Source organism: Nuphar pumila, chromosome 1, assembly GCF_984573655.1.
Source record: "Nuphar pumila chromosome 1, dmNupPumi1.hap1.1, whole genome shotgun sequence".
Lineage (NCBI taxonomy): Eukaryota > Viridiplantae > Streptophyta > Magnoliopsida > Nymphaeales > Nymphaeaceae > Nuphar > Nuphar pumila.
Genome location: NC_143249.1, coordinates 83,207,845 through 83,352,023, shown reverse-complemented (window position 1 = coordinate 83,352,023; position 144,179 = coordinate 83,207,845).

Here is a 144,179-nt window from a genome sequence, read left to right as displayed (position 1 = left end):
ATTTAAAACAAGTTAAAAGTAAATCATGACTTCCTATAATCAGCAGAAAGATTGATATTTTTGAAATATTTAGGCGAAGATTCAGCCCTGACCCTAAACACAAAAGTTGTAGAGTTATCTCTTAGATTTTTACAGAATCAAACCAATCAAATTTTCATGAAGGAAGTCAAGAGAAATCTCAAAAATACGGAACATTGTCCAGAGCATTCTGGACTGAATAAGGACTAACAAAAATCTGAATATTCTATATTTTGATAGAGGATTTGGGGGACCTTTCAGACCTAATCAAGAAATCTCCTCAACTACAAAGTTGAAGGAATGTGTCTTAGCTTTTTAAAATATCTAAGAACACTGAAATACGACCTGTATCCAAGGAGATATTGTTGGTTTATTAGATGTATCTCTGACAACTCTAGATTCGGGAAAAATTAATGCATGCAAAGAGATTTTAGAGAACCAAACAGACTGAATCAGACTAAACCTTGAACTACAAAGTTAGAGGTTTGCATCTGATATTTCCAAAATATCCAAGAACACCAAAATCGGACATATATCTAGAGCGATACAGTCAATTTATCAGAGGTGTCCCTAACAACTCTAGATTTAGGAAAAACCAATGCATGCAAAAATGATATTTTTAACAGAGATTTTAGAGGACTACAAAGATCGAATAAGACCAAACCGTCAACTAAAAAGTTATAGATTTGCATCTGAGATTTCCATAATGTCCAAGAACACCAAAATCGGATATGTATCCAGAGCGATACAGTCAATTTATCAGAGATGTCTCTGACAACTCTAGATTCGGGAAATATCCAATATAAGCAAAAACAACATATTTGACAAAGATTTTAAAGGACCATATATGCTGAATCAGGCCAAACCTTTAATTACAAAGTTAGAGGTCTACGTCTGCGCTTTTCAGAATGTCTAAGAACCCCAAAATTGGACATATATCCAGAGCGATACAATCGATTTATCAGAGGTGTCTCTGACAATTCTAGATTCGAGAAAGAATCAATGCATTCTAAAACCATATTTTTGACAGAGATTTTATAAGATCCTACGAACCAAATCAGGCTAAACCTTTAACTACAAAGTTAGAGGTCTTAGTCTGATCTTTCCATAATATCTAAGAACATTAAAATCATACTTCTATCTAGAGCGATACAGTCGATTTATCAGAGGTGTCTCTGACAACTCTGGATTCGGGAAAAACTAATGCATGCAAAAAAAGACATTTTTAATGGAGCATTTAGAGAAGTTTGCATTCTGAATCTGAAAAAGTTGTCAACTACAAAGTGGTAGGACTAGGTCTGGGATTTTCAGAATGTCTAAGAACACCAAAATCCGACCAGTATCTAGGGAGATACGATTGAATCTTTGAAGGTGTCTTTGACAACTCTAGATTCGGGAAACTCGTTTTGACCAATACATATATATTTTTTTGAAACATAAGTGTGTGCATGTGACGTATCTCACAAAAGTTCTATGAACTAAATATAAAGAACAACACACAAATTTAATACACATGCAACTCACACCCATGCATTTGAGAAATTTGGTTTCATGAAGAAAGAAGATACAAATAGACAATGAAAGAAATTTCACCTTCAATGGCTTCCGGAATGATGGAGGGGATCTCCTCTTGTTTGGGTGTGTAGGATGGAGTCCCACGTGGTACCCAACCTTATACACTAGCAAGGTGGAAAGAAAGAAGGTTGGATATGGTGGGAGCCTCACAATTTTAGGAGAGAGAGGGGAGAGAGGAGGGAGAGAGAAAGAAGAGGAGAAAATGGCTTTCTCTCTCTTCTCAAAGGTTAAATATACTAGGGTTTTAAGTGGATGACTGAGATTAAAAGTTAGAAATGAATGGCTAGGATGTATGTCACACCCTTCTAGGTGATGACATACTTGTAATACTTTAGTTCTATTTTTCTAACACCAATAGGCTTATTTCATTTGAATTCTCTAAAAAGTCTTTCAAGAATGTCATTAATTAAGGTTTATTATGCCTTCTTGCCTTTAAAATTTTTCAAGAAGTATCCTATGGTTGGAACAGATCAGAATCATTTCTGAGAAAAGTCTTTCCTTAAATTACAAAATAGCCACCTCCTAGCTTGGTCAACTTGACCAGCTGGTCTCCAGGGTTATCCATGTCCACCTATGGTCGACCATGGGCTAGGTCAACCCCCCCCCCCCCTAGTTGGTCTCAAACCCGACAAAAATTCAAATATAACCTGAATGTTAAAATATATTCTAAATTATTATTTTTCGTGAAAAACCATCTTCGGTATGACCCATACCTCTTTAAAATTTACATTCCTTATTAATTTACATAAAATGATGAGGTTTTAACATCGTTTAAATTTCTCGATTTGAGATCCGATTGATCTCATGTAATTTGGATAAAACTTAGGGTTTTGATGATCGATGCATTGAAATATGCATGCATATGCATTTATTTTAATATATATATAAACACTTGTCCACGTTAGGGTTTCCGATATATATATATATATATATATATATATATACAAATGCACATACACACATACATATGCATATGCATATACATATTTAGGTACAAATACATAGATAATGACAACTATGAAATTTCATCTTCTATTGGATAATTTTTCTCAAAAAATTTGCGGGTCTTACATTTTACCCTCCTTAAAAAGGATTTCGTCCGCGAAATCACAAAACACCAAACAACGACAAAATGGTCAGATCTCCTCTGACGGTGCCTAATCGATAACAACTGAGTCTCTAGTAGATTTTCTTGGACAAAACTTGGCAATATGCCCCGGTTGTCCACACTTGAAACACTTGCCATCATAGAGAAGGAAAGCTCCAAAAGGATGATCTTTATCGCATTGTCGACACCTCCGCTGGACATTCGGTCGCTGGGATTGCCTTTGTTGGCGGTTCTGATATGCTTCCTGACGCTTCCGCTTCGTAGTAAGTAGCGAGGACTCCTTCCTACTGGGATTCTTCTCACTCGCAATCGCAAAAACCTTGGTCTGCTGCTTGGCTTGGTCTTCTTCCAATAGAATAGCTACCTCAATAGCCTCTTTGAGCGACTTTGGCCCGCTAGTGAACACCTTGGTTCTTAGAGTAGGCCTCAAACCATGAGCGAACTTCATTGCTCGTTGCTTTTCTGCAACATAAACATTTGGAGAATATCGCTCCAAATAACGAAACTTAGTAATATAGTCAGACATGGTTGTCGTCCCCTATTGTAGGTCTAAGAATTCTTACATCTTCTTACTTCGTTCATGCTTAGGAAAATGCGTCGAGTTAAAAACTTCGACAAATTCATCCCACGTAACATTCATGTCTTTGAATTTAACCAATGAGATTGTGTCCCACCACTTCTCAGCATGGTTTTTCAAACGATAGGTACCGAAGTTCACCTTCAGTTCCTCTGGGACATCCAAAACACGAAAAATATGTTCTATCTCACGTATCCATGATTCTGCAGCTTCAGGGTCCGTCTTAACCTCAAAAGCAGGAGGATCCAATTCCATGAAATGCTTATAGGTAATTGTACTTATGTTCTGCCCACTTTGGGCTACGGGTTGAAGGTTTGCACCCATCTGTTGCATTGAAACCACTTGTTGTTGCACAACCTCCGCAAGGTTGCTCACACTGCCCATAATATCATTGCATCTGGTCTTCCAAGTCATCTATCATGACAAAAAGACATAATAATTAATCGATAGGTCTGACAACCATGCTCACTAAACGATAATCGCAACAATCATTCAAAAATTATCGTGCACACTACACATATTTCAAGCAAAATACACCATAACTTAATCGTGCAACAACACGACATATAAACACGTTCTTCGAACAACCTCAAGTGACACACACAAGTTCGCTATCGCTAGAAAGTCACCATTCTAGACGACCAACGTTAGACAATTACTACTCTAACACAATAAAACAAAGAGAATCGTTACTCATATGACATCGTTAGGAAATCACCAACCTAGCAGCATCATTAGAGAATCTCCACTCTAACAACATTGTTGAAGAGTCACCACTTCAACAACATCATTAGGGAATCACCACCCTAATTGTGGTGCCCCAAACCCCGACCTTGGAAAAACTTGGACTTTTTTTTTGAAAGGGTTTAAGTAGAAAACCAGCGAAAAGCAAGTGTGGGAAAAACAACAAAGCCGCAAGTCTGGGCGGCCACCACAGATAAGTGCAACAAGTGGAAACAGTGTAACTAGCGGTGTGTACAAAAAGTGTAGCTGTAAAGTAAAAAGGGAAAACACCCCAACAGTTTTAAGAGTTTACAAATGTAAGTACTAAAGGTCTAAAACAGGGAATATATCCCAACAACAACCAAAACCCAAAAGAAAACCACCAGGTACAGGAACTGCAGGTCAATTATGTGTGGGTCCTCAGAGCCTCAACCGTGTATCACCACATCAGCACTATACATGTTCGTCACCTATATCACCATAAAACGGGGTCAGTCCTCTTGCGAGGTGGTGAAAAAACAACCACAAGCAGGTATATATATCATGTACACAAGAAAAGCAGGAAAAGCTAACAAGTGTAAGTGTCTGTGTCAGGTAAATGCAAAGTGACAAGTACTAGTCAACAAGCCGTAGTAACAGGTACAACAAGTAGCTAAAGCAACTAACTGAACCGTAAAGTGAATTGAGCAGCAAGTAACTAAAGAAGCAACAATAACTGTAAAGCAAGTGCTCAAAGTAGTAATAACTGTAACAAGAGCTGAACAAAAAGTAACCAAGTAACAACTGAAGCAAGTAAAGCAACTGGAGTGCAGTCCACAGCCCAAGTAAGATAGCAACTACAGTAAGTCAGCTGATTGGTTAGTCTTTAAGTTCTTTTGATTACTCCTTCGGGTACGCGAAGGAAACCTCGCATTCTGTGAGACATGCACCCGGCGTCTGTTATTTAAATTCTAATGTGGTAACCGGGGAAGCTACAGACCGAGTCGACCTCATGGAGCAGCACACGGCTAGAAGAAAATACTCACATAGGCAAGGATTGCAATCCATACTACTGCAGTAGTGAGGTCCTAGAAAGGCACCTTGACCTCCCTGACTCTGAGTGACCGGAGGCCAAAGGATGCTACAGCTTCTGTCAAAACACGTGTCGTAGTAACGACAAGTCACTCAGGGTTGTACCATCCACCCTCTCCCAAGGTGAACCATTTTGTGAATGGGGCGAAGCAGGTTTATCATTCTTAAGGCTCATGTTTCAATCATACTTCACTATGAGGAATTTGCCTTGTGGTCCCCGCAGGGTACCCAAAACGAGGACTTAGCCTGCCCATTCACGTGCTCAGCCTCATGCGGCCAACGGAGCACACCGCTCGTGAAAGCAGTCACAACACCATCTTATTTATGTTTTGTTTAGGGTATGTCACATAAGAGCCCTTACACAACACAAGGGCCACTGCCCGAGGACTCCAGTGAGCCCACCACAAGTCATTTCAATATTCATACCCTATGGTGTTCAATTTCCTATCTTTTCATTTCATAAGGTAAGTACACCTAATGCGCTTACCAATGCCTCAAGCAATGTACCTCCTCAAGGTACGCACTACTCAGTAACAGTGTCAGGATGTGCAAAGTGCAAAGTGAAGGAGTATCACATGTTTCTATCTTTTGCACAAGTATAAACAACAGAGGCATTTGCATAATATGCGATAATTAAAAAGCACTAACTGGCATACTTTAGTGTTAAGATTGCATTTAACAACATTCTCATACGTATGAGAATTACATTCACAATCTCAAGGGTTTAAATTGACTTCATCTAAAATTCCATCTTATGGGAATAACATTAGCTATTTCCATGGTGAACAGTCACTCTTGCAGGGAAGATGCAATTGTGATAAAAATCTTACACACGTGGTTCCACACACTTACAAGTTCATGGTGAAGACCTGGGATATTCCCGTCTGATGGGGATTACTGTAAGACCCGCAATTTTTCAGAAAATATTTGAATAAAAATTCATGAGGCATTTACTGGTAAAAATAGCATTTTCTCTCAAAATACGAAACGAATCAATTCCTGCGAGCCAGTTATACTTAGGATATTCGTCGATTCGCGAATATATGCTCAAACACTCTGGAAGCCATAACTTCTTATCTGAACGAAATTAAAGGATTCCTGCGAGCCAACTTTCTTACTTACGTCAATACGAAGGGAATGGCGTACTCAGAATTTTTCGGAAAAAAATCACCGAAAATTCGAAATTCTTGCGGGACCCACAGAAATATTGGTGGGACCCACAGAAATATTTCTCAGAAAATGTTCTAGAATATTCTAGAATATTCTAGCACCTTCCAGCATCTTCCATGACCTTCCAGCTCCTTCCAGCACCTTCCATGGAAGGGATTCTCAGAAAAGCCCAAGGGTAAAGAGGGGATTCTGAAACTTGGGGCGCAAGTTTCAGAACCTATAAATAGAGGAGCCCCCCTCTCTTTAAAAATCGCCAACCCATCTCTCTCTCCTCCTTTTCCAAACCTCCCCTACCTAGCCTAGCCCACCTGAGCCCACCTGACCTGGTCTGAGCCTGCCTGACTTAGCCTGAGCCTGCTTGACCTGGTCTGAGCCTGCCTGACCTGGTCCTAACCCACCTGACCTAGGTCTGAACCTACTTGACCTAAGTCTCAACCCAGTTGACTTGACTTGAACATGGTTTGGTTCAAAGTCAAAGTCCAAGTCCTTTTTCATTCGAAGTTCGAAGTTGATCCTTTTTCGAAGTCGAGCCTCGTTCGAAGCGTTTGAAGCAATCAGAGTTGTTTCTTCCTCAAATTGAAGTAAGTTCGCTCCATTAAACCATCTCTCTCAAGTATTTGATTGTTTGTATATAGCATATACTTTCTGAAGTAGTATCTTGCTTTAGTTCTTGGTTGAGCCCTCTAGGACGCTTCGGTGTTCACGCGCTCGCCTCGTAACTATCGTCGGATATATATGTTCGAATGCGCAGTATATGCGTTCTTCAAAAATAGTATCTCGCCCTAGTTCTTGGTTGATCCCTCTAGGACACTTCGGTGTTCACTCGCTCGCCTCGTAACTATCGTTGGATACAGATCTAGGTGTATATCTGCTGATTCTGCCGACGCGTCTTATATCGCACAGGCTATGTAATTTACCTTTGCCGTCGCGTCGTATGATGCCAAAGCTCCCTGTTTTCTGCATTTCCGATTATTGCACTTTCGATTATGCAATGTATTTACTTATGCCGTCGCGTCGAACGATGCCAAGGCTTCTGTTTTGTTATATATGTAGAATATTTCGTTCAGTTACACACCCTGAACAATAGTATATGCATTTCTTTACGCCGCCGCTGTATAAAGCACAGGCTTCTGCTTATACTACATATATAGCGCATAAATGAGCGTTCAAATGGAGATCAAACTCCAAATCTCCAATGTGATTCCCTGACCGCTCCTCGTTCAAGATTCTGCTTGACGAATGAAGTCCCTATTGGAAAGGCTTCGGTTTTTGGCAAAATGCTCTTTACGTAAAGACTAAGTCAATTACGTATGGCCTGGCTATGGCGCAGGGTTCCTGCAACCTTGATGGATGCAAAGTATGCACAACAGTGCGCATCCATTTCCCCGAATTAAGTGTGGCAATTTCCTACCAAAGAGGGGAGATGCCGCTGAAATGGATAAAAGAAACGCACGCTTTCTCCGTAAAAGAGAGGAAGTGCTGCAGAAATTTCTGAAGAAGCTAAGAATAGCTCAGAAAGAACGTAGCAGGATACTCTGACATATAGCAGAGTGCTACCCAGTTCATGGATTGCCTTCTACAAACGTAGAAGGGTTCGTCGCACCACTGCCGGTAGAGCAGAGGAGGTGCTGACGAAATGGTTGGCAGAAGAGCTGCCGGAACCAATGGAATGGCATAATGATGTCCGTTGATGGAACGATGCCAGATCGGCTTGTATCCTTGTACCTGCAAGGGCACCTTGCTCGTAAGGGCCACTGAGCCGGAGTAGAAGTTGCGCCTTGTCTAGGTTTGGACTCGTTGCGTAAAAATACGCCGAGTAACCGATCTATTTAGATCGAGTCATATGCAAGTTCATTGAGAACGGTTACGCAACCAGACTCGTAAGGGCCGAAGAGCCAGAGTGTGTTGTTTCCACCCAAAGAGGTGTGATGCTCGTGGTGGCCGAAGTGCCAAAGAGCGGTTTTCTGCATGCATATGAATAAGACTTAAGGTCGCACATACCCCGCGATTGAAAATCGTGTTAGGGGTACCCCCTCAGTAATGACTGTGTTGGGGCAGACTGAATGGGGTCGGGTACATACTCCCGTAGTGCTAAAAGCACGGGCTGCCTAAATGGCATGCAGATTCTGTCCAAGTAATTGTAAGACTGGCAGACCCCTTCAGGAATTATGCTCACTGTGGAATAACAGTGATGATACAGCCTTGAGTGACACGTATTTTACTTTGGACATGATAGAGTTCACGATGGCCTCAGTCACTCATGGGTTTTGGGGTCGTGGTTATCCTTAAGACCTAAGTATTGAACCCAACTACTGCAAGTAGAGGATGCATCCGAATATGGGCCTAGTAGGGTTCTCCCAGTTGAAACACACTGCCCTACTATGGATAGGGTCAACAGGCCTCTGGGGTATCTAAAATACATAGAATAATCAACCCCCAGAACGTCGCGTTGATGCCCGGACAATAGCTCTACCTGCGTACCAAAGGCGGGAGCGGTTAATTATCGAAACAATGCATTAGCTTAGGTTCAGCGACGCTTGAATGTATGCGTGGATGGCCATTGTTGAGTCAGTCCTGCATAACCTTTGTGAAGGTGTCATGTTCGGTATACTACTAGACCGACTGGGCAAAGACCTGTGTTGTATCCGTACGACTAAGCGAAGCTCGAGGAGTTGTCCTTAGATGCGTGGGATACGGATGTGCCAAGTATGAAGACTTGAGCTAAACATCACTTTGAGACCCGAAAGAGGTCATGGCTAAGTCGTGGAGACTTAAGCGGTTATTCAAATCACAGCCCTGAAAAGGCTTGCTCTTAGTCATGAAGACTTGAGCGGATGTTCAACTCATAGCCTTGAGGAGGCTCCTGCGATATACGCTAAGTCTTGGAGGCTTGAGCGTCGTTATTGCGCATTGCGACCCTGAGTGGTCATTATTGTACTTGAGTTGAATGGGTGTATGACTGCATGCTTACCAGACCCTCAGTGGTTCTGACCCCGTTTTATGGGGATTTCAGGTGTTGGACCTGCGTGGCGATATGCGGAGCATGGCGGCATCGAGTTCCAGGGTTTCTCTAGACAGAGTTGTACTGCTTCCTTTTATTGAACCTACACTACTTTTCTAAGCAGTAGTGTTGTAATAAACATGTGGTTTTCGATAAAATGGAACCCCTTGGTGGTCAATGAGTTGCTTGGCCACATACCTGCAACGTGCTCGGAGTTTTCTAAAACTGACGACTCATTATCGTCTTATTCCGCTGCTAAAAGCGTTTCTAAGTTCCGCTGCAAAGAAAAAAAAAAAGGAAATTCATGAAAATTTTAACTTAGCTTTGTTTTGGAAATCCGGGGCGTTACAGAATTGGTATCAAAGCATGTGTCTGAGAAACCTGGTTCAAGATCCGTCATGTCACGATATCGCACTGTAAGTATATGTTTTTATACTTTTTGTTCTGATCTGAGTGCATCTTTGTATAGATGGCAACTCATGACTCGCGTGGATACTGCTATCGTTGCAAGGTCATGCACGATGAGTGGGTATGCCCATATGAAGTCCAAGACTGCCAGTATTGTGGCGAGGAAGGGCATTCCGCCAACGAATGCCAAATGAAACATAACGCCGATATGGGTCGGCGGGGATCGCTTGGTCTTAGGGATGAGACTTCGCGTGTTAGTGGGCCACATTACTCCAGTAGAGGGAGTAGCCGTACCCCAGCAACTTCTGATGAACTACCGTCTCTGGTAGGATTTGACTTGAACTTCCTTGAGAGATTTGGTCAATCGCAAGGCTATCAACAGGCATCATGTACGCCTAGCTTGCACAGTTGGGAGGAGGGATGCAACAACTCCTTCTATAATCCCATTATGATTTCAGATTCCTCGAATCAAAGTACTATTATATGGGGGAACAGAGCGGCTTCACCAACGCCGAGTCTGAATGGCCAGGAAGAGGGATACAACCCTTATCATCCCGTTATGGTATCGGATTCCCCGAGCCATGATGCTACTGAATGGGCAAGTGGACTGGCATCACTGATCTACCCACAAGATTCGCTTGAGAGCGCGGAAGTGCCGCCCAAGCCAAAACTAATAATGCCTGCACCAAGGCAATGTGGAAGTAAACGATACTTCGGGTTCTTTGGGTCGAGAAAGAAATCCAGTTCCTAGAAGAGACTGGTAGTGTTTTGGAGTCAATAGACTCATGTACATAGTTTCTCAACGCCTAAAAGTCTGCCAGTGAGGCATGACGTTTTGTTTAAGGCGATGTTTGTGTAAATGTGATGTATATTAAGTAAATGAAACTTTTGCTTCGATATATACATTGAGAAACTAAAACATGTTGCTTGTATGTGATAGATAAATGGCTCCTACGACGAGGAGAACCATGCCGAGCGAGGAGTCCCATACTCAAGGATTCCTGCTGGAAACGCTCAACAATCTGGTTACTGCCATTCGAGAAACAAGGCCGGAACCAGTCACACCTCGAAACGAAAACCTTGGGGGAATAACCTATGAAAAATTCCTCAAGCTCGATCCACCAGTCTTCGCCGGAAGAGCCGATCATGAACTGGCAGAAAGTGGGGTCGAAAAGACAGAACATGCCTTCCTGGTACTGGGAGTACCAGAAGAGAAGAAGACCAACTTTGGCACGTATCGATTAAAGGACAATGCACGAAAGTGGTGGGATACCACTAAACTTATCCAGTTCTCACAAGTCGAGGTCATTCCTTGGACTGACTTTCGGAGGACTTTTATGGATAACTACTTCCTGTTGCATTCCAGAAACAAGAAAAAGATGGAGTTTCTGGAGTTGGAACAGGACGGTATGAGTCTAATGGACTATACCACCAAATTTCAGAATCTAGAGCGCTACTGCTCTCGATTGTTCGAAACAGACCAAGAAAGAGCCGACAAATATGTGAATGGTCTGCGCGAAGGGCTGCGATCGAGAGTGGTAACAAGCATGCCTTCGACTTTTCAGGCTGCGGTAGCAGCGGCTTCGAAAATCCAAGAGGATTGGGCGTGATCTAAAGTGATCGTAGCAAAGAAGCCCATAGTGAATAGTGGGAATCGAAAAAGGACGTTCCCAAGTGGCCAGGGTTCACGACAACCCTTTCAAAAGAAGAAGTTCCAAGGAGGGAACAACACTCAACAAGTCGTGAGGCCAAGACAAAACACAACTCCGAATGGTCAGCAATCCAACTTCAGCTGCCCAAGGTGTCGTGTGAACCACCCCGGAAAGCCATGTCCTCGTGACATGGGTGGTTGCTTGTATTGTGGCAAGATGAGCCACTTTATAAGGGATTGCGCCAAGAAGGCTGCAAATGAACAGAGAAGTAATGCCGGATCTGCCGGACCCTCTCGACCAGCACCACAGCGTTCGCAGTTCCAACGACCGCCCCCTAGGATCGAACAAAGGCCTGCTGCAGGTCGTGTATATGCTGTAACGACTGAACAAGTCGAAGATGGTGACCTGATTGAAGGCACCGTACCTGTTAATGGACATGCAGCTTATGTCTTGTTTGATTGTGGTGCTACTCATACGTTTATCTCTAACGATTTCACCGAACAACTCCACGCCTCGGTGCAACCGATTGATAAAATAATCGAAGTATATAACCCATTGGGTTCACGCACCAAATGTATCCGGTGTGTGAAAAATTTGGATATTGAGATAACAGGGCAACACTTGCCTACTGACGCCATCCTGATCGATATGATACAGTACGATGTCATTCTGGGAATGAATTGGTTGGCTCAGAATAATGCCAAGATTTTGTGCCGCGAGGGCAGAGTGATCCTATCCCGACCCGGATTGCCTAAGATGGAATACCGGTTATCCAAACCAGTTCCACAGAAAAGGCTCATATCAGCACTTAAGGTACAAAAATACCTTAGGAAGGGTTGTGTGGCCTTCCTGTTGAGTCTCTCGGTGGAAAAATCCAACGACCAGCCTCTTGAGAGTTTGGAAGTGGTGCGGGAGTTTCCCGATGTATTTTCTGAGGAATTGCCAGGACTTCCGCCACTTCGTGAGGTTGAATTTGGAATTCAATCCTTACCTGGAACAGCGCCGATATCCGAAGCCCCGTATCGAATGGCGCCAGCTGAACTCAGTGAGTTGAAGTGTCAGTTGGAAGAACTGATGGAACAAGGGTTCATCCGACCGAGCGTATCACCATGGGGAGCCCCGGTACTGTTTGTAAAGAAGAAGGATGGATACCTTCGGTTATGCATCGATTATCGGATGCTTAACCAGGCAACTGTTAAAAATAAGTACCCGTTGCCTCGGATTGAGGACTTATTCGATCAGCTCAGAACAGCGAGAGTGTTCTCCAAGATCGACCTCAGGTCAAGGTACCATCAACTCAGAGTAAAGGAAGAGGATATGCCTAAGACTGCCTTCAGAACGAGATATGGTCATTATGAGTTCGTAGTAATGCCCTTCGGACTCACTAATGTGCATGCTGCCCTTATGGATCTAATGAACCGGATATTCAGACCATATTTGGATAGCTTTGTCATCGTCTTTATTGATGACATTCTCGTATATTCTGAGAACAAGGAACAGCACGTGGAGCACTTGAAAATCGTCTTGAAAACCCTTCAAGATAACCAACTCTATGCTAAGTTTTCAAAATGTGAATTCTGGCTAGATAAAGTGATGTTCCTTGGTCATGTGATCTCAAAAGATGGAATCGCAGTGGATCCTGCGAAGGTGGAAGCTGTGATGGACTGGAAGCAGCCAGAAAATATCACTGAGGTCCGTAGCTTCCTTGGACTTGCCGGATATTATCGGAAGTTCATACAAGACTTCTCCCGAATCGCCGTACAGATGACGAAATTACTTAAAAAGGGAGTCAAGTTTGAATGGACTGACCAGTGTAAGGAGTGCTTTGAGGTTCTCAAACAGAGGCTTACCACTGCCCCTGTCCTTACCTTACCTTCTGGTCAGGGAGGCTTCGTGGCATATACCGATGCCTCAGGAACAGGTCTGGGTTGTGTGTTGATGCAGCATGGCAAAGTAATTGCCTATGCGTCACGACAGTTGAGAGTCCATGAGAAAAATTATCCAACCCACGATCTTGAGCTTGCCGCGGTGGTGTTCGCACTTAAAATTTGGCGACACTACCTATATGGAGAGAAATTTGAGGTCATGTCGGACCATAAGAGCCTAAAATACCACTTTTCTCAAAAAGAACTTAATATGCGGCAACGGCGATGGCTGGAATTCCTCAAAGACTATGAATTCACGCTTCCCTATCACCCTGGAAAGGCGAATGTTGTAGCAGATGCCCTTAGTCGCAAGACTGCTGGTACTCTGGCCAGCCTAACCAGACAATGGAAGCTGATGGAGGATTTCGTCAGTTGGAAGCCATTCCTGGCCGACCCAGGAAAGATTCCATTGTCATGCCTGACGATCCATATCGAGATCCTCGATCGCATCATAGCTAAACAATTCAAGGATCCCCAGTACTTGGAATTGAAGGCTCGTGCCGAAAAAGATGATACTTTCTTCCATTTAAAAGAAGATGGAGGAATATGGATGGAAGAAAGGATTTGGGTTCCAAATAACCCTGAGCTAAGACAGGAAGTACTCCAGGAGGCCCATAGTAGCAAGTATACTATCCATCCTGGGGGTACGAAGATGTTCCGGGACTTGCAGAGAAAGTACTGGTGGAGGGGTATGAAGCGTGATGTGGCTACATTTGTCTCAAAGTGTTTGATCTGCCAGAAAGTTAAGATCGAACATCAGCGACCTGGCGGAAAGATGCAACGGATCGAGATTCCGGAATGGAAATGGGAGGGCATTACGATGGATTTCATCGTTGGATTGCCTCATTCCAAGAGACAACATGACTCGATATGGGTGATCGTGGACAGACTCACCAAGTCTGCTCACTTTCTGCCAATCAACACTCGATACTCAACTGAACGATTGGCAGAGATCTACCTTCGGGAAATCGTTAGACTCCATGGAGTGCCGATTTCGATCATATCTGATCGTGACCCGAAGTTCACCTCTCACTTTTGGGAACAACTTCAGAGAGCCCTGGGGACGAAACTCAAGTTCAGTACAGCATTCCATCCCCAAACAGATGGGCAATCGGAACGAACCATACAGACTCTTGAAGATATGTTAAGAGCCTGTATGCTGGAATGGAAGGGTGATTGGGATTCCCACCTAGCGTTGGCTGAATTTGCTTATAATAATAGCCACCACGCTAGCATTGGGATGGCACCGTATGAAGCCTTGTACGGGCGACCCTGTCGATCACCAATCCATTGGGGTGAAGTGGGTGAGCGAACCCTAGACTCGCCCATTGTGTTGCAGCATTACACTGAGCAGGTCCACATGATCAGAAAAAAGCTACTGACTGCTCAGAGTCGACAGAAAAGCTACGCCGATCAGCGACGTAGGAAACTCACTTTTGCGGTTGGAGATAAGGTTTTCGTCAAGGTCTCTCCAACCAAGAGTGTGTTTCGTTTTGGAAAGAAGGGGAAACTCAGCCCCAGATTCGTCGGTCCCTTCGAAGTTTTGAACCGAATCGGAGAGACTGCCTACCGTATAGCATTGCCACCACAATACGCGCAAATACATGATGTATTTCACGTATCAATGCTTCGAAAGTATGTTCATGATCCTTCTCACGTCATTCAACATGAAGACATTGACATTCAAGAAGATATGACGATAGAAGAAAGGCCAGTGGAGATCATGGACCGACGGGAGCAAGTGCTAAGAACGAAGGTCGTTCCACTTGTTAAAGTGAGGTGGCAGCATCATGGAATAGAGGATTGCACTTGGGAGCCCAAATCGGATATGCGGGATAAATATCCTGAACTCTTCGCTTTGTACTCTTAACTGAATTTCGCGGACGAAATTCCTTTAAGGGGGTAATGATGTAAGACCCGCAATTTTTCAGAAAATATCTGAATAAAAATTCATGAGGCATTTACTGGTAAAAATAGCATTTTCTCTCAAAATGCGAAACGAATCAATTTCTGCGAGCCAGTTATACTTAGGATATTCGTCGATTCGCGAATATATGCTCAAACACTCTGGAAGCCATAACTTCCTATCTGAACGAAATCAAAGGACTCCTGCGAGCCAACTTTCTTAGTTACGTCAATACGAAGGGAATGGCGTACTCAGAATTTTTCGGAAAAAAATCACCGAAAACCTGAAATTCTTGCGGGACCCACGGAAATATTGGTGGGACCCACAGAAATATTTCTCAAAAAATGTTCTAGAATATTCTAAAATATTCTAGCACCTTCCAGCATCTTCCAGGACCTTCCAGCTCCTTCCAGCACCTTCCATGGAAGGGATTCTCAGAAAAGCCCAAGGGTAAAGAGGGGATTCTGAAACTTGGGGCCCAAGTTTCAGAACCTATAAATAGAGGAGCCCCCCTCTCTTTAAAAATCGCCAACCCCTCTCTCTCTCCTCCTTTCCAAACCTCCCCTACCTAGCCTAGCCCACCTGACCTGGTCTGAGCCTGCCTGACTTAGCCTGAGCCTGCTTGACCTGGTCTGAGCCTGCCTGACCTGGTCCTAACCCACCTGACCTAGGTCTGAACCTACTTGACCTAAGTCTGAACCCAGTTGACTTGACTTGAACCTGGTTTGGTTCAAAGTCAAAGTCCAAGTCCTTTTTCGTCCGAAGTTCGAAGTTGATCCTTTTTCGAAGTCGAGCCTCGTTCGAAGCGTTTGAAGCAATCAGAGTTGTTTCTTCCTCAAATTGAAGTAAGTTCGCTTCATTAAACCATCTCTCTCAAGTATTTGATTGTTTGTATATAGCATATACTTTCTGAAGTAGTATCTTGCTTTAGTTCTTGGTTGAGCCCTCTAGGACGCTTCGGTGTTCACGCGCTCGCCTCATAACTATCGTCGGATATATATGTTCGAATGCGCAGTATATGCGTTCTTCAAAAATAGTATCTCGCCCTAGTTCTTGGTTGAGCCCTCTAGGACACTTCGGTGTTCACTCGCTCACCTCGTAACTATCGTTGGATACAGATCTAGGTGTATATCTGCTAATTCTGTCGACGCATCTTATATCGCACAGGCTATGTAATTTACCTTTGCCGTCGCGTCGTATGATGCCAAGGCTTCCTGTTTTCTGCATTTCCGATTATTGCACTTCCGATTATGCAATGAATTTACTTACGCCGTCGCGTCGAACGATGATAAGGCTTCTGTTTTGTTATATATGTAGAATATTTCGTTCAGTTACACACCCTGAACAATAGTATATGCATTTCTTTACGCCGCCGATGTATAAAGCACAGGCTTCTGCTTATACTACATATATAGCGCATAAATGAGTGTTCAAATGGAGATCAAACTCCAAATCGCCAATGGGATTCCCTGACCGCTCCTCGTTCAAGATTCTGCTTGACGAATGAAGCCCCTATTGGAAAGGCTTCGGTTTTTGGCAAAATGCTCTTTACGTAAAGACTAAGTCAATTACGTATGGCCTGGCTATGGCCCAGGGTTCCTGCAACCTTGATGGATGCAAAGTACGCAAAACGGTGCGCATCCATTTCCCCAAATTAAGTGTGGCAATTTCCTACCAAAGAGGGGAGATGCCGCTGAAATGGATAAAAGAAACGCATGCTTTCTCTGTAAAAGAGAGGAAGTGCTGCAGAAATTTCTGAAGAAGCTAAGAATATCTCAGAAAGAACGTAGCAGAATACTCTTACATATAGCAGAGTGCTACCCAGTTCATGGATTGCCTTCTACAAATGTAGAAGGGTTCGTCGCACCACTGCCGGTAGAGCAGGGGAGGTGCTGACGAAATGGTTGGCAGAAGAGCTGCCGGAACCAATGGAACGGCATAATGATGTCCGTTGATGGAACGATGCCAGATCGGCTCGTATCCTTGTACCTGCAATGGCACCTTGCTCGTAAGGGCCGCTGAGCCAGAGTAGAAGTTGCGCCTTGTCTAGGTTTGGACTCGTTGCGTAAAAATACGCCGAGTAACCGATCTATTTAGATCGAGTCATATGCATGCTTATTGAGAACGGTTACGCAACCAGACTCGTAAGGGCCGAAGAGCCAGAGTGTGTTGTTTCCACCCAAAGAGGTGTGATGCTCGTGGTGGCCGAAGTGCCAAAGAGCGGTGTTCTGCATGCATATGAATAAGACTTAAGGTCGCACATACCCCGCGATTGAAAATCGTGTTAGGGGTACCCCCTCAGTAATGACTGTGTTGGGGCGGACTGAATGGGGTCGGGTACATACTCCCGTAGTGCTAAAAGCACGGGCTGCCTAAATGTCATGCAGATTCTGTCCAAGTAATTGTAAGACTGGCAGACCCCTTCAGGAATTATGCTCACTGTGGAATGACAGTGATGGTACAGCCTTGAGTGACACGTATTTTACTTTCGACCTGATAGAGTCCACGATGGCCTCAGTCACTCATGGGTTTTGGGGTCGTGGTTATCCTTAAGACCTAAGGATTGAACCCAACTACTGCAAGTAGAGGATGCATCCGAATATGGGCCTAGTAGGGTTCTCCCAGTTGAAACACACTGCCCTACTATGGATAGGGTCAACAGGCCTCTGGGGTATCTAAAATACATAGAATAATCAACCCCCAGAACATCGCGTTGATGCCCGGACAATAGCTCTACCTGCGTACCAAAGGCGGGAGCGGTTAATTATCGAAACAATGCAATAGCTTAGGTTCAGCGATGCTTGAATGTATGCGTGGATGGCCGTTGTTGAGTCAGTCCTGCATAACCTTTGTGAAGGTGTCATGTTCGGTATACTACTGGACCGACTGGGCAAAGACCCGTGTTGTATCCGCACGACTAAGCGAAGCTCGAGGAGTTGTCCTTAGATGCGTTGGATACGGATGTGCCAAGTATGAAGACTTGAGCTAAACATCACTTTGAGACCCGAAAGAGGTCATGGCTAAGTCGTGGAGACTTAAGCGGTTATTCAAATCACAGCCCTGAAAAGGCTTGCTCTAAGTCATAAAGACTTGAGCGGATGTTCAACTCATAGCCTTGAGGAGGCTCCTGCGATATACGCTAAGTCTTGGAGGCTTGAGCGTCGTTATTGCGCATTGCGACCCTGAGTGGTCATTATTGTACTTGAGTTGAATGGGTGTATGACTGCATGCTTACCAGACCCTCAGTGGTTCTGACCCCGTTTTATGGGGATTTCAGGTGTTGGACCTGTGTGGCGATATGCGAAGCATGGCGGCATCGAGTTCCAGGGTTTCTCTAGACAGAGTTGTAGTGCTTCCTTTTATTGAACCTACAATGCTTTTCTAAGCAGTAGTATTGTAATAAACATGTGGTTTTCGATAAAATGGAACCCCTTGGTGGTCAATGAGTTGCTTGGCCACATACCTGCAACGTGCTCGGAGTTTTCTAAAACCGACGACTCATTATCGTCTTATTCCGCTGCTAAAAGTTTTTCTAAGTTCTGCTGTAAAGAAAAAAAAAAAGGAAATTCATGAAAATTTTAACTTAGCTTTGTTTTGGAAATCCGGGGCGTTACAATTACATTGGCATTGCCACGGCTCGGGGTGCCGCACCCGCGGACCCGAAACAGACCGTTTGCCAAAACGAATGTAAGACAACACTGGGTAACTCAAACTTATATCGGAGTGTGGAGTCATTCAAAGAAATTACCTGGACAGGACACCGGAGTGTCGCAAGTCCATTCAGTTACACCGAAATGATCATCATGTTCTTTTAATATATATATATATATATATATATATATATATATATATATGTGTGTGTGTGTGTGTGTGTGTGTACATATTTACATGCATATCCATGTTTACAACATATTCGAGGTTCCACATTCATGCCTAGATACCTATATATATATATATATATATATATATATATATATATATATATATGTGTGTGTGTGTGTGTGTGTGTGTGTGTGTGTGTGTGTCGAAAACAAAGCAACCCAAGGCATGCAGTCATGCCAAAACTTAACCGGGGTGCGAGGCACTACTAAGGTTAGCTCGAACCTAATAGGATCAACCTAAAGTAGGCTTGTTCTTGTTTAAACGGGGAAGAAGGTTGACAGCCACATAAGTGGCAATACCGGGGCTGCAAATGTGCCAACATGAGGATTCCGCACACGTGCTGCCCAAAAACTCCAGCTAACATGGTGGTCTGGTCCCACGGACCAGACTGTCATGTCCACCAACCAGGTCTGGTCCGACTCATGGATCGGACCGTACTGACTAAAGGGTTCGGTTGGGCTAGCTCCAGCCCCTAACAAGGGTTAAACGGCTAACGTAGTGAGAGGGGGTGCCAAGGTGGGTCAAGGCATCTGGTCTTTAGGACCAGACAACAGCTAAGACAAGGTAGGGTTTGACCCTTTTTCAGTTCAGACCCGAGACAAAAAGTGGTTCGGCTGAATGAGAAATCCCGGGGGGTGTGTCCAGCACAAATGGGTTGGCACCCGACTCCAATTAAGTGGAGTCGCGGCTAGCACTCGGCTCACCCTAAGAAAGGCCAAGGCTAGCACCGGGTGCCAACCTTGCTGCCAAAGCACACACACACAGGTCTGAACTCTGGGTTCAGACCTACCTGCAACTGAAACCTCTTGGTACGTAAAACAAAATATGTGCGAAGGCATGCGCTGGGCAAACGGACCATCTGCAGGGCGCCCAACCCAGTCATGGCACAAACCGGGTTGGCCAGAAGGTCTGGTCCACTGGACCAAACTGTGCCATCATCCGCCAACATGAACCAGAGCCCAAGAGCTCGGTTCGCAGGTACCAAGGGTTCAATGGGCGCCTGCACAAGGTCGGCCCAAACGGCTAGGTACCCAAAAAGGAAAATAAGAGGGTTAAGTGGGCTGGACCAGCGTCAAAGAGAAAAAAAAAGAACCCAATGGGGACCTGGTCAAGCCGTGACCCAAGCCAGCATGAGCCACAACACCCTTTCCCGAAAGGGTTGGGATTGGGTTGAACCCAACGCACAAAAAGAAGAACATCAAACAGGGCAGTTGCAGCTACCAAAACGCTACAAGTAGGTGCTATCTAGAGCTGGGTGAATGCTGGAGGAGCTCAGCTCGGTCCAGCACACCCCAACGAGCCTACTAAGACTCTGCTCATGCTTTGAACATCGTTATGAGGGTGAAGGCTCAGTGCCACAAAACTGCAAGGAAAAAAAAGAAAACAAAAAGAGGAAAACAACCAAAACAGAAAAACAAATGTTATTGAAAAACCAACTGCATATATGTAAAAATTTCTGCATGCAGCCATGAGACAAGTGGTTGAGCAATACGGTATAGAAAGGAAAACAAGATCATTTGCATGCTATAAGGATGAGAAATGACAGTAACAAAGAATGTGGTATTGCATGTCTTGCTAATCCACCGAAACATCGTGCACACATAGGTGCATTAGCATTTTCGGTTTCATGAGTTAACGAACCACAAAGAAAATTGTCAGATCTTCACCTTAGCTATTTGAGGAAGAAGAACGTAGGTTGCAGCTTTCTACTCCAAGAGACACCCACGGCTGGAAGTAGGGAACAAGAGAAAGAGAAGATTTGGGAGAGAGAAGAGAGGAAAAATCGCCCAAAACAAGGGGGACCCATTTTTTTTGTAAAGATTTTATAGGTGTAGGCTTAGGGATGGACGGCTGGGATTTAATCCCTCCAAGATGAAGGGTTGGGGAGCTCCACGCCCCCCAACAACCAATGCATGTCAAGCCTTCCAAAAGGCTTTGCAGAAATTTCAAAAATGTCATTCATTAAGAGCCTTAAAAGTTAGGATTTTTACAAGGGGCGCCCTTGGCTGCCACCCATCGTGCCCAATGGATTTGAAGTATTTAAAATCTTTTGAAAATATTATAATTTTTCCATGGGGCGCCAGCCCCACAGCCTTCTTTTGGAAAAGATGCCCCTCATGATGGAGCCTAGGCTTCATCATGAGGGTGTTGGAATGATGCATGGCAAATGAAGGCCTCTACTTAAAATCCATGCAAGAAATTTTCGAAATTGCCATCCAGCTAGTCAAGCATTGACCAATTGGTCAACCATGGCCATAGACGTCCACTATAGGGGTCGTCCATGGGTCTTGGATCCACTAGGTGCTCCGGATCCAAAACCAAAACCCGTCGATTATGTATGTCATAAGAAAATACTTATTTAATGAATTAAAATAATAATTTAATTCCAATAAATTATTTTATTCTCTTTATAACCTTAATTAACGTAGAATGGTTGATGCCTCTTGAGAAAATAGTCTCTCGTTCGTTAGAATTAAGCGTTCTAAGATTCGGGTCCAAAATTAAGTTAAGACTCGTAATTCACATGCACTAACAAGGTTTTTTCGTCGTTCGGGTCACAAATTCGGGGTGTATCACTACAACCTTATTCCAAACTTAGCCTTAAAATTTTGGAGGTTGATTCGCTCTAAATTTCCCAAAATCGCTCTATTTACATAAAATTACGCGATTTAACCCAATTCTCAAAATAAGCAAATCTTCAGAAATTGTCAAAACATAAAAATTCATCGATTTCCATATAATTACACAATATACATAAAAATGAAAATCGTGGATCTTACATCCTCCCCTCCTTAAAAAGGATTTCGTCCACGAAATCACCCTTAGGAGGTTACAAAAAGTTCTGGATACTTCTCTCTCATGATCGCTCCTGGTTCCCATGTGCATTCTTCAATGCCATGGTGGTGCCATCTTTCCTTAACTAGCAGAATAGTCTTGGTACGCAAAACTTGATCTCATCGATCAACAATCTCAATAAGCCTTTCTGACAAAGTCAGATCTTTCTGCACGTCCACATCTTTGTAACGAATGACATGCGATGGGTCAGGAATGTACTTCCTGAGCATCGACACGTGAAAAACATTGTGAATGTGGGCATATTGTGGAGGCAACTCGACACGATATGCCACTTTACCAATCCTTGCCACGATCTCGAAAGGTCCAACATACCTCGGACTCAACTTCCCTTTCTTCCCAAAACGAAATACGCTCTTCGTAGGCGAAACTCTGACAAAAACCATGTCTCCAACATCGAAAGACAATTCGTGACGTCTCTTATCGGCGTAACTCTTCTGCCTATCTTGCGCTGCCTTCAAATGTTCACGAATCTTCTGCACTTGCTGCGTGTAGTGCTGAAGAACAATCGGCGCTTCGCTCGCTCTATCACTGATGTCGTCCCAATAAGATGGCGACCAACAAGGTCTACCATACAACGCTTCATACAGGGCCATCCCGATACTAGCGTGATAACTATTATTATACGCGAACTCTACCAAACATAGGCGTGAATCCCATTCACCCTTCCAATCAAGCATACAAGCTCGCAACATATCTTCTAATGTTTGAATCATCCGCTCGGATTGTCCATCCCTTTGAGGATGAAAGGCTGTGCTAAACTTCAACTTCGTCCCCAAAGCAGATTGCAATTGACCCCATAGTCACGAAGTGAATCGGGGATCACGATCTGAAATGATAGATCTTGGCACATCGTTGTAAACACCCCAAATTTTCCTCATCCATTCTCAAATAACCCTCCTCGTGTAGTGCCAACCCTGTTAGGTCAGTGTCGGAGTCAAACCCCGAGTCAGTTTCAGAAAATTACCATTTTACCCACTTTTATTAGGAAAATTACCATTTTACCCCTAGGTCATCCCGGACCCTAGTCAGTCGGAGTCAACAAAGCTCACTGGTTAGTTCAAAACATTTAGAATATCAGTCATTCCAAAGCTCATCTGAGCTCACAATGAGAAGACCATTTTCATTTCTGACAATTCTTGCCAAAATGGGATCATTTCTTCAGAAATGAGCTCATTTCTCACTCAAATCCAAACCAATTGTCTCTGAGTCAGTCATTCCTAGTCAGTCATGTTTCCCAGAGTCTAACTTGAGCTCACCAAGAGTTCAAGCGCTCCAGTTTCAGTTCAAAACCATTTTCAAGTGTCTAGAAGCCCATTTTAATCCATTTTAGCTCTTTCAGCTGAAATTGAGTTGAGTTGAGTTCAGTCAATTGAGCTAGTGTTCAAGCTTTGATTTTAGTTCATATCAGTATTACTGACCTTTGTTCTAGCTCAAACCCAGCTCAGGTTCGTAATTCACTTCGCTCCAATGATCATTCTGTACCATTTCTCTAAAAATGACAACTTTTTTTGAAAATTCAGTTGGAAAGGTCAGTTGAGTCAGTGTCTGGTGAGTTCATTTGAGTTCTGAAATTCTAAAACTCAGCTTAATCTAGCTCATATCAGTTCAATCCAGCTCGAACCCCAATTTTCAGTGTCAGTCTGACCCAGTAGAGTCCCGAAAACCATTTCTTGAGCTATTTTGCAAATTTTATCAATTTTAATGCTTTTTAAACTGGTACAGCTGCCAATCGGGGTCTAACATCTAAAATTCTTCATTCAGGGTCTGCATTTTGCATGTCATTTCTCATCATTTCATATCATTTCTTAGCATTTCATCATATTTCATCACATTTCATTTCATTTTCGAAGTCCAGAACTCCAGTTTTATAAATTTCAATCCAGATCGATTTTTAAAAGCTTTCAAAAATCAATTTCAAACCCCGAGTTTCCAAAATTGACATTTTTACCCCCGGGAGTCTAAATTTGGAAATATTTTCTCAAGAAAAATAATCTAGATTTATTTCAAACACAAATTTTTGAATTCTACACTGGATTTGCTTCGCAACGAGCTATTAAACTTCAAAATCCGAGCTCATTTCAAAAACTGCCAAAAATAGCTTGTTTCGTTTTGAAAATATTTTCTCGAGAAAAATAATCTGGATTTCTTTCAAAATTAAATTTTCAAATTCTACACTAGATTTGCTTCGCAACGAGGTATTGAACTTCAAAATCCGAGCTCATTTCAAAAACTGCCAAAAATAGCTCGTTTCGTCTGAAATTTTTTTGAAAAGACTATTTTACCCCTCCAATCGTCAAAATGAGTTTCAAAAGTGGAATTTGGACCCGCTTTGAGATGGCCCATCCATTTGCATTTTCTTGTTTTAATTTATAAGAAAAGAAAAAAAATTATCTTTTTCTTTATTTTTTTTTGTTTTTGTTTGTTTTATTTTATTTTTTATTTTATTTTCTTATTTTATTTTTTTAAGGTGGGACCCACAAGGGGGTCAACCACCCTAGCCCTCAATCCAGCCCACTTCCTTTCTTTTTTTCATTTTTTTTTATTTCTTTTCTTTCCCTCTTTCTTTCTTTTCTTTCTTTCTTCTTCCTTTTTCTTTCTTTCTTTCTTTCCTCCTTTTTCTTTCCCCTCTCTCCACTTACGTAGGCTTCTTTTCCAGCCCCCTTCTCTCTTCCTTTCCCTCCTTTTCTTTCCTTTTCCTTCTTCCCCTCTTCTTTCCTTTTCCTTCCCTTCCTTCTTTCCCCTTTCTTCCTTACTCCCTTTCCATTTCTTCCAAAGCAAAAGGTTTGCAGCCATTGACGTAGAGTCATCCATCAAAGCCATCTAATATTATTAGAAACTTAGGGTTTAGATTTATTGAAACCTAAGTTATCAAAAACAAAAAAAAGAAAACCTACGGCTGGCCTCCCAAGCTGAATTCACGTCTCTCTCTTTCTTTCTCTCTCTCTCTCTCTCTCTCTCTCTCTCCCTTGAGCTCTCTCCTTCTCTCTTGGCTGTTGCAGCCACAACAGCCATCCTCCTTGTAGCAGCTCCTCACCATTGCTGCAACATCCACAGCAGCTTCTCCACCTCTTCTACACAGCAGCCTTCATCCTTCAACAGCCACCTCCATCATCATCAATAGCAGCTGCACCTTCAATGCTTCAGCCGTTCCTCTCACTCCAGCCATAGCATCTTCAGCTGCACCAAGGCAGCCACCACCTTCAACCACCACCAGCAACTCCTTCAGCAGCAGTCAGCTTCCCCTTCAACACCTCCCACAACATCCAGCCACACAACACCTTTGCTCCAGCAGCCACCATTGCTGCCACCTCTTCCAAAGGCTTCCACTACCTCCAGCTGGTTCACAAGCCAGTGCAGCAGCAGCCCTTCCTCCCATCTTTAGCTATCTACAACAAGGCACAACCTTGCTTCAGCAAAAACAAAAGCCTACCTTCATTGCAGCCCTTGCAGCACAACCATCCCCAACCTCTAGTCGGTTCCAGTATCAACAACAGCACCTCTCTCCATCCAAGACAACAACACAGCTACCTTGAAGTTGTCACATCCCTATACCTTGAAGCTACATCAACACAACATCCTCTTTCATTGCTGCCACAACTCCTTGTTGCAGCCACTATCTCCAACAAACCTCCTTCCGGCCCAGCAAGGTCACCAAGCCGGTCCTTCCTTGGCAGCCATAGCATCACTTCCCATCGGCATCTCCAGCACCTTGGAAACTTCCTCTACAATCACCTCAAGCTTGCCATCTCCTTCCAGCAAAGTGCAGTACCTCCAGCCAACCCTAGCTAATCCAAGGTAAGGCTCCCATTTATTTAATATTTGTTTGTTTTGAACACATGATATTTCAATAAAAGCGCTATTCGGATGAGATGATCTATTCGATCTATGGATAGAATCATTCATCCCGATAGCCAACATAAATTTTGAGTACACCCCCCTGATTACCTTTGATTTTGTTATTTTCATGTAGAATCTAGGCATGATATCTAGATTGTTTCTATGGTTCTAGATATGCTTCATTGATTTCAATAGTATATGTCTAGTTAATCTATAGATTTCCATTTAAGCGTGTAGTATAATCATCATTTCACACTTATTTTCTTTTTAATAAATCTCAAAAATATTATGATGATGATGCTTCATTGGTCTGTGATATTCTTATCAAAACCTAGAGTAATTCGGGTTTGTAAACCCCATTGAATAAATTGAATATCAAACTGGGATTTTACCCTCCTGGAAAACCCAAACTCCCTTTTAGCAGACTTGAGGACCCAAATTCACCCCCATGGACGATCTAAATCTTCGTCTAAAAATCATAGTGGATTTATAATTGAATCTACTAGTGATCTGGAAATTTTGAAGTTTTTCCAAGTAATTTTGACCTCTGTCCAAAATCGTATTTCCCAGACTCTTGGGAAAATCTTGATTTTCCTTCGTCAGGGTATAGACAGACCCTAATGCATCAAGTCCGCCCAATCTGTAGCTCATTTGCAAAAACTTTAAACACAAAAGTTATTTCTAACATTATTTCCTGTCATTTCCCAAAATTTGGGAATTTTTGGATCTGTTTCAGTATTTTTTCTGGATTTTCTCTTTCTGTCTAACAGATTCCAATGTCCAGAAATTCCAGAGATTTAGGTCTCTGATAACAGTGGGGCCTTTTCCAAACCGTAACCCAAATCTCAATGGTGTCAAAAGATAAAATCTTCCTATCTTTGTCGGGGACATTTTCTCATATTTTTAGACTTTTTTCCATCTGTCTGCCATTTTTCCCATGTTTTCTACCAAAACCTGTCTGTTTCCCCTAAATCCTAGAGTTGCCGGATTCCAATCTGACTTGCCGGAGTGGTACAGCTCTGACCATAGGTCAAAACCAGAAAGTATAAAAGGCAAAAATCCTTGCCTTACTGTCCTCTGTCACCCCATAAAATTTGGGAAAATTTTATGGAAATTTGATATCCTAAATCCCCTTTAGAATCAACATTTTAGGCAAAAATCACAAAATTTAGGGTTTTTATTTGAATTTCCATATTTAAAAATAGAAACAAATTAGATTTTCGAGCTCTATTATGTTTTTAGGGTTATTTTAGGTGTCCATGCCAAATTTGGTTTAATTCCAAGTTCATTTGTTCCATGTGTTAGTTTATCTTTAAATTCAAAAGCAAAAATCAAGCAAAAATCAAGTTAAATTCGATATTTTATGATATTTTCGCCATTTTAGGGTTTTTATTATGTACATGAGCATGTATAATCATATTAGGATTAATTTTAATGTCATTTGCATTTCATATTTTTCAATTCTACAAAATTTATTTTAGAAAACCCTGATTTCAAGGCCATAGTCTTGTTATCGGGGGTATTTTGGTCATTTTGACCTAAATTTCGAAATTCCAATTTCTAATTCTCCAAAATTTCATGCATATCATCATATTTTATCATATTATGTTTGATTTATTTCATTTGATTTTCAAAATTCCAAAATTTACAAAAATTCTTTCAGAAAACCCTGATTTCAAGGTCATCAGGGGTATTTTGGTCATTTTGACCCCAATTTCGAATTTTCAAGTTTATTTTTGAAATTTATTCATTATTTATCATGTTTATATCAAAGGGGGTATGATTTTAGGTTTATATCTGAATAATATCCGATAATTTCCCATATTTTCGGATAAATTCAGAAAAACCTACATTTTTGTGCTAACCTTGTTTTCTAGTTTTGCAGGAACATTCAAGAAGAAGACTTAGTTATTTTATTTCTTTATTTTATTCAATTCAATGTAAAAATCAATGTAATATTTGGAATAAGAGTTACTTTTCTGCTTAGAATAGGGTTGCATTGCATATAGTTTAATTTCTGCAAAATTTCAATATCTGAATGTATCATTCATGCATATTTATTTCAAATTCACTATGGTTTACACAAATGGCACGTGCACAAGCTCTTATGGAGTTTATAAACTCGGTGGGATTCGTATTTATGGCCATAGTCAGAATACGAAGAAAACCAAGATTTATGATCTTCATATTAGCCACATTCAGCCTACACACTTAGGCTAACTTCAAAATGCACTGCATTTCTCAAAGTTTTAAAAGGATTTCCCAATTCCGCTATGAAATTCCCTTTTCAAATTCATGTTCATTCATTCATATCATTCAAATTTCATTGTTTTCAAATTCTTTTTCCAACTGCAATTTCAAAAAAATCAATTTTCTCAAGGATTTCCTAAGCCTTTCTCAGGATTGGATTTTCTCAAAATCCTAAGTTTTCAAATGACATTTTAAAGCATTTTCCAAATTCAAATCAATATTTTCCAATGTTTTAAAATTCTCAAATTTCAAAATCCCAAGTTTTCAGAAATCGATTTTCTCAGAGTTCCCATTTTCTTGAGAATCCATTTTCTATTTCAAAAATCATTTTCCAATGAATTTTCTGATTTTCTCAAGATTCTCAAATCCATTTTCTCATAAAAGCAATTCCAAATCTCAAAATCGATTTTCCAAAGTTAAAGTTTTCTTGAGAAATCACTTTCCAATGCAAATTTCTAATTTCCAATGAACTTCAATGATTTTCCTAGGAATCTATATTTCAAGTACTTTTCCAATCATTTTTCCAGCATATTTCAATTTTCCAAAGCAAACATCATGTTTCTCAAACTTGCATTATTTTCAAAATTTCATAGCACAAGCCTGATTCTTTGTGCATTCTAGGAAAAATAGAGCATAATTTAGATATTTGAGTCGAGTTAAAGCACGTAATTGATCCTTGGTTCAATTACTCCTGGTAAAGGCGCTAGGAACGGTTGAACCTCGTACCGACAGGCGGATCCCATTCCACGGAATTTTCTCGCAAATTTTCAAAACGGAGGCGAGTAATTTTTCAAAACAATTTTCAAAATTTTGGTCGAGTTTGACTCGCGAAATTCGTTTCTCTCTCGTAAGGGAGGAAAAAAATTTTGCGATAAAAACAGGTTTGGCGACCGTGATGGGACCTGTCTTCGTCTGATCAATTATGTGCTTTGACTTAGTTCAATTATCAAAATCGTGCTCTATGAACTGTCAGCTTTTAATTTCTGATATCATGTGAACCTAGGAGCTTAGACTTGAACCTAGCTGACATGGATTGCATGTAGACTAGGCATGGTTTGGTAGGACCATATTGAGGAGAATTATTCATGCTCACTTAGACTTAGGTCTGAAATACAACACTCCTCAATCTAGGAATTGTATGAAAACAATGCTTGCTTCTTCAAAAAAAAAAAAAATCAAAATTCTATCTTTTTAGGACTTAGAGCCCTATGTTTTTCTGTATGTGATCATTTTTCAAAAACCACCCCACCTATGTCTACCCGGTCTTCACGTTGCTGGGCTCTTTTCCAGAACCATAGTTCGGGACAGAGCCTCACAACTGGGCCACTTATTTGGGCTAACGCCCCCCTGCTACGTACCAAGGGCCATAGTCCAACGTATATCGGCAAGCGCTCAAGGATGTTGGGAAAACACAAGCCTAGAACCGAAGATGATTTTTTTATGCCACGTACACCGAGCCTCGGCTCGAGTATATCGGCATAACTGGATTGGACACAGTTGATCTGAGCCTAGAGTCAGGATTAGGGTCCTAAAGCTCTTTCAAAATTGATGCATTTAGAGTCAGCTTCTTAGGGATTGTTGTATGTGTATAATTGTTTGTAATTGAATGTATGATATTCATTTTTGCCTTATTTTCTCATATTTTTCCCAATTTTTCCAAAATACCGAACAATTTTCCAAAATACCTCATTTTTCATCTTTTATGAAATATCTCCTTTTTCTCAAAAACCCTGGACGATTTTTTTAAATTATCCACTTTTTCTTCAAAACTCCAGGTTATTTTCCATTCTTTTGTTCCTCTGGACTTCGAATTTTCAGCATTTCACTTTATCCTGCCTGCAATTTTCAAAATTCTTGTATTTTTTTTCAAAGTCTAATTCCAATCTTCCTATCTTTCAGTCTAATGGCATTCAGTCAGTTCGACTCTGTCTTTCCTGAGGGTCACATCTCCTATGAGGTGCGACAAAGTCTTTCCGAGCATCAAGCTCTCAGCACCGGACCCTTCTTCCCCCGGTGGTACTATATTTGGTTCAAAAACTTCTTCCGTATGTTTTCGGACCATTTCAGCGACTGTGGGTTGGAACTGGCATCTGCAGTGGGGAAGTTGACAGTTAATGGCAATCTGATCCATGCACTGGCAAAGCGGTGGAATCCGCGCACTTGCACATTCTGGTTCCCATGGGGTGAGATGACACTACTGATGGATGAGTTTTCAGAGATTATGGGACTGCCTAAGCCAGCCAGTCAGCCTGGAGATCCATTAGAGCAGCAATTTCTGATCAATGTCAAGGGTCTGGACCCTAAAGATGTTGTGGCTCACATGACAGAGCGTAAGTCTTGGCCACTGATTGAAGAAAATGAGAATGAGTACGTGAGCCTGATCGAGATCTACCGACAGTATGGAGAATTCACAGAAGTCAGCACGCTGTCCAGAACAGGTCGAGAAAGAATCCAGCATGCAATGGTTCTGTGCACTAAAGGGCTTGCCTTCTTCTCAAATATACATATGCGTATGGCAAGCAGTTCAAGCTACTTGGCCCATTTTCCTGTACCTACTACTATCCAGAGTGATGCGTCAGGCAATTTTCTCAGAGACAGAAGCGCGTAGAAGCTCGGCTACTATCAGGGGTTATGCTAGAGTTTAACCTTGTATCAGCGCAGTGGTCCGGAACATACCATTCTGCCAAATATGGCTGAGATTCTTTCATCATTCTCACTCTTTTCTCCAGTCCTCGTGTCTCTGCTGATCATAAAGAGTGGTGGCAAATTGTCTGTTTGCCCCCTCTTTCTCAAATTTATTATTAATGCAATCATGTTTTCCCTTCAATGAATAAAAATCTTTCAAATTCTTTATTCTTGGTTTGACGACCTCGCCTAGATAACGAGACATAATTTTCAGTTGTTTATTTCCTTTGTGAAGGAATGACAACGCAATTGTCGTGACTCTAGCGGTGACCCAATCCCTAGTGATGGGATGTTCTTCCAATTATCTACCAAATTCTCATCAAATATTTTTCCTATATTCATTTCTATCCCGAATCTTCATCATCAAAATTTAATCATCCATCACACTCTGCAGAGAATATCGGTATGTCCAAGTGGTTCAGATTAGATCAAGCAAGAAGACACCACTGTGTCAGTGCATCAGTGATTTTAGAAGTAGGCAAGAAGAAATGGATTCTCCAAGATCTGCCAGAAGACAGAGTCTGAATGATAGGGATGACATTGATCTTGCTACATATCAGATGTTCAAGAAATGATGATGTCTGAGCAAGCTGAAGACAGTCTCAGAAAGGCTCCTATCAAGGAGAAGACATCTGTCTCCTTCTCTCAGAATATCAATGGCAAGAGTAATGAGCAATTTGGCGCATGTCTGCCCGATATTTTATTCTCGTCGATGTCCTCTATCATCGTGGATTCAGTTTTGAGTATTTCAGATGTTTGAGCGAAGAAAAAGCCAAAGAAATTATGCGAGAGGCACACTAAGGCATTTGCAGTGGTCACGTCGGCTACCAAACTCTTATCAAGCAAATCATCTGGGCAGGATATTATTGGAAGACTATGCAACAAGATTGCTATCGTTTTGTGAAGAAGTGTGCACTATGCCAGATACATGCACCTTCTATTCATGCGCTAGCAATATATTTGCAATTTGTCATCTCTCCATGGCCATTTTCTATGTGGACCTTTGATGTTGTGGGCCCCATCACTCCTTCTTCAAACGGTTATAAATATTTTCTTGCCGCAACAGAATATTTCACTAAATGGGTCGAAGCTATCATTTTGCGTATAATAGAAGGTCGGCACATGGTCTCATTCATCCACAAGAATATCCTTTGTCGTTTCGGCATACCGCATGATATCGTGTTGGACAATGGCAGTCATTTCAAGAATGAGAGAATGAGGACATTCTGCTCAAAGTTCAGAATCCATCATCATTTCTCCGCTCCTTTTATCCTCAAGGGAATGGTCAGGCAGAGACCACCAATAAAATTCGTATTAGAATCTTGGAGCGAACTTTGAAAACAGGCCGTGACTGGCATGAGAAGATCCATGATGCATTATGAGCATACAGAACCATCATTCGAACTCCCACTAATGCTACTTTGTCAGAACTTGTCTACGGAACTGAAGTAGTATTGCCTCTACATGTTCAGGAACCTGCCTTGAAGTTCGTATCACTGCTGGAGTTATTGCTTGATCAGTATCAGCAGCAGCGACTGGTATAACTTGGTTTGCTCGATAAAAGAAGACTCAGAGCAGCAAAGCACGCTCAATCATATCGTCAGAGGATAGCCATACAATATGCAAAATTTGTCATTGAAAGAAAATTCTGAGTCAATGATCTAGTGCTCAGATCAATGGCCTATCTCAAGCACCGCCTGGGTAGCAAATGGTCGCCGAATTGGGAAGGTCCCTATGTTGTCAAAGAGGCATTACCTCGTAACTCATATCGGCTCATCAATGCCGACGGAGTGGAATTACCAGATCCCATCAATGCTCAACATTTGAAAATTTTCTATACTTAAATTCTCTATTCCATCCTTTGTAATTCCTCAATCTATTTTCTTCAATAATGGTCAAATTATTCTTTCCCAGTTACACTGGGGCATTATTTTGAAATTTGTCTTCAAAACGTCCTGTATGCAGGCAGGCACACAAATCTCTCATTTTGCATGCATGTGCATCCATTTACATCATTTTGTATTCATTTGCATACATTTGCATTCATTTGCATTTGCATGCATTCATTCGCATTCATTTGCATCCATATGTATCAAATTCATTTCCCCTTCAGGTTAAGGGATAAACCTGAACTTCCCCTTCAGGTTAAGGGATAAACCTGAACTACCCATTCAGGATAAGGGATAAATCCTGAGACCCCGACAGTTGTCTAAGTCATCGTAAGGATGAAGACTGAAAATCTCTCATCAGAATCAGTTGGGTATATTTTCAAAAGCCAGTGTTCGTGCTGGTAAATTTTCTAAATCCAGTGTTCGTGCTGGTAAATTTTCAAAATCCAGTGTTCGTGCTGGTAAGATTTTCAAAAACCAGTGTTCGTGCTGGTAAAATTTTCTAAATTCAGTGTTTGTGCTGGTAGATCTTCAAAATCCAGTGTTCGTGCTGGTAATTCTTCCAAAAACAGTATTCGTACTGATCCATTTTCAAAATTCAGTACTTATACTGGTTCATTTCCAAAATCCGGTATTCACACTGGTACATCTTTCAAAATCCAATTGTTATTGGTCGGACTTTCAAAATCCAATTTTTATTGGTCAAACTTTCTAAATCTGGTTTACTGGTTAATGTTTTCAAACCTAATCCATGCTAGTCTAGTTTTCCTTCAGGATTCGAGTTCCGACTCGAATTTTCTTTCCTTCTAATTAGTCTAGTTTTCTTTCGGGATTCGAGTTCCGACTCGAATTTTCTTTCCTTTTAACTGGTCTAGTTTTCCTTCGGGATTCGAGTTCCGACTCGAATTTTCTTTCCTTCTAATTAGTCTAGTTTTCCTTCGGGATTCGAGTTCCGACTCGAATTTTCTTTCCTTCTAATTAGTCTAGTTTTCCTTTGGGATTCGAGTTCCGACTCAAATTTTCTTTCCTTCTAACCGGTCTAGTTTTTCTTTGGGATTCGAGTTCCGACTTGAATTTTCTTTCCTTCTAACCGGTCTAGTTTTCCTTCGGGATTCGAGTTCCGACTCGAATTTTCTTTCCTTCTAACCGGTCTAGTTTTCCTTCAGGATTCGAGTTTCGACTCGAATTTTCTTTCCTTCCAATGGATCCAGTTTTCCTTCGAAGATTCGAGTTCCGACCTGAATTTTCTTTTCCTTCTGAATTGGTCTAGAAAATTAGAGTTCCGACTCGAATTTTCTTCCAAATCCAATTCAAATGTCTAGAATTGGTCTAGAAACTTAGAGTTCCGACTCGAATTTTCTTTCAAAACCCAATTCATTTAGTTTTTCCTTGAAGATTTGAATTCTGATTCAAATCTTCCCTCAAAACCTAGTTTAGCACCTGGTCCATTCAAAGCTTACAAGTTGAATCCTTTCTTCTTAAACTATGGTCCTTAGGTTAAATCCCTATGGAATTGATAGTTCGTAGGTTGAACTTCTGCTGAACCGATGTGATCCCTAGGTTAAATTCCTATGGAATTGATAGTTCTTAGGCTGAATCCCTATTGAACCCATGTCGTTCCCAGTGAACCAATGTCGTTCTCAACAGAACCAATGTCGTTCTTAGGTTGAATTCCTATTGAACCCATATTTTTCCCAGTAAGTCAATTCTCAATTTCGACTTCCAGGTCATCCAATTTCCAAATTTTCAATTTCCAATCCCAACTTTGACCTTCGGGTCAATCAAATTCAAATGTCGGCCCTCAGGCCATCCAATCACCAATGTCGGCCCTCAGGCCATCCAATTACCAATTCGGCCCTCGGGCCACCCAATTTCCAAATCTCTAATTTTGACCTTTGGGTCACTCAATTTCCAATTTCAAATACCAAATTTTAAATTTTAAATTTCAAATTTCCAATTCCCAATTTTTCAATCTCCAAAATTCTAATTTCGACCTTCAGGTCAATCAATTTCCAATTTCGACCTTTGGGTCAATCAATTCCAATTTTGGCCTTCGGGTCAATCAATTTCAAAATTTCCAATTTCCAATTTCCAATTTCCAATTTCCAATTTCAAAATTTTCAATTTCCAATTTCCAATTTCCAATTTCCAATTTCCAATTTCCAATTCCAATTTCGGCCCTTGGGCCACCCAATTACCAATTTCAGACCTCCGGGTCAACCAATTTCCAAATTTCTAATTTCGACCTTCGGGTCAATCAATTTCCAAATTTCCAATTTCGACCTCCGGGTCAACCAATTGTCAAATTTTCAAATTCGACCTTTGGGTCAATCAATTCCAATTTCGACCTTCGGGTCAATCAATTTCCAATTTCCAAATTCCAAATTTCCAATTTCTAATTTCAAATTTCAAAATTTCAATTTCCAGTTTCGACCCTTTTGGTCACCAAATACCAATTTCAATCATTTCCTCTTGTGAGAGACCCTTTTTACAGGGAGAGTTCGAGGGAGCTCGATCTTTTTGCATGCTATCCTTTGTTCACTTAGCCCCTTTTCAGGGAGAGTTTGAAGGGACTCGTGTCTTTGCGAACCATTTGCAAAACAAAATTCCAATTTCATACAAGAAACCCTTAGTTCAGGGAGAGCTTCGACGGAAGTTCACTTTCCTTGTGATCATAATTTCATACTAGGCCATTTCATAATGAAGGACCCTCTTTTCGGGGAGAGTGTGATGGACTCGTTCCTTCATGACCAATTCACCGACCTCACCATTACCGGCTCCCTTTCCATAAGAGAAGCCTAATGTTAGGAAGTTTTGACGAAAGCTTAATTTCTCTTCGAAAGTTCATTTTGCAAGCACCTCCTCCTCAGGGAAGAGAGGAGTAATTCCAATTTCCAATTTCTGAATCTTCTCCTTTGGGGAAAGGAGAAGAAAATTTATGTCATGGATGCGTTGCGTTGTGCTTCAAATGCTCACTCTCACCAAGGATTTCAAGAAAATTTTGCCAACTTGTCATTAAATATTTGTTGATTTCAAAATCGTTATTGCACAAAAACATTACCTCAAAATACCTTCAGTATTACTTCCAAAAGGACAAAGCTTTCGCGAAAAAGGATTCAAAATTCAGAGTCTTTCTATTGGCCAACCAAAAGGATGAAGAATAAATCCTCGATATGGCCAGCAAAGGAAATTCAATGTTGTTGCAAAGCCATAAGTGATCGGTATTGATCGCAGTCAATGACACATTTTTAAAGATCATTCTTGGAAAATAAAGCAGTCGAAATATCCTGGGTGATACAGAAAAATCCATTCAATCCCTATATCTCCTCAATCACCTAAAGCTGCAATTAAATATCTGCAAAAGGGATCTCTCAACTGTCGTCAAGATGAAGGCGAATTAGGCGAGTAGACCCCCGGGGCCAAAGAAGATTTGGATCATCTCCAAGATGAAGGAGTTTGTGACGGATCCTTCCAGGGAAAGTTCAGAGCACTGTCAAGATGAAGGCGACTACGATGAGCCTCCCCACAAACCCTAAAGGATATTTAATTTCTGCTATCATCAAGAGATTTCCAACCAAAGAGCCAATAACCGTCAATATAATCCCTGAGAGAAAAGAAGGATCGGAGCATCTCTGAGATGAAGGAGTTTGTGACGTACCCTTCCAAAAAAAAAAAAGAGAGAAAAGTCAGGACATCTCCAAAATGAAGGATGATGTAATCCCCAAAAACCCAAGAGAGCTCTAATTCTGCCAAAAAAAAAAGAGTAGGCAGAAAGATCATCATGAGAAAAGAATCCCAGGATATCAGACTGCCGAATCTGTCAAGAATCTTCTTTAAAATTTGTGAAATTCTATTATCAATATTCCTTCACCAATTGCTTTCACAATATCAAGAATACTCTCTTTTCTGTTCATATCAAGGAAATTGATAGCTTCCTTGAAAGAAAGCCAATTGCAAGCAATTTGAATTCGAATCTTGATTCTACGGAGTTAAGCCCAGTCGGAGGTAATACTTCAGGTAGAAAAGAGGAAATATTTTTGCACCAATGTGCATCATTGCCAATTATTTTGAATCGACAACAAATTTTCAACATTTTGACAATATTTTCTAGTCATTCTGGCATGAAGCGAGAGATTGAGGTTCATCTTTGGCGCATCCTGACATCAGTTGTTATCCCTTTTAAGGACTTGATAACGGGAGTTTTCAAGATTCCTTCCCTTCTGTTGGTATAATCTGAGCGCATGGGCTCTCAGATTCGCACACTTCCCTGTGTCCCCACTGTCCCACCATAGACAGTCCAATTTCGGCTTGAGGTTAAGCCACAAATCATTTTCTCGCAAAAGGTCACCAATTTCAAAAGTTATTTAGTCTCAGCAATGAGGCGCCCAAAATCAAACCCCTTTTCAAGCTTTAGGGACCCCAATTTCATCCTTTTGCAAAACCCCTATCGGATTCATTGTGCGGAAATCCGAAGGTTCCATCATGGTTTCTTCCTTCGAGGATTCCATTCATTTTCCGCCCAATCAGGATAAGGGAACAAACCTGAGCCTCCTTTGATGAGGTATTTTATTTTCCGCCCAATCAGGATAAGGGTACAAACCTGAGCCTCCTTTGATGAGGTATTTCATTTTCCGCCCAATCAGGATAAGGGTACAAACCTGAGCCTCCTTTGATGAGGTATTTCATTTTCCGCCCAATCAGGATAAGGGTACAAACCTGAGCCTCCTTTGATGAGGTATTTCATTTTCCGCCCAATCAGGATAAGGGTACAAACCTGAGCCTCATTTTGATGAGGTATTTCATTTCCCGGTCAGGTTAAGGGTTAAACCTGAGCTTCGTTTCTACACGAGGTATTTCCTGTCCCATCCAGGTTAAGGGCAAAACCTGAATCTCACTTCTTTTGAAGTAAATTTTTTTTTTCTTTATTCTCCATTTCATATCTACCATTTTCATCAGGGCTAATTTCTTCATACCCAATCAGATCCTTCTAACTGGGGCATTTTTATAGCCAAAATTTGGTGTGTTTTTCTTTGCCACTAAGCTCGTCTTCAAGCCGACTTAGTAGCAAAGAGGGGCATCTGTAAACACCCCAAATTTTCCTCATCCATTCTCAAATAACCCTCCTCGTGTAGTGCCAACCCTGTTAGGTCAGTATAGGAGTCAAACCCCGAGTCAGTTTCAGAAAATTACCATTTTACCCACTTTTATTAGAAAAATTACCATTTTACCCCTAGGTCATCCCGGACCCTAGTCAGTCGGAGTCAACAAAGCTCACTGATCAGTTCAAAACATTTAGAATATCAGTCATTCCAAAGCTCATCTGAGCTCACAATGAGAAGACCATTTTCATTTCTGACAATTCCTGCCAAAATGGGATCATTTCTTCAGAAATGAGCTCATTTCTCACTCAAATCCAAACCAATTATCTCCGAGTCAGTCATTCTCAGTCAGTCATGTTCCCCAGAGTCTAACTTGAGCTCACTAGGAGTTCAAGCGCTCCAGTTTCAGTTCAAAACCATTTCCAAGTGTCTAGAAGCCCATTTTAGTCCATTTTAGCTCTTTCAGCTGAAATTGAGTTGAGTTCAGTCAATTGAGCTAGTGTTCAAGCTTTTATTTTAGTTCATATCAGTATTACTGACCTTTGTTCTAGCTCAAACCCAGCTCAGGTTCGTAATTCACTTCGCACCAATGATCATTCCGTACCATTTCTCTAAAAATGATAACTTTTCTTGAAAATTCAGTTGGAAAGGTCAGTTGAGTCAGTGTCTGGTGAGTTCATTTGAGTTCTGAAATTCTAAAACCCAGCTCAATCTAGCTCATATCAGTTCAATCCAGCTCGAACCCCAATTTTCAGTGTCACTCTGACCCAGTAGAGTCCCGAAAACTATTTCTTGAGCTATTTTGCAAATTTTATCAATTTTAATGCTTTTTAAACTCGTACAGCTGCCAACGGGGTCTAACATCTAAAATTCTTGATTCAGGGTCTGCATTTCGCATGTCATTTCTCATCATTTCATATCATTTCTTAGCATTTCATAACATTTCATTTCATTTTCGAAGTCCAGAACTCCAGTTTTATAAATTTCAATCCAGATCGATTTTTAAAAGCTTTCAGAAATCAATTTCAAAGCCCGGGTTTCCAAAATTGACATTTTTACCCTCGGGAGTCTAAATTTGGAAATATTTTCTCAAGAAAAATAATCTTGATTTATTTCAAACACAAATTTTTGAATTCTACACTGGATTTGCTTCGCAACGAGCTATTAAACTTCAAAATCCGAGCTCGTTTCAAAAACTGCCAAAAATAGCTTGTTTCATTTTAAAAATATTTTCTCGAGAAAAATAATCTGGATTTCTTTCAAAATTAAATTTTCAAATTCTACACTGGATTTGCTTCGCAACGAGGTATTGAACTTCAAAATCCGAGCTCATTTCAAAAACTGCCAAAAATAGCTCGTTTCGTCTGAAATTTTTTTGAAAAGACTATTTTACCCCTCCAATCGTCAAAATGAGTTTCAAAAGTGGAATTTGGACCCGCTCTGAGATGGCCCATCCATTTGCATTTTCTTGTTTTAATTTATAAGAAAAGAAAAAAAAATTATCTTTTTCTTTATTTTTTTTTTTGTTTTTGTTTGTTTTATTTTATTTTTTATTTTATTTTCTTATTTTATTTTTTTAAGGTGGAACCCACAAGGGGGTCAACCACCCTAGCCCTCAATCCAGCCCACTTCCTTTCTTTTTTCCATTTTTTTTTTATTTCTTTTCTTTCCCTCTTTCTTTCTTTTCTTTCTTTTTTCTTCCTTTTTCTTTCTTTCTTTCTTTCCTCCTTTTTCTTTCCCCTCTCTCCACTTACGTAGGCTTCTTTTCCAGCCCCCTTCTCTCTTCCTTTCCCTCCTTTTCTTTCCTTTTCCTTCTTCCCCTCTTCTTTCTTTTTCCTTCCCTTCCTTCTTTCCCCTTTCTTCCTTACTCCCTTTCCATTTCTTCCAAAGCAAAAGGGCTGCAGCCATTGACGTAGAGTCATCCATCAAAGCCATCTAATATTATTAGAAACTTAGGGTTTAGATTTATTGAAACCTAAGTTATCAAAAACAAAAAAAAGAAAACCTACGGCTGGCCTCCCAAGCTGAATTCACGTCTCTCTCTTTCTTTCTCTCTATCTCTCTCTCTCTCTCTCCCTTGAGCTCTCTCCTTCTCTCTTGGCTGTTGCAGCCACAACAGCCATCCTCCTTGTAGCAGCTCCTCACCATTGCTGCAACATCCACAGCAGCTTCTCCACCTCTTCTACACAGCAGCCTTCATCCTTCAACAGCCACCTCCATCATCATCAATAGCAGCTGCACCTTCAATGCTTCAGCCGTTCCTCTCACTCCAGCCATAGCATCTTCAGCTGCACCAAGGCAGCCACCACCTTGAACCACCACCAACAACTCCTTCAGCAGCAGTCGGCTTCCCCTTCAACACCTCCCACAACATCCAGCCACACAACACCTTTGCTCCAGCAGCCACCATTGCTGCCACCTCTTCCAAAGGCTTCCACTACCTCCAGCTGGTTCACAAGCCAGTGCAGCAGCTCCAGCAGCAGCCCTTCCTCCCATCTTTAGCTATCTACAACAAGGCACAACCTTGCTTCAGCAAAAACAAAAGCCTACCTTCATTGCAGCCCTTGCAGCACAACCATCCCCAACCTCTAGTCGGTTCCAGTATCAACAACAGCACCTCTCTCCATCCAAGACAACAACACAGCTACCTTGAAGTTGTCACATCCCTATACCTTGAAGCTACATCAACACAACATCCTCTTTCATTGCTGCCACAACTCCTTGTTGCAGCCACTATCTCCAACAAACCTCCTTCCGGCCCAGCAAGGTCACCAAGCCGGTCCTTCCTTGGCAGCCATAGCATCACTTCCCATCGGCATCTCCAGCACCTTGGAAACTTCCTCTACAATCACCTCAAGCTTGCCATCTCCTTCCAGCAAAGTTCAGTACCTCCAGCCAACCCGAGCTAATCCAAGGTAAGGCTCCCATTTATTTAATATTTGTTTGTTTTGAACACATGATATTTCAATAAAAGCGCTATTCGGATGAGATGATCTATTCGATCTATGGATAGAATCATTCATCCCGATAGCCAACATAAATTTTGAGTACACCTCCCTGATTACCTTTGATTTTGTTTTTTTCATGTAGAATCTAGGCATGATATCTAGATTGTTTCTATGGTTCTAGATATGCTTCATTGATTTCAATAGTATATGTCTAGTTAATCTATAGATTTCCATTTAAGCGTGTAGTATAATCATCATTTCACACTTATTTTCTTTTTAATAAATCTCAAAAATATTATGATGATGATGCTTCATTGGTCTGTGATATTCTTATCAAAACCTAGAGTAATTCGGGTTTGTAAACCCCATTGAACAAATTGAATATCAAACTGGGATTTTACCCTCCTGGAAAACCCAAACTCCATTTTTGCAGACTTGAGGACCCAAATTCACCCCCATGGACGATCTAAATCTTCTTCTAAAAATCATAGTGGATTCATAATTGAATCTACTAGTGATCTGGAAATTTTGAAGTTTTTCCAAGTAATTTTGACCTCTGTCAAAAATCAGATTTCCCAGACTCCTGGGAAAATCTCGATTTTCCTTCGTCAGGGTATAGACAGAGCCTAATGCATCAAGTCTGGCCAATCTGTAGCTCGTTTGCAAAAACTTTCAACACAAAAGTTATTCCTAACATTATTTCTTGTCATTTCCCAAAATTTGGGAATTTTTTGATCTGTTTCAGTATTTTGTCCGGATTTTCTCTTTCTGTCTAACAGATTCCAATGTCCAGAAATTCCAGAGATTTAGGTCTCTGATAACAGTGGGGCCTTTTCCAAACCGTAACCCAAATCTCAATGGTGTCAAAAGATCAAATCTTCCTCTGTTTGTCAGGGACATTTTCTCACAATTTTAGCCTTTTTTTCCATCTGTCTGCCATTTTTCTCATGTTTTCTACCGAAACCTGTCTGTTTCCCCTAAATCCTAGAGTCGCCGGATTCCGATCCGACTTGCCGGAGTGGTACAGCTCCGACCAAGCGTCAAAACCAGAAAGTATAAAAGGCGACAATCCTTGCCTTACTGTCCTCTGTCACCCCATAAAATTTAGGAAAATTTTATGGAAATTTGATATTCTAAATCCCCTTTAGAATCAACATTTTAGGCAAAAATCACAAAATTTAGGGTTTTTATTTGAATTTACATATTTAAAAATACAAACAAATTAGATTTTCGAGCTCCATTATGTTTCTAGGGTTATTTTAGGTGTCCATGCCAAATTTGGTTTAATTCCAAGTTCATTTGTTCCATGTGTTAGTTTATCTTTAAATTTAAAAGCGAAAATCAAGTTAAATTCGATATTTTATGATATTTTCGCCATTTTAGGGTTTTTATTATGTACATGAGCATGTATAATCATATTAGGATTAATTTTAATGTCATTTGCATTTCATATTTTTCAATTCTACAAAATTTATTTCAGAAAACCCTAGTTTCAAGGCCATAGTCTTGTTATCGGGGGTATTTTGGTCATTTTGACCTAAATTTCGAAATTCCAATTTCTAATTCTCCAAAATTTCATGCATATCATCATATTTTATCAAATTATGTTTGATTTATTTCATTTGATTTTCACAATTCCAAAATTTACAAAAATTCTTTCAGAAAACCCTGATTTCAAGGTCATCAGGGGTATTTTGGTCATTTTGACCCCAATTTCGAATTTTCAAGTTTATTTTCGAAATTTATTCATTATTTATCATGTTTATATCAAAGGGGGTATGATTTTGGGTTTATATCTGAATAATATCCGATAATTTCCCATATTTTCGGATAAATTCAGAAAAACCTACATTTTTGTGCTAACCTTGTTTTCTAGTTTTGCAGGAACATTCAAGAAGAAGTCTTAGTTATTTTATTTCTTTATTTTTTTTAATTCAATGTAAAAATCAATGTAATATTTGGAATAAGAGTTACTTTTCTGCTTAGAATAGGGTTGCATTGCATATAGTTTAATTTCTGCAAAATTTCAATATCTGAATGTATCATTCATGCATATTTATTTCAAATTCACTATGGTTTACACAAATGGCACGTGCACAAGCTCTTATAGAGTTTATAAACTCGGTGGGATTCATATTTATGGCCATAGTCAGAATACGAAGAAAACCAAGATTTATGATCTTCATATTAGCCACATTCAGCCTACACACTTAGGCTAACTTCAAAATGCACTGCATTTCTCAAAGTTTTAAAAGGATTTCCCAATTCCTCTATGAAATTCTATTTTCAAATTCATGTTCATTCATTCATATCATTCAAATTTCATTGTTTTCAAAGTCGTTTTCCAACTGCAATTTCAAAAAAATCAATTTTCTCAAGGATTTCCTGAGTCTTTCTCAAGATTGGATTTTCTCAAAATCCTAAGTTTTCAAATGACATTTTAAAGCATTTTCCAAATTCAAATCAATATTTTCCAATGTTTTAAAATTCTCAAATTTCAAAATCCCAAGTTTTCAGAAATCGATTTTCTCAGAGTTCCCATTTTCTTGAGAATCCATTTTCTATTTCAAAAATCATTTTCCAATGAATTTTCTGATTTTCTCAAGATTCTCAAATCCATTTTCTCATAAAAGCAATTCCAAATCTCAAAATCGATTTTCCAAAGTTAAAGTTTTCTTGAGAAATCACTTTCCAATGCAAATTTCTAATTTCCAATGAACTTCAATGATTTTCCTAGGAATCTATATTTCAAGTACTTTTCCAATCATTTTTCCAGCATATTTCAATTTTCCAAAGCAAACATCATGTTTCTCAAACTTGCATTATTTTCAAAATTTCATAGCACATGCCTGATTCTTTGTGCATTCTAGGAAAAATAGAGCATAATTTAGATATTTGAGTCGAGTTAAAGCACGTAATTGATCCTTGGTTCAATTACTCCTGGTAAAGGCGCCAGGAACGGTTGAACCTCGTACCGACAGGCGGATCCCATTCCACGAAATTTTCCCGCAAATTTTCAAAACGGAGGCGAGTAATTTTTCAAAACAATTTTCAAAATTTTGGTCGAGTTTGACTCGCGAAATTCGTTTCTCTCTCGCAAGGGAGGAAAAAAATTTTGCGATGAAAACAACCGTGCAATCGAACGATCTCTCTAATGTACAAGTCGGCTAAGCTCTCGAGCGACTGACTGATCCTGATTGGCAAGAAGTGGGCAGACTTGGAAAGTCTGTCCACGACTACCCAAATCGCATCGTGTTTATGCCTCGTCAGTGGTAAACCAACCACAAAATCCATCGTAACATCCTCCCATTTTTACTGAGGGATCTCAATCCTCTGCAAGGTGCCACCGGGTCGCTGATGTTCCGCTTTGACTTGCTGACAAGTCAAACACCTTGCAACATAAGCCACTATCTCTCGCTTCATGCCATGCCACCAATACTTCTGTTGTAAATCCTTGAACATCTTCGTTCCTCCTGGATGAATCGTGTACTTCGACATGTGAGCCTCGTCAAGAATTTTTCTCTTCAGCTCAGGGTTACGTGGAACCCAAAGGCGATCTCTCATACGAACGCTACCATCTTCAGACACCCTAAAAGAAGAATTTGCTTGCCCAGCGCCAGAAACTTGCCATACTGGTCGTCAAGCTTCTGAGCCTCTACGATCTTCGGCAAAAATTCGGATCGAATGGTTAGACCAGACAATCTGATCGAACCATCACCAATCGAAAAAGGTTTCCAGGCTACGAAATCTTCAATGAGCTTCTGGCTCCACACAAGACTAGCCAAAACACCGCTCGCTTTGCGACTAAGCGCATCCGCCACAACGTTCGCCTTATCCGGGTGGTAAGACAACGTGAAATCGTAGTCCTTGATGAACTCAAGCCATCGTCGCTGCCTCATGTTCAGCTCCTTCTGAGAGAACAAATACTTGAGGCTCTTGTGGTCTGAAAAGACCTCGAACGATTCCCCATATAGGTAATGTCGCCACGATTTCAAAGCAAACACGACTGCTGTCAATTCTAAATCGTGCGTCAGATAATTTCGCTCATGAGTCTTTAATTGTCTGGAGGCATAGGCAATCACTCGGCTATGCTGCATAAGCACGCAACCTAAACCGGTACCAGAGGCGTCTGTGTATACCACAAAACCACCTCTACCAGAAGGTAACGCTAACACCGATGAGGTTGTCAACTTCGTCTTGAGGATCTGGAAACTGTCCTCACAGGCACTGTTCCACACGAACTTAACACCCTTACGTAACAGCTTCGTCAAAGGTAAAGCGATCCTCGAAAAGTCTTGGATAAAACATCGGTAGTAACTGGCCAATCCAAGAAAACTATGAATCTCGGACACATTCTGGGGCTGCTTCCAGCCCAGAACTGCTTCGACTTTCGCTGGATCGACGAATACTCCGTCCTTCGATATCACATGGCCAAGAAACATGACGCGCTCGAGCCAAAACTCACACTTAGAGAACTTGGCGAACAATTGATGCTCATGAACAATACTCAAAACAATCCGCAGATGCTCTCGATGCTGCTCCGGACTCTTCGAATAGACCAAGATGTCGTCGATAAATACTATCACGAACGAGTCCACAAATGGACGAAAGATCCGGTTCATCAAATCCATGAACGCTGCTGAAGCATTCATGAGGCCAAAAGGCATCACCACGAACTCATATAACCCATATCTCGTCCGAAAAGCTGTCTTCGCAATATTATCCTCTCGGATGCGAAGCTGATGGTAGCCCGATCTGAGATCAATCTTCAAGAAAATCTTTGCCTTCTGCAACTGATCGAAAAGGTCTTCGATCCTCACTAACGGATACTTGTTCTTAATCGTCGCTTGGTTGAGCATCCGATAATCGATGCACAACCTCAGGGATCCATCCTTCTTCCGAACGAACAGCATTGGTGCTCCCCACGGTGAAGCACTAGGTCGAATAAAACCCTGATTGAGAAGTTCTTCCAACTGACGCTTCAACTCCTCAAGTTCCGCTGGGGCCATACGGTATGGTGCCTTGGAAATCGGTGTCGTTCTAGGCATCAACTCGATACCGAATTCAATCTCTCGCCTCGGAGGTAACCCAGGCAGTTCCTCCGGAAACACATCGGCGAAGTCTTGGACCACGTCAAAGTCATCGATCAACACCATCTCAGGTTCAACTGGGGCAATACTGACTAGGAAAGCAGTACTCTCGTTCCGCAGATACTTCTGAGCCTTGAAAGAAGAAATCATGCGGCTATCGCGCAGAGGTCGAGGAAGCTTGATCTCCAAAACAAAACGATCAGACCGAAAAAGAACGACCTTGCCTTCCCGACAAAAGACTTGAGCATGGTACTCGAAAAGCCAATCCATGCCCAAAATCACATCATACTTTGTCATATCTAACAGGATAACGTCAGCTGACAGGTTCTACCCTGCCACTGACACCATAATGTTCGGGATATATGAGTTACAAAAAGACTGTTCTCCAGTTGGAGTGCGAACCTCCAACGGAAAATTCAGAGGCTCGACTGCCAAAGGTAAAGTACGAGCAAATCTAGCTGCTATGAATGAATGAGTAGCACCACAATCAAACAAAGTAAATGCTTCATGTCCGGCTACTAAGATCGTACCTTGGACCAACTCTGCCTTGGTCACTTGCTCAACTGTTGTCGCGTATTATCGACCGGCAATGGCTTTCTGGTTCGTTGGCCTCGGTGGATATGATTGTGGTTGCTGCTGCTGCTGTTGCTGTGTAGCAGGCTGTCGCTGCTGTGCTGGCTGGGAGGTACTCGGCGTATTCCTGCGCTGGTCGTCTGCCTCTTTCTTCCTGCAATCCCGGATATAGTGACCCATCTTTCCGCAATATAAGCATCCGCCTGTGTCCCGTGGGCAAGGTCGCCCTGGATGATCTGTCATACATTTTGGACAACTAGCCGCGGTAAGCTGCTTCTGTTGCGGCTACTGGCGTTGCTAGTACTAAGGTCTACGATTCTGATACTGAATCTGGCGGGTGTTGCTGCCGTTGTTGTTGTTGCGCTGCTTCTTTGACTGAGGATAGAACTTCCTTCCACCCTGGTTCTGGAAATGTCTCTTCCTTGGCCAACTCTTTTAGCCAAGATTCTGCTGTTGCTGACATGGTGCGGGAGTCTTCTACGATTTGGTACAGTCATACTCAAGCAAGGAGGCCATCTCTAAAGCCTCATCGACCGTCATAGGTGCACGGGTGTACACCTTCGTCCGTAAGATTGGCTACATCCCTCGCACAAATTTAAGCAATCGCTCCTTCTCTGTCATGTATAAGTGCGGACAAAACCTCTCCAGGCTGCGAAAACGCGTGACATATTCAGAGAGAGAAGAACTACCCTGTTGAAGGTCGAGAAACTCCAGCATTTTCCGGCTCCTCTCATGAGCTGGAAAATAGGCTGCGTAGAATGCTTCTACAAATTGCTCCCAATCAACTGGCTGGTTATTGAATTTGATCTCTCAGGTGGTTGCCCACCACCTCTCTGCATCTTTCTTGAGACGGTATGTCCCAAAATCTACTTTCCGATCATCACCAACTTGTAAGACACGAAAGATACGCTCTATTTCTCTAATCCAATCTTCGGCTGCTTCTGGAGACGACTTCTCGTCAAACGAGGGAGGGTTCAAGCTCATAAACTGCTTGTATGGGACTGCTACAACAGGAACCTAGGCAGGTGCTCCATGTCCCTAGGCAGCCTGCTGGAGGTGCTCGCCCATGTTCCGCATAGTCTCTGCTTGTCGACCCACAACCTTGATAAGGTTGTTCAGAATCTCCATAAGGTCATCACACCTGGTGCGCCACACCATCTAAATACGCAAAAGTCTATACGTAAGCAACCAACAAATACACAGGGATAGGAAAATTCCATTTTATTAGTAAGAAACTGCAACATTACAGAAGTACCCTTCATCAAGATAGGGTTAAACAAGCATTGGCAACAACTTAAGCATAACAAAACCAAAAACAAAACACTGACTTAGTGTTTCTAAAATCAAAACAACACATCACAAATTTATGATTTGTTGGTGTAGAAGTCCCTGTAGTCCTTCCGACTACCACAGCGCCTCGGTCTAACACGTGGAGGAGAAACAACATTCCTCAGCGCGTGTCAGAGATCTCCTGAACTTCCCTCAGAATCGGCGGCATGTACTCTGAAGAAACAACATATGGGTAGGACTCAGGAGAATATTGGGGAGAATCGATCGCTCCACGCCTTTCTCTGTCCTGGCTATCCACTTCTACCACCAATGGTCCAGAGACCGAAGAAACATCCTCGATGTCTTCCGCATTGCTCTTCCAAAGCTCACCCCTCTGCTTCGTCTGGCATTCCTCTTCGACATGCCCACGAAGACTACAGTAGGGGCACTCAGCCAACTCACGGGGATAGATCTGCCCCGCGTGATCTTTCAAACACCTGGCACATGGAGGTGCCAACATATGCACATTACGTGCCAAATGTCGCACAACTCCACTCAAGGCCTCTTCGCCTCGAGTCAGGTTTTGGAGAGCCTCCAAAATCTTGCCGTAGGTAGGGTTTTTCGACATCTATCACATACACAGAACCACAAACACAGACTATCTAAAAGCAGGAAATAAAGAAGCTTAACTTATACTTACAGTGTGATGGATGATGCATGATGAAGCTCTGACCACACACTTAAACTCTGCTCTGATACCAAACACTATGGCGCCCCAAACCCCGACCTTGGAAAAACTTGGAATTTTTTTTTTTTTGAAAGGGTTTAAGTAGAAAACCAGCGGAAAGCAAGTGTGGGAAAAACAACAAAGCCGCAACTCTGGGCAGCCACCACAGATAAGTGCAACAAGTGGAAACAGTGTAACCAACGGTGTGTACAAAAAGTGTAGTTGTAAAGTAAAAAGGGAAAACACAACAACAGTTTTAAGAGTTTACAAATGTAAGTACTAAATGTACAAAACAGGGAATATATCCCAACAACAACCAAAACCCAAAAGAAAACCACTAGGTACAGGAACTGTAGGTCAAGTGTGTGCGGGTCCTCAAAGCCTCCATCATGTATCATCGCATCAGCACTATACCTGTTCGTCACCTATATCCCCATAAAACGGGGTCAGTCCTCTTGCAAGGCGGTGAAGAAACAACCACAAGCAGGTATATATATCATGTACACAGGAAAAGCAGGAAAAGCTAACAAGTATAAGTGTCTGTGTCAGGTAAGTGCAAAGTGACAAGTACTAGTCAACAAGCCGTAGTAACAGGTACAACAAGTAGCTAAAGCAACTAACTGAACCGTAAAGTGAACTGAGCAGCAAGTAACTAAGGAAGCAACAGTAACTGTAAAGCAAGTGCTCAAAGTAGTAATAACTGTAACAAGAGCTGAACAGCAAGTAACCAAGTAACAACTGAAGCAAGTAAAGCAACTGGAGTGCAGTCCACAGCCCAAGTAAGATAGCAACTACAGTAAGTCAGCTGATTGGTTAGTCTTTAAGTTCTTCTGATTACTCCTTCGGGTACGCGAAGGAAACCTCGCATTCTGTGAGACATGCACCCGTCGTCTGTTATTTAAATTCTAATATAGTAACCGGGGAAGCTACAGATCGAGTTGACCTCATGCGAGCAGCACACAGCTAGGAGAAAATACTCGCATAGGCAAGGATTGCAATCCAAACTACTATAGTAGTGAGGTCCTAGAAAGGCACCTCGACCTCCCTGACTCTGAGTGACCGGAGGCCAAAGGATGCTACAACTCCTGTCAAAACACGTGTCGTAGTAACGACAAGTCACTCAGGGTTGTACCATCCACCCTCTCCCAAGGTGAACCATTTTGTGAATGGGGCGAAGCAGGTTTATCTTTCTTAAGGCTCATGTTTCAATCATACCTCACTACGAGGAATTTGCCTCGTGGTCCCCGCAGGATACGCAAAATGAGGACTTAGCATGCCCATTCACGTGCTCAGCCTCACGCGGCCAACGGAGCACACCGCTCGTGAAAGCTGTCACAACACCATCTTATTTATGTTCTGTTTAGGGTATGTCACACAAGAGTCCTTACACAACACAAGGGCCACTGCCCGAGGACTCCACTGAGCCCACCACAAGTCATTTCAATATTCATAACCTATGGTGTTCAATTTCCTATCTTTTCATTTCATAAGGTAAGTGCACCTAATGCGCTTACCAATGCCTCAAGCAATGTACCTCCTCAGGGTACGCACTACTCAGTAACAGTGTCAGGATGTGCTAAGTGCAAAGTGATGGAGTGTCACATGTTTCTATCTTTTGCACAAGTATAAACAACAGAGGCATTTGCATAATATACGATAATTAAAAAGCACTAACTAGCATACTTCAGTGTTAAGATTGTATTTAACAACATTCTCATACGTATGAGAATTACATTCGCAATCTCAAGGGTTTAAATTGAATTCATCTAAAATTCCATCTTATGGGAATAACATTAGCTATTTCCATGGTGAACAGTCGCTCTTGCAGGGAGGATTCATATGCGATAAAAATCTTACACACGTGGTTCAACACACTTACAAGTTTATGGTGAAGACCTGGGATATTCCCGTCTGATGGGGATTACATTGGCATTGCCACGGCTCGGGGTGCCGCACCCATGGACCTGAAACAGACCGTTTACCAAAACGAATGTAAGACAACACTGGGTAACTCAAACTTAGATCGGAGTGTGGAGTCATTTAAAGAAATTACTTGGACAGGACACCGGAGTGTCGCAAGTCCATTCGGTTACACCGAAATGATCATCATGTGCTTTTAATATATATATATATATATATATATATGTGTGTGTGTGTGTGTGTGTGTGTACATATTTACATGCATATCCATGTTTACAACATATTCGAGGTTCCACATTCATATACGTATATTCACATATACGTGTACGCATTCATACCTATATATATATATATATATGTGTGTGTGTGTGTGTGTGTGTGTCGAAAACAAAGCAACCCAAGGCATGCACTCATGCCAAAACTTAACCGGGGTGCGAGGCACTACTAAGGTTAGCTCGAACCTAATAGGATCAACCTAAAGTAGGCTTGTTCTTGTTTAAACGGGGAAGAAGGTTGACAGACACACAAGTGTCAATATCGGGGCTGCAAGTGTTCCAACATGAGGATTCCACACACGTGCTGCCCAAAAACTCCAGCTAACATGGTGGTCTGGTCCCACGGACCAGACTATCATGTCCACCAACCAGGTCTGGTCCGACTCATGGATCGGACCGTACTGACTAAAGGGTTCGGTTGGGCTGGCTCCAGCCCCTAACAAGGGTTAAACGGCTAACGTAGTGAGAGGGGGTGCCAAGATGGGTCAAGGCATCTGGTCTTTAGGACTAGACAACAGCTAAGACAAGGTAGGGTCTGACCCTTTTTCAGTTCAGACCCGAGCCAAAAGTGGTTCAGCCGAACGAGAAATCCCGGGGGTTGTGTCCAACACAAATGGGTTGGCATCCGGCTCCAACTAAGTGGAGCCGCGGCTAGCACTCAGCTCACCCTAAGAAAGGCCAAGGTTGGCACCGGGTGCCAACCTTGCTGCCAAAGCACGCACACACAGGTCTGAACCCTGGGTTCAGAACTACCTGCAACCGAAACCTCTTGGTACATAAAACAAAATATGTGCGAAGGCATGCGCTGGGCACACGGACCATCTGCAGGGCGCCCAATTCAGCCATGGCGCAAACCGGGTTTGCCAGAAGGTCTGGTCCACTGGACCAAACCGTGCCATCATCCGCCAACATGAACCAGAGCCCAAGGGCTCGGTTCGCAGGTACCAAGGGTTCAATGGGCGCCTGCACAAGGTCGGCCTAAACTGCTAGGTACCCAAAAAGGAAAACAAGAGGGTTAAGTGGGCTAGACTAGCGTCAAAGAGAAAAAAAAAGAACCCAATGGGGACCTGGTCAAGCCGTGACCCAGGCCAGCACGAGCCACAGCACCCTTTCCCGAAAGGGTTGGGATTGGGTTGAACCCAACGCACAAAAAGAAGAACATCAAACAGGGCTGTTGCAGCTACCAAAACGCTACAAGTAGGTTCTATCTAGAGCTGGGTGTATGCTGGACGAGCTCAGCTCGGTACAGCACACCCCAACGAGCCTACTAAGACCCTACTCATGCTTTGAACCTCGTTATGAGGGTGAAGGCTCAGTGCCACGAAATTGCAAGGAAAAAAAACAAAAAGAGGAAAACAACCAAAACAGAAAAACAAATGCTATTGAAAAACCGACTGATATATGTAAAAATTTCTGCATGCAGCCTTGAGACAAGGGGTTGAGCAATATGGTATAGAAAGGAAAACAAGATCATTTGCATGCTATAAGGATGGGAAATGACAGTAACAAAGAATGTGGTATTGCATGTCTTACTAATCCACCGAAAGATCGTGCACGCATAGGTGCATTAGCATCTTCAGTTTCATGAGTTAACGAACCACAAAGAAAATAGTCGGATCTTCACCTTAGCTCTTTGAGGAAGAAGAAGGTAGGTTGCAGCTTTCTACTCCAAGAGACACCCACGGCTGGAAGTAGGGAACAAGAGAAAGAGAAGATTTGGGAGAGAGAAGAGAGGAAAAATCGCCCAAAACAAGGAGGACCCGTTTTTTTTGTAAAGATTTTATGGGTGTGGGCTTAGGGATGGACGGCTGGGATTTAATCCCTCCAAGATGAAGGGTTGGGGAGCTCCACGCCCCCCAACAACCAATGCATGTCAAGCCTTCCAAAAGGCTTTGCAGAAATTTCAAAAACGTCATTCATTAAGAGCCCTTGGATGCCACCCATCGTGCCCAATGGATTTGAAGTATTTAAAATCTTTTGAAAATATTATAATTTTGCCATGGGGTGCCAGCCCCATAGCCTTCTTTTGGAAAAGACGCCCCTCATGATGGAGCCTAGGCTTCATCATGAGGGTGTTGGAATGATGCATGGCAAATGAAGGCCTCTACTTAAAATCCATGCAAGAAATTTTTGAAATTGCCATCCAGCTGGTCAAGCATTGACCAACTGGTCAACCATGGCCATAGACGTCCACTATAGCGGTCGTCCATGGGTCTTGGATCCACTAGGTGCTCCAGATCCAAAACCAAAACCCGTCGATTATGTATGTCATAAGAAAACACTTATTTAATGAATTAAAATAATAATTTAATTCCAATAAATTATTTTATTCTCTTTATAACCTTAATTAACGTAGAATGGTTGATGCCTCTTGAGAAAATAGTCTCTCGTTAGTTAAAATTAAGCGTTCTAAGATTCGGGTCCAAAATTAAGTCAAGACTCGTAATTCACATGCACTGACGAGGTTTTTTCGTCGTTCGGGTCACAAATTTGGGGTGTATCACTACAACCTTATTCCAAACTTACCCTAAAAATTTCAGAGGTTGATTCGCTCTAGATTTCCCGAAATCACTCTATTTACATAAAATTACGCGATTTAACCCAATTCTCAAAATAAGCAAATCTTCAGAAATTGCCAAAACATAAAAATTCATCGATTTCCATATAATTACACAATATACATAAAAATAAAAATTGTGGATCTTACACTAATGGCATCGTCAGAGAATCACCACCCTGATGGCATTACTGGGGAATCACCACCCTAGCAGCATCATTAGAGCATCACTACCCTAAGGGCATCGTCAAAGAGTCACCACCCTGACAGCATTACTGGAGAATCAATACCCCAGCAGCATCATTAGAGCATCACCACCCTAATGGCATCGTCAGAGAATCACCACCCTGACAGCATTGTTAGAGAATCACCACTCTAACGGCATCGCTGAAGAGTCACCACTCCAACGGTGTCACTGGAGAATCATCACTCCAACAACCTTCATTAGAGAATCACCACTCTAATGGCATCACTAGAGAATCACCACCCTAGCGGCATTACTGGAGAATCACCACTCCAGTAGCATCATTAGAGAATCACCACCCTAATGGCATCGTTAGGGAATCACCACCCTAACGGTATTACTAAAGAATCACCACTTCAGCAGAATCATTAAAGAATCACCACCCTAATGGCATCGTTAGGGAATCACCACCCTAACGACATCGCTGAAGAGTCACCACTCCAACGACATAATTGGCACTACCAGGAATCACCACCTGAGCCAACTCACCACAATCCTCCCAACTGTGGTTGGGAAACAAGAATTCCCACAATGCTCTCTCAAGAGCAACAACACCCTGAAGTCCGGTGTTAAGTTGTCCCCAAGAATGACCCTCTCAGGAGTCAATTGCCATCATCGACAACACAAAAGCCATAAGCTAGTCGCTCATTATCATACACATTCTCATCACCGAGAACGATTGGGGATCAATAGCATCCTCCAACGAGGAACTCAAAGGCTCAACCGACACAAACAAGGCTTTCGTCTCCTGTCTGAAGATCACACCTGAAGAGATACCTTTCATCCAAGACTGGGTCATGAACACCTCTAAGGAAGTTGGAGAAGGAAAAACACGAACTTAGAGCCTCATCCGATGATTCTCATCAAAACCACATTGTCTTTAACATGATTGGTGCAACAATTCGATATTCATTACAATTCATCTATCGTCTCCACTCAAGTAAGATGGCACGAGAAGGTGAAATACGCAAGAGGTCTCTGGGTTAGATCAACGAATTCAATTGTCACAGGAGTTGACATAAACTAGCTTGGGCAACTATATCCACAAGCGTAAAAGCACTATCGTTCATGAATTTCTATACCGACTTCAACTGATACTTAATCTCTAAGTATCCCCTCAGGCCACAATAGGCATATACTCAATTCACCAAGATAGATTCACCTCACAAATCTATCTTACATAATAGTTTGAACCCCTTGGTTCCGACACTCAATACCTTGAACCAAAACATATAAGGCTTTAAACATAAAATCGTGTCTCGCATCAGACAACAATCATAATATCATACAAATTTATCTAAACATGTATGAAAAGCAATAAAGCAACAAAAACTCAATTCTACTAAATTAAGCATACTTACAGTGCGATGGTCGATGCGTGCAGAGACTTGAACCACACTTCTAAAAAACCTGACTCTGATACCAAAACTTGTAACGCCCCAGAATCCCAGCTTGGAAAATCCTTTAGATTTTCAGGGTAAATTTTTTTTTTTGAAATACATTGTGCGAAACGGAAAAACCAAAAGGGAAAAACAAGTGGAAATTCTAGGCATGTTACAGAGAACAACAAGATGAAACATTTTATTAACCACATTTTATAAGATGATACAATATTTTTCTTTTTACAAAAACACCAACTCCCAAGATCTTTGACGTTCTAGAAGTGTGGGTTCAGTTCTCTACCACATATCGAGCTCCATCGTACCACGAGAAGTCAAAACACCTGTATCCCCATAAAACGGGTGTGAACACCCCAAATTTTCTTAAAAATTCAAAAATTCCATCTTTGCCCCTGACCTCCGTCTTTTGAATACTTGGATCAATTTTTAAACCAAATTTCCATTCATTTCTCGGATTCGCTGGAATCCAAACTCAATTTTCATCTTTAACCCATTTTCTGAAGAATTTTCCAAAGAACAATGTTAAAACTCTCGAAAAACCCTTCCTTTGTAAATATTTTCAAATTTTACAAATATTTCAAGAACCCTTTTGTTTTCTCACAAGCTTCAGAGTTTTATCTTAAAAACACCAAAAAAATGTAGAAAACAACAAAAAAATCCAAAAAATCAGAAAATATGCAGTTCAAACCCTTTTTTTGAAACTTGTTTTGCTAAAAACCTCATTTGAAAAACCATTTTATGAAAAATCCTTTTTGAAGGAGCCCCTTTTTAGAAATTGGGGAAAATTGTAATGGCCCCCTCCTGCTCTCAAACTCTCTCTCCCTCTCGCAGGCTCTCTCGATCCTCCATCATCATCCTCACCTCCTCCTCTGCTCATCTCCAACTAACCCATCCTCCCGAACCTTCTTCCCCATCCTCTTTAAAAAGGATACACAGGGGAACCCTCAGACCATTGCTTCTTCACCCCTCCACCCGATCTTCTTCATTTTCTCCTCCCCCTTTCTTATTATCCTAGTTCTTCCCCAGACGATTGAAAGGAGTCGATCAATCCCAAAAGCTGCAGGCCTTCTTCTCCATCTCCCTCTCTCTGATTCTCTTCTCCATTGATTGAAGGAAGTCGATCGTATAGCAGAGAGCCACGGCGTTAATGGCTCAGGAACATAACCCTGTCGAATCCATCGTGGACAGGATTGATTCATAATAGACTTCGATTGAGGAATCAAATTGGGAACATTCTAAATAACCCAGAAGCTGATAGCCATCAGGTTCTAGAAATTCCTCATCTCAAAATTTCGAGGTAAGTCTTCCTTCCTCCCTTTTCTGATTTTCTGTGAAATATTTCTTTATTTACAATGTTTCTTTGTTTTAAATGTCATTCTTCATTTTTTTTTTATCATAAGGCATAGATGGTAGGGTCGACACTGCTATAGATCTGCATATAGCAGTGTCGACCCACCTGTTGCAACAGTATTGGAATGCTTGCATTCCAACATCTTCTGTTTTCTCTATTTATGAAAATTCACTGGTTGTGTACATTTGGATGGAGTCGGTTTTTCCTATCATCTTACCCTTTCATTTTGATTTTTATGTAAGAATGTTATTTTACTGCATTCTTCCCTTTTTAGTTTCTGTTCTTCTTCATTTTTTTAGGCATCAAGGGTCTGATCGACCTGCACATAGCAAGATTGATTCACCCATTGCTACAGTAATGGAATGCTCGATTACAACATCTGCTTTTTTTTTCTTCTTCTTTGGGATTTGCTACTCGGTTTTGCATCAACATTCTTTCAATCGATTGTTTATAGACTTGCATAACATATTTTCAGCGCCATCGGTTTCCCCTTTGTTTTTGAATTGAAATTTAATTTATAATAGATTTCCTTGTCTGCGTTTAATTCCCGGTTTTATTTTAACTGTTCGTTTATACCCCAACTGATAATATTGGAATCAAGAGATCACTATGTGCGGATTAAAACAGTAACAATTTATTAGATCTGATATCTTCGGGCCCTGTTGCTGAATTACTGCTCTTCTTTTACCATATCAGACTTAGTTTTCCTGCAATCATCGCTACATGTTCTGAATGGGAGGGAAGGATAAATGGACGTCTCTTCATTTTATGAAGAAACTATGACCCATGGCATGCCATTGGGCCCCATATAGCATCTCCCTTCCCAGCATTTATATTTGGCTGTGAATTACTTGTTTGATTTGGATCCTTGTTCTGGATTGACTGTAAAATCTTATTTATTGTGAAATTTTACTATGATTCTCTGATACGGTGTTAATTTTGTTCATTGAAATTGGGAATTCCCAAAGGTTTATCGTTGTGTTCTTCTTTTACCTTTAACAGAGACTTCTTCCTTTTTTTTATAGTAGCACCACCACCATCCAATATATCTAATTCATTCCCTATATTCACTGTATATTCCCCTGTACACATTGATACACCCATTTGCAGATAACCATATGGATACGTGCGTATGGGTCACTGTACCATTACTGGAATCAGTCGTGAATTTAATCAAACTGGGTTATTGAGCCAATTCTTGGGTAACTGAGTCAGATCCAATGTTTAAAAGCTTGAATTTCAGGTAGGTGGTAGCCAAGCCACAGGGGGTAAAACATGAACTTTGGAACACTCCCAGGCAGGATTTTTCTTTCTTTCCTATTAAAAAAAAAAGGTGAAAGGATTAAAAAAAAAAAAAAAACATAGGCACATATCTCATGTACACATACAGGAATACAAATACATGCATGGGTGCGTGAATATATGAGTTGCAGATGTACTTAAATGCCTAATGGGCATGTCATTATTAATAAGTAACAGAGTATCTTATAAACATTTCAGGATTGACCTTATCTTACTAGTTAGTGAAGTTTGGGTTGATAATAACATTTGTCTACTAACCAAGTGGTGTTGTGGGTGACTTTTGCCAGATCTCGCATATATCAACAGGTACGTCATATCAGAATTGCGGTGGGGCCTGTTTCCGACCTGATGGCTTATTGCTTCACTCAAAGATTGTTTCATCAATCTACCAAATCTGGCTAGTTTCTTACTTTTTTTTGGGAAGTGAAGAATTACTACCTTCCGGCAATGAAGAATGTTGTCTTATTTGATTTGAGAAATGCATTTGAAATTAGGTAGATCATACCTTCATCTTGTTTTGTGTAGCTTCATTTATAGATATCATGACAGGGGCATGAACAGGAGGTATGTCAGATCATAGATTGTCCTGAATTCTTTTTCCTGAGAAATTGTGGGTAGCTCATAAGATGGTCTATCTCCTTTTATTGTGTATATATCTGATGCATTTTGCATATTAACACCCCTATCACCCAGTTTATAATATGTATATCTTTGCCAACCTCACCTACAACAGCATATCATGTGTTGCCTCCACAGCAACTCCTTGACCATCCACCTAACTCTCACCTGCTATAGTTCCTTTTGCAGCAGTATCATTCCATTGCTATAACTCCATTCCTTTTGCTAAGCACCCCTTTGTCACCGGCCATTTTCTACTTCCATTCCTTACTGTTCATCCTCATTCCCTTTACATCTATCACACGCCTGTTGCATTACTAACAGTGCCTTCATTGCTAAATATTCATCCACTTCATGTACATTTTATTGATTGCTACTTACCCACTGCTACCACTACCTACAGCAATGTCCCTTACACTCATTGTCATCCATCTATGCTGCTATATACCCCTGTTGTATTTTTCCTGTTAATACCTGCGCACCTCCATGCCTCCCATCTTATCTGTTACATTTCCTACCCTTCATTAATACCATATGCTCTAGCCACAACCTACCTTCCATAAATCATCCAATTAATTACCACCAGCTACCTCCCATTTGCATGTCTCGTACACCTACAGCTTCATCAATACCAGTGTATCAGCCCTTCCTTCCACCTATGCACTACTTGCACCTGCTGGAGCTCCCTTCACAGTACCACTAGCAACATCTTTGATTGACCCTCTTACCTGTCATACCATATAAATCTCCAGCACAAACCTAACACCCGCAACACCTTGCACCTATGTCTTCATCATACATATCTTTACTTTCAGCCACCATTCCCTGTAGCATCACATCCTGCATCTACACAGCATCACAAAACTTATCCTTCCTGTATATGATTTACCTGTATATTCCTTCTCACCCATCCATTATACTTACACACTCAGCATATGCCATACCTTTTTCATACCTTCTTGTTGTATCTTCCACCCCCTGTATTTCATCCATCAGAACATACATATCTACATATCTTCATATCTTCATTTCTATGACAATTAGTACTTGTATTATACCTCCTTTTGGTATATGTATTTGCACAGGTATTTGCATATTGCAAATGTATATATAGTTGTCCACTTATGATGCTATTTAGATATCTATATATATAATACCATCAAATACAAACACCACATTTTCATTTTTAGGTGATGTATATATATGTTCTGATTAACTTAGGATGTCATTCACATATATTTCAACATTCATTTCCTGATTAACTTAGGGTATCCTACATATTTTTTTCATATACATTTTGATGTTTGTCTTCTTACGTATCTGTTTGTGTTTTCACATGACATTCTTCATTTCTCACAGGCTTTCTACTGTATTTTGCTATATACTAACCCTGTTTTGCAGGAATCATGTGGAAAAGTTGGTTTTTCTGCTTAATTCAGGAATTTGACCCAAAAACTTGTAATAGCTATATTATAATGAGAAGTTTACATTCCAGCACTAGATTAGAATATATGAACATGTACATCTTTTAGAAATGTTTGTTTCATATCATTTTCTTGTTTATTTCCAAATTTCACAAATGGGAACACGAATGACACGTACACCATTCTAATAAGAGGTGATTAAATCCTAAGTTGACGATTTGCATCAATGGCCATAGTTAGGATGTGAACAAAACTTAGGATTTTCATCTTTTATGAATAACACTGGATCCACACTGGATCCCTTTTCAAAAATCATCACATTTGTTTATATTTTCTTCTTTTATCAGGGTTTAAATTAAAATTAACTCAAAATATATATCAATCGCCATAGTCAGGATATATTGAGATTTAATTTCATTTTAAACTCTATAGAGGCACCAAAATATATTTTATTCTTTATTTGAATTTAAATATGATTGCTATATAATATATCCAATGACCATAGTCAGGGGTGTATTATATCTTCAATCTTATTTGAATTCATTTAAAGAATGAAATATGATTTTCAAATCCAATTTCACATTCTTTAGATTCATTCATCATTTAGGATAGAATTGCATCGTATTTTCAAAATTCTCTTTTAAAACTCCAAGTAATTTTGAACATTTTTTTCAATTTTCAAATCAATGCTTATTGATAGATTCAAATTCAATTCTATTTCTAGATTCCAACTTTAAATTCAAAGTCCAATTTGACTTTGGAAATTCAAATTCATTTCTACATTTAAAATTCAATTTCCAATTCAAAACCAAATTCAAATCCAATTCAAAATTCAATTTCAAAGTTTAATTTAACTTTGAAATTTCTGATTCATCTTCTGATATCAATATCAAAATCAAGTTTGTTTCCTTATCTTCAAATCAAAATCAAGTTTGTTTCCTTATCTTCAAATCAAAATCAAGGTTTTGAGATTGATTCTGAATCTCAAAATTTGACTCTTTCTAAATTTTAAATTCAATCTGGGTTTTCAAAAACCAGACCCATCTTCAAAAGTCCCATTTTGGACTTTCAAAATCCAAATCCAAAGTTAGAAACCAATCCCAACTTGAATCCAGATTTCCAAATGCAATCTTCATTTTTTGGATCTCAGACTTCAGATCCAAATTCCATTTAGGAATCTAGAATTCAACTTCTTATTGGATCTCAGACTTCGGATCCAATTCCATTTAGGATTCCAGAATTCAACTTCACTTAAGATCTCAGACTTCAGATCCACATCCCATTTAGGAATCCAGATTTTGGATCCAACTCCATCTTGGATCCCAGACTTTGGATCCAATTCCCTTTAGGATTCAGACTTTGTATTCAAATGCCATCTTGGATCTCAGATTTCAAATCAAATCTTCCAATTCCAGATTTCAAAACCAAATCTATCTTAAATTCCAGATTTCAAATCCTAATTCCATCCTGATTTCAAACTTCGAATCTGGGATTCAATTCCATTCCAAAGTTCATCTCCTCTCCTAAATCCAGATTCAAAATCCAATTTCTGACTTAGAAACTTCCTTTTATCTCAGCTTCAAATCATTCTTTTCAAAGCCAAGATTTATTTTCCCAAAACTCTGATTATTTCAAAAACTTAGAACTTTAAACATCTTTTCCTGATCTATCTCCAGTTCTCAGTTAGAAACCATTTCTTCACTCTATTATCAAACTCATCTCAGAAACACTTGGAGATTTCCAAATCATTTTTTCAAAAAGAGCATACATCCTTGTATTGCAGAAACATGATTCTTTGTGCATTTAGACTTAGAATAAATTCTTAGATTATATTTCAGCAAAGCAAAAAGGCATAAATTCGACCCTTGGTTCGATTACCCCTGGTAAAGGCGCCAGGAATGGTCAAACCTCGTACCGACGAGCGAGCCCCGTCTCCCAATTTTCCCGTAATATTTTTAAAAGCAGAGGCGAGTAATCTTTTAAAATCTTTTCAAAATTAAGGTCAAGTGAGACCTTCACAGAAGATTTCCTCTCTCTCTTCTTTCTTTTCTTTTCTCTTCTCTCTTCTTTTCTGTCTTTTATTTTCTCCCTTCAAAAAGGAGGAAAATAGAGGTTGGAAAGGAAAAGAGAAGGAAGAGAGCGAAAGACTAAGAGAGGAAAAATTTTGCGATGATCACAGGTTTGGCGACCGAGATGGGACTCGTCTTCGTCCGGTTGGATCTATGCCTTTTGCTTTGCTTTGATATTATCTAAGTCTTTATTCTTCGAATGTCAGCTTCATTTTCATGCAAACCTTAGGAGCCTAGACTTTGTCCTAAGCTGACATAAAAGCATATAGGATCTAAGTATGGTTTGGTAGGACCATATTGAGGAGATTATTCCATGTTCACATTAGACTTACGTCTAAAATACAACTCTCCTCAATTCTAGGGATTGAATGCAAACAATGTATGCAAGTGTGTGCTTCTATTCATTTAAAATTCTCTCTCTTTAGGACTTGCATTTAGAGCCATCTGATTTCTTGCATTTGAACATGTTTTCGAAAACATCCCTACCTATATTGTCCCGGTCTTCACATTGCTGGGCTGTCTCACTGAACCATAGTTCGGGAGAGAGCCTCACAACTAGACCATTTATTTGGGTTTGCGCCCCCCTACCACGTACCTAAGGGCCATAGTCCGAGGTATATCGGTAGGTGCTCAAGAATGTTGGGAAGCCATTACCTTAGAACCGGAGAAATATTCTTATGCCACGTACTTCGAGCTTCGACTTGAGTATATTGGCGTATCTTGATTATAATCAGATGATATGAACCTTAGAGTTAGGATTAAGGTCCTACGAGCCATTTCAAAATATTGCATTTTAGAGTCAGCTTCTAGGGAGTACTATTCTGTGCATCATTGCTTGTATAAATTGATTCTTTTGTAGATATTATCTTGAAAATTCTTATTTTCCAAAACCTTGGATGTTTATTTCACAAAAATTCTTTTATTTTCTCAAAATTCAGGATTATATATTTCTCATTTTTTTATTCTTTCATTTCTTAAAACTTGGACATGTCTTTTAAGTTTTCTTATCTTTCAAAAAGTCCAGGCATATTTCCTTCTTTTCTTCTGATTTATTTAATTTCTTTTTTTATCCTGCCTGCAATTTTTCAAAATATTCAAATCTTGTCATCCCTCTTCAAAATTATGACTTTAAAATTCTATCTTCCCATTCAAGATCTCCTTTTATCAAGAAATCTCTTCTCAAAATCTCTTAAATATCTCCTTCATCGTCTCTTTTTTCCAAAAACTCCTTGAGTTTTAATCCTTCATTTATTCTACAGAAAGCATCAACATTTCATCATGGTTCAAACGAGAGCAGGGAAAAGGGCAGCTCAGCAGCACAATGACAATGAAGTGGAAGAGATGAACTCTTTCAGGTTGTCCCAAAAACATGATTCAGATGAGGATGATGTCGACCCGACGATGTATAAAATCTTTCAAAAGATGATGGCAAAAATGATATTCGAGCAAGCTGGGGCAAGTTCAAAGAAAACATCCTCTAAAAACAAGGTCAAAAGGAAGCTAGTAAAGAAGCATGTCAAAATCAACAAGAAGAGAATTCAGCAGGACAACACCTCAGAGGGTACAAAATCAGCAAGAGAGGATTCCGAGGAAGAACAGTTTGTATTCATCCCAAAGCATCTGCAACAACCCAAGAAGGTGGTAGAAGAACCTGAATCAGTCAACAAGCCTAAAGATGGGGTCCCGACAGAAGATTCAGTTCAAGTATTGACTAAGATGGTCAAAGATCTGCAGATTCGAGATAAGGGAAAGAAAGTGTATACCAGGCAGGACTTTTACCTCGGTCTAGATGGGGACAATAGCTTGGAAGACCTCCCTTGAAAGTTTATTAAGTTCGATGGGTCCGGCAACCCGAAGGCCCATCTTGCAATGTTCTTCGCCGAATGCGCCAGATTCAGTGAAGACAATTGAGCCCTCTTCTTATGCTTCCCACGCAGTCTAGAAGGCGTAGCAGCTAAATGGTACGCATAACACATCAACCCTGTCGAGCTGCGTGATTTTGATAAAGTTGTCAACCTGTTTGTAGAGAGATTCATGTTCAATACTGAGGCACCTCCAACCCTCAATCACCTATACAATCTGAAAAAGGATGACAAGGAAAAAGTCATGGATTTCATCCGAAGGTGGAGAGATACCTGCAACAAAATGAGAACCCCCATCTCAGAGGAGCATGCACTCCAAGTTATCCTAAACAACTTTTCTCAACCTCTCAGGAGCCTTATTTCCACCTTCCCATCAAAATCATTCATCAAACTCATTGAAAGGGCTGAATGGCTCGAGATGGGAGTGGATAACAAAGTCTATGACGGTATCACCCTGGCAAGGGGCAATCAAGATGCAAAGAAGAAAGCCCATTTCACTCTTTCTGCTGGTTCCTCATCCGACAACAAGGGTAACAAGGATGATCAAGTCAACAATTCAGAAGGATTCAAAGGTCAAAAAGGGATGTCTTTCAACAACAATAAGCCTTCCCAACCCAATTTTCAGCAGCGGGAAAAGGATCAGGAAAAACCAAAGCGCAAAGACTGGAGTCCTGACCGCGAATTCACCCCTTTGGAGCAGACACTCGAGGAGGTTTTGGAATATATGCTCACAAAGAATATGATTCGTCTGCCAAAAGCTGTCGATCCTCCAGTAATCTTGGGCAGCTCTGGAATATATGCTCACAAAGAATATGATTTGTCTGCCAAAAGTTGTCGATCCTCCAGTAATCTTGGGCAGCTTCAAAGAACAATTCTGCAAGTATCACCGAGCAGTGAAGCATGACACAGAGCACTGTTTTGTTCTGAAAAATATCATCCAGGACTGCATCAATAAACATCTTTTGATAGAGGATGAAGACAAAGAGCAACCCGCCGTCCTCACCAAGCCTTTCCCTGATCATTCAAAAAGCCGATGATACTAGAATCTTTTCTGCTTTCCTCCATTTTCTTTACCAACCATCCTGTAAGGGCAAGTCAGCCCGAGTCTTTTGCGACCTTTTGGTCAAAGATACTTGTAAATATTTCAGTCTTTGCTATCAGTTTTGCTTATAAATGAAATGTCAATTTCCTTCCTATCTTTAAGGTTCAATTCTTATTTCTTTCGCAATATTGGGGCATCTTTTATTTACACTTCAAAATATTCTTTTGCCATCAGATTCCTATTCTTTTCAAAATGCGGGACAATCCTGACATCATTCATGAGAGAAATGATATTACCTATGAGGGTCTTTCAAAAATTATGAAATTTTGAAAATTTTTGCAAAATCTTCGTCATGATAACCAAAAAGTTCAAATATTTTGGTCCAACCTTTTTCAAAGATCAACCCTCGTGTTGATCTCATTTTCCAAAAAAATTGGTTTCGAACCATGGCATTCAATGATCAACCCTCGTGTTGATCATATTTTTCCAAAAATTGGTTTCGAACCATTGCATTCAAAGATCAACCCTCGTGTTGATCATATTTTCCAAAAATTGATTTCAAACCATTATATTCTAAAAATCAACCCTCGTGTTGATCATATTTTCCAAAAAATTGGTCTCGAACCATTGCATTCAAAGATCAATCCTCGTGTTGATCGTGTTTTCCAAACCATTGCATTCAAAAATCAACACTCGTGTTGATCTTATTTTCCAAACATTAGGTTTTCAAACCATTGGCTTCAAAAAATTGACCCTCATGATGATCTCTCGTGATTGATTCCTTTTTCAAAGATCAGCTCTCATGCTGATCATTTTTCTCACGGTTGATCTTCCTTCCAAAAAATGATTTTCTCATATTCTTCTCTCACTTTAAAGATCCCACATGCAAGCAGGATCAAACAAACTCTTTTTCTCAACTTTTATCAAATTTTTTTTGTTTATCAATCTTTATCAGTCTTATCATTTTTCTTCATTTTTTATCAATTTTTATCAAATTTATTGATTTTTCATCCATTTTTATTAATTCTTTTTGTCAATTCTTATTTAAAAAAAAATGCCCTTTCAGGCTAAGGGATAAACCTGATGCCTCCTTTTAATGAGGTATTCTTTTTATTATTTTTCTTTCCCCTTCAGGTTAAGGGATAAACCTCATGCCTCCTGCTAACGAGGTATTTCTTTCCTTCCTTCCCCGTTTAGGATAAGGGGCAATCTTGAAAACCGGACCATATACAGCTAACTATGATGGTCTATTTCAATCCACAAGTTGAATCCTTTCTTCTTAAATTGAGATCTTTAGGTTGAATTCCTATAGAATCAAAAGCCCGTAGGATGAACCCCTGTCAAACCAATATGGCTCATAGGTTAAATCCCTTCTTAAACCAAAATTTCTTCTTAACCCGGTCGATCTTTAGGTTAAACTCCTACTGATCAACGATCTTTAGGTTGAACTCCTACTGATTCGCAGTCCTTAGGTTGAACCCCTTTAGGACCTTTCCTTCCATCGATCTTTAGGTTGAACTCCTACTGATCAACGAGCTTTAGGTTGAACTCCTACTGAGTCGCAGTCCTTAGGATGAACCCCTTTAGGATCCTTTCCTTCCAACGATCTTTAGGTTGAACTCCTACTGATCAGCGAGCTTTAGGTTGAACTCCTACTGAGTCGCAGTCCTTAGGTTGAACCCCTTTAGGGTCCTTTCCTTCCATCGATCTTTAGTTTGAACTCCTACTGATCAGTGAGCTTTAGGTTGAACTTCTACTGAGTCGCAGTCCTTAGGTTGAACACCTTTAGGATCCTTTTCTTTCAACGATCTTTAGGTTGAACAACTACTGAGTCGCAGTCCTTAGGTTGAACCCCTTTAGGATCCTTTCCTTCCATCGATCTTTAGTTTGAACTCCTACTGATCAGCGAGGTTTAGGTTGAACTCCTACTGAGTCGCAGTCCTTACGTTGAACCCCTTTAGGGTCCTTTCCTTCCATCGATCTTTAGTTTGAACTCCTACTGATCAGCGAGCTTTAGGTTAAACTCCTACTGAGTCGCAGTCCTTAGGTTGAACCCCTTCAGGATCCTTTCCTTCCAACGATCTTTAGGTTGAACTCCTAATGATCAGCGAGCTTTAGGTTGAACTCCTACTGAGTCGCAGTCCTTAGGTTGAACCCCTTTAGGATCCTTTCCTTCCATCGATCTTTAGTTTGAACTCCTACTAAGCAGTGAGCTTTAGGTTGAACTTCTACTGAGTCACAGTCCTTAGGTTGAACCCCTTTAGGATCCTTTCCTTCCATCGATCTTTAGTTTGAACTCCTACTGATCAAGGAGCTTTATGTTGAACTCCTCCTGAGTCGCAGTCCTTAGGTTGAACCCCTTTAGGATCCTTTTCTTCCATCGATCTTTAGTTTGAACTCCTACTGATCAGCGAGCTTTAGGTTGAACTCCTACTGAGTCGCAGTCCTTAGGTTGAAACCCTTTAGGATCCTTTCCTTCCATCGATCTTTAGGTTGAACTCATACTGATCAGCGAGCTTTAGGTTGAACTCCTACTGGTCCGCAGTCCTTAGGATGAGCCCCTTTAAGACCATTCCGTCCATCAATCTTTAGGTTGAACTCCTACTGATTCGCAGTCCTTATTTTGAACCCCTTTCGGACCATTCAAAGTTGATCTTTAGGTCGAATTCCTACTGATCAAGGCCCTTAGTTTGAACTCTTTTTGGACCAATTTTTCCTTCAAAAAGTCGAACTTTAGGTTGAATTCCTACTGATCAAAACCCTTAGGTTGAATTCCTTTTGGACCTATGCTTTTCAAAAGTCAATATTCAGGTTGAATTTCTGTTGATCTTCGGCCCTTAGGTTGAACTCCTTCCAAACCAATGTCATCCTTCAAAAATTCGATCTGTATGTTGAATTCCAACTGATCTGAGATTCTTAGGTTGAATTCCTTTTGAACCGATGTCATTTTTCAAAAAATCAATCTGTAGGTTGAATTCCTACTGATCTCTATCTTTTTTTTGCGGTTCTCGGGTTGAATTCATATTGAACCAAACTCATTCTTTAAAAATTCAATTTGTAGGTTGAATTCCTACTGATCTATATTCTTTGGCAATTCTCAGGTTGAATTCCTATTGAACCAAACTCATTCTTTAAAAATTCAATCTGTAGGTTGAATTCCTACTGATCTATATTATTTGGCAATTCTCGGGTTGAATTCCTATTGAACCAAACTCATTCTTTAAAAACTCAATCTCTAGGTTGAATTCCTACTGATCTATATTCTTTGGCAATTCTTAGGTTGAATTCCTATTTAACCAAACTCATTCTTCAACACTTCAATCCGTAGGATGAATCCCTACTGATCCAATATTCTTTTGCGGTTCTTAGGTTGAATTCTTATTGAACCAAATTCATTTCTTCAAAAAGCCAATCTGTAGGTTGAATTCCTACCGATCCATCTGTCTTTTGCGGTTCTTAGGTTGAATTCCTACTGATCTATATTCTTTCACGGTTCTTAGGCTAGATTCCTATCTAACCAAGTCCATTTATTCACAAAGTTAATTTGTAAGATGAATCCTTACTGATTTATATTCTTTCACGGTTCTTAGGTTGAATTCCTATCGAACCAAATTCATTTTTTTTCAAAAAGTAAATCTGTAGGTTGAATTTCTACTAATCTTTATTCTTTGGCGGTTCTTAGGTTGAATTCCTATTGAACCAAAATTCATTTTTCAAAATTTTAGTTTGTAGGTTGAATTCCTACCGATCAAATATGCTTTTTCGGCTCTTAGGTTGAATTCCTATTGAACCAAATTCATTCTTCAACATTTCAAATTGTAGGTTGAATTCCTACTAATCTATATTCTTTTGCAGTTCTTAGGTTGGTTGAATTCCTATTGAACCAAATTCATTTTTCAAAAAATTCAGTCTGTAGGATGAATCCCTACGGATCTAGTATTCTTTGCGGCTCTTAGGTTGAGTCCCTGTCGAGCCAATGTTGTTTGATAAAACCAATAATTCTATGTTCTTTTCTTCCAAATTTCAGCTAAAGGTCCTATCAAAATCTATATTGAGTGATTATTTCACAAAAGGATTCTCAAAAGCTTTGCCAATATGCTAAAAATGTGTTGATTCCAATATTTTAGTGCACAAAAGAATCACCTCAGATTACCTCTAGTATTTTTTTCAAAAGGGTGAAACTTTTTGCGAAAAAAGGGATAAAATTTAAATTTTCTCTCTGTTGATCGACCAAGAGGATGTAAGAAATATCCTTGGTATGATTAGCAAAAGAAATATTCAATGATGTTGAAAAGCTAGAAGCGAATCGATATTGATCATAGCTATGGCGCATGTTTTAAGATGGTTTTCTGGCAATCAGGCAGTGGAAATATCCTGAGCAATAAAAAGAATCCACTCAATCCATATCTCCTCATTCATTTAAGCTACAATCAAATATCCGCAAAGGAGATCTCTCAATTGTCGTCAAGTTGAAGGCGAATATGCGAGCTAGACCACCGGGGCCAAAGAAAATTCGAATCATCTCCAAGATGAAGGAGTTTGTGACGGATTTTTCCAGAGAACGTTAAGATCACCGTCAAGATGAAGGCGACTGCGTTGAACCTCCCGACAAACCCTAAAAGATATTTGATTGCCGCTATCATCTAGAGATTTTTTACCACTAAGCCAATATAATTCTTGAGAAAAAGAAGGATCGGAGCATCTCCAAGATGAAGGAGTTTGTGACGTACCCCTCTCCGAAAAAAAAAAAAGCCAGGACATCTCCAAAATGAAGGATGGTGTAATAAACTTCCCCCGGAAACCCAAGAAAGCTCAATGTCTCAAAAACAGTGCCAGAAAGATCATTATGGGAAAAGCCTCAGGATATCAAATTGCTAAAATTGTCAGAAATCATCTTTTCTTATGCGAAATTCTTTCATCCTACTTGCTTTTATGAAACTAAGAGTATTTCTTCTCTATTCATATCAAGGAAATGGATAACTTCCTTAAAGAAAATCAACAACATAAAAGTTTGAATCTGACTCTGAAATCCAAGGAGTTAACCTCATTGAAGGAAATACTTTAGGTAAAAAGAGGAAGCATCTTTCGCACATACATGCACGCTCTCAAAGCATTTAAATCAATTGCAATTTTCATCTCATTGGCAAAATTTTCTAGTTATCCAAAAATAAAATAAATACTCAATATCTATTTGATTCAACCTAGCATTTGTATTTTTCAAAGAAAGTTGCCTCGGTGAGGTATTTCTCCCAGTCCCATCATGGTTTTCCCCATCAAGGAACCCATGCTTTGTATATCCATTCAAATAAAGATTATACCTGAACCTCGTCTCACAAGGTATTTTTCAAAATGTCCCATCCAGGTTAAGGGCTAAACCTGAGTCTTTTAAAAAATCCTTACTTTTGTCTCAGCCATGAGACTTCTTCAAAACCTCTTCTTTTACCATTTCGGGATATTCATCCCAAAGTCCCATCTCGATTTCCTCATTTTCTTCTGTCCAAATTACTTCCTTCTCGAGGACTTCGTTTTTCTTTCCAAAACCTTTCAGGATAAGATACAGAACCTGAAAAATAAAGCTTTGCAAGAACAAATTCTTCCACACCCAGTTCAGACCTTTTGACTCGGGCATTTTAAGAAAATTTGGCGTGTCTTCTTTGCCACTAAGCTCGGCTTACAACCGGCTTAGCAGCAAAGAGGGACATCTGTGAACACCCCAAATTTTCTAAAAAAACCAAAAATTTCGTCTTTGCCCCTGACCTCCATCTTTTGAATACTTGGATCAATTTTTAAACCAAAATCCCATTCATTTCAAGGATTCGCTGGAATTTAAACTTAATTTTCATCTTTAACCCATTTTCTGAAAGATTTTCCAAAGAACAACGTTAAAACTCTCGAAAAACCATTCCTTTGTAAATATTTTCAAGTTTTACAAATATTTCAAGAATCCTTTTGCTTTATGGCAAGTTTCAGAGTTTTATCTTAAAAACACGAAAAAAATGTAGAAAACGCCAAAAGAAAACAACAAAAAAATCCAAAAAATCAGAAAATATGTAGTTCAAGCCCTTTTTTTGAAACTTGTTTTGCTAAAAACCTCATTTGAAAAACCATTTTATGAAAAATCCTTTCTGAAGGAGCCTCTTTTTGGAAATTGGGGAAAATTGTAACGGCCCCCTCCTGCTCTCGAACTCTCTCTCCCTCTCGCTGGCTCTCTCCATCCTCCATCATCATCCTCACCTCCTCCTCCGCTCATCTCCAACTAACCCATCCTCCCGAACCTTCTTCCCCCTCCTCTTTAAAAAGGATACACAAGGGAACCCTCAGACCATCGCTTCTTCACCCCTCCACCCGATCTTCTTTATTTTCTCCTCTCCCTTTCTTATTAGCCTAGTTCTTCCCCAGACGATTGAAAGGAGTCTATCAATCCCAAAAGCTGCAGGCCTTCTTCTCCTTCTCCCTCTCTCTGATTCTCTTCTCCATTGATTGAAGGAATTCGATCGTATAGCAGAGAGCCACAACGTTAATGGCTCAGGAACATAACTTTGTCGAATCCATTGTGGACAGGATTGATTCATAATAGACTTCGATTGAGGAATCAAATTGGGAACATTCTAAATAACCCAGAAGCTGATAGCCATCAGGTTCTAGAAATTCCTCATCTCAAAATTTTGAGGTAAGTCTTCCTTCCTCCCTTTTCTGATTTTCTGTGAAATATTTCTTTATTTACAATGTTTCTTTGTTTTAAATGTCATTCTTTATTTTTTTTTTATCATAAGGCATAGATGGTAGGGTCGACCTGCATATAGCAGTGTCGACCCACCTGTTGCTACACTATTGGAATGCTTGCATTCCAACATCTTCTCTTTTCTCTATTTATGAAAATTCACTGGTTGTGTACATTTGGATGGAGTCGGTTTTTCCTATCATCTTACCCTTTCATTTTGATTTTTCTGTAAGAATGTTATTTTACTGCATTCTTCCCTTTTTAGTTTCTGCTCTTCTTCATTTTTTTTTAGGCATCAAGGGTCTGATCGACCTTCACATAGCAGGATCGATTCAGTTAGAAACCATTTCTTCACTCTATTATCAAACTCATCTCAGAAACACTTGGAGATTTCCAAATCATTTTTTCAAAAAGAGCATACATCCTTGTATTGCACAAACATGATTCTTTATGCATTTAGACTTAGAATAAATTCTTAGATTATATTTCAGCAAAGCAAAAAGGCATAAATTCGACCCTTGGTTCGATTACCCCTGGTAAAGGCGTCAGGAACGATCGAACCTTGTACCGACGAGCGAGCCCCGTCTCCCAATTTTCTCGCAATATTTTTAAAAACGGAGGCGAGTAATCTTTTAAAATCTTTTCAAAATTAAGGTCAAGTGAGACCTTCGCAGAAGATTTCCTCTCTCTCTCTTCTTTCTTTTCTTTTCTCTTCTCTCTTTTTTTCTGTCTTTTATTTTCTCCCTTCAAAAAGGAGGAAAATAGAGGTTGGAAAGGAAAAGAGAAGGAAGAGAGAGAAACACTAAGAGAGGAAAAATTTTGCGATGATCACAACGGGGTCACTACTCTTGCGAGCCGGTGAGAAATCAACCACGACAATCCATTTGTGCAAATCATAGCATTTATAACACGATATGCATCTAATAACATAATTAACTAGAGCAATAGCACAAGTGAATTTATCATGACAGAACAGGTAAAATATCACAATCATTGCATATATACATGTGAACATATATGTGCATCATGGTGAGACAATTAACATAATTGAAGTGATTAAATAAGTGTAACTGCAATAAGTAGAGAATAATGCCAAGAAATAAACAACAATGTCAACCACTAACATACTTAGACAGTAACATTAAATATCTAGCAAGTGAGCAAGAAAGATACAGCTCTAGCATTATGATCAAAGATAAACAGTACGATCATGATCAATCAACTAACATAATTAACATTAGCATTCAACAATGAATATTTCATTAATTATCTAACCAAAGGAAGACATCTCTAGAATTATATCACATGAGATATTCATAAGAAAGAAAGTATGGGTAATTGCACATTTCTGACATAAGTGAGCTCAACTCACAAGGTGGGTTCATTGCCCACACTAACTCGCCACTGAGTTTTTAACATTTTATAAAATCTCACAGACAAATGCACCCTTACAAGGTACCTCGAGTCCCCTTTATACTTACGGGACAGATCAAGTGCCCAAAGGTGAATCGTGTGATCATTGCAAACGTACAAGAAACACAATCAAATATTCATTAAATACTAGGACACTTGAATTATCAATACGGTTCATGCAATTAAAATAAGTTTGGTGACATGATGTGCAAGTGGAAGTACTTATTCGTGTTGTAGCATTTATGTCACATTGTTCTCATGTAGTGTGTAAGTATACATAAATCAAAATAATACGAGCATAATATCGCATGCTAGCTAATCTAAATTTTGACTATATTAGATGGTAAACAAGCTTAACCAGGCCGTTTGAGTTCAATGACTTGGTGTCTCAGCTGGGCCGTACCCAACTCGGCTCCAAAAGGAGAGAGATTTAAAACAAGTTAAAAGTAAATCATGATTTTTTATAATCAGCAGAAAGATTGATATTTTTAAGATGTTTAGGTGAAGCTTCAGCCCTAATTTTAAACACAAAAGTTGTAGAGTTATCCCTTAGCTTTCCACAGAACCAAACCAATCGAATTTTCATGAAGGAAGTTAGGAGAAAGCTCAAAAATACGGAACACTGTCCAGAGCATTCTGGACTGAACAAGGACTAACAAAAATCTGAATATTCTATATTTTGATAGAGGATTTGGGGGACCTTCCAGACCGAATCAAGAAATGTCGTCAACTAAAAAGTTGAAGGACTGTGTCTTAGATTTCTAAAATGTCTAAGAACACTGAAATATGACATGTATCCAAGGAGATATAGTTGGTTTATCAGATATATCTTTGACAACTCTGGATTCGGGAAAAACTAATGCATGCAAAAATGACATTATTAACAGAGATTTTAGAGAATCATACGGACCGAACCATACCAAACCTTTAACTACAAAGTTAGAGGTTTGCATATGAGATTTTCATAATATCTAAGAACACCAAAAGCAGACATGTATCTAGAGCGATACAGTCAATTTATCTCAGGTGTCTCTGACAACTCTGGATTTAGGAAAAACCAATGCATGCAAAAATGATATTTTTAACAAAGATTTTAGAGGACTATAAGGATCGAATCAGACCAAACCGTCAACTACAAAGTTATAGATTTGCATCTGAAATTTCCAGAATGTCCAAGAACACCAAAATCAAATATATATCTAGAGCGATACAGTCAATTTATCAGAGATATCTCTGACAACTCTAGATTCGGGAAAGATCCAATACAAGCAAAAACAACATATTTGAGAAAGATTTTAAAAGACCATGCGTACTGAATCAGGCCAAATTTTCAACTACAAAGTTAAAGGGCTACGTTGTAGCTTTCCAGAACATCTAAGAAAACCAAAATCGAACCTGTATCTAGAGCAATACAATCTATTTATCATAGGTGTCTCTGACAACTCTAGATTCAAGAAAGAATCAATGCATTCTAAAACAATTTTTTTGATAGAGATTTTAGAAGATCCTACGAACTAAATCAGGCTAAACCTTTAACTACAAAGTTAGAGGTCTAAGTTTGTTCTTTCCATAATGTCTAAGAACACTAAAATCAAACTTGTATCAAGAGTGATACAGTCGATTTATCAGAGGTGTCTCTGACAACTCTGGATTCGGGAAAAACTAATGTATGCAAAAAAAGATATTTTTGATAGAGCTTTTAGAGAACTTTACATTCTGAATCTGAAAAAGTCATCAACTACAAAGTTGTAGGACTAGGTCTGGGATTTCCATAATGTTTAAAACACCAAAATCTGACCCGTATCTATGGAGATACGATTGAATCTTTGAAGGTGTTTTTGACAACTCTAGATTCGGGAAACTCGTTTTGACAAATACATATATATTTGTTTGAAACATAAGTGTGTGCATGTGACGTATCTCACAAAAGTGCTATGAACTAAATATAAGGAACAACACACAAATTTAATATACATGCAACTCACACACATGCATTTGAGAAATCTGGTTTCATGAAGAAAGAAAATACAAATGAACAATGAAAGAAATCTCACCTTCAATGGCTTCCGGAATGATGGAGGGGATCTCCACTTGCTTGGGTGTGTAGGATGGAGTCCCACGTGGTACCCAACCCTACACACTAGCAAGGTGGAGAGAAAGAAGGTTGGCTATGGTGGGAGCCCCACAATTTTAGGAGAGAGAGAGAGGGGAGAAAGAAAGAAGAGGAGAGAATGACTTTCTCTCTCTTCTCAAAGGTTAAATATGCTAGGGTTTTAAGTGGATGGTTGAGATTAAAAGTTAGAAATGAATGACTAGGATGTATGTCACACCCTTCTAGGTGATGGCACACTTGTAATACTTTAGTTCTACTTTTCCAGCACCAATAGACTTATTTCATTTGAATTCTCTAAAAAGTCTTTCAAGAATGCCATTAATTAAGGTCTATTATGCCCTCTTGCCTTTAAAATTTTTCAAGAAGTGTCCCATGGCTGGAACCAATTAGAATCATTTATGAGAAAAGTTTTTCCTTAAATTACAAAATAGCCACCTCCTAGCTTGGTCAACTTGACCAGCTGGTCTCCAGGGTTATCCATGTCCACCTTTGGTCGACCATGGGCTAGGTCAACCCCGCCCTAGTTGGTCTCAAACCCGACAAAAATTCAAATATAACCTGAATGCCAAAATATATTCTAAATTATTATTTTTCATGAAAAACCATCTTCGATATGACCCATACCTCTTTAAAATTTACATTCCTTATTAATTTACATAAAATGATGAGGTTTTAACATTGTTTAAATTTCTCGATTTTAGATCTGATTGATCTCATGTAATTTGGATAAAACTTAGAGTTTTAATGACCGATGCATCGAAATATGCATGCATATGCATTTATTTCAATATGTATATAAACACTTGTCCACATTAGCGTTTCTGATATATATATACGAATGCACATACACACATACATATGCATATACATATTTATGTACAAATACATAGATAATGACAACTATGAAATTTCATCTTCTATTGGATAATTTTTCTCAAAAAATTTACGGGTCTTACATTCTACCCTCCTTAAAAAGGATTTTGTCCGCGAAATCACAAAACACCAAACAACGACAAAATGGTCAGATCTCCTCTGATAGTGCCTAATCGGTAACAACTGAGTCTCTAGTAGACTTTCTTGGACAAAACTTTGCAATATGCCCAGTTGTCTACACTTGAAACACTTGCCATCATAGAGAGGGCAAGCTCCAAAAGGATGATCTTTATCGCATCGTCGACACCTCCGCTGGACATTCGGTCGTTGAGATTGCCTTTGTTGGCGGTTTTGATATGCTTCCTGACGCTTTCGCTTCCTAGTAGGTAGCGAGGACTCCTTTCTACTGGGATTCTTCTCACTCGCAATCGCAAAAACCTTGGTCTGCTGCTTGGCTTGGTCTTCTTCCAATAGAGTAGCTACCTCAATAGCCTCTTCGAGCGACTTTGGCCCGCTAGTGAACACCTTGGTTCTCAGAGTAGGCCTCAAACCATGAGCGAACTTCATTGCTCGTTGCTTTTCTGCGACATAAACATTTGGAGAATATCGCTCCAAATAACGAAACTTAGTAATATAGTCAGACATGGTTGTCGGCCCCTATTGTAGGTCTAGGAATTCTTGCATCTTCTTACTTCGTTCATGCTTAGGAAAATACGTCGAGTTAAAAACTTCGACAAATTCATCCCACGTAACATTCGTGTCTTTGAATTTAACCGATGAGATCGTGTCCCACCACTTCTCAGCGTGGTTTTTCAAACGATAGGTACCGAAGTTCACCTTCAGTTCCTCTGGGACATCCAAAACATGAAAAATATGTTCTATCTCACGTATCCATGATTCTGCAGCTTCAGGGTCCGTCTTACCCTCAAAAGCAGGAGGATCCAATTCCATGAAATGCTTATAGGTAACTGTACTTATGTTCTGCCCACTTTGGGCTACGCATTGAAGGTTTGCACCCATCTGTTGCATTGCAACCACTTGTTGTTGCACAACCTCCGCAAGGTTGCTCACAGTGCCCATAATATCATTGCATCTGGTCTTCCAAGTCATCTATCATGACAAAAAGACATAATAATTAATCGATAGGTCAGACAATCATGCTCACTAAACGATAATCGCAACAATCATTCAAAAATTATCGTGCGCACTACACATATTTCAAGCAAAATACACCATAACTTAATCGTGCAACAACACGACATATAAACACGTTCTTCGAACAACCTCGAGCGACACACACAAGTTCGCTATCGCTAGAAAGTCACCATTCTAGACGACCAACGTTAGACAATTACTACTCTAACACAATAAAACAAAGAGAATTGTTACTCATATGACATCGTTCGGAAATCACCACCCTAGCGACATCATTAGAGAATCTCCACTTTAACAACATTGTTGAAGAGTCACCACTTCAACAACATCATTAGGGAATCACCACCCTAATGGAATCGTCAGAGAATCACCACCATGAAGGCATTACTAGGGAATCACCACCCCAACAGCATCATTAGAGCATCACTACCCTAATGGCATCGTTAGAGAGTCACCACCCTGACGGCATTACTGGAGAATCACTACCCCCGTAATTAGAGCATCACCACCCTAATGGCATCGTCAGAGAATCACCACCCTGGCGACATCGTTAGAGAATCACCACTCTAACTACATCGCTGAAGAGTCACCACTCCAACGGTGTCACTAGAGAATCACCACTCCAACAACCTTCATTAGAGAATCACCACTCTAATGGCATCGCTAGAGAATCACCACCCCAGCGGCATTACTGGAGAATCACCACTCCAGTAGCATCATTAGGGAATCACCACCCTAATGGCATCATTAGAGAATCACCACCCTAACGGTATTACTGAAGAATCACCACTTCAGTAGCATCATTAGAGAATCACCACCCAAATGGCATCGTTAGGGAATCACCACCCTAACGGCATCACTGAAGAGTCACTACTCCAATGGCATAATTGGCACTACCAGGAATCACTACCTGAGCCAACTCACCACAATCCTCCCGACTGTGGTTGGGAAACAAGAATTCCCACAGCGCTCTCTCAAGAGCAACAACACCTTGATGTCCGGTGTTAAGTTGTCCCCAAGAATGACCCTCTCAGGAGTCAATTGCCATCATTGACAACACAAAAGCCATAGGCTAGGCGCTCATTATCATACACATTCTCATCACCGAGAACGATTGGGGATCAACAACATCCACCAACGAGGAACTCAAAGGCTCAACCGGCACAGACAAGGCTTTCGCCTCCTGTCCGAAGATCACACTTGAAGAGATACCCTTCATTCAAGACAGGGTCACGAACATCTCTAACGAAGTTGGAGAAGGAAAAACACGAACTTAGAGCCTCATCCGACGATTCTCATCAAAACCACATTGTCTTTAACACGATTGGTGCAACAGTTCGATATTCATTACAATTCATCCATCGTCTCCACTCAAGTAAGATGGAACGAGAAGGTGAAATACGCAAGAGGTCTCTGGGTTAGATCAACGACTTCAACTCTCACAGGAGTTGACATGAACTAGCTTGGGCAACTATATCCGCAAGCGTAAAAGCACTATCGTTCATGAATTTCTATACCGACTTCAACTGATACTTAATCTCTAAGTGTCACCTCAGGCCACAATAGGCACGTATACTCAATTCACCAAGATAGATTCACCTCACAAATCTATCTTACATAATAGTCTGAACCCCTTGGTTCCGACACTCGATACCTTGAGCCAAAACATATATAAGTGTGATCATCGCAAAAATTTTCCTCTCTTGTGGTTTCTCTCTCTTCCTTCTCTTTTCCTTTTCTAACCTCTATTTTCCTCCTTTTTGAAAGGCGGAAAATAAAAGAAAGAAAAGAAAGAGAGAAGAGAAAAGAAAGAAAGAAGGAGAGAAAAGGAACTCTTTTGCGGGTCTCACTTGACCTTAATTTTGAAATAACTCGCCTCCGTTTTTGAAATATTTGCGAGAAAACTGGGAGAGATGGGATCCGCTCGTCGGTACGAGGTTCGACCGTTCCTGGCACCTTTACCAGGGGTAATCGAACCAAGGGTCGAATTTATGCCTTTTGCTTTGCTAAGAAATTATCTAAGAATTATATTTCTAAGTCTAAATGTACAAAGAATCATGCTTGTGCAATGCAAAAATGTATGCTCTCTTTGAAAGATATTTTGAAGATTTCCAAGTATTCTGAGATGAACTTAGTAATGGAGTGAAGAAATGTTTGAATCTTAACTTTTAGAACCTGAGATAGATCGAAGAAGTTCTAAGTCTTTGAAGTAAATCAGAGTTGTAGAAGAATTTTTTATTTTGAGAAAAGAATGATTTAAAGCTTTGAAATGAAAGAAGACGAAATTTCAAAGTCGGAAATAGACTCTGAATTTTGAACTTTTGAATTTAGGAAAGGAAATGAATGCTTGAGATGGAATTGAATTTAGATTTTGAAGTTTGAAATTGGAATGAACTGAGAAAATCAAATGGTATTTAAGAATAGAAATGGATTTAAGAGATTCAGATTAGATCCGAAAAATGGAATCGAAATCTAGAATTGGAATTGGATTCCGGATCCTAAACAGAATGAGATCCGAGATTTGGAATCCAAGAGCGACTTGAGTTTTGGATCCTAAAGTGGAGTGGATCTGAAGTCTGAGATCCAAATATAGAATTGGGTTCTGCATCCTAGAATGGATTTGGATCTGAAGTCTAAGATCCAAAGTAGAATTGGGTTCTGAGCTCTAAGAAGGAATTGGATCTGAAGTCTGAGATCCGAGGTAGAGTTGGACTCTGGACCCTAAGATGGATTTTGGATCTGAAGTGTGAGATCCAAAATGAAATTGAATTCTGGATCCTAAATGGAATTGAATCTAAGATCTGAGATTCAAAGTAGAATTGGGTTCTGGATCCTAAAATGGATTTGGATCTGAAGTATGAGATCCAATGTAGAGTTGGACTCTGGACCCTAATATGGATTTTGGATCTGAAGTCTGAGATCCAAAGTGAAATTGGGTTCTGGATCCTAGAATGGAATTGGATCCGAAGTCTGAGATCCAAAGTAGAATTGGGTTCTGGATCCTAGAATGGATTTTGGATCTAAAATCTGAGATCCAAAGTAGAATTGAAATCTGGATCCTAGAATGGATTTGGATCTGAAATCTGAGATCCAAAGTAGAATGATACTTGGAAATCTGGATCCTAAAATGGAATTCGGATCTGTAATTTGAGATCCCAAAGTAGAATTGGGATCTAGATCCTGAATAGAATTTGGATCTTAAGCCTGAGACCCAAAGTGGAGATTGATACTTGGAAATCTGGATCCAAGTTGAGATTAGAATCTAACTCTGGATTTTTGGAATTTCAAAAATTGATTTTGAGAATGAATTTCAAAGTCAAATTGGACTTTGAACTTGAATTTGGAATTTATAAAATGAATAAAGTTGAATTTTAAACTTTGAATTTGATTTCAAAGTTTGGATTTTAAGAAATGAGATAGAATTGATAAATTGAAATAGGAATTGGAAGAAGAGATATTCAATCACGTGGAGTTTTGAAAAAGGAATTTTTGAAAATATGATGCAATTCTATCCTAAATGATGAATGAATTTGAATAAGTTTGAAATTGGATTTGAAAATCATATTTCATTCTTCAAATGAATTTAAATAAGATTAATGATATAATACACTCCTGACTATGGTCATTGAATGTATTATATAATAGTCATATCTAAATTCAAATGAAGAATAAAATATCTTTTTGGTGCTTTTATAGAATTTAAGATGAAATTAATTCTCAATATACCCTGACTATGGTCATTGGTATATATATTGAATTAATTTTAGATAAAATTCTGATAAAAGAGGAAAATATTTAAAGAAAATATGATGATTTTTTGAAAAGGATCCAGTGTGGATCCAGTGTTATTTTGTAAAAGATAAAAATACTAAGTTTTGTTTACATCCCGACTATGGACGTTGATGTAAATCATCAACTTAGGATTAATTTATCTCTTACGAAATGGTGCACGTGCCATTCGTGTGGCCATTTGTGAGATTTTGAGAAATAGAGAAAAATGCATGAAAACAAGTAATTCATGATATTTATAATGCTCATTCATTCTATCTAAACCAGGAAATGTAAATTCTCATTAAGGCCTAACTTATTACAATAATTAGAATTGAAAATACAAATCCTAAGTAATGACATTTTCCACATATTCCCTGCAAAACAGGATTAGCATAAAGCAAGATGCAACATATGAAAAAATATAGGAAATGTTATGTTAAGAACTCATATGCATATGGTCATAACTGGGATAATGAAAAAATGTATGTTGGAATGTGTGTATAATGCACCAAGCTAATGAGAAAGCATATATACAATAATGATGGAAATGTAACAGTGTATGGAACTGTTATGGGAGACATGAAATCACGGCAATTTGGTCACAATATAACCATGACCTTTGGCCATATGCAAATGGATATCATAGCCGGACTGTCGTGATATGCCTATGAGATTGTATTAAGCCAATGAAGTCCTAGTGATTCATCGAGCTGTTGTGTAATATACATGAAATCACAACAGTTTGCAAACTGTTTGTGAATGCCAAAGGGGCCGCAGTTTTATTTTAGGAACACAACATTACTATATCATGAAATCACAATGTTTATTGTGCTTATGAAGACATAACAAACTGTAGTGTGGCTGTTGTGCATTTGTGGAGTGCAAGATAGATATGATAAGAGGTATGAAGATATTATGCAGTGGTGGGATGAGGCAGTGAGTGATGCTAAATGTTATGAAGTGGAAAATTTCATAAGGTGAGATACTGTGCAGTGAGATATGCAGTAAGCACAGAAACAATGGACATATTAAATCTACAAAAAGTGGTTATCATGATATATGAAAAGGATCAAATGTTGAATAAATGAATGGACACAGGTAAAAAAAATATGTGGGCATGACCACTGCGGTGATTGTAACAGCAAAAGGAGTTTTGAAGGGATGCTGTGAAATAATAACAAAATAAAATTCTGATAAGCAATATCATTTGCAGAAAAAGTTGTTTAAACAGCAAGTGTACAATGTGAGCCGAATGCCATATGCTGAGCATTGATGGGGTTGGAATGAAGTGGAATTATGACTGCATCCATACTTGCTGCTGGGTTTGCACCTGTGAATTTCTCACAACAGTTGGAGCATTCACCACAACTGGTTGTAAATCATTATCAGCCAACAACCCAAGCAGTGCTGAAAGAAAAATAGACCTCTCCTGTTCTACCACCAATAAGTTTTGAATCAGTCTCAGGTTTTCTTGAGAAAGTACTCTTGAAGCAGCAGTTATTGGTTCATTCTGCTGTTGGTCCAATGCTTGTTGCTCAAAAGCCTTTGTAACATAAGGACCATCACAGAAAAAGATCCCACCAGGCCTTTACAATGTTTTTGCTTTTTTTTTTTTTAAGAGAGAAGTGTACTGACCATGCGCATACCAGCAAATTTTTTTCTCTAAAACATGATTTTTGTTCAATAATTGTAACCCCTTAATAGAAGCACCTGCAAATTTCGTTTGCAGCTGCACTAATTCCTGCTTTTGGGTTTTAAATTTGAGCCCTTTCAGTGCCCTTCTCACTGGTCTCGTGGAGGTGCATGAGATGGTGGTTTGCCCTCAGGGATTTGAAAGAAAGATATGCCAATGTGCAGAAATATAACACAGAAGTATAGTTAGGGTATATTGTTCTATCACCAAGGCTAAAATATATGTTGGACTGGCTCGGGGCAGAGGCAACGAAAGGAGATGCATAAAAAAAAAAAAAAAACAGAGAATGCAATATACCTCTTGACATTGATGGTAGATCAAATATCATAAACCTCAAAACTAAGCACTATCTAGTATTAAAATGTAGGATTTAAACCACAAAAATATATATATATATATATATATATATATATATATATATAGGGAACAGTGTCTACAGCAAAATGTAAATCTAAAATGTAAATAAATAAATAAAAAATGTGGATGGGTAATGCTAAAACATGTGAAGGTAATGAAGATGCAGATTATGATGCTGAAAAGAAAAGAAAAGAAAAAAATAATGTATAGATGCTGGTACCTTCAACATGATAATATCCTAAACATACAGATGGGAATGTCTTAAGCAAAAATGCAACGATATGGAACAAAAGGATATGAACCGATACAAAATAGGCATAAATCCAACACCGGATTCAGATTAAACAAGCTGAAATTAAGTGGTGTGCAGTGTTGGTGAAATAAGAATAGATGGAATAACTGCAAAAATCGAAAGGATGTTGCTAAGGTGCTGAGGATTGGTTATCAGGAGGCTGAAGACAATGTGCTGCATATATATATATATATATATAAAAAAAACTAAAATGCAGAACATGGTTATGGTGCTGGACCTAATAATTACAGAGAAAATTCAAAAGATGCATAGCCAACTCAAGAACAACTACACGATAATGATGTTATGTGATATCGGAGGGAAGAAAACCTGTAAGAACAGCAAGCATAAGTCAAACTAGATAATAAAATTTAAACACCATTGCTCAAATTCAAAAACATATAAGACCGAAATCAATTGATATGGGGTATCAATAAAATGGGACAGGAAAGCAATGGGGATACTAAGTGGTCAATAGCAGTACGTAACTGCTGTATGAGGTGTGAGGGATTGAAGAAAACCTGCAAGTGTACAGATGAGGTTCTTGAGCACAAGCAAGCCAATTGATGTACTCATGCTGAGTCTTGCAGATGGAGGTTCATCTTTACTCACCGTGACACTGATATCATCAGAATTTACTTACAAAGATCGGGTGTTAAGAATATTATTAGAAACTAAGGGGTACAACGCACAAGGTAATGGTTACATATTCAGGTTGCAGGACAAATGGAATCAATAGATCGCTGGTGATCTATATGATCCCTATATTGAAATGAGAATTTGATGGAGGTGTATAGATGATTCTAAGGACCTTAAACATAGATGACGCCTATGGAGAACTACTGATTTAGACAGATGGGATTGATCCAACTATGTACTAGTACAAAGTATGTGGGACACGAATCAGGATGACCTCTGCTGAATGCCTTGCAAATCGGATTTTACTGAACTGTGTATTCGGAAAGGAGTGGGAGGCAATCCTTTCTGTTTGAATTGTGAATCTCATTGATGGTTACATGAGATTTCTGAAGCGTCAAAAGATAGACAGGTAAAGTGTTATTCGATGAAACCATCGAATGCAATGAAACGAGGGATACGCTAAATATGATGGGTAAAGAAAGCAACTCGTAAATGACAAGATATTATATCAGATCGATGGTTTGCAATGCATGCTATAGATAAATCGAGACTGTACATCTAAGCAAAACGATAAATTGTGGAATACAAATGAGACATCAACAATACCCCAGGTAATTGAGTGAAATGAATTTCATCACCATGGAATAAGTAAAATGTATTAAATAAAATGATCAGAAATCAAATTGAGAGCCAGATGAATTGTCAAAGACTATGGAATCTAAATGGTATGAACATATGAATAGATTGCAGAGGTTGGAAAAATCTGAAACAAATTATGAAGAGAGGCAATGTAGGAATGCGAACATTCCGGTAATATTGCCCTGGCGTGGATTGATATTGCGATGAGCAATTCAATATCACGAGGGGCTTTTGACTGGTTCATGAATTAAGGAAAGAAAACCAATAAAAAAAAGGGGAATAACTGAAAAGGAGGTCCCTTACTTTGTTGGCGGTGGCTCTGAGGTCAGAGAGAGAGTTGCGGTTTCTTCAGTAGCCTGGAAAGCTTCTGTTGCTCTGCTGATGGGTGGTGTTTTCTCCAAATTCGTCACTGCAGGGGTTCAACGAAACTATACAAGAGAGGACTCTTTCCTCTTGCTTCTGTGATAGCGGACGATCCTTTCTTCGATTGGTTGGCTTGTATTGCCGGAGCTGAAGACCCTTCGGTTGATCAAAAGATAAATTTGTGGCCTCGCTGCAGGGATAATCACCTTGCTTTGGCCAACTCCGAGGAATCAAGAGGGGGCGGCTGAGAGCTTTGCTGTGGGATTTAACGAAGAAGAAGGAGACATAGTCTTGCTGCCAGGATGATCGGCTTCCTTCAGCCAAATGAGTGAAAAACCAGAGAAATTAGAAGAGAAAGAAGAAGAGGAAAAGGGGAGAAAGAAGAAAGAAGCAGAGGAAAAATAAGTGTCGAGATGGAGGGGTGAAAGGCGATGAAGATGAGAGTCCCCTGCGTGATTTCTTTAAAGGAGGAGAAGGATGGTTCGAGAGAGATAGGTTAGTTGGGGATGAGCGGAGGAAGGAAGCTCGATTATGATCGGGCGGCTGAGCAGGAGGGTTCAGAAGGGGAGCAAAAAGGATCCCTCTAGAAGGAGGGTTTGCGAAAGAGGCGCCCTCTTTCTTTTCTCACAAAGGGTTTTTCAAAGAAACCCTAAAAACTGATCTTCAAAAGAGCTCCTTTTATTTTTGGGATTTTACAAAAGAGGGGGTTTTTAACAAACATGTTTTCATAAAACTTGAAAAAGGTGTTTTTCAAAAGGTTTTTGTAAAAGAATGGTTTTTAAAAGTGTTTTTTTTGTTCAAAACCAATTTTTTTGTTTCTTTTCTATTTTTATTTTCATTTTTTTGTATTTTTAGAATAAAATCCTAAAATTTGTGAGAAAACAAAGATTAAAACTAATTTTTTGTGTTTTTGCAAAAATATTTACAAAAAGGAATTTTTCTGAGAATTTAAAAGCTATTTTGAGAAAATTTCTTCAAAAATGGGTTTGGATCCGGATTTTGAGGAAATATGGATTTAAAACACTGGATTCGGATCCGGAATCAAGTTGGATACATTAATATGGAATTTATTTCAGAAAATCTGAAGAATAGCCAAATTTTGGCTTTGAAATTGCTTTTATCTTCTCAGAGAATGAGGGCCAGGGGCAAAAGGGTCATTTTGAAAACCTTTGAAAAATTTGGGGTGTTCACAGATGCCCCTCTTTGCTACTAAGCCGGTTAATAGCCGAGCTTAGTGGCAAAGATAACACTCCAAATTTTGAAAATGCCCCAGTCAGCAGATCTGAACTGGGTATGAAAGGATTATTTTTAGAAACATGGCTTCTCAAGCTTAAAACCTTATCCTGAATGGTTTTGGGGAGACGAAATCCTCGAAGATGATATGATTGAGTAAAAGATGAGAAAATCGTGATGGGACTTTGGATGAAAATCCCGAAATGGTGGAAAATCAGGATTTTGATCAGGTCTCATGGGTGAGACGAGATACTCTTTTTGGAATGGTTCAGGTTTAGCCCTTAACCTGGATGGGACGAAGATATATCAAGATAAATTTGAAATGAGGAAAGGAATACATGAGAACCTTGATAGGACATCTTTGGAGAATGCCTCGCAAAATGCAGTTTAAGTAAAATCCTTTCTTGGATGAATATATGAAGCACGGATTCCTCGATGGGAAGGGCCATGATGGGACTGGAAAGAAAATATTTTGTCAAAACAAGGGATCTCGTTAGAACGAGACTCAGGTTTAACCCAAACCTGTAAGGAAGATACCTCGCGAAGCGAGGTTCCAGGTTAACTCTTAATCTGAATAGGAAATCTACCATATGGGATTCTCAAATGGAGAAACCATAATGGGACCTTTGGAATTTGGACGAACAAATCCGAAAGGGGTTTTTGCGAAAGGAGAAATATAGGGTTCCCTAAAGCTTTGAAAAGGGGACGAAATTGGGCGTCTCATTGTTGAGACTGAAATAGCTTTTGAAATTAAATGATCTTTCGCAAATGGTTCAGGTTTGACCCTTATCCTGAGTGGGTCGTTCATACGGAATTCCTTAATGAGAAAACCGTGATGGGACAGGAAAAGATACTTCCTTCAGAGGCAACTCTTTTGGGAAATATAAACAACGCTAGGTTGCATCAAAATGGATATTGAATGTTTATTTCATTCTTGGAATAACTAGAAAATTTTGCCAATAAAATAAAATTATAGCTGATTCAAATGCTTGGAAATGTGCACGTATGTGCAAAAGATATTCCCTCTTTTACCTAGAGTGTTTCCCCCAAATGAGGTTAACTCCTCAGTTCTAAGAGTCAGATTCAAATTTTTAGCGTTGATGATTTTCTTCAAGGAAGCTATCCATTTTCTTGATATGAGAATAGAAGAAATATTCTTAATTTCATAAAAGCAAGTAATGAAAAGATATTGATGAAAGAATTTTGCATGAGAAAAGATGACTTCTGGCAACTTCGGCAGCTTGATATCTTGGTGTTTTCCCACGATGATCTTTTTGCACTCTTTTTAAGTCATTGGGCTTTCTCGTTTTTTTCACATCATCCTTCATTTGGATGTCCTGACTTTTCTCTCTTTTTCAGGGAAGGGTACGTCACAAACTCCTTCATCTTGGAGATGTTCCGATCCTTCTTTTTCTCAGGGATTATATAAGATATTGGCTAAAAAGGTCTTTAGATGTAGCAGAAATCAAATATCTTTTAGGGTTTGTCGGTAGGTTCATCGCATCTGCCTTCATCTCGACAGTGATCCGAACTTTCCCTGGAAGGATCCGTCACAAACTCCGTCATCTTGGAGATGTTTCAAATCTTTTTTGGCCCCGGGGGTCTACTCGCTTAATTCGCCTTCATCTTGACGACAATTGAGAGATCCCTTTTGCAGATATTTGATTGCAGCTTTAGAAATGAGAAGATATGGATTAGGTGGATTCTTTTATGGCTCAAGATATTTCCACTGCCCAGAAAGTCATTTTAAAACATGCGCCATAGCTAAGATCAATATCAATTCACTTCTGGCTTTTCAACATCATTGAAGATTTCTTTCATTGATCATATCGAGGATATTTCTTACATCCTTTTGGTCGATCAACAGGAAAAAGATTTGAATTTTACCTCCTTTTCGCAAAAAGTTTCACCTTTTGGAAGGAAATACTGGAGGTAATCTGAGAAAAATTCTTTTTGTGCAAAAATATTGGAATCAACACATCTTTAGCAAATTGGCATAATGTTCAAGATTTCTCTTATGAAGTAATCACTCAATATAGATTTTGATGAGAACTTGAGTTGCAATCTTCGATTTTGGAAATACATGACCAGCAAAAGCTGGGACCTTTGAAATACATGACTAGCGAAAGCTGGACTCTTCAAAATACATGACCAGCGAAAGCTGGAACCTTTTCGAAATACATGACCAGCGAAAGCTGGAACCTTTTGGAATACATGACAAATAGATGTCGAGATCTTTTTGAAATACCTGTCCAGCGAAAGCCGGAACCTTTGAAATACGTGACCAGCGAGGAGCTGGAACCTTTTGAAATACGTGACCAGCGAGGGGCTGGAACCTTTTGAAATACTTGACCAGTAAAACTGGAACGTTTAAGATACATGACTAGCGATAATGCTGGAACATTTTGGAAATACATGACCAACGAGTGTTGGGTCTTTTGGGAAATACACGAATGGTTATGAAAAACTGGGTTTTTAATAAAAAGGGGTCTGAAGGTTTTGAGGATAATCGAAATTGGGGGATTATAACCCGAGGGTTGAGAAAATGGTGAAATTTTGAAAATATTGCACCCAGAGGTTTGGAGAATTGATAGAATTGAGAGATTTAGAGATATGAAGGTTTTGGAAACGATAGATTTTGAGAGATTGAAACCCGAAGGTTTGGTAATGAGAGATTGGGGAAATCGCAACCTGAAGGTTTGATTTATGAAATAGGTTGAGTTTGGGAGCTCGACAATTGTGAGCTGGGACTTTTTGAAGTACATGACTAGCGAGAGCGGGGTCTTTTGGAAATACACGACCAAAAGCTGAGTCCTTTTTGGGAATGCATGACCAGCAAAGCTAGAACGTTTGAAATGCGCGACCAGCGAAAAGCTGGAACGTTTGAAATACCTGACCAGCGAAAAGCTGGAACGTTTAAAATACATGACCAACGAGTGTTGGATCTTTTTTTGGAAATACCTGACCAGCGAAAGCTGGGACGTTTGAAATACCTGACCAGCGAGAAGCTGGAACGCTTGAAATACACGCCCAACGAGTGTTGGATCTTTTGAAATACCTGACCAGCAAAAGCTGGGACGTTTGAAATACCTGACCAGCGAGAAGCTGGAACGTTTGAAATATATGACCAACGAGTGTTGGATCTTTTCGGAAATACCTGACCAGTAAAAGCTGGAACGTTTGAAATACCTGACCAGCAAGAAGCTGGAACGTTTGAAATACTTGCCCAACGAGTGTTGGATCTTTTGAAATACCTGACCAGCAAAAGCTGGGACGTTTGAAATACCTGACCAGCGAGAAGCTGGAACGTTTGAAATATATGACCAACGAGTGTTGGATCTTTTCGGAAATACCTGACCAGTAAAAAGCTGGAACGTTTGAAATACCTGACCAGCAAGAAGCTGGGATGTTTGAAATATATGCCCAACGAGTGTTGGATCTTTTGAAATACCTGACCAGCAAAAGCTGGGACGTTTGAAATACCTGACCAGCGAGAAGCTGGAACGTTTGAAATATATGACCAACGAGTGTTGGATCTTTTCGGAAATACCTGACCAGTAAAAGCTGGGACGTTTGAAATACCTGACCAGTAAAAACTGGGACGTTTGAAATACATCAGCTTTTGGGAGGTCAGAACTTGAATTTTGTAAAAGAAAAGATTTTGATCAAAAAGATTAAATGTAGAAAGTCATTGGTGTGAGGGTCGGATCCTCCAAATGAGCTCAATATATGATTGAAGATTTTGGGAAATACCCTAGTGCGAGGACTGGGTTGTAAAGATGAGCTAGACAAAGTGAAATTTTTAGAGAATAAAGATTCTTTGGTAAAATTTAATGGACCATCATAGTTTAATTGCATGTGGTCGACTTTCAGGACTTTGTTCCCTTGTCTTGAACGGGGAAATAAAAGAATACCTCATTGAAAGGAGGCATCAGGTTTATCCCTTAACCTGAAGGGGTAAATTTTAAAGATAAAGGTAGATGAAAATTTTAATAAGATTGATGAAAATTTGTTTAAAACTTGACATAAATGAGCAATAGCTTGAAGAACATTTGCTCAAACCAAAAAGTAAATCAAATGAAATGAAAATAAAGATCATAAGATCAAAACGAGAATTAACAAAATTTGAGAAAAAGAGCTTTCGTCTAATCCTGCCTGCATATAATGAAAGAAGATGATTATAGATCAAAATAAAATGCCCCAGTATCATGGAGAGGAATGTAAGAATAGAAGATCATTATTTTATTGAAATGGCTCTTTCGAAGAGTACAAAGGCTTTAGCATGAATATTTCAGGTATAAAACTTCTTCAAATGCAGAGCATTGATGGGATCTGGCATTTCCACTCCATCTGCGTTGATTAGACGATACAAATTACGAGGAAGTGCTTCCTTAACCACATAAGGGCCTTCCCAATTGGGTGACCACTTGCCCCGTGGTCGATGCTTGAGATGAGCTGTCGATCTGAGCACCAAATCGTTAACTCGAAATTTTCTCTCAATGACAGATTTGGCATAATGTCGAGCTATCCTCTGCCGATAAGCTTGAGTATGCTCTGCTGCTTTGAGCCTCTTTTCGTCCAGTAAATCTAGCTGCACCAATCTCTGCTGCTGATACTGATCAAGTGGCAATTCTATGAGAGAAGCGAATTTGAGAGCGGGCTTTTGGACATGAAGAGGCAATACTACTTCAGTTCCGTAAACAAGTTCTGAAGGAGTGGCATTAGTCGGAGTCTGAATGGTGGTCTGATATGCCCAAAGTGCGTCATGAATTTTCTCATGCCAATCTCGACCTGTCTTCACAGTCCTTTCCAAAATACGGATCAAAATTTTATTGGTGGCCTCTGCTTGGCCATTCCCTTGAGGATAATAAGGAGCAGAGAAATGATGGGAAATTCTGAATTTAGAACAAAAGGTTTTCATCCTCTCATTTTTAAAGTGAGTTCCATTGTCTGAAACAATGTCATGTGGTATGCCGAAGCGGCAAAGAATGTTCTTGTGAATGAAAGAAACCACATGGCGGCCTTCTACTGTGCGTAGAGTAACAGCTTCAACCCATTTTGTGAAGTACTCTGTCGCAGCCAGAAAGTATTTGTGGCCGTTGGAAGCAGAAGGAGTAATCGGGCCGACGACGTCAAAAGCCCACATAGAAAATGGCCAAGGAGAAACAACTGATTGTAGATATGCGGCCGGAGCATGAATATAAGGTGCGTGCAATTGGCACTTGACACACTTTCGCACAAATCGATGGCAGTCCTGCTGCATGGTGTTCTAGTAGTATCCTGCTCGGACGATCTGCTTGACGAGAGTTTGATAGCCAGCATGGCCACCACAAATCCCCTCATGCGCCTCTTGGATAACTTCCATAGCCTCTTCTTTGTCTAAGCACCTTGAATACTCAGAACTGAACCCACGGCGGTAGAGGACGTTGGCAAGAATGAAATATCGGGTAGACATACGCTGAATTGCACGTTGCTCCCTTTTTGGCATCTCTGGTGGAAATTCACCAGTCTCAATGAAATTTTTGATGCTTTGGTACCAAGGCTTCTCCTTCTGATCGACCTGGTTTACTTGCATAATTGAATCGTAAGCAGGTTGCTCAAGTCTGCCAACTTCGAAAGAACGACATGATTCACCACCTTTGAAGGATAGAATGGAGCCTAAACTGGCTAAACCATCAGCTATCTGATTATGCTCTCTTCTGATGTGACTGAGCTGAAATTCTTCGAAGCTGTCCACAAGAGCTAAGACGATCTTCTGATACGGAATCAATTTTGGATCTTTTACTTGCCATTCAGTGTTAACTTGACTGACAACAAGTAAAGAGTCGCCAAAAGCATGTACTTTCTTGACATTGAAACTTTGCAGAATTTTGAGGCCTTGTATTAAAGCTTCATACTCGGCCATGTTATGAGTGCATTGGAAACCAAGCTTGAGGGAATAAGGGATCATTTCTTTTTCTGGAGTAATTAACAAGACTCCAATCCCGATGCCAGACATGTTTTTAGAGCCATCGAAGAACAAGTTCCAAACTGGGAGCTGTTGGATATTACAGATATGCTCATCAGGAAAATCATCTTCTGCTTTAATTTCTTCTGTCAGAGGGAAATCTGCCAACTGATCTGCGATCGCTTGGCCTTTAATCGACTTTTGAGAGACATACTCTAAGTCATATTGCATTAGCAGGACTTGCCATTTTGCCATTCGTCCAGTGAGAAATGGTTGTTCCAAAATGTATCTGAGAGGATTGAGTTTCGATAGGAACTTGATTTCAGAAGCCAACAAGTAATGTCTTAACTTCTGGCACATCCAAACTAGAGCCAGACAAGTTTTCTCCATCTGAGAATACTTCTTTTCATAATCAATGAATGTTTTGCTCACGTAGTAGATGGCGTGCTCTATCAGACTGCCTTCTTCATATTGAGCGAGGAATCCACCACAGGCATTCTGATTGACAGAAATGTATAGTAAGAGAGGCTTTCTCAGCTTAGGCGGCTTCAAAACTGGTGGATTAAGGAGATACTGCTTGATGCGCTCGAACGAGAGCTGGCATTCTGATCCCCATTCAAATTTAACTCCTTTTCTCAGCAAGTGGTTAAAAGGCTCACATCTCATAGCCAAATTGGAGATGAACCTGCGAATAGACTGAATACGCCCTTGAAGGCTTCGCAGTTCCCTGAGATTAGTTGGAGGCGGCATATCAATAATGGCTTTTGCCTTGGCCGGATCCACTTCGATCCCTTTCTTGCTGATGATGAAGCCGAGCAGTTTGCCAGACTCCACTCCAAAAACACATTTCTGAGGGTTAAGTCTTAATTTGTAAAGAATAAGTCTTTCAAAAACTTGACTAAGAGCATCGAGGTGATCCTCTTCTTCTTTAGACTTAACCAAAATATCATCCACATATGCATCCATATTCCTATGCATTTGATCGTGGAAAATGACGACCATCGCCCTTTGATAGGTGGCCCCGGCATTCTTGAGCCCAAATGGCATCACTGTATAGCAGAAGGTTCCCCATGGGGTAGTAAATGAAGTCTTTGACTGATCACGAACGACCAACTTGATCTGATTATAACCTGAATATCCATCCATGAAAGAAAATATGGCATGACCTGCTGTACTATCGATCAACAGGTCAATATTGGGAAGCGGATAATCATCTTTCGGGGTAGCCTTATTGAGATCCCTGAAATCAATGCAAATCCGAACTTTTCCGTTCTTTTTAGGGACTGCTACGATATTTGCCAACCAATCCGGATAATCAATGGCTCGGATAAAGCCTGCTTTTAGCAAATCTTCAAGTCCTTCCTTGACTTGCTGCTCAATTCGAGGGTCTAATTTCCTCAGTTTCTGCTTGATTGGTCTGGCCTCTGGTTTCAACTTGAGTCGATGCTCAACCAGCTTGATATCCAATCCTGGCATATCTTCGTAAGTCCAGGCGAATACTTCTTGATGCTTTTTGAGGAATTGGATGAGTCTAGCTTTCTCAATTTCACTTAGACTCGACCCGATTTTGAGAATTTTTGGATCATCTTCCGATCCAATGTTGACATCCTCAGTTGGATCTTGCACCAAAGATGAGGGTTCATCCTGCTTCTGAATGTGAGCGAATTCTGGTAAATCCTGAATAGTGGAATCAAATTCAGCTGGCTCTTTAGTCTGCTATGTTGCCTGACTGACCTCCGCTCTGTCTTTCATCTCGGGGAACCTTGCCAATTTCAGATATTTGGGATTGATAACGAATCTTGTCATTGATTCAGGAGTTAATGGTCTTGAAAATGCAAGAAAGGTTTTTATTTAAGAGAAAGTATGAGCCAAATCAAATTTTCGTATAAGTAAAGAACAATGATGTAGACAAAATATAAGAAGAAATGATAGATGCTCAAAATGTGAAGAGAAAGTTGATCTTTCATTGATTGGAAATGAAGTGTTTACAAGACGTTGACAAAAGATGGGATCGTGTTGTCCCTACAAGATTTAAACAAAGAAACAAGAGCAGAAAAAGCAGGAAAACTAAGGCATCATCTCTTCATTGTCTTCCTTTGACAAAAACTGTCCTTTTGCTGGAATCTTGGCCGGTGAACCCCAACCCTGAACTGTCCGCATGTCGAACTGGAATGATGGGTTCTATCATGCCATCTTCATCTTTCCCCATGCCTCGGAATGGCTGGTATCCATGTTTTATCAGCAGATCAAATCCCTTTCTGGCTTTAGAGAACTGAGGGAATAAAGGGTGATCTTTGAAGGAGGCGTAATCAATGCGTCCTCCTAGCTTGAAGAAACAAGGTCCCTGTCATTGGACCGTAGCTGCAACATTTTCCTCTTCCATGACATCTTTCAGTTTCAGCATCTCTAGACTGTCACTGAGATTGATCTCATCCTCTTCTCGGATGCTTGGAATATCAGCTGTAAATGTTGGACGGGGAATCATAGGCTGTGGAAGCCTTTCTTCAGGATCTTCACCCAAAATGGTAGTGATCATTCCACCTTTGGACCATTTAGTGCACTGGTGGAGAGTTGATGGAACGGCATTGGCATTGTGGATCCATGTTCGTCCCAACAAAAGATTGTATGTTGGCGGCACATTGACGACATGGAATAGCACCGTATGGACTGAGTAGTTAATAAAAATTTCCAGAAAGATCTTGCCCTTGGCGGTCTGCCCGTGATTGTCAAAACCGTAAATAGTGATGGGGTCCGGCACGTACTCTTCTTCTTTTAATCCCAGAGCCTTTGCTGTCATTTCTGGGCAAATGTTCAAGCTGCTGCCCCCATCAACAAGAACATGTGGGACAATCATGCCTCTGGTCCTGACCACAATATACAGTGCATTGTTATGAAATGAATGAGGTTTAGGCAAATCCTCATCAGAGAAGGTGATAGGCGCATTAGTCATCGCTTGATTTACTATTTGCGCCATATCCTCGGGTGTGGTGCCCGGCTTCACCTTGATCTTTCTTAACAGATCATTCAACTTTTCCTGATGCTTGGGAGAATCATGAGTTAATTCGAAGATGGAAATGTTGGAGAGTGCCGTAATGGGCTTCTGGAAATCATCAGCCTGTTCCTCTGCTGCTTTAGAGGTTTCTGCCTTCTCCGCGCAGGCTTTTTTCTTAAGAAAGCTCTTGGGGAAGATTCAGATCCTTTCATTCTTGACTGGCACACTAGCTTGGTCGAGAAGCGAGAAGATATCTATCTTCTGATACACAGGCTGATCCTGATGTAGAACCATTACCTGATGCTGGAGTTTTAGCTCTTCACTAGAGCATGGGTGGATATGACTCTGGGGAAGGATAGGGTGTTCGGAGATGGTTGATGCCGAGTGTTTCGGGAATGGAGCAGACAATATTTCCATTTTGCCTTCCTCTTCATCTTCTACGAGGATGCTTTTGTCGATACAGTCTTGGACCAAATGCTTCAAGACGAAGCAGTGTTCTGTATCATGTCCCATGGCTCTATGGAACTTGCAGTATTGCTCTCTGTACTTACCCATAAACACTGGAGGATCCGCAATTTTGGGCAATTTTACCATCTCATGGGATAGCAGGTATTCCAGCACTTTCTCCAGAGGCTGGTCCAAGGGAGTGAATTTCCTATCTTTGCTCCAATTGATGTGTTTTGGTTTTTCTTGAAAGTCCCCTTTTTGTTGAGGACCGGTTGGGAGAGATTTGTCATTGCTCTTGAAGAATTTGCCCTTTCTTCCCCTGTTCTGCTCAGGTTTCAACCCGCTGCCACTGTCATTCCTGTTGCTGCTGCCCGGATGGTCTTCGGGGATATCAGCCGAGTAGGTAAAATGGGCCTTCTTCTTTGGGTCCAAGATGTTCTTTGCTGAAGAGACACCTTCGTACAACCCATTTTCTACCCCCATTTCGAGCCATTCTGCTCGCTCGGTTAATTCGATGAAGGACTTGGAGGGATATGGGAAGAGGAGGCTTTTGAGGGGCTGACAGAAATTGTTGAGGATGACCTGGAGGGCATGTTCCTCAGAAATGGGATTCCTCATCTTATTGCAAATACTTCTCCACTTATGGATGAAATCCCTGGCCTTCTCATTGGGATCTTGCTTCAAGTTGCACAGGTGGTTTAGAGTAGGCAGAGCCTCTGTGTTGAACAGGAAGCGTTCAACAAACATATTAACAACTTTATCAAAATCCCTCAATTCGATGGGATTAACATGTTCAGCGTACCACTTAGCCGCTATCCCGTCCAAGCTGCGGGGAAAACAGAGAAAAAGGGCGCGGTTATCCTCACTGAACCGGTCGCATTCTGCGAAGAACATTGCCAAATGGGCTTTCGGGTCGCCGGTTCCATCAAACTTGATGAACTTCCGGGGGAGGTTCTCCAGATTCTTGTCCCCTTCCAATCCGAGATAGAAGTCCTGCCTGGTGTACGACCTCTTTCCTTTGTCACGGATTTGCAGGTCCTTGACTATCTTGGTTAAAGCTTGAATTGAATCCTCTGCGGGGGGCCCATACTTGGGCTTGTTTACTGATACTGGCCTCTTAGACTACCGTAGGTGCTTTGGAATGTAGATCAACTGTTCTTCTTCTTCAGAGACTTCTCCAGCTGACCCAGAATCCTCAGAAGTACTGTCACGCTGCTTTTTCTGCTTGCTGATCTTGACTGGCTTCTTTATGGGCTTTTTCTTCGCTTTGCTCTTAGAAGCTGCTTTCTTGGGAGCAACTTTGGCCTGCTCAGCCATCATCTTAGTCATCATTTTTTGAAAGATCTGATACATGGCCGGATCAAAGTCGCTTTCATCTCCGGAGTTATTCTTCTTAGACAATCTAGGAGAATTCACCTCCTCTGACTCGTTGTTACTGTGCTGTTGAGCAGCCCTTTTGTCAGCCCTTGTCTGGACCATTTTTCAGATGCCTAAGCTTGCTGCAGAATATGGGAATGGTTAGAGTATGGAGAAGCCTTTTTGAAAATCACAATTTCTTTGAAAAAAAGCAAGAAATGAGGGGATTTGGTAGACAATTTCAAGAGATTATCCCATTACCCGGGATTTGGGTCATCACACGATTTGTGATAATTGTGTTACCATTTGATGATAACAGAGAAATGTGCCTTGTTACCTAGGCGAGGTCGTCAACCATGATAAGATATTTTGAAGAAATGCGGAAGGAATATCCCTTTTACCCGGGATTAGGTCGTCATCCAAAATTTGTGACTTTTATTTGTGCTATAAACAAAATACAGAAAACAACATTTTGGCCAAAAAGTAAATTTTTATTGATATTTTTAACATTCAAAGACAAAGAGAGGGTGGACAGACAGTTTGCCACCACTCTTGATATTCAGATGATACATTTGGTCCAAGAAATATGGACAGAGAAATAAAGGAGTTCCAGGTATATTTAGCGACATGATATGCCCCAGACCACTGATCCGACTGCAGGTTGAATTTTGACACGTTGCCTGTCGGGAAACGGGTGTTGGCACGGACCTGTCGCTGCGAAAACTGCCTCAGACATCGCTTCGGCTGATAATCAACACAAAAGAAGGGTTCCATCAATTTGTAGCACTTGTCACGAGCATAAGTGTATCGAGGAACAGTCTCTCTTCTGTCAAAGAAATCCCAGGTGATCTGCTCCTGATGCAGCTTCTCGATCAGAGCTCCGCATTGGATGACTGTCTTCGGCTGCTTACTGTTGAATCTGAAAGAACTGGCCTTCGAAGGAACGTGTCGCAGGAACCACGACTGCAAGGCGTAAGTGCATCCCGCTACCAGAATGGTCTCCCCAAGAGCAAATCGAGCCAAGCCTCTGTAAAGAAAGGCTAATGCGGCCATGGAAACTGAAAGTTGACGGGTTTGCTTGCTTCCCCATCTTCGAAAGAGCTGGGCGACTCTGATATCTATGAAATTCTGACCATCTTGGAAGAAAGTTAATCCTACTGTGCACAGGATCATGGCATGCTGAATTCTGTCCTTCGCTGCTCGAGACAGAGTGTCAACCTCTTTGTAGGCTCCACACTTTTGATATAGTTCAAATAGGTCGATGAACTGATTCCCACTTATCTCAATAAGGGGCCAGGATCTGCTCCCCGTTGCTCTTGCTAAGGCTTCTCGAACATCCACCCCTTTGATGTTGATCAAAAACTGTTGCTCGACAGGATCATCTGGTTGACCAGCTGGTTCGGGCAATCCCATAATATCATTGAATTCATCCATAAGCAGAGTCATCTCTCCCCAAGGAAACCAGAATGTGCAGGTACGTGGATTCCACCGTTCTGCCATGACCTGAATCAGAGCTCCGTTGATGGTTCGCTTGCCTACTGCTGATGCCATCTCCAACCCACAGTCATCCAAGTGGTCTGGGAACATTCGTGAGAAGGTGGCGAACCAAGAATAATACCACCGAGGGAAGAAAGGACGAGACTGGATGACCCACAGATCCAGAGGTCCATCCTGAATCTGATAGAAGACATGATCTTGGGGAAAGACAGCCTCGAGGGAATTTGACGCCATTGAGAGGATACTGGGTAAAAGAAGAAATGAGGAGAGTTAGATAGAATGCAGGACTTATGGATAGACTCTTTAAAGAATCAACCTGGAAATTTTGAAAAAGTTTGATAAAATTTTAAAGGAATTTTCCAAGGTTTTGAAGAAAATTTGATCTAAAAGAGAAAAAAGAAATGTAGGTAGATAGAAATATACACCTGGGGTTTTTGAAAATAAATGTAAGTTTTGAATAATACACCCAGGGTTTTTGAAAAAGGTTTGATACATATATGAGAGAATAAGAGAAAATATCACACAACCAAAGCTGCACAAACAAGGATGCGCATACAGCACTCCCTAAAGGCTGACTCTAAATGCAATATTTGAAATGGCTTGTAGGACCTTAATCCTAAATCTAGGGTTTAGATCATCTGATCCCAATCAAGATACGCCAATATACCCAAGCCGAAGCTTGAAGTACGTGGCATAGAAATATTTCTCCGGTTCTAAGGTAATGGCTTCCCAACATCCTTGAGCACCTACCGATATACCCCGGACTATGGCCCTTAGGTACGTGGTAGGGGGGCGCGAACCCAAATAAGTGGTCCAGTTGTGAGGCTCTCCCCCGAACTATGGTTCAGTGAGACAGCCCAGCAACGTGAAGACCGGGTCAATATAGGTAAGGAGGTTTTCAAAAATATGTCCAACATGCAATAAATCAGATGGCTCTAATGCAAGTCCTAAAGAGATAGATTTAAAATGAAGAGAAGCACACACTTGCATACATTGTTTTGCATTCAATCCCTAGAATTGAGGAGAGTTGTATTTAAGACCTAAGTCTAATGTGAACATGAATAATCTCCTCAATATGGTCCTACCAAACCATACTTAAATCCTATATGCAATGATGTCAGCTTAGGACAAAATCTAGGCTCCTAAGGGTTGCATGGAAATGAAGCTGACATATGTAGAATAAAGACTTAGATAATATCAAAGCAAAAGAAAAGGCATAATTCGACCGGACGGAGACGTGTCCCATCACGGTCGCCAAACCTGTGATCATCGCAAAAATTTTCCTCTCTTGTGGTTTCTCTCTCTTCCTTCTCTTTTCCTTTTCTAACCTCTATTTTCCTCCTTTTTGAAGGGCGGAAAATAAAAGAAAGAAAAGAAAGAGAGAAGAGAAAAGAAAGAAAGAAAGGAGAGAAGAGGAACTCTTTTGCGGGTCTCACTTGACCTTAATTTTGAAATAACTCGCCTCCGTTTTTTAAATATTTGCGGGAAAACTAGGAGAGACGGGATCCGCTCGTCGGTACGAGGTTCGACCGTTCCTGGCACCTTTACTAGGGGTAATCGAACCAAGGGTCGAATTTATGCCTTTTGCTTTGCTAAGAAATTATCTAAGAATTATATTTCTAAGTCTAAATGTACAAAGAATCATGCTTGTGCAATGCAAAAATGTATGCTCTCTTTGAAAGATATTTTGAAGATTTCCAAGTATTCTGAGATGAACTTAGTAATGGAGTGAAGAAATGTTTGAATCTTAACTTTTAGAACCTGAGATAGATCAGAGAAGTTCTAAGTCTTTGAAGTAAATCAGAGTTTTAGAAGAATTTTTTATTTTGAGAAAAGAATGATTTAAAGCTTTGAAATGAAAGAAGACGAAATTTCAAAGTCGGAAATAGACTCTGAATTTTGAACTTTTGAATTTAGGAAAGGAAATGAATGCTTGAGATGGAATTGAATTTAGATTTTGAAGTTTGAAATTGGAATGAACTGAGAAAATCAAATGGTATTTAAGAATAGAAATGGATTTAAGAGATTCAGATTAGATCCGAAAAATGGAATCGAAATCTAGAATTGGAATTGGATTCCGGATCCTAAACAGAATGAGATCCGAGATTTGGAATCCAAGAGCGACTTGAGTTTTGGATCCTAAAGTGGAGTGGATCTGAAGTCTGAGATCCAAATGTAGAATTGGGTTCTGGATCCTAGAATGGATTTGGATCTGAAGTCTAAGATCCAAAGTAGAATTGGGTTCTGAGCTCTAAGAAGGAATTGGATCTGAAGTCTGAGATCCGAGGTAGAGTTGGACTCTGGACCCTAAGATGGATTTTGGATCTGAAGTGTGAGATCCAAAATGAAATTGGATTCTGGATCCTAAATGGAATTGAATCTAAGATCTGAGATTCAAAGTAGAATTGGGTTCTGGATCCTAAAATGGATTTGGATCTGAAGTATGAGATCCAATGTAGAGTTGGACTCTGGACCCTAATATGGATTTTGGATCTGAAGTCTGAGATCCAAAGTGAAATTGGGTTCTGGATCCTAGAATGGAATTGGATCCGAAGTCTAAGATCCAAAGTAGAATTGGGTTCTGGATCCTAGAATGGATTTTGGATCTAAAATCTGAGATCCAAAGTAGAATTGAAATCTGGATCTTAGAATGAATTTGGATCTGAAATCTGAGATCCAAAGTAGAATGATACTTGGAAATCTGGATCCTAAAATGGAATTCGGATCTGTAATTTGAGATCCCAAAGTAGAATTGGGATCTAGATCCTAAATAGAATTTGGATCTTAAGCCTGAGACCCAAAGTGGAGATTGATACATGGAAATCTGGATCCAAGTTGAGATTAGAATCTAACTCTGGATTTTTGGAATTTCAAAAATTGATTTTGAGAATGAATTTCAAAGTCAAATTGGACTTTGAACTTGAATTTGGAATTTATAAAATGAATCAAGTTGAATTTTAAACTTTGAATTTGATTTTAAAGTTTGGATTTTAAGAAATGAGATAGAATTGATAAATTGAAATAGGAATTGGAAGAAGAGATATTCAATCACGTGGAGTTTTGAAAAAGGAATTTTTGAAAATATGATGTAATTCTATCCTAAATGATGAATGAATTTGAATAAGTTTGAAATTGGATTTGAAAATCATATTTCATTCTTCAAATGAATTTAAATAAGATTAATGATATAATACACTCCTGACTATGGTCATTGAATGTATTATATAATAGTCATATCTAAATTCAAATGAAGAATAAAATATCTTTTTGGTGCTTTTATAGAATTTAAGATGAAATTAATTCTCAATATACCCTGACTATGGTCATTGGTATATATATTGAATTAATTTTAGATTAAATTCTGATAAAAGAGGAAAATATTTAAAGAAAATATGATGATTTTTTGAAAAGGATCCAGTGTGGATCCAATGTTATTTTGTAAAAGATAAAAATACTAAGTTTTGTTTACATCCCGACTATGGCCGTTGATGTAAATCATCAACTTAGGATTAATTTATCTCTTACGAAATGGTGCATGTGCCATTCGTGTGGCCATTTGTGAGATTTTGAGAAATAGAGAAAAATGCTTGAAAACAAGTAATTCATGATATTTATAATGCTCATTCATTCTATCTAAACCAAGAAATGTAAATTCTCATTAAGGCCTAACTTATTACAATAATTAGAATTGAAAATACAAATCCTAAGTAATGACATTTTCCACATATTCCCTGCAAAACAGGATTAGCATAAAGCAAGATGCAACATATGAAAAAATATAGGAAATGTTATGTTAAGAACTCATATGCATATGGTCATGCCTGGGATAATGAAAAAATGTATGTTGGAATGTGTGTATAATGCACCAAGCTAATGAGAAAGCATATATACAATAATGATGGAAATGTAACAGTGTATGGAACTGTTATGGGAGACATGAAATCACGGCAATTTGGTCACAATATAACCATGACCGTTGGCCATATGCAAATGGATATCATAGCCGGACTGTCGTGATATGCCTATGAGATTGTATTAAGCCAATGAAGTCCTAGTGATTCATCGAGCTGTTGTGTAATATACATGAAATCACAACAATTTGCAAACTGTTTGTGAATGCCAAAGGGGCCGCAGTTTTATTTTAGGAACACAACATTACTATATCATGAAATCACAATATTTATTGTGCTTATGAAGACATAACAAACTGTAGTGTGGCTGTTGTGCATTTGTGGAGTGCAAGATAGATATGATAAGAGGTATGAAGATATTATGCAGTGGTGGGATGAGGCAGTGAGTGATGCTAAATATTATGAAGTGGAAAATTCATAAGGTGAGATACTGTGCAGTGAGATATGCAGTAAGCACAGAAACAATGGACATATTAAATCTACAAAAAGTGGTTATCATGATATATGAAAAGGATCAAATGTTGAATAAATGAATGGACACAGGTAAAAAAAATATGTGGGCATGACCACTGCGGTGATTGTAACAGCAAAAGGAGTTTTGAAGGGATGCTGTGAAATAATAACAAAATAAAATTCTGATAAGCAATATCATTTGCAGAAAAAGTTGTTTAAACAGCAAGTGTACAATGTGAGCCGAATGCCATATGCTGAGCATTGATGGGGTTGGAATGAAGTGGAATTATGACTGCATCCATACTTGCTGCTAGGTTTGCACCTGTGAATTTCTCACAACAGTTGGAGCATTCACCACAACTGGTTGTAAATCATTATCAGCCAACAACCCAAGCAGTGCTGAAAGAAAAATAGACTTCTCCTGTTCTACCACCAATAAGTTTTGAATCAGTCTCAGGTTTTCTTCAGAAAGTACTCTTGAAGCAGCAGTTATTGGTTCATTCTGCTGTTGGTCCAATGCTTGTTGCTCAAAAGCCTTTGTAACATAAGGACCATCACAGAAAAAGATCCCACCAGGCCTTTACAATGTTTTTGCTTTTTTTTTTTTTTTTTAAGAGAGAAGTATACTGACCATGCGCATACCAGCAAAATTTTTTCTCTAAAACATGATTTTTGTTCAATAATTGTAACCCCTTAATAGAAGCACCTGCAAATTTCCTCTGCAGCTGCACTAATTCCTGCTTTTGGGTTTTAAATTTGAGCCCTTTCAGTGCCCTTCTCACTGGTCTCGTGGAGGTGCATGAGATGGTGGTTTGCCCTCAGGGATTTGAAAGAAAGATATGCCAATGTGCAGAAATATAACACAGAAGTATAGTTAGGGTATATTGTTCTATCACCAAGGCTAAAATATATGTTGGACTGGCTCGGGGCAGAGGCAACGAAAGGAGATGCATAAAAAAAAAAAAAAAACAGAGAATGCAATATACCTCTTGACATTGATGGTAGATCAAATATCATAAACCTCAAAACTAAGCACTATCTAGTATTAAAATGTAGGATTTAAACCACAGAAATATATATATATATATATATATATATATATATATATATATATATATATATATATATATATATATATATATATATATATATAGGGAACAGTGTCTACAACAAAATGTAAATCTAAAATGTAAATAAAAAAATAAAAAATGTGGATGGGTAATGCTAAAACATGTGAAGGTAATGAAGATGCAGATTATGATGCTGAAAAGAAAAGAAAAGAAAAAAATAATGTATAGATGCTGGTACTTTCAACATGATAATATCCTAAACATACAGATGGGAGTGTCTTAAGCAAAAATGCAACGATATGGAACAAAAGGATATGAACCGATACAAAATAGGCATAAGTCCAACACCGGATTCAGATTAAACAAGCTGAAATTAAGTGGTGTGCAGTGTTGGTGAAATAAGAATAGATGGAATAACTGCAAAAATCGAAAGGATGTTGCTAAGGTGCTGAGGATTGGTTATCAGGAGGCTGAAGACAATGTGCTGCATATATATATATATAAAAAAAAACTAAAATGCAGAACATGGTTATGGTGCTGGACCTAATAATTACAGAGAAAATTCAAAAGATGCATAGCCAACTCAAGAACAACTACACGATAATGATGTTATGTGATATCGGAGGGAAGAAAACCTGTAAGAACAGCAAGCATAAGTCAGACTAGATAATAAAATTTAAACACCATTGCTCAAATTCAAAAACATACAAGACTGAAATCAATTGATATGGGGTATCAATAAAATGGGACAGGAAAGCAATGGGGATGCTAAGTGGTCAATAGCAGTACGTAACTGTTGTATGAGGTGTGAGGGATTGAAGAAAACCTGCAAGTGTACAGATGAGGTTCTTGAGCACAAGCAAGCCAATTGATGTACTCATGCTGAGTCTTGCAGATGGAGGTTCATCTTTACTCACCGTGACACTGATATCATCAGAATTTACTTACAAAGATCGGGTGTTAAGAATATTATTAGAAACTAAGGGGTACAACGCACAAGGTAATGGTTACATATTCAGGTTGCAGGACAAATGGAATCAATAGATCGCTGGTGATCTATATGATCCCTATATTGAAATGAGAATTTGATGGAGGTGTATAGATGATTCTAAGGACCTTAAACATAGAGGACGCCTATGGAGAACTACTGATTTAGACAGATGGGATTGATCCAACTATGTACTAGTACAAAGTATGTGGGACACGAATCAGGATGACCTCTGCTGAATGCCTTGCAAATCGGATTTTACTGAACTGTGTATTCGGAAAGGAGTGGGAGGCAATCCTTTCTGTTTGAATTGTGAATCTCATTGATGGTTACATGAGATTTCTGAAGCGTCAAAAGATGGACAGGTAAAGTGTTATTCGATGAAACCATCGAATGCAATGAAACGAGGGATAAGCTAAATATGATGGGTAAAGAAAGCAACTCGTAAATGGCAAGATATTATATCAGATCGATGGTTTGCAATGCATGCTATAGATAAATCGAGACTGTACATCTAAGCAAAACGATAAATTGTGGAATACAAACGAGACATCAACAATACCCCAGGTAATTGAGTGAAATGAATTTCATCACCATGGAATAAGTAAAATGTATTAAATAAAATGATTAGAAATCAAATTGAGAGCCAGATGAATTGTCAAAGACTATGGAATCTAAATGGTATGAACATATGAATAGATTGCAGAGGTTGGAAAAATCTGAAACAAATTATGAAGAGAGGCAATGTAGGAATGCGAACATTCCGGTAATATTGCCCTGGCGTGGATTGATATTGCGATGAGCAATTCAATATCACGAGGGGCTTTTGACTGGTTCATGAATTAAGGAAAGAAAACCAATAAAAAAAAGGGGAATAACTGAAAAGGAGGTCCCTTACTTTGTTGGCGGTGGCTCTGAGGTCAGAGAGAGAGTTGCGGTTTCTTCAGTAGCCTGGAAAGCTTCTGCTGCTCTGTTGATGGGTGGTGTTTTCTCCAAATTCGTCACTGCAGGGGTTCAACGAAACTATACAAGAGAGGACTCTTTCCTCTTGCTTCTGTGATAGCGGACGATCCTTTCTTCGATTGGTTGGCTTGTATTGCCGGAGCTGAAGACCCTTCGGTTGATCAAAAGATAAATTCGTGGCCTCGCTGTAGGGATAATCACCTTGCTTTGGCCAACTCCGAGGAATCAAGAGGGGGCGGCTGAGAGCTTTGCTGTGGGATTTAACGAAGAAGAAGGAGACAAGTCTTGCTGCCAGGATGATCGGCTTCCTTCAGCCAAATGAGTGAAAAACCAGAGAAATTAGAAGAGAAAGAAGAAGAGGAAAAGAGGAGAAAGAAGAAAGAAGCAGAGGAAAAATAAGTGTCGAGATGGAGGGGTGAAAGGCGATGAAGATGAGAGTCCCCTGCGTGATTTCTTTAAAGGAGGAGAAGGATGGTTCGAGAGAGATAGGTTAGTTGGGGATGAGCGGAGGAAGGAAGCTCGATTATGATCGGGCGGCTGAGCAGGAGGGTTCAGAAGGGGAGCGAAAAGGATCCCTCTAGAAGGAGGGTTTGCGAAAGAGGCGCCCTCTCTCTTTTCTCACAAAGGGTTTTTCAAAGAAACCCTAAAAACTGATCTTCAAAAGAGCTCCTTTTATTTTTGGGATTTTACAAAAGAGGGGGTTTTTAACAAACATGTTTTCATAAAACTTGAAAAAGGTGTTTTTCAAAAGGTTTTTGTAAAAGAATGGTTTTTAAAAGTGTTTTTTTTTTTTCAAAACCAATTTTTTTGTTTCTTTTCTATTTTTATTTTCATTTTTTTGTATTTTTAGAATAAAATCCTAAAATTTGTGAGAAAACAAAGATTAAAACTAATTTTTTGTGTTTTTGCAAAAATATTTACAAAAAAGAATTTTTCTGAGAATTTAAAAGCTATTTTGAGAAAATTTCTTCAGAAATGGGTTTGGATCCGGATTTTGAGGAAATATGGATTTAAAACACTGGATTCGGATCCGGAATCAAGTTGGATACATTAATATGGAATTTATTTCAGAAAATCTGAAGAATAGCCAAATTTTGGCTTTGAAATTGCTTTTATCTTCTCAGAGAATGAGGGCCAGGGGCAAAAGGGTCATTTTGAAAACCTTTGAAAAATTTGGGGTGTTCACAATAAGTCTTTAAACATAAAATCGTGTCTCGCATCGGACAACAATCGCAATATCATACAAATTTATCTAAACATGTATGAAAAGCAATAAAGCAACAAAAACTCAATTCTACTAAATTAAGCATACTTACAGTGCGATGATTGATGCATGCAGAGACTTGAACCACACTTCTAGAAAACCTAGCTCTGATACAAAAACTTGTAACGCCTCAGAATCCCAGCTTGGAAAATCCTTTAGATTTTTAGGGTAAATTTTTTTTTTGAAATACATTGTGCGAAGCGGAAAAACCGAAACGGAAAAATAAGTGGAAATTCTAGGTGGGTTACAAAGAACAACAAGATGAAACATTTTATTAACTACATTTTATAAGATGATACAATATTTTTCTTTTTACAAAAAAACCAACTGCCAAGATCTTTGACGTTCTAGAAGTGTGGGTTCAGTCCTCTACCGCATATCGAGCTCCATCACACCACGAGAAGTCGAAACACCTGTATCCCCATAAAACGGGGTCACTACTCTTACGAGCCGGTGAGAAATCAACCACGACAATCCATTTGCGCAAATCATAGCATTTATAACACGATATGCATCTAATAACATAATTAACTAGAGCAATAGCACAAGTGAATTTATCATGATAGAACAGGTAAAATATTACAATCAATGCATATATACAAGTGAACATATATGTGCATCGTGGTGAGACAATTAACATAATTGAAGTGATTAAATAAGTGTAACTGCAATAAGTAGAGAATAATGCCAAGAAATAAACAACAATGTCAACCACTAACATACTTAGACAGTAACATCAAATATCTAGCAAGTGAGCAAGAAAGATACAACTCTAGCATTATGATCAAAGATAAGCAGTACGATCATGATCAATCAACTAACATAATTAACATTAGCATTCAACAATGAATATTTCATTAATTATCTAACCAAAGAAAGACATCTCTAGAATTATATCACATGAGATGTTCATAAGAAAGAAAGTATGGGTAATTGCACATTTCTTGTAGTGCCCCCAGAATTCCCGACTTGTAAAATCCTTAAAATCTTGTGAATTTTTGAATAAATTTTTTTTTTAAAACAAGTGTGCAAACTCGGAAGTACAAAAAAGGGAAGAACACCAGTGGCGAACTCTGGGCGGGGCCGCAGGAGTGAACAACAAGACTTGCAAGAAACAACTGTTATTAAATACATTTACAAAGTGTACAACCACTCCCTTATACAAAAACCAACAACTGCCAAGATCCAACAAGTGTCAGAAGTGTGGGTTCAGAGTCCGCCGTAGCACATCGAGCTCCATCGCACGCCTAAGTAACACCTGTATCCCCATAAAATGGGGACAGTACTCTTTCGAGCTGGTGAGACAAACCAAACACAATATACCAATGTGTGAAAATTGAAAACAAGCTATCCAAGACAAACATAGCATGTTTAATTGCAGTAATTGAACAGTTACATCATAAGCAAGTGTACAGAACTACACATGGAGCAATAAGTGGAAATAACTAGCATGAATTTATGAGCAATAACTATGCTAATTCATTTCACAATCCATATTCATTAGTAAGTATGCATCAAGGAACATAAATAGCCAATATCATGCAGGACCTGTAAGTACAATAAACTTTCACAAGTGCTAAAAACAGGCAAGTGACCAAAGTAACAATAACGCAAGTAACTCAAACAATAACTGAGCTATAACAAGTGCTGGAAACGAGCAAGCAACTAAAGTAACCGTACAACAATTAACTAAAACAGCAAACTGAACTGTAACGAGAACTAAGCAGCCAACAACTATAGTAACAACTGAAGTAACTGTAAGGCAGGCACTCAAAGCAGTAACAGACTGTATCAAGTACTGAACAACATAGTAACCAAAGTAACAACTGAACAAGAAAGGCAACTGAGGTAACAGCTGAACAAGTGCAGTAACTGAAACACAGACTACAGAACAAGTAAAGAAGCAACTACAGTAAGTCAGCTGATTGGTTAGTCTTTAAGTTTTTCTAATTACTCATTCGAGTACACGAAGGAACCTCGCATTCTGTGAGACATGCACCCGACGTCTGTTATTCAAGTTCTAGTGTGGTAACTGGGAAAGCTACAAACCGAGTCAAACTCATGTGAGCAGCACACGGCTAGGAGAAAACACTCGCATAGGCAAGGATTGCAATCCATACTACTGCAGTAGTGAGGTCCTAAAAAGGTAACCCCGACCTCCCTGACTCTGAGTGGCTGAAGGCCAAAGGACGCTACAGCTCCTGTCAAAACACGTGTCGTAGTAACGACAAGTCACTATGGGTTGTACCATTGTTATCATCGCAAAATTTTACTTTTGCAAGTCAAACTAACCTTTGAAAAAGTTTTTGAAAATAACTCGCCTCCGTTTTAAATTACAGGATAATTCCGAAGAATGGGACTCACCTGTCGGTACGAGATTCAACCATTCCTGGCGCCTTTACCAGGGGTAATTGAACCAAAGATCAATTGTGTGCTTAGCTTTGCTCAATTTGTCTAAATCGTGTTCTATTTCCTAAATGCACAAAGAATCAGGCATGTGCCATGAATTTTCAGAAAATGCAGATTTGAAAACATGTTTGCTTCTGAGTTTTGAAATACTTGGAAAAAATGTCACTTGGAAAAATCACGGTTTAATCTTTTATTTTTTTGACAGGGTTCCCGAATCCCAAAACTTCTGATTTTTTTACAGTAGTTCACTGACATATCTGTGTATCACATATAAAAAAATCAGAAATTTACAATGAATATTTCAATACTAACTAACATGCTCTTTATTGATCTAAGCTTAAAACACACAGAAATTTAAGAAAACTTAATAAAACATGCATTAATCAATTAAAACAATAAAAAAAATATCCAAACAGTAAAACAAAATTAATTTATATGCTGGAACACATGTAATAAACATTAATATGTAAAAAAATAAATAAAACACTGCGAATCCATGGCTGGAATTGCTTTTACCCTTGAAACCATGGATTAATCCATTTAATCGGATAAATTTCATGTTTTCTTGATTAAGAATATAAAAAATAATGCAATAAACAATTCTAGTGGATTAGAATCATGGAAAACAGCATAGAATAGGGTTAGATCATCTTCTTGAATTAAACTTGAGGTTCTTGAGGTTGAATCCATGGTTTAATCCATGAAAGAGGAGGTGCCAATGGTGAAATCTAATATAAAATCATAAAAAAAATAATAAAATAATAATAATAATAAAAAAAAAAACTCACCTTGGGGTTGCAGCTTCAATGAAGAAATAAGAGGTGCTGGAGAGAGGAGGGAGACCACGAAAATTTTGAGAGAAAACCACCTTTTTTGACCCCTCTAAAGACCCATTTTTATAGTTTTTCAAAACCCATGTAATTAGGACTAATTAATACCTAACTTTGACTTTTTCAAATTCTATCTAAAACCAACAAGAGAGGATGATTTTTTGTGGTTTCCTAACCCTAAATGAACTCTAACTAAACCCTAATTAAACCCTAGAAAGTCCAAATGTGGCACCACCTAGTATGGACCCACATTTGGTTTTTAAAACTTGAATTTAAAACCTTTAAAAACCAATGGTTTAAAACTTAAATAAAATGGATTTTTAAAATTGCTTTTGACTCCTCTAAACTCCTAACCTAACTAGGACAATGACTAACCCTAGTCTAACCTTGACTTCTTCAAATGTGGCGCCACCCCGAGTGGGCCCCACTCGAATTTTCAAAATCGATTTTAAAACTTGAAATTGAGAGAATTTTCAAAAGATTTTCAAAAGTAGACTTTGAGATTAAAAGTTTTGAAATGGTACAGAGTCTTGACTGAGTCAGAAATCCTCTAGATATGCTGCCAACTGAGTGAGCCCCACATCAAAGTTTTGAAAAACTTGAAACAAAGACTGAAAATGATTTTGAAAAGGGGTTAAAATCACAGTTGAAATTCAAAGTTTTGAAAATAGAGATTTAAGCAAACTGGAACTCTGGACCAGAGTCCTGAACCAATTAGGACTCTGAGATTTTGGATTTTAAAAGCCAAATAAAGGAGTTTTTTGAAAGATTTTATCAAAAAATGGTAAAATAAGGCAGAAAATGCAGTCAGGGTTAGAGTCCTAACTCAACTAAAACTCTGAAATAGAGTTCTGAATCAACTGAGACTCTACAAAATAACTTAATTTTTGAAAAAAAAATGGAAAAGAGTAAAAATGGAAGAAAAAACAGACTCTAGAACAGACTCCTGACTGGATTAGGACTCTGAGACGGAGTCCTGATCGGACTGAAACTCTAGACTTTTTTTGGTATTTTCTGAAAAACAGATGAAAGAACTTGTGAAAATAGTGAAAACAATAACAAATATTGAAATAAAACAGAGTTCTGATTCAACTGAGACTCTGAGGACATAGTCCTAATTGAACTAGGACTCTCAGATTTTTGGATTTTCTGAGAAAACAAATCAGAGAATTTTGAAAAACAGTTAAAAATAGGATAAAATTGAAGTTTTGGTTTAGAACCCTGATCTGATTAGGACTCTGAGAAAGAGTCCTGATTTGACTAGGATTCTAAAAATTTTTGGTTTTCTGATAAGCAAATGATGAAATTTAAACAATCCTTTTGAAAACCAGTGAAAATGAAGTGCGAAAACCAACTTTGGATAGACTCCTGATTTGATCAAGACTCTGGGGCAGAGTCCTGATTCTATCAGGACTCTAGGATAAAATCCCAAAATTTTAAAATTCTTTGATAAAAGTGTAATAGTTTTGATAGATGGAAAGATTTTTGAAAGATTCTCTCAAAATTGAAATCAGGATCAGAGTCCTGATCCAACTAGGACTCTCTGAACAGAATCCTGTTTTGACTGAAACTTTGAGTTTTGACACATTATGAAGGATTTGGTTAAAAACAGGTAAAAATAGTGACAAAAGACAGAGTCCTAATCCGACTGAAACTCTGAAGAAGAGTCCTAATCCGACTGAGATTCTTGAAGTAGAGTCCTAATCCAACTAAGACTCTGGCATTTTGGCCAAAACGGAAGATTTTGAAAGGTTTTCTCCAAAAGAGGTAGAAAATGTAGTAAAAAGTAGAGTTCTGATCCGACTGGGACTCTGAAAAAAGAGTCCTGATCCAACTAAGATTTTGGAAAAAGAGTCTTCATTAGACTGAGATTCTAAAATTTTGGACAAAAATGACGAGAATGGGCAAGGATATGACAACAGCTAGTTTAAAATCAAAATGGTGTTTTAAAAATGTTCAAAAAGATGAAAATACAGAGTCCTGATCCAACTAGGACTCTGAAATTTTTGAGATTTTTGATAAATAAAGGGATCCAGAAGCGACACCACCTAAATGGGCCTTATCTGAGAATTGAAATCAATTGAAATTGAGTTTAAAATAAATCCAGATTATTTTCTGAGAAAAACACTTCAAAATATAAGGTCCTGGGGGTTGGCAAATGACAGAATGTTGATTAAAAACCTAGGTTTTAAATATGATTTTGAAAGAAAAGTTTTAAAACTCGAATCTGGATTAAATATTTTGAAAACAGGAGTGCTGGATCTCGAAAATGAGATGTAATGCCATGCAATGCAAAGAAATGGTATGCTGAATGCATGCAATGATATGCAATGACACATGAAATATATAAACACTGGATGAGGGTGAAAATTTGGGGTGTTTACAAATGCCCCTCTTTGCTACTAAGCCGGTATAGGGCCGAGCTTAGTGGCAAAGAAAAACACACCAAATTTGGACTATAAAAATGCCCCAGTTAGAAAAATCTGGCTGGGTGTGAAAGAATTAATTAAGATGATGATGGTAGATATGGAATGGAGAATAAAGAAGAAGATTCACCTCATCGAAATGAGGCTCAGGCTTAGCCCTTAACCTGGATGGGACAGGAAATGAAATACCTCATCAGAATGAGGCTCAGGTTTAACCCCTTGACCTGATCGGGGACGATACCTCATGGAAAAACAAGGCTCAGGCTTAACCCTTAACCTGAAGGGGGACGATACCTCATGGAAAAATGAGATTCAGGCTTAACCCTTAACCTGAAAGGGTACGATACCTCGTGGAAAAATGAGGCTCAGGCTTAACCCTTAACCTTAAAAAGGACAATAAACAGAATCCTCAAATGAAGAAACCATGATGGGACCTTCGAATTTTGCACAATAAATCCGAGAGGGGTTTGCAAAAGGAAGAAAGGGGGTTCCCTAAAGCTTGAAAAAGGATTGATCTTGGACATCTCATTGTTGAGACTGAATGGCTTTTAAGACAGATGACCTTTTGCAGAAAATTTCAGGTTTAACCCTTAACCTGAACGGGAACTGTCTATAGTGGGACAGTGGGGAGCACAAAGAAGTGTGCAAATCTGAGAGCCTAGGCACTCAGATCAAAACAAGAAGGGAAGGATCTTGAACAACTCCCATCATCTGATCCTAAAAGGGATAAAAACAACGCCTGGATACATCAAAATAGACATCAAGCTCTCACTTCATGTCAGGATAACTTGAAAAGATTGCCAATAAGATAAAAAGTGTAGTTGATTGAAAAATGATTGAAATGTAACTATATTTATATGAAAAATATTCTCTCTTTTCTACCTGAAGTATTACCTCCAACGGGACTTAACTTCGTTGAATTAAGATTTGAATTCAAATTGCTTGCAATTGACTTTCTTTCAAGGAGGCTATCAATTTTCTTGATATGAACGGAAAAGAGAGTATTCTTGATATTGTGAAAGCAATTGGTGAAAGGATATTGACAGAAGAATTTCACAAAATTAAAGAAGATCCTTGGTAGATTTAGTAGTTTGATATCCTGGGATTCTTTTCTCATGATGGTCTTTCTGCCTGTACTCTTTTTTTTTTCGACAAAATTGGAGCTCTCTTGGGTTTTTGGGGAATTCATTACATCATCCTTCATTTTGGAGATGTCCTCTCTTTTTAGAACGGTACGTCACAAACTCTTTCATCTTGGAGATGTTCGGATCCTCCTTTGCCTCAGGGATTATATTGACGGTATTGGCTCATTGGCTGGTGGTCTCTTGATGATAGCTAAAATTAAATATCTTTTAGGATTTGTCGGGAGTCTCATCGCAGTCGCCTTCATCTTGACGGTGCTCTGAACTTTCCCTGGAAGGATCCATCACAAACTCCTTCATCTCGGAGATGATCCAAATCTTCTTTGGCCCCGAGGGTCTAACTCGCATAATTCGTCTTCATCTTGACGACAATTGAGAGATCCCTTTTGCAGATATTGAATTGCAGCTTGGGTGATTGAGGAGATATAGGAATTGAATGGATTTTTCTGTATCACTCAGGATATTTTGACTGTCTTATCTTTACAAGAATGATCTTTAAAAATGTGTCATAGCTTTGATCAATATCAATCACTTATGGCTTCGCGACAACATTGAATTTTCTTTGCTGGTCATATCAAGGATTTATTCTTCATCCCTTTGGTTGGTCAATAGAAAGAATTTGGATTTTGGATCCTTTTTCGCAAAAGCTTCGCTCTTTTCGAAGTAATATTGAAGGTAACTTGAGATAATTCTTTTATGTAATAAAAGATTTTTGGAATCAACAACTATTTTTCATAACAAATTGGCAAAATATTCTTGAAATCCTTGGTGAAAGAAATCACTTGAGGTCTAAATGATACATCCGTGGCTAGATTCTCCTCTCCTTTCCCTAAAGGAGAGACTCAGGCTTGACCCTTACCTGAACGGGTAACAAAAAGATACTCCTCTCTTCCCTAAAGAGGAGGTGTTTGCAAAACGAACTTTCGAAGAGAAATAAAGTTTTCATCAAAACTCCCTACTTCTAGGCTTCTCTTATGGAAAGGGGGTCGCTAACAAAGGTTGGAAGGATATCATAAAGGAGTGAGTCCATCACACTCTCCCTGGAAAAAGGGTCCTCGACGATGGGGGTGGCCTAACAAAAGACATTTAGGGTTACAAGGAGAACGAGCTTCCGTCGAAACTCGCCCTGGAAAAAGGGTTCCTTGTGTGATAATAAAAATTGTTTTGCAAACTGTTCGGGAAACATGAGTCCCTTCAAACTCTCCCTAAAAAAAGGGGTTCAACGAACGAACAATAAAGACATGCGAAAAGAACGAGCTCCCTCTTACTCTCCCTGGAAAAAGGGTCCCTCGCAAGAGAAAATGATTGATGATTGATTTTAAACCAATTGGCAGACGAATTCGACACAAAGGTCGAATCTTGAAGGACTATGATTGCAGGATATGACTCGAAGGTCAGACAAATATGATTGACATTGATAGAATTTGATAACCCAAAGGTTTGCTTGGTAAAACAGATAACCAGAGGTCTGACAAAATTGGTGACCCAAAGGTCAGACTAACAGAATGGAGTGACCCAAAGGTCTGATACAGATTATTTGGTTCGCAGATCTGAAGATTAACATTGATTCTTTACCCCAATGTGAGATTTATGTTGCGACCAGTATGAAGACTGAACTTTGACAAAGTACCAGTATGAGCACTGGATTTTTGAAAGATTATCAATACAAATACAAGATTTGGTAAAGCAACCAAGACGATGTTGGATTTCATAATAGGACCAATTTGAAAATTGGATTTAACCGGACCGGTGAAAAACTGGGTTCGGTCAGAAGCTTTGAATCGAAATTCAAATCTTCAAGGAAAGACTAGACGAAATGGATTTTGAAAGAGAATTCGAGTCGAAACTCAAATTTTCTAGACCAATTCTGAATTGGATTTGGAAGAAGATTCGAATCGAAATTCGGATCTTCTAGACCAATTCAAGACATTTGAAGGAAAGAAAACTAAATGAATTGGATTTGGAAGAAAATTTAAGTCGGGACTCAGATTTTTTAGACCAATTCTGAATTGGATTTGGAAGAAGATTCGAATCGGAATTCGGATCTTCTAGACCAATTCAAGACATTTGAAGGAAAGAAAATTAGATGAATTGGATTTGAAAGAAAATTTGAGTCAGGACTCAGATTTTCTAGACCAATTCTGAATTGGATTTGGAAGAAGATTCGAATCAGAATTTGGATCCTCTAGACCAATTCAAGACATTTGAAGGAAAAAAAACTAGATGAATTGGATTTGGAAGAAAATTTGAGTCGGAACTCGAATTTTCTAGACCAATTCTGAATTGGATTTAGAAGAAGATTCGAATTGGAATTTGGATCTTCTAGAGCAATTCTAAAATTTGAAAGGATGAAATTTAGAATTAGTTCAACTAGTGCGAGTATCATATTTTAAAGGAGTACCAGTACGAGCACTGGATTTTAAAAGATTACCAGTACGAGCATGTTTTCGTCGCGAAATTTTTCCCCGTCTTCCCTTCCTTGCGGAAGAGAAAGAGGGAAATGCTTTCGCGATTCAAACTTGACCGGATTTTGGAAAATGTTTTGAAATACTCGCCTCCGTTTTGAAAATTGCGGGAAAATCCATGGGATGGGGCTCGACCTGTCGGTACGAGGTTCGACCGTTCCTGCCGCCTTTAAAAGGGGTAATCGAACCAAGGACCAAAATTGTGCTTGACTTAGTTAAATCATCAAAATCGTGTTCTATCCTAAATGCACAGAGAATTCAGGCATGTGCTATGAGATTTTGGAGAATGCAGCTTGGGAAAACATGATGTATGCGTGGAAAATATTTGGAGTTGAAAAGAATCTCTCAGGAAAAAGATGAAAGTCAATTTCTCAGGAAACTCAGAAGAAAAGGGGTTTTTGAAAACATGAGAAAGCTCATAAAGATGTGGGAAAATCATGAATAGTCGAAAATCCTGGGAAAATGGAAGTGATTCTTGAGAAAAGGTGAACATTTGAAAAAGGGAAACACTTCTCAGGAAAACTCGGACTTCGAGAATTTTCTTAGGAAAATGATGGAAAATTTATAAAAAAACTCATTGAAGAAGGAAATTCAAACTTGGGAAATTGAAATCCTGGGAATTTTGCCCTTGAAAATTGATTTGTGATTCTTGAGAAAGATTGGGAAACTCCTTTTGAAAATCTTGAGAAAATAAACTTTTCCATAGAAAACTGTGGAAAAACTTGACTTGGGAAAACCGATTTTGGAAAATACTCAGAGTTTCTTGAGAAATCGATTTTCTTGAGAATAAAGTTTCTCTTAAGAAAATCGTGAGAAGACCAATGATTTCATGATGCAAATGATATGAGTGAATGAATGCACTTTGAAAGATTTTCTAAGAAATTTATTGGAAAATGTGTATTAAGTCAAAATAAATCCTTCACATATTCTGACTGTGGCCATGAATATGTACAGAGTTTAATTGATTTAATGCATAATGCTTTGAAAACATTGGAAGTATGATGTGCATTTTAAGATAGCCTAAGAGTGTAGGCTCAATGTGACTAGTAGAAAGATGATGGATCTGGGTCTCGTCCATATTCCGACTAGGGCCGTAAATATGTATTCCAACGAGTTCATCAACTCCCTAAGAGTTGGTGCACGTGCCATTCGTGAACATCCATAGTGCTTTTGAAATAACAATGCATGAATCATATAAGCAGGATATTGCATAAATTCAAACTATATGATATGCATTATAGTCTAAGCAGGAAATTAAATCTCTTATTCCAAAATTTACATTATTACATCACTAATCAAATGAAATAAATGGAAATTGCAGACTTCAGCTCCTTCTTTTGAATATCCCTGCCAAACTTGAAATAAGGTTAGCTCAAATATGTGGGTTTTTCCAAGATTTTCCAATAATATTATGAAATTATTGGACTTAATTGGATATAAACCCTATTCTCATGCTTCCTTGATATTTGAAATAATGTAAATGCAGAAAATTCAGTAGAAAAGAGTTTGAAATTTGAAATTGTGATCAAAATGACCAAAATACCCCTAATTATAAAGTTACACCTTTAAAATCAGGGTTTTTTGAAGGAAAACTTGGTAAAATTGAGATTTTGAAATTCAAATTGAATCAAATGATGATGAAATGCATGATGAGGCATTATGACATGCTGCTAAACTCATTAGGACTGTAAAATCAGAATTTGACATTTTGCAATTTATCCAAAATAATGAATTTCGCTTGTTTTTCGCTTGGATCCGGGTCCCGCGGGGCCCTGTTTTGATATTATGGCCAAACCGAACCTCAAATGGATTCTAAATTACACCAAATTCGGTATAAAGCATATTCCTACTCTGATAAACAGCCTAGAATGCTATAATTCACGAAATGATATGATTTAAATGCTAAAATTTGAAGAAAATCCTAAAAAGGGTGGATTTTACCTATGGATCCGAACCAAATGCAATGCTTAACATGATAATGCAAGATTTACACCATGAAAACTTTTGATATTTTTCAGACTGATAAAGGACCCGAAATGGAACATTTTTGGTTTTTACAGCCTCAGGATTTGAGCCATGGTGAGTTCGGTAACAGGGATTTGGTTCTGATGAAGGTAAAATCGACTTGATCGGATATAAAATACTAAAAAAAATAGAAAAAAGCCATGGAAATTTCTGATATTTAACATAGCTACTTACGACACCTACATGAACAACTTTTATGTTTATGACTTCCACATTTGATCAACAAAAACATAGATAAAAATATAACGTTTTATGCCTAAATTAACAGAACAAACAAATGTGACAAAACAGAGGGCTGACAAGAAAAATCCGAAGCAGGTATCACAAGTGTTCTAAAAATCCTAAGCTTTCAGATGCAAACAGAGGACATCTCGGACATAACTTTCATTTTTTACAGATTAGGATTTGGAGCAACACCCAAAGAGAACTCATAACCCTAAGTCGATCCAAAATCTCAGAGGCCCAAATCAGGCTCTGACACGTGTCCTGAACTCTCGGATTTTTGTCAGATATAAAAAAAATCAGAAACATCTTAGAAAATCAGGTTAAAAACTAGACATTCGCCCGAGTTCATAACATCTTTTGGATCGAACATCGGATCTCCCATGAGGGAGATCTCGATTTTACAAGTCGGCAAATGATTTTCAAAACGCATCCCGGGTAACAAAACCCGACTTGCCATTTTGAATGTTTACCATAGTAAACAAATTCAAATGCCTCCGAATTTTTGGCACAATTCTAGGGACACCTAAGGGCGCATTCCGTGATTTTTTTGGGATTTTTAATAAAATATAAATGCATAAAATTACGTATGGACTGACTGACAAAAACAGAGAACTACTGAAAATGAACAGAATTGAAATAAATGCTAAATTAATCCTAATTAATTCATGAAACGTGCTAAATTGATGAAATAAAATGCAAATTAAATCTAGCTAAATGCATGAATGTTAAAAATCATCAAGGAAGCATAATTATATATTTTTATATATGTCGTTTCATGAGAATAGCTCAATCCATCTCTCGGATGAGATCTTTCTTCAAACGACTCCCGAATCGAATTATGAGATCAAATGAAGAGGAAAAGAGGTGCACCTTGCTTCGTTAGGCAGCGTTGAAGCTCTTGAGAGGGACAGCTATCACGAGCTTCGTTCGTCCTTCGCTTCGGGCTTCGAATGATTCACCAAGATCGATCCACCGTGCCTTCTTCACTGAGCCAAAGGGGGCGTGAATTCCAAAGTGCAAAAATCGGATTTTCAGGAAGGCTAGGTCGAATTTCCAAGTTCACAAGAGCTAAAAAAAATGGTCTCCCTATGCTGGGCGTGGAGCCTTGTTTTTATAGATTTTCTGAAAAAATTTGAATTTCAAACAGGCTCAATCTGAGCCCTCCATGTGGTGCCATCTCAGGGGTGCTATTTTGATTTTTGAGAAAATAAAAATGAGATTTTTGTGGGTGAGACACCTCAGCAGGATTTGAAATTTTTTAAAATTTGGTTTGCTTGATTTTCTCTGCAGGAAGCTCCCAGATGGCGCCACCTCAGAGGGTGCTCTCTTGGAATTTGAAATTCAAACTTGCTTTTTGTAGGGAGTCCTCAGGTGGCGCCACCTCATGGTGGGCTACTTTTATTAAAAATAAAATAAAAAATAAAAATGAAGCCAAGTGGGAGCTCTGGAATGGTGCCACCTCAAAAGGTGTTTGACACATGTCAGAATAACAGAGCAGTGGGCTCAGAAGGTGCCACCTCAGAGGAGTTTGAATTCTACTTTTTCTGATAAAAGGAGATCTAGACATGTGGCAGTCCAGGATGGTTCCATACCTGACAAGTGTCAGCCTGCTGGAGGAGGTTCTTCAGATGGCGCCACCTCAGAGGGGGATTTGAATTTTAAATGGAGGCTGGCCCTGGAGGAATGGAGGGTGGCCATGTGGCGCCACCTCAGGGTGGCTCCTACAATGCCATGTGGCAAGAGGGAGGAAAAGGAGGGAAAGGGACACGTGGCACCATCTCACACAAAATAGAAAAGGTGAAGTTCAGGATTTGCGCCACCTCAGCCTGGAGTTTGAATATTTGAATTCTAGCTTTCTCTGAAGGAGGTAGAAAGTGACATGTGTCACTTGCTTTTTCTGAAGAAAGCAGAGAGAGACACGTGTCCCTTGCTTTTTCTGAGAAGAGCAGAGGGTGACATGTGTCACTTGCTTTTTCTGAGAAAAGCAGGGAGTGACATGTGTCTTCTACTTTTTCTAAAGGAAGCTGGAGATGACATGTGTCATCTACTTTTCTGAGAAAAATAGGAGGGAGACATGTGTCCTCTGCTTTTTCTAAAAGGAGCAGAGATTGACACGTGTCGCTTGCTTTTCCTGAGGAAAGGAGAGAGTGACATGTGTCACTTGCAGGAGACATAATTCAAATGGTGCCACCTCAGGGGAGACAAGTTCTACTTTTTCTGAACAGGACAACACATGATACGTGGCATCTCATGGTGACCTTGGAATGACACATGGCACAGGGTGAGGATGGTAGACATTGACACGTGGCATAAAATGAAGAGGATGTCTAATGACATGTGGCGGCATCTTAAGGTGGCTCCACACTGACACGTGTCAAAGGATGGCAGAAGAGAGAAGGTGACATGTGGCGCCAACTCTAGGTGAACCCTATGCTGACACATGGTCGGTAAATGGGAGGAGAGAGAAAGGACAAGTGGCGCCAATCCAGGGGACAAGGCTCCTATATTTTTGGGTTTTTCAAAATTCAAATTTTTAAAAGAAAAGCGTGTGTGACACCACCTCAGTGTGGGTCCCACATTGCTTCTTTATTGAAATAAAGACAAGACAATAAGCCTCTTTTTGGAATTTTCATAAAATCTGGACTAATTGGTAAAACAGGAAATTTTGGAAAGAGTTGGCCCCTATAGGGCGATTTTGTAAAAGGAAGATATTTGAAATTGTTTGACAAAAAGGCAAAATCTGAGTTGAATTGTATTGAAAATTATCCAGATTGTTTTCTTGAGGAAATATTTTGAAATTCAGAGCCCTGGGGGTAAAATCTGAAGAATTGATAATTTTGAAGACCCAGGGTTTTGAAATCAATTTTGAAAAGAGTTAAAATTCTAATCTGGATTGAAAATTTTGAAATCAAGAGTTCTGGACCTCGAAATGACATGTTGTGCAGTGCAGTGATATGAAATGCTCATGCAATGATATGCAATGTCATGTCTTATGCAATATAATCTTGAACCAAGACTTGGAGATTCCTGTCTTCTGTCAGGAACAAAATTTTGAACATCTGAGCTAAAAATAGAGGAATTTTGAGAGTTGCAGATGAAATTTAGACTTTTGCAAGGTCCGGGCTCAGAAAATGACCATTTTGCCCTTCGGCGATTTCAAAAAGGCTGGATGATGATGTTTGGTGGAAATGTCGGGTAGGTGAGTGAAAATTTGGGGTGTTTACAGAGCACGGATTTTTTTTTTTAAAACATTACCAACACGAGCACTGATTTCTAAAAGATTATCAATTGATTGTGATGGAAGATTTTTTATCTTCACTCTCACGATGACTTGGATGACTGTCGGGGCCTCAGGATTTATCCCTTATCCTGAATGGGTAATTCAGGTTTATCCCTTAACCTGAAGGGAAAGTGAATTCGATACATATGGATGCAAATGAATGCGAATGAATGCATGCAAATGCAAATGAATGCAAATATATGTAAATGAATTCAAAATGATGTAAATGGGTGCATATGTATGCAAAATATGAGATTTGTTTGATCCTGCTTGCATACAGAAAGTTTTGAAGACAATTTTCAAAGTAATGCCCCAGTGTAATGGGGGAGTAAGATATTGGACGAAAGGATGAATAATTGATATTTGAAGAACGCTCTCTGACTTTTGATTGATTCTAGAGGGACTCTGAAGAGATCATTCCTTATGAGAGATATCTTGCAAGAGAAATAAGGCAAATTGATGATTTATTGATATACTGGAAAAATAACTGATAAGAGAATTGGGACTACATCCTCTTTTCAAAATGACAAAAGTAAGATGGAAATGATGAGAGCATTAGTATCATCATTCTTCTTTGTATTCATGTAAGATAGCTGATTGATTTTCTGACTTAGCCCTTACAAGCAATCCTTTGTCGATGCAATCTTGCACGATGTTCTTGAAGTCAAAGCAATGTTCTATGTCATGCCCCAATGCTCGGTGATATTTGCAGAATTTATTCTTCCATTTTCCCGAAGTGACAGCAGGATCGGCAGCCTTTGGAAGTCTGACCATATTTTTGGGCAACATATACTCGATCATGCTCTCGAGTGTCTGATCTAATGGGGTAAATTGGCGGTCATATCTCCAACCTTCATGTTTTGGCTTCTTTTGAGTGTTTGCCTTCTGTTGGGAGTAGGATTGAAGGGATTTGGCCAAGATAGCCGGCTGGTCTGCTATTTTGTTTTCTCCTAAAATATTCTTATCAACGTAATCCTGGACAATGTTTTTGAGGATGAAACAATTTTCTGTGTCGTGTCCTATTGCACGATGAAACTTGCAAAACTGTTCTTTGAACCTACCCATGATTGCCGGAGGATCGATGACTTTTGGTAAATGAATCATGCCTTTTGCGAGCCAATTTTCTAGAACAGTCTCGAGCTTCTGGTCCGTAGGAGTGAACTTTCGATCAGTGCTCCAGTCTTTGTGTTTTGGCTTTTCCTGATTATTCTCTTTATGCTGAGGACTAGATTGAAGAGGCTTATCATTGTTGGAGATCTTTTCTTTTTGGTCCTCAGATCCTTTTGAATGGTCATCATGATTTTTCTGGTTACCCTTGCTATTGTTGGCAGAAAGAGTGAAGTATGCCTTCGAAGGTCTGACCATATCTTTTGTAAGCATGTATTCCAAGAAACTCTCAAGCATTTGATCCAATGGGGCCATCTTATGGTCTTGGTTTCGATTGTCATGTTGTACCTCTTGTCGAGTGCTTGAGTTCTGCTGAGACTTGGCCGAGACAACTGGTTGGCATTTTTTCTCATCCTCAACGAAGAAATTCTTATTGATATAGTCTTGGACGATGTTCTTGAAGACGAAACAATGTTCAATATCGTGCCCCGTTGTTCGGTGGAATTTGCATAATCGATCTTTCCATTTGCCTTTTGCGACAGGAGGATTAGCAATCTTTGGAAGTTTAACCATTTCCTTGACCAGCATGTATTCAAGGATCTTTTCGAGGGGTTGATTTAGAGGAGTAAATTCATGATCGTAACCCCAATCGTCATGTTTTTTCTTCTCTTTCTGTTGACTCAATTTTTCACTCTGCTTTGAAGATTTTTCTTTCTGATTTGTATGATTGCCTTTGTTATCTTTGCAATCATTGCGGTTGACATTGGCAAAGAAGGTGGAATTTGTCTTCTTTTCTGAATCTTGATTATTCCTGACGGGTGTGATGCCCTCATAGAGGTCTTTGCTCATGAAGACCTTTTTTCCCTTGTCACGGTCTTGCAAATCTTTAATCATCTTGGTCATTTCCTTCAGCTGCATTTGGACTGGATCATCAATTGTTTGATGTTTCAATTTATAGGTTGCCCCTTGTCTATGAGGGGATCTTTGAAATGCTTGCTGGACTTCATACTCTTCATCAGTGTCACCTACTGAATCCTCTTCATCTGTCGTATCAGTATTCTGAGCATGCTTCTTGGGTAGCTTTAAAACCTTTTTGACTACCTGACCTTTTGCCTTCTGCTTTCCTTGGGTCTGCTCTATATTGGCTTCAACTTGTTTTGTCAGCATCTTTGTCATCATCTTTTTAAACATGGCATATATTTGAGGATCGATGCCATCATCTACTTGCTTTCCCTGACTTTTAAATGACCGCGGGAAATCCATTTCTTCTTCTGAAGCGATTGAATATACGATACCCTCAACTGGTGCAGCTCTCTTTTCTGTCCTCGTCTCAACCATTAAATATCACGAACATTCTCTGCAAGGTAAAATTGATGGTTAGGTTTTTGAGAGAGATTTTGATTGGGAGAGAGAATTTTGGTAGACAATTGAAAGAATATCCCATTACTAGGGATTGAGTCGTCGTTGGGATTACGACAATTGTATTGTCATTCCTTTGCAAAGAAAATAAACAACTTAAAATTATGCCTTGTTACCTAGGCGAGGTCGTCAAACCAAGATAGGATGAAAAATAAAGGAATTTTATTGAAGGAAAAACATGATTTTATTAATAATACACTTGGCAAAGGGGAGGGGGACAAGCAATTTTTTACCACTCCTGATAATCAGAGGACACTCGAGGACCAGGAAAAATAGTGAGAGTAACAAAAGAATCCTAGCCATGTCTGGCAGAATGGTATGCTTCGGACCACTGATCTGATGTGAGATCGAACTCTGGCAAGATCCCTGATAGTAGACAAATTTTTATGCGCTTCTGTCTCTGAGAGAACTGCCTGGCACACCGCTCTGGATGGTTGTATGCGTAGAAGAATGGGCCAAGTAGCCTGAATCGCTTGCCATATGCATAAGTATATCTGAGAGGTGATTCCTAATGATCAAAATAGTCCCACACGACTTCTTCCTCCTGAAGGTTATCGATCAAGAATCAGTATCACGCAACTGGAAGAAGCTTTTCACCATTGTATCTGAATGAACTGGCTCAGGCTGGCACATACCAAAGGAACCAAGATTGCAATGTATAAGTGCACCCTTCGACTAAAATTGATTCTCCGAGCATAAAATGGGTCAACCCTCGATATAGGAAAGTGAGCGCGACCATGGCTATAGAGAGGCGGTTGGTCTGTCGACTTCCCCACCTTCGCAGAAGTTGAACTATCTTGATATCCACGTAATTTTGTCCATCTGGAAAGAGAGCTAATCCCACAGTGCATAAGACCATCGCATGTTGTATTCTTTCTCGAGTTGTTCGAGATAAGGAACTGACTTCCACAAATGCCCCATACTGTCTGTAGATTTCGAGCAGGTTCACATATTCATTTCCATTCTCTTCGATCAAGGGCCAAGACTTGTGTCTAGTCATGCGAGCTAAAGCGTCTCGGGGATCCAGACCCTTGACATTGATCAAAAACTGTTTCTCCAATGGATCTTCAGGCTGACCAGCTGGTTCAGGTAATCCCATAATCTTCGAGAATTCGTCCATCAATAAAGTCATTTCCCCCCATGGGAACCAGAAGGTACTAGTGCTCGGATTCCACCGCTCTGCCAGTGCGTGGATCAAATTGTCGTTAACTGTTTGCTTTCCCACTGCGGATGCCAGTTCCAATCCACAATCGCTCAAATGGTCCGGAAACATACGAGAAAAGTTCTTGAGCCATGAATAATACCATCGGGGAATGAAGTATCCGGTGTTGAGGACTCGATGTTCAGGAAGACCTTGTCGCACCTCGTAGGAGACGTGACCCTCAGGAAAGACTGAATCAAGTTGACTGGATGCCATCAGACTGGAAAACATGGAAAATTGGAATAAGACTTAGGAAAATATAAGGATTTTGAAAAAGATGCAAGCAGGATAAAAATGAAGCAGAAAATTCAAGATTCAGAAGAACGAAACGATGGAAAATCACCTGGAGTTTTGAAGAAAAATAGAGGAGAATTTGAAAAAATCGTCTAGGGTTTGAATAAAACATGAATTTTAGACAGTATATGGAAAAATTAGAGATTTTTTAAAATTGTCTAGTATTTTAGAAAACTTGTAGAAATATGGAAAATAAAAGGAAATGACTACAACATATTCAATCACATCCTATACAAATAAGTATGCACATACAACATTCCCTAAAAGCTGACTCTAGATGCATCAGTTTTGAAATAGCTTTAGGATCATAATCCTAACTCTAAGGTTCAGATCATCTGTGTCCAATCATGCTATGCCTATATACTCAAGCCGATGCTCGATGTACGTGGCATAAAATCAATTTCTCCGGTCCTAGGTTCAAGTTTTCTAACATCCTTGAGCGTCTGCCGATATACGTTGGACTATGGCCCTTGGTAGGTGGCAGGGGGGCGTTAACCCAAATAAGTGGCCCAGTTGTGAGGCTTTGTCCCAAACTATGGTTCTGGAAGAAAGCCCAGCAACGTGAAGACCGGGTAAAGATAGGTGGGGTGGTTTTTGAAAATATGATCACATGCAAGCAAACAGATGGCTCTAAGTCCTGAGGAGATAGAATTTTGAAATATTTGAAGAAGAAAACATTGTTTTTATACAATTCCTAGATTGAGGAGTGTTGTATTAAACCTAAGTCTATGTGAGCATGAATAATTCTCCTCAATATGGTCCTACCAAACCATGCCTAGTCTACATGCAATCCATGTCAGCTGGGTTCAAGTCTAGGCTCCTAGGTTCACATGATATCATGAAATAAAAGCTGACATTCCATGGAACATGATTTTGACAATTTGAACTAAGTTAAGCACACAATTGATCAGGCGAAGACAGGTCCCATCACGGTCGCCAAACCTGTTATCATTGCAAAATTTTACTTTTGCAAGTCAAACTGACCTTTGAAAAAGTTTTTAAAAATAACTTGCCTCTGTTTTAAAATGCAGGATAATTTCGAAGAATGGGACTCACCTGTCGGTACGAGGTTCAACCGTTCCTGGCGCCTTTACCAGGGGTAATTGAACCAAGGATCAATTGTGTGCTTAGCTTTGCTCAACTTGTCTAAATCGTATTCTATTTCTTAAATGCACAAAGAATCAGGCATGTGCTATGAATTTTCAGAAAATGCAGATTTGAAAACATGATGTTTGCTTCTGAGATTTGAAATACTTGGAAAAGATTGTCACTTGGAAAAATCGTGAATCCTGATTGAGAGAATGTTTCTGAGAAAATGAAAATCGATTTATGAAGAATCCAAGTGTTTTGTGAAAATGGATTTCTGAGGAATTTCAAGTAACTTTGGAAAACTTGATTTCTCTGAATTCAAACTTTGAAATAAAAAATATAACTTGGAAAATCGAATTTTGAACTTTGAAAAATACTTGAAATACTATTTGAAAGCTCAAGGTTTTCAGAAAATCACTTTCTGAATAAGACTTAGAAAATTTTGAGAAAATCGATTTCTCTTGATTAGAATTTGCAAATGAATGAAATGAATGAATATGGATTTGAAAGACTTGATTTTGAGGAATTGAGAAAATCTTTTTGTATTTTTGAGAAATGCAGTGCATTTTGAAGTTAGCCTAAGAGTGTAGGCTGAATGTGGCTAATACGAAGATCACAAATCTAGGTCTCATTCGTATTCTGACTATGGCCATAAATATGAACTGCACCGAGTTTGTCAACTCCATAAGAGCTTGTTCACATGCCATTTGTGTAGACCATGGTGAATTTGAAAAAATATGCACATGAATGACAAGCATAACAGTTATATATCAAAGTTCAAACTATATGCAATGCAAATCCTAATCTATGCAGGAATTGAAATTCTTATTCCAAATTTAATTACAATTTACATCACTAATTGAATTTAAATACAGGAAATTAAAGGAAAAAAAAGTCTTCAATGTTCCTGCAAAACTAGAAAAATGAATTAGTGAAGATATGTTGGCTTTTCTAGGTTTATCCAGCAATATTTGGAAATTGCTGGATTTTGCTAAATATAAGCCTTTTTCCATGATTCCTTGATATAAACTTAATGAAATATGAAATAAAATTGAATAAATAATAAAGATAAATAACTTTGAAATTCGAAATTTGAGGAAAAAAAGACAAAAATACCCCTGAAAACAAGATTATGGCCTTGAAATTAGGGTTTTCAGAAAGAAATTTTGTAAAATACAATTTTTGAAGTTCAAATGAGGATAAATCAAACATAAGATGACATGATATGATTAAAAATATGAAAATTAGGGTTTAGAATTTCGAAATTGATGTCAAATGACCAAAATGCCCCTGATAGCAAGACTACGGCCTTGAAATCAGGGTTTTTCACAAAATATTTTGGTAAAAACTTTGGGTTTAGGGTTTAAATGAAGTCAAATAAGCACAAAATTGATCATGAAGCATCCTAATATGATTCTAAACATGAACAAACCCTAAAAACATGAACTTATACACGAAAATCCAAAAAAATATCATGAAAATCATGATTTTAGCAGTGTTTCGGGATCCTGCGGGCACCCTGTTTTGAAATTTGATTCATTCAAGCATCAAATGGATTACAAAATTCATAAAAATTCGCACATGCACTTGTTATTACCCTAAAAACAGATTGGAATCATAAAAAGATATTTTTGACATTATTCCAATTCAAAAATTGCATTAAAACCCTAAAATAAGCTATTTTTACCCATGGTCACAGACCAGTTTCAGTGTTAGACCCGAATCAGGGGTCAATCCACCATGAAAATTTTTAAAATTTTATATAGGTAAACTAGACAGAAAAAAAAAGAATCTTTCTTTTACAGATCGGAAAAATTATCTCTGATGAAGGAGATACCCTTCCGGCAATCTGGACTTAAATATAACGAATCTAACATTAGTTAAAATATGTACTTTCGGTTGAAAATACAGAAACAAATAGCAGTGTTCATAAAAAATTCTTAAAATTTTAGCAGTGAACAGTAGACATAAAAATAATGAACTTTTGTTTTTACAGATCATGAATCGGATCTACAGTTTGAGATCTATGATCATTACAAGTTCGATTAGGGTTTTGGTAAACCCTAACGAGTTTTAAATTTTGAATCTGACTTTATGACAGAGGAAAAATACCAAACAGAAGCAAAAAATTATCAAAATTTTACAGTAAATAGTTCATATCAACATAACTTCACTGCACTTTATGGATCTCGAATTGGATATCGGATAAAAGAAATAACACAACTACAAATTACCTATGAATTTCAATAACGATTTCAAACGATTGAAAATTACGGTTTAATCTTTTATTTTTTTGACAGGGTTCCCGAATCCCAAAACTTCTGATCTTTTAGAGTAGTTCACTGACATATTCGTGTATCACATATAAAAAAATCAGAAATTTACAATGAATATTTCAATACGAACTAACATACTCTTTATTGATCTAAGCTTAAAACACACAGAAATTTAAGAAAACTTAATAAAACATGCATTAATCAATTAAAACAATAAAAAAAATATCCAAACAGTAAAACAAAATTAATTTCTATGCTGGAACACATGTAATAAACATTAATATGTAAAAAAATAAATAAAACACTGGGAATCCATGGCTGGAATTGCTTTTACCCTTGAAACCATGGATTTAATCCATTTAATCGGATAAATCTCATGTTTTCTTGGTTAAGAATATAAAAAACAATGTAATAAACAATTCTAATGGATTAGAATAATGGAAAACAGCATGGAATAGGGTTAGATCATCTTCTTGAATTAAACTTGAGGTTGAATCCATGGTTTAATCCATGAAAGGGGAGGTGCCAATGGTGAAATCTAATATAAAATCATAAAAACTAATAAAAAAAAAAAACTCACCTTGGGTTGCAGCTTCAATGAAGGAATAAAAGGTGCTGGAGAGAGGAGGGAGACCACGAAAATTTTGAGAGAAAACCACCTTTTTTGACCCCTCTAAAGACCCCTTTTTATAGTTTTTCAAAACCCATGTAATTAGGACTAATTAATACCTAACTTTGACTTTTTCAAATTCTATCTAAAACCACCAAGGGAGGACGATTTTTTGTGGTTTTCTAACCCTAAATGAACTCTAACTAAACCCTAATTAACACCTAATTAAACCCTAGAAATTCCAAATGTGGCACCACCTAGTATGTACCCACATTTGGTTTTTAAAACTTGAATTTAAAACCTTTAAAAACCAATGGTTTAAAACTTAAATAAAATGAATTTTTAAAATTGCTTTTGACTGCTCTAAACCCCTAACCTAACTAGGACAATGACTAACCCTAGTCTAACCTTGACTTCTTCAAATGTGGCGCCACCCCGAGTGGTCCCCACTTGAATTTTCAAAAATGATTTTAAAACTTGAAATTGAGAGAATTTTCAAAAGATTTTCAAAAGTAGACTTTGAGGTTAAAAGTTTTGAAATGGTACAGAGTCTTGACTGAGTCAGAACTCCTCCAGATATGGTGTCAACTGAGTGGGCCCCACATCGAAGTTTTGAAAAACTTGAAACAAAGACTGAAAATGATTTTGAAAAGGGGTTAAAATCACAGTTGAAATACAAAGTTTTGAAAATAGAGTTCTACGCAAACTGGAACTCTGGACCAGAGTCCTAAACCAATTAGGACTCTGAGATTTTGGATTTTAAAAGCCAAATGAAGGAGTTTTTTGAAAGATTTTATCAAAAAATGGTAAAATAAGGCAGAAAATGCAGTCAGGGTTAGAGTCTTAACTCAACTGAAACTCTGAAATAGAGTTCTGAATCAACTGGGACTCTACAAAATAACCTAATTTTTGAAAAACAAATTGAAAAGAGTAAAAATGGAAGAAAAAATAGACTCTAGAATAGACTCCTGACTGGATTAGGACTCTGGGACAGAGTCTTGATCGGACTGAAACTCTAGATTTTTTTTGGTATTTTCTGAAAAACAGATGAAAGAACTTGTGAAAACAGTGAAAACAATAACAAATATTGAAATAAAACAGAGTTCTGATTCAACTGAGACTCTGAGGACATAGTCCTAATTGATCTAGGACTCTCAGTTTTTTGGATTTTCTGAGAAAACAAATGAGAGAATTTTGAAAAATAGTTAAAAACAGGATAAAATTGAAGTTTTGGTTCAGAGTCCTGATTTGATTAGGACTTTGAGAAAGAGTCCTGATTCGACTAGGACTCTAAAATTTTTTGGTTTTCTGATAAGCAAATGATAAAATTTAAATAAAGCTTTTGAAAACCAGTGAAAATGAAGTGCGAAAACGAACTTTGGATAGAGTCGTGATTTGATCAGGACTCTGGGGCAGAGTCCTCATTCTATCAGGACTCTAGGATAAAATCCCAGAATTTTGAAATTCTTTGATAAAAGTGTAATAGTTTTGATAGATGGAAATATTTTTGAAAGATTCTCTTAAAATTAAAATCAGGATCAGAGTCCTGATCCTACTAGGACTCTCTGAAAAGAGTCTTGTTTTGACTGAAACTCTGAGTTTTGACTCATTTTGAAGGATTTGGTTAAAAACAGGTAAAAATAGTGACAAAAGACAGAGTCCTAATCAGACTAAAACTCTTAAGAAGAGTCCTAATCCGATTGGGATTCTTGAAGAAGAGTGCTAATCCAACTAAGACTCTGGCATTTTGGCCAAAATGAAAGATTTTGAAAGGTTTTCTCCAAAACAAGTAGAAAATATAGTAAAAAGTAGAGTTATAATCCGATTGGGACTCTGAAAAAAAAGTACTGATCCAACTAGGATTTTGTTAAAAGAGTCCTAATTAGACTAAGATTCTAAAATTTTGGACAAAAATGACAAGAATGGGCAAGGATATGACAACAGCTCGTTTAAAATCAGAATGGTGTTTTAAAAATGTTCAAAAAGATGAAAATACAGAGTCCTGATCCAACTAGGACTCTGAAATTTTTAAGATTTTTGATAAATAAAGGGATCCAGAAGCGACACCACCTAAATGGGCCTCATCTGAGAATTGAAATCAATTGAAATTGAGTTTAAAATAAATTCAGATTGTTTTCTGAGAAAAACACTTCAAAATATAAGGTCCTGGGGGTTGGCAAATGACAGAATGTTGATTAAAAACCCAGGTTTTAAAATTGATTTTGAAAGAAAAGTTTTAAAACTCGAATCTGGATTAAATATTTTGAAAACAGGAGTGTTGGATCTCGAAAATGAGATGTAATGACATGCAATGCAAAGAAATGGTATGCTGAATGCATGCAATGATATGCAATGACACATGAAATATATAAACACTAGATGAGGGTGAAAATTTGGGGTGTTTACAGCCATCCACCCTCTCCCAAGGTGAACCATTTTGTGAATGGGGCAAAGCAGGTTTATCTTTCTTAGGCTCATGTTCAGTCATACCTCTCAACGAGGAATTTGCCTCGTGGTCCCCGTAGGGTACGCAAAACGAGGACTTGGCCTGCCCATTCACGTGCTCAGCCACACACGGCCAACGGAGCACACTGCTCGTGAAAGCAGTCATAACACCATATTATTTATTTCTGTTCTAGAGTATATCAAACAAGAGTCCATTCACAACACAAGGGCCACCGCCCAAGGACTCCAACTGAGCCCATAACAAGTCATTTACATTCATACCCTATGGTGTTATATTTTCAGTGTTTTCATTTCATGAAGTAAGTGCACGTGGTGCGCTTACCAATGCCTCATGCAATGTACCTCCTTAGGGTACGCACTACTCAAAAACTGTGTCAGAATGTGCCAAGTACAAAGTGTAAGAGTATCACATGTTTCTATCTTTTGCACAAGTATAAACAACAGAGGCATTGCATATATCATTTCTGAGAGACAAATAAGTGTACGAGCAAATACACATTCACATGCATATGATAGTTCATCCACATTTCATTATACAAAGCATTGTCTCTAAAGCATTAACAATGGCACTTTGCATATTCACAAGCAAGGCGAAACAGTAACGAGTGCGTACTAAATAATCAAGCATGAACATGTATCATAATTCAATGCATTAGTATAAACTAAGCGAGCAAATCACAAGTGCAAGTAGTCTTGCATGAGCAGAATACGACAAGTACACGAACAAGCTAATTTAACATTGCAGGGCAATGTGCCTCACGATGAGACAGTTAGAAACATTTGGCCATGGTAGGGCAGCTCTCGAACAAATCAAGTGGTGTGCACAAGCATACAAAACATGTATCTTTAACATAAGCGAGCTCGTCTCGCAAAGTGGGTCTATAGCCCGAAAACTCGCCAAGGAATTCTACGTCATGAATACATAAGGTATTGTCGTACATACACTTAAATCTCGTGAATCCCATAACTGTACAACGAGATCATGTGCATCGGGAAATGTGCCAAGTACCAAGTGTCGTGAACACTTAGGTGGAGACTAAGTGTTCGAATCATCGAACCAAAGCTTTCAGATAAATTAATCTCGTGCAAGTCAATAAGCACACAGCTATATTGAATCGTATCATTTCAAGATTTACTTCGCCTTACATATATGCGAATCCTCAAAGTGCATAGAGTGCTTAACTCCAATGCATTTAACATGTTATTGCATGTATGATCAAAACGTATTTCTCTAACATATTTAATTATATACTTTCACTATCATGACAGCGACAAGGATATTTGTTTGCGAAAAGTGGCAACCATGTTGTGCAATAGGAATGTGCGGCTTAGTCAACTAGTTATTGATGCGAAGAGGCTGCGAAACCACAAAGGCAGGGCCTGCACGCTTACTGCCCCAAAACCGCAGCAGCAACCCAACTAGAATGCAACCAAAGTGTTGCAGCCACACAACTAGAGAACGAAGCTTCCAAAACACCATAAAGGTGCTACTGCCATGCGAGTCCATGTGGCCCGCTAGTCTGGACAACGGTACAGACCTAGGCAGCCGAAACATTGGGACCCATGCCATAGGCACTAATGCAGCCTCGCAGGCTGCAGTCCAGAACTCTGTATCGAAGTGGAAAGCAAGACGAAAGGGAGGAATATCCAACAGCTGTGTCCTAAGTGCGAGAGCTAGCCAAGTGACAATACAAACATTGCACGTTATGATGAGGCAGTTAGAAGCATTTTGCCACGGTAAAGCGTGACTCGCAAGCTGTGCCAAGGTTCTTAAACCATGTATTACAACCATAAGCGATCTCATCTCGCTAAGTGAAGCCATTGTCCGCAACAGGACTCTCCATGGAGTTTCAATTGTCGCATAAGTCTCACAAGACTGCGATATCCCTAAGTGTACCATAAACTCCCTTCATACTTAGGGAAAACACGTGTAATTTGCCAATGTAATTGTACATTCAAATATCACCAATGTGATCATACGTTTGCATTCATTAGTGCAAAGCTTACGTGCTAAAGTGTGTGTGGCAGTGCACGGCTTCTTCGTAACACTACGTTATGTAACACATTAAATATGTTTGAAATAGTTTGCGAAGTGGCAAGGTGCCAGCAACGTGTGACAAGCAAAAGCCTTATTTGCATTATTTCGTTTGACATGCGCCGTTGGTTCTAACTTATGCAACGACAATCTTACTTCATTTTAAAATATCACTTGTAGGCACTTCGCGTTCTATGCAAAACTGGATCCATTCACCTAAGTGGGAGCCCATACTACATCGCATCGATGGGTATAACCTTTCTTGTGCATAAACACCGTGTATAATGTACATTATTGCTTTGGGCAATATTTGTGATCCTCGTCTAAGTCATGATGAGTCATCGTTTAAGTCTAAGTTGGGTCATTGGAACCCGGGCCATAGGCACTTATGCAGCCTCATGGGCTGTGGTCCGGAGTTGCTAACGAAACAAGAAGCGTGGCAAAACTGAAGGAAACCACGGCTGGGCTGGAGTTGTCAAAACAAACCCACACCCGACCGGTGCCATGAAGCACCACACACACGCAGCAGTCCTGGCTCGGACAAGGCTACCGAACCGAAGCGCGGACAACAAACTTTGCTGTCACACCGCGCCTAAGTATCCCTGTTGCAAGGGCCGAAACAAAGAGCCCGCACCAAACTCACTGGCTGCAGCCACAAGGAAAAGGGCCCAGGTCTGGACCGACTGGTCCAGAGCCACAAACGGGCTGCTCTATCTTGAGCAGGGTCTGGACCAGAAGTCCAGACCACAAACCGTGGCCCACTAGCCACTAAAATGGGGCTCGGCCCATTTCCGAAACGCAGGGGGTGCAGGTTTTGTAGCTAGCACCCGAAGGCGACCCATCTGCTGCAACTTGGTTGCAGCAGGCTCACCCTACACGATCCCGGTCTGGAACGACTGGTCCAGACCTAAGATGGCTTCAGCCCACCGCCAAAGAGGGGGTGCAGGCCCAGCTGCCTGCACCTAGCTACAACCTAACCTCTGCAGGGCTGCAGCAAGGCTCGAATCAAAGCCCGAAAACAAAAGGGCTCAACGCCCCAGCCGAACAGGGTTCGGCCAAGGCCTTTGACAGGTCTAGGTTGAGTTAGTTCAGACCATGTCAGGCCCACTAGGACCCCCGGAAAGGTTGTGCCAAAAACTAGAAATGAAGGCGAAGAAGACGCCTCAACCAAATGAGCTATGGACACATCATTGACAGGTCTGGACCACATTCGGTCCAGACCGTGTCAGGGCAATCTGGGGTGTCCGACAACCACGAACCCAACATGGGTTTGGTTGTAGGTCGATCCAGACCTACAGGAAAGGGGAAAACGCCTAGACCAAGGTTCGGTTAGGGGCGTTAGGTACTGTTGGACATGTCCAGCAGTCCGGGCTTGGCCATCAAATCAGAAAAAAAAATGCAGATAAAAGGCCGAACAGAAAATAAGAAAATAGAAAGGGCCAAAATGAAGGAAGGCAGGTGCCTCCCAACATGGCTCGGCATGCATATCATAGGCCATCAGCACCCAAAAGGGTGAACCCGAATAGGTGGGTTGCTGGGCTTATGCCAATGCAATGCCTCCTTGCCAAACGCACCAAAACCTTGGAAGTTAAAACTTTGGCTGGCACAAAATGACCCAAGAACAAAATGCAACGTCCACCAAAAGAAAATGCATAAGTGTGAAATGGCTTCCAGCCATTGTGCAACCAAAGATACCTACGCAACGCATGACTAGTATATACGTTAAAACAGTAAATTTGAACCTATCTACTAGTAGCTCATGAAGAGGGTGCAGCAACTCAAGACGAAACACAAGAAACCTAAGAATGGCCTCAACCATTACAACCACTTGCTCAACAAGGAAAAACAGCTTCATAAGAACATGCTCAAACACGCAAAATCTGAAATGAACGCATGTAATGACAGCTCGCGAAAAAGGAAGTGCATGAACAATGAAAAAATCTCATTCAAAAATGAAACCCACAATTTATGCATGCAAAGAAAGCTCACGAGAATGCAAAAACGCCTAGAAATTGCTCAATCCAAAAACCACGTTTTGGACAAGTGACAGAGTGTCTCACCTTCGCGGCTTTCAAACGGTGGAAATGGAGATGCTGCTCACGGTTGGGAATCTCAACACGTATCACTCACACTTTCTACTCTCTTCTCTCACTCACGGTTTGGAGAAGGGAAGGAAGGGGAGAGAGAAGCTCCACCCCAAAATCGCCCAAGGTAGTATGCTCATTCTCTCATAAAATCTTAAATACTTAGGTTTACCAAAAAGGGACGGCTAGGATCTAAAGAGGAGTGATGGACGGCTGGGGTGCTGCACGCCCCCCCATAGCCATCTCACACCCAATGCATGTCATGCATTTAAAACTTTTGAAAAGGTTTTCAAATATGCCATTAAAAGAAGTTTCAAAAAGCCTTTTTAACTTAAAGGAATTACAAGGGCTGCCCCTAAGGCTAGCCAATCGGTTTTTGTTATTTGAAATCTTTTAAAAGTATTGCAAAAATGCCATGGGGCGCCAGCCCCATGCCTCTCTTTGAGAAGTGCTCCCCTCATGATGCTTCATCATGAGTCCTCTTGAAAAGAGCAAGGGCCAATCATGGCCTTCTTTTCAAAAAGCATGCAAAATATTTCAGAATCTCCACCCAGCTGGTCAAACCTGGACCAGCTGGTCCACCATGTCTAAAAACGTCCTCTAGGGAGGACGCCCAATGGATTTGGGTCCTCTCCTAGTTGATCTGGTCCAAATCCAAAAATCGCCATTTGTAATATTTCAAAACCATGCTTAATTAATGCATTAAACTACTAAATTAATTCCAATAAATCATTTAGTGCACTTCAAAACCTCAATTAGTATGGAATGCTTGATGCCTCTCAATAAAATTACCTTTCATTTGCAAGAATTAAGTGTATTACGATTCGGGTCCAATCGTTAAACAAAACTCGTAATTCACATGCACTAACGAGGTTTTTACATCGTATGGGTCCAAAATTCGAGGACAAGCTATAAAAATATATTATAAATTAACCCTTAAAATTTCAAAGATTAATTCATCCAGAATTAGGCACTTCTTATTTATGGAGTGTATTTACGCGATTTTTGGGTCGCGCGTACAAATCTAAATCACAAGGCATAGTAAAAATATACTTAATTACGCGATTAAACCTCATAACCACATGAAATATAAGCATATCAACTTAAAGCAGACAATAATTCCTCAGAAAATTCATGGGTCTTACATTCTACCCTCCTTAAAAAGGATTTCATCCGCGAAATCACAAAACATCTAACAACAACAAAATGGTCAGATCTCATCTGACAGCGTCTAATCGGCCACAACTAAGTCTCTCGTAGACTTCTTAGGACAGAACTTGGAAACGTGCCCAGGTTGTCCACACTTGAAACAGTTGCCATCGAAGACAGGACAAGTTCCAGAAGCGTGATCTTCGTCGCATCTTTGACACTTTCGCTGAACAATCGATCACTGGGATCGCTTACGCTGGCGGTTCTGAGATACTTTCTGACGCTTCCGCTCTCTCTCACGTATCAATGATTCGGCCGTCTCAGGGTCTGTCTTATCCTCACAAGCAGGAAGATTCAAATCTATGGATAGCCTATAGGTATCCGTACTATTATTCTGCTCACCTTGGGCTACGAGCTGAAGATTCGCACCCAACTGTTGAATCGCAACCGCTTGCTGTTGCACAACCTCTACAAGGTTGTTCACAACACCCAAAATATCGTTGCGTCTAGTCTCCCGAGTCATCTATCATGACAAAAAAACGTAACAAATCAATCGATAGGTCTAAGAACCAAGCTCGCTAAGCGATAATCGCCGCAATCATATAGAAATCACGAGCACCCAACACACATAAAATCAGGCAGCATTCATCACAATTCAAGCAAAGGTCACGTTGCAACACAATCATGCAACAACACAACATAGAAACGTGTACCACTAACGATCTCAAGCGACACCAAACAAGGCCGCTATCGCTAGAAAGTCAAACTTATAGGTCACAACTGGCTATATCCATCAATATCAGAAAATCAATGATGCTCACCATAACTCTTCATGGGAATCAAAATCACAAAAGTTACTCGCTGGATCGCCTGATCTGGGAAACGTACGACCTCACACAGATTTACCGCCCTAGATGGTATACCTGGTCTTAGACAGTACACTTCCTCACAGCTCACCGGCTCCGCGGCTACCCCGGTCTTGGACAGTGTATCCTCACAGAGATTCTACCACTCTAGCCAGGTTACCTGGTCTTGGTCATACTTACCCTGGCAGATACTCCACTGGAGATCAAATCCTCAACCAAGGCATCAAAACAATCGACTGATCAAAGCGATTGACCGTACTCAGAGTCAGAAGCCACTAACAAGGGCTCAAGCATATATACTAACAATACGCATCGTATCACTTCACATGGCAAATAAAGCACAGATTCACACATTCTTTCAACAAGGTTCCGCGAACCATGATCACGTATCACATTATATAGAGATTTACACTATGCAACTCATCACTGCCACTAGAAACATTACATTCTCAAATAGGACCTAATAACATGCGTAATCAAAACCATCTCACCTTTAACATGACTAGGTTATTAGCTCAATCAACGCTACGATATATCAATCGTTTCCACCAACACAATGTGGAACGAGAAGGGCGAACTACGCAAGTAGTCCCCTAGATCTCGAACAAGCGCTTCAACTCTCGCAAGAGTTTACACGAAACAACTTGGGAAACTAGGTCCACAAGTGCAAACGAACCCTCAGGTTCCGACAATCGATATCTTAAGCCCGATCTACAAGGCTTAAACATGAAATGGGGTCTCACATCGGACGACACTCGAAAAACACACAAGATCATCTAATCAAGCAGAACAAGTCATTAAACAACAAAAACTGAATTAGAAATACTTACAGTGCGATGGTTGATGCGTGTAGAGACTTGAACCACACTTTATCACTTTTAAAACACTGCCTTGATACCATATCTGTAGCGCCCCCAAAATTCCCGACTTGTAAAATCCTTAAAATCTTGTGGACTTTTTAATAAATTTTTTTTTTTGAAAACAAGTGCTCAAACTCGGAAGTACAAAAAAGGGAAGAACACCAGTGGCGAACTCTGGGCGGGGCCGCAGGAGTGAACAACAAGACTTGAAAGAAACAACTTTTATCAAGTACATTTACAAAGTGTACAACCACTCCCTTATACAAAAACCAACAACTGCCAAGATCCAACAAGTGTCAGAAGTGTGGGTTCAGAGTCCGCCGCAGCACAACAAGCTCCATCGCACGCCTAAGTAACACCTGTATCCCCATAAAATGGGGTCAGTACTCTTTCAAGCTGGTGAGACAAACCAAACACAATATACCAATGTGTGGAAATCGAAAACAAACTATCCAAGACATACATAGCATGTTTAATTGTAGTAATTGAACAGTTACATCATAAGCAAGTGTACAAGACTACACATGGAGCAATAAGTGGAAATAACTAGCATAACTTTATGAGCAATAACTATGCTAATTCATTTCACAATCCATATCCATTAGTAAGTATGCATCAAGGAACATAAATAGCCAATATCATGCAGGACCTATAAGTACAATAAACTTTCACAAGTGCTAAAAACAGGCAAGTGACCAAAGTAACAATAACGCAAGTAACTCAAACAATAACTGAGCTGTAACAAGTGTTGGAAACGAGCAAGCAACTAAAGTAACCGTACAACAAGTAACTAAAACAACAAACTGAACTGTAACAAGAACTAAGCAGCCAACAACTATAGTAACAACTAAAGTAACTGTAAGGCAAACACTCAAAGTAGTAACAGACTGTATCAAGTACTGAACAACACAGTAACCAAAGTAACAACTGAGGTAATAGCTGAATAAGTGCAGTAACTGAAACACAGACTACAAAACAAGTAAAGAAGCAACTACAGTAAGTCAGCTGATTGGTTAGTCTTTAAGTTCTTCTGATTACTCCTTCGGGTACGCGAAGGAACCTCGCATTCTGTGAGACATGCACCCGACGTCTGTTATTCAAGTTCTAGTGTGGTAACCGGGAAGCAACAGATCGAGTCAACCTCATGCGAGCAACACACGGCTAGGAGAAAACACTCGCATAGAAAAGGATTGCAATCCATACTACTGCAGTAGTGAGGTACTAAAAAGGTAACCCCGATGTTATCATCGCAAAATTTTTACTTTTGCAAATCAAACTGACCTTTGAAAAAGTTTTTGAAAATAACTCACCTCCGTTTTAAAATGCGGGATAATTCCGAAGAATGGGACTCGCCTGTCGGTATGAGGTTCAACCGTTCCTGGCGCCTTTACCAGGGGTAATTGAACCAAGGATCAATTGTGTGCTTAGCTTTGCTCAACTTGTCTAAATCATGTTCTATTTCCTAAATGCACAAAGAATCAGGCATGTGCTATGGCTTTCTGAAAATGCATATTTAAAAACATGATGTTGGATTTGAATATTGAAAAAAAATATTTGGAGATTCTTCGAAAAGATAACACTTGTAAAATCGCGAACCATGGTGAGAGAATATTTCTGAGGAAAATGAAAATCGATTTCTAGAAAATCCAGAGGTTTTATGAAAATCGATTTCTGAGAAAACCCCAATAACTTTGGAAAATTTGATTTCTCTGAATTAGAACTTGGGAATTGAAAATGTAACTTGAAAAATCAGAATTTTGAATTTGGGAAATGCTTGAAATATCATTGGAAAATCAATGTTTTGAGAAAATCAAATTCTAAATAAGACTTAGAAAATTTTGAGAAAATCGATTTTTCTGATTTGGAATTTGAACTTGCAAATGAATAAAATGAATGAATATGGACTTGAAAGGCTTGATTTTGAGGAATTAAGGAAATCCTTTTTGTATTTTTGAGAAATGCAGTGCATTTTGAAGTTAGCCTAAGAGTGTAGGCTGAATGTGGCTAATACAAAGATCACAAATCTGGGTCTCATTCGTATTCTGACTATGGCCATAAATACGAATTCCACCGAGTTTGTCAACTCTATAAGAGCTAGTGCACGTGCCATTCGTGTAGACCATAGTGAATTGGTAAAAATATGCATGAATTGGCATACATAGCAGTTATATATCAAAGTTTAAAACTATATGCAATGCATCCTATTCTATGCAGGAATTGAAATTCTTATTCCAAATTTACATTTAATTTACATCACTAATTGAATTTAAATACAAAAAAATAAAGTCTTCAATATCCCTGCAAAACTAGAAAACTTGTTTGTGAAGATATGTTGGCTTTTCTAGGTTTATCCAGTAATATCTAGAAATTGTTGGATTTTGCTAGATATAAGCCATTTTCCATGTGATTCCCTTATATAAACTTAATAAAATATGAAATAAGATGGAATAAATATGAAAATGAAATTTGAAATTTCAAAATTGGGGTCAAAATGACCAAAATACCCCTGATAGCAAGACTATGGCCTTGAAATCAGGGTTTTTAGAAACATATTTTGTAAAATGCAAGTTTTGAAATATAAATAATGATAAATTAACTTAAATATGATATGACATGATTAAAAATGAGAAAATTATGGTATAGAATTTCAAAATTGAGGTCAAATGACCAAATTATCCCTGATAGCAAGACTATGGCCTTGAAATCAGGGTTTTCTGAAATAGATTTTGATAAAACTTGAGATTTATGATTGAAATAAACACAAAATCAAACATGAAACACCCTAATATGATTCTAGACATGAGTAAACCCTAAAAACACACATTTATGCACGAAAATAAAGAAATATCACAAAAATTGTGATTTTGGCAGTGTTTCGGGATCCTACGAGGCCCTGTTTTGCAATTTGATCAATCTAGGCATCAAAAGGATTTCCAATTTCATAAAAATTGGTACCTGCACTTGTTATGTCTCTGAAATTAGATTACAATCATAAAAATAATTTTTTGACATTATTTTAATCCAAAAATTGCATTAAAACTCTAAAATATGCTATTTTTAACCTAAGTCACAAACCAGTTTCAGAGTTAGACCAGAATCAGGGGTCAATCTTCCATGAAAACTTTTGAATTTTTACATAGGAAAACTAGACATAAAAACAAAGGTTTTCCTTTTTACAGATCGGAAAAAGCATCTTTGGTTAGGGAGAAACCCTTCCGGAAATCTGAACTAAACTATAACAAATCTAACAGGGGTTAAAACAGATACTTCGGTTTGAAAATACAGAAATAATCAACAAACCTAATAAAAAATTTCTAACATTTTAGCAGTAAATAGTAGACAAAAAAATAATGAAACTCCTTTTTTACAGATCATGAATCAGATCTGTGGTTTGAGATCTATGGTCATTACAAGTCTGATTAGGGTTTTGGTAAACCCTAACGAGTTTTAAATTTAAAACCAGATTCTCTGACAGAGAAAAAATATCAAACAGAGGCAAAAATTATCAAAATTTCACAGTAAATAGACCATTTCAACACAAAACCACAGCACTTTACGGATCTTGAATCGGTTATCAGATGAGAAAAAAATCATAACAGCAAGTTACCCTTTTGATTTTAACAATGATTTTAAAGCTTGAAAAACTCGATTTGATGTCTGATTTTTCTGACAGAGTTTTCGAATCCCAAAACCTCTGATTTTTTTACAGTAGTTCATTTATACATCCATATATCATATATAAAAAAATCATAAATTAACAGTGAGTATTTAGATCCAAAATAGCATGCTCTTTTCTGTTCTAAACTAAAAACACAGAGAAATTTGATAAAACCTAATAAATCATGCTTTAACTAATGAAAATAATAATAAAAATATCAAACAGCAAAACAAAATTAATTTCTATGCTAAAACACATGTAATAAACATAACTAAGTAAAAAAATAAAATAAAAACAGGGAATCCATAGCTGGAACTTGATTTTACCTTTAAAACCATGGATTTAACCCATTAAAAGGGTAAATCTCATGTTTTATTGGTTAATAACGTAAAAAAATCATGATATAATCGATTCTAATGGATTAGAATCCCTGGAAAACACCAAAACAGAGTTAGATCATCTTCTTGAACCTCTCTTGAGGTTCTTGGACTTGAATCCATGGTTAAATCCATAAAATAGAAGGCACCAATGGCTAAAATTGATTTAAAACATGAAAAAGTATTGAATAAAACTAAAAAAATATAAAAATATTACCTTGATGCTTGCAGCAATGAAGGAAGGGCTGGAGAGGAGAGAGAATCTCCAAGAATCCTCAAGAGAAGAGTTGGTAAAATCATCCCCCCCTATGGCATCTATTTATAATAAAAAATTAGGTTTTAAAAATCAAGTCTTTTGAAAATTTTGGACTCTAACAAGGGGGGGCGATTTTGGGGTGGGGTTACCTATCTACCCCTAGTGTAAATTATCCTAATTAGTTCCTAATTAACCCCTATCTAATCCTAAAAAGCCCCCAAATGTGATGCCACTTGGCATTTTCTCACATTGGTTTTTAAAGTTTTAACTAAAACCTTTAAAAACAACAATTTAAAAATCAAATTTCAAAAGAGTTTTCAAAAATGGATTTTGACTCTTTTAAACTTCTAAAATTAACCAAGACACTGACTAACCCTAGTCTAGCCCTGACTTTCTCAAATGTGGCGCCACCTCGAGTGGACCCCACTTGAATTTTCAAAAACGACTTTAAAGCTTGAAATTGAGAGAATTTTCAAAAGATTTCCGAAGTAAACTTGAAATCAAAAGTTTTAAAAAGGCATAGAGTTCCAACTGAGTTAAAACTCCTCTGGATGTGGCGCCAACTGAGTGGGCCCACAAAAGGTTTTGAGAGGTTTAAAATCATCACTAAAAATAACTTTGAAAAGAGGTTAAAATCAATAATTGAAATTCAAAATCTTTGAAAATAGAGTCTCAGGCGAACTGGAACTCCGGGTTAGAGTCCTGGATTTTTAGGACTCTGAGATTTTGGGTTTTAAAAGCTAAATGAGGGAGTTTCTGAAAAGATTTTATCAAAATGATGACATAAGTCAGAAAATACTGTCAGGGTTAGACTCCTAACTCAATCAGGACTCTGAAATGGAGTCCTAGATTATCTGGACTCTACAAAATGACCTAAATTTTGAAAACAAATAGAAAAAAATGAAAATGGAAGTAAAAACAGACTTCAAAACAGACTCCTGACTGGACTAGGACTCCAGGATAGAGTCCTGATCGGACCGAAACTCTAGATTTTTTTGGTATTTTCTGAAAAACAGATGAAAGAATTTGTCAAAACAGTGAAAACAATAACAAATATTGGAATAAAACAGAGTTCTGATTCAACAAAGACTCTGAGGACAGAGTCCTAATTGAACTAGGACTCTCAGATTTTTGGATTTTCTGAGAAAACAAATGAGAGAATTAAAAAAAAAACAGT